The sequence below is a fragment of the Papio anubis genome, chromosome 19 (assembly GCF_008728515.1).
Source record: "Papio anubis isolate 15944 chromosome 19, Panubis1.0, whole genome shotgun sequence".
In the NCBI taxonomy this organism is placed as follows: domain Eukaryota; kingdom Metazoa; phylum Chordata; class Mammalia; order Primates; family Cercopithecidae; genus Papio; species Papio anubis.
In genome coordinates, this window is record NC_044994.1 from 27,948,648 (window position 1) to 28,078,800 (window position 130,153).

At 39.5% G+C, this 130,153-nt stretch overlaps 2 protein-coding genes across 11 annotated transcripts; one reads left to right on the forward strand and one right to left on the reverse strand.

The window, feature by feature from the left end:
* Positions 1-5,320: 5,320 nt before the first annotated feature.
* On the forward strand, positions 5,321-12,690 carry C19H18orf21 (chromosome 19 C18orf21 homolog). 2 transcript variants are annotated; one of them, XM_003914306.5, is made up of 5 exons: positions 5,321-6,251; positions 6,331-6,353; positions 8,453-8,652; positions 10,802-10,992; positions 12,255-12,690. In XM_003914306.5, the coding sequence occupies exons 1-5, from the start codon at positions 5,953-5,955 to the stop codon at positions 12,418-12,420; spliced, it is 879 nt and encodes a 292-aa protein (XP_003914355.2). In that variant the 5' UTR covers positions 5,321-5,952; the 3' UTR covers positions 12,421-12,690. The 2 variants fall into 2 exon arrangements, with proteins under 2 accessions (XP_003914355.2, XP_031514646.1); XM_031658786.1 differs by lacking the exon at positions 10,802-10,992 and having other exon boundaries at positions 12,255-12,347.
* Positions 12,691-26,403: 13,713 nt separating this feature from the next.
* On the reverse strand, positions 26,404-100,109 carry RPRD1A (regulation of nuclear pre-mRNA domain containing 1A). Of its 9 annotated transcripts, XM_031658789.1 has the most exons (9): positions 99,774-100,086; positions 76,149-76,207; positions 68,598-68,727; positions 65,913-66,019; positions 65,731-65,828; positions 62,696-62,822; positions 62,413-62,588; positions 29,685-29,883; positions 26,404-27,176 (listed from the first exon to the last, which is right to left on the reverse strand). In XM_031658789.1, exons 2-8 carry the CDS (start codon positions 76,204-76,206, stop codon positions 29,734-29,736), a joined length of 846 nt encoding a protein of 281 aa, XP_031514649.1. In that variant the 5' UTR covers position 76,207; positions 99,774-100,086; the 3' UTR covers positions 26,404-27,176; positions 29,685-29,733. The 9 variants fall into 9 exon arrangements, with proteins under 9 accessions (XP_031514649.1, XP_009190870.1, XP_031514648.1 ...); XM_009192606.1 differs by lacking the exon at positions 76,149-76,207 and having other exon boundaries at positions 99,774-100,109; XM_031658788.1 differs by having other exon boundaries at positions 26,404-29,883.
* Between the last annotated feature and the right edge of the window lie 30,044 nt (positions 100,110-130,153).

The window sequence follows — 130,153 nt, forward strand, 5'->3', positions numbered from 1 at the left end:
CACATTGCTGGCTGGAGTTTTATTATTATTCAAGTCAAAATAATTTTTGTATTTTTTCTTGTATTTTTTCTCCCCAAAAATATAAGAATTGGGGTCTTTAAGGATAATTTGGTGGGTACGGGGTTAGGAAGTGAGGAATGCTGTTTGGTTGGGTCAACAATGAAATCATAGGGGCCTAATGGCTATTGTGAGCTATTACAGTAGCTCACAACTGTAATCCCAGCACTTTGGGAGGCCGAAGGGGGCAGATCATTTGAAATCAGGAGTTCGAGACCAGCCTGACCAACATGGCAAAAGCCCATCTCTACCAAAACTTCAAAAAAATTAGCCAGGCATGGTGGTGCATGCCTATAGTCCCAGCTACTCGGGAGGCTGAGGCGGGAAAATCAATTGAACTCAGGAGGCAGAGGTTGCAGTGAGCCGAGATTGTGCCACTGCACTCCAGCCTGGATGACAGAGCGAGATTCTGCCTTTAAAAAAAAAAAAAAAAAAAGAGAGAAACCATAGGGGGTTAAAGTGGGTTTTTCTTGTTGTCTTCTGTTCCAGTGTAGGATCACAGTGTTGTAACCCAGCGAGTTGTAGAAAACACCACACACTGAGACTAATTCAGGAGTCCTTTACTGCCAGCGGCCGAGAGACGGCTAGAGCTCAAAATTCTCTCGGCCCTGAAGAAGGGGCTAGATTTCTTTTTATACCTTGGTCTAAATAGGTGAGGGGGAGTCTAGCTGAAGCAATTTTTACAGAAGCAGAACAGGCAAAAAGTTAAAAGATAAATGGTTACAGAAACAGTTACAGGAAAATAAACAGTTCCAGGTGCACGGGTTTAAACTATCACAAAGTGATCAATGCAGGGGCTTTGGGTGCCATCAACTGAGCACGTTCCTAGGAGCTGCTGGTACAGCTTGCCTCAGTATCTTATCAGCAAGTGCATTCCTGGATGTGCTTGGAGTCAGCCTGCACTAGTTATGTCCTTAAGGGAGGGGGTTAAGGGGGGGCTGCAAGTGAAGGAACCAAAATGAAGTCTGTCCGGCTCTCTCAGCTAAGACAGAGTCAGTCAGGTTAAAACAAGGTAGGGCATCACAACAGAACTGGTTGAGCCAGATTACCAAGCACTGATCTCAGATTTTACAACAGTGATGTTATTATCCCCAGGAGCAATTTGGGGAGGATCAGAATCTTGCAGCCTCCAGCTGCATGGCTCCTAAACCATAATTTCCAATCTTGTAGCTAATTTGTTAGTCCTACAAAGGCAGACTGGTCCCTAGGCAAGAAGGGGTTTTGTTTTGGGAAAGAGCTGTTATCATCTTTTTTTCAAAGTTAAACTATAAAGGGCTGTTACAAAGTTAAATTATAAACTAAGTTCCTCCCAAAATTAGTTCAGCCAATTCCTGGGAATGAGCAAGGACAGCTTAGAGGTTAGAAGCAAGATGGAGTTGGTTAGGTCAGATCTCTTTCACGCTAATCATTTTCACTGTTAATTTTTGCAAAAGCAGTTTCAATTGGACTGGGAGAGATAAAAGAGGAAGGCAGGAAATGAATGCACAGGGCCATAGTAGGGGTGCAGGCAAGAGAAGAGGGTGGCTGTGGTGGTGCAGAGAAGCTGGTAGTCAGGATTTGCTTCTGATGTACAGCCAGCAGGACCTGTGGGCAGACCAGCTGCAAGCCGTGGGAAGGAAGAAGCACCAATGACACTTGCTGGGTTTAAGATGGAAGAAGACTGGGCAGCCAGGCAAGTTGGTGGGGAAAGCAAGAGTGCTTTTGGCCACACTGCATCTAAGAAGACAAGCTGCAATGCAAGGGCAGAATGCTGAGAAGGCATCCCGGATGGAGGAGTGTAGTGCTCAGAGGAGAGAGAAGAGAAGCAGCTGAAGGGAAATGTGCTGGGAGGAGGGGGAGTGTGTGAGGGTGGGCAGGTGGGTGAGTGAGCACCCTTGCACACATATTGGATTTCATTTTCACATTTTTCCTCTTTCTGCTTTACTAGTGAGTGACCTAGAAACATATACAACTATGTAAAAAACAAAACAAAACTAAACTTCTATATGGTGTAGTGGCATTTCTCCTATGCCATGGTGTTGTTGTGAAGATTAAATAAATTAATACATGTTAAGATGCTTAGAAAAGTGCCTGGCACATATACAGTGCTCATTGCATATTATTTTTATTTCAATTTAAATGGAAAAAGACTAGTTTACCTAGCAAGGGGCTTTTGCATAACTTACTATCCATTTTGAAAAAATGTCAGATGCTCTTACCTTTAATTGAAAATACATTTAATATTAAATATGTGCATGGAAGAAATCATACTAGAAAAGTTTGAGAAAAACATCTGATTGGCCTGGCACAGTGGCTCACGCCTGTAATCCCAGCACTTTGGGAGGCTGAGGCAGGTGGATCACATGTTCAGGAGATCGAGACCATCCTGGCCAACATGGTGACACCCTGTCTCTACTAAAAATACAAAAATTAGCTGGGCATGGTGGCACATGCCTGTTATCCCACCTACTTGGGAGGCTGAAGCAGGAGAATCGCTTGAACCAGGGAGTCAGAGGTTGCAGTGAACCAAGATCGCACCACCGCACTCCAGCCTGGCAACAGAGTGAGACTCCGTCTCAAACAAAACAAAACAAAACAAAAATCTGATTGAATAGTTAGTTGCCTAACCTTGACAAAGCAGGACTTTTTAGACCACACGGAAGACCCAGATGCAATAATGAAAAGAGTGACTTGTTTGATCACATACAAAATTCTGTAAAGTTAAAAAAAAGTTATAAATTATGCCAAAGATAAGGAAAAAGAAAATATTGCATCATATATGACAAGCAGAAAGTGAATTTCACCGAAATAAAAGATCTTCTACAAACTGATAAATAAGGCCAGCAGCAGTGGCTCACACCTATAATCCCAGCACTTTGGGAGGCTGAGGCGGGTGGATCATGAGGTCAGGAGATGGAGACCATCCTGGCTAACATGGTGAAACCCCGTCTCTACTAAAAATACAAAAAAATTAGCTGGGCGTGGTGGCGGGCGCCTGTAGTCCCAGCTACTCGGGAGGCTGAGGCAGGAGAATGATGTGAACCCGGGAGGCGGAGCTTGCAGTGAGCCGAGATGGCACCACTGCACTCCAGCCTGGGCGACAGAGCAAGACTCTATCTCAAAAACAACAACAACAACAACAACAACAACAAAAAACCCTGATAAATAATCCAACAGGAGATTTCTCTTCATAAGAGAAAATGCAAACCATCAAGGGATAAATGAAAAGAGGATTTGCTTTTCACACATCTAATTTGACCCAGCCTTCTTAGTCATTGATGCTGGGAATATGAATTGCTACAACCTTTTCTGGATGATCTGGCATATAAAAAATGTGCATATTATTCTACCCAGTAATTTCTCTTTTAGGAATTCAGACAAAAGAAATAAAAAGCACCAGTACCGTATGAACCAGCAAAGCACTAATTTTTTTCTGAATGATCATCAATAGGAAAATAAATTATGGTTATTTATGTATTAAATAAATTATGTTTCATTACATTTTGTAATATGTTCAGCTATTTAAAAGCATATACTAACTTGAAAAAATGTCTGTGGCCTGCTGTTAAGGAAAAAAGGCAAGTTATATAGTAAAGAACTAACATTTTACTTTTGGTTTTGGTTTTGTGTGTGTGTTTGGTTTGTTTCTTTTTGTTGTGGTGGTGGTAAGTGGGGGGGGGGGGTGCACATTTATACATGTACTTAAGTGTATAAGGACATAGGTAGAGGAGACACCCCATTATTCATGTTGATCGCCTCAGAGAAGTGGTATGGAAAGGTGGGAAGAGCAGGGAAAAGAACTGTACTTTGGAAAAAGTTAAAATGCCTATAGAGACGTAAATACATACTTTCTCTTTACAAATCTTTATATAATTTAGACCCCCCTCCCTTTTTTTTTTTTTTTTTTTTTTAGATGGACTTTAGCTCTGTCGCCCAGGCTGGAGTGCAGTGGCACGATCCCAGTTCACTGCAACCTCTTTGGTTGTGATTCAAGCCATTCTCCTGCCTCAGCCTCCCAAGTAGATGGGACTACAGGCGCATGCCGCCACACCTGGCTGAATTTTTGTATTTTAGTAGAGACAGGGTTTCACCGTGTTGCCAAAGCTGGTTGTGAACTCCTGAGATCAGGTAATCCACCCGCCTTGGCTTCCCAAAGTGCTGGAATTACAGGTGTGAGCCACTGCGCCTAGCCAATTTAGCTCCCTTTTAAAATTAAAAATGGGCTGGGCATAGTAGCTCACACCTGTGATCCTAACACTGTGGGAGACTGAGGTGGGAGGATCCCTTGAGCCCAGGAGTTCGGGACCAACGTGGGCAACACAGTGAGATCCCCCATCTCTACCAAAAACAAAAACAAAAACAAAAGCTAGGTATGGCAGTGTGCCTGGTTCCCAGCTACTAGGGAGGCTGAGGCAAGAGAACCCTTTAGCCCAGCCCAGGAATTCAAGAATGCAGTGAACTGTGATCACACGACTGCACTCCAGCCTTAGCAACAGAGTGAGATACCATCTCAAATAAATAAATAAATAAAGCAGTCTAAATATGGGTCCACTATCCAGAATATACACATTAAAAAAACTTACAACTCATCAACAAAAAGACAACCCCAATTTAAAAATGAGCAAAGAACTTAAACAGCCAAAGAACTGTAAATTGCCAACAAGCACATGAAAAGCTGCTCAAAAGCATCAGTCGTCAGGGAAATGTTAATCAAAACCACAATGAGATGCTACATCATACTCACTAGGAAGGCTACATTAAAAAAAAAAAAAAAGGAAAAACAAATGTTGGTGAGGATACGGGGAAACTGGAACCCTCATTAAGCACAGAATTACCACATAACCCAGCAGATCTACTCGTAGGTATTATACCCAAAGAACAGAAAACAGGCACTCAAACAAATGCATGTACACACATGTTCACAGCGGCATTCATTCATAACAGCCAAAAGGTAGAAACAATTCAAACGTTCATCAACTGATGAATTGATAAACCATTGTGATACAGCCATACAATGGAGTATGATTTAGCCATAAAAACGAATGAATAACACGGTGAAACCCCGTCTCTACTAAAAATACAAAAAATTAGCCGGGTGCGGTGGTGGGGGCCTGTAGTCCCAGCTACACGGGAGGCTGAGGCAGGAGAATGGCGTGAACCCGGGAGGCGGAGCTTCCAGTGAGCCGAGATTGGGCCACTGCACTCCAGACTGGGCGACAGAGCGAGACTCTGTCTTAAAAAAAAAAAAAAACGAAGTACTGATAGGTGCTCCAAGGTGGATGAAGCTCAGAAACATGCTAAGTGAAGGAAGCCAGACACAAAAGGTCACGTGTATGATTCCATTTATATGAAATGTCCAGAATAGGTAAACCCATACAGACAGAAAGCGGACTGGTGGTTGCCAAGACCCGGGAGGGAGGGGGAAATGGGCCGTAAGTGCTTCATGGAGTTGGCTGTCCTTCGGAGTGATCGAAATATTTTGGAAATAGCAGAATAGTGCTTGCACAACATTGTAAATTTACTAAACGCCACTGAATTGTTCACCTTAAAACGGTCCATATTACATTACGTGAATTTCACTTTAATTACAAAAAGAAAGAGAAACGCTAGCGTTTACGCAGGCAGAGGGCAGGATGGGGACGCTCCTCCCGGGCGGCCTCGTTGATGGCAGCGCTTCCGCCCGCCGGCGCCCCAGTCAGTACGGCGCCCGGCGAATCTGGAGGGCGAAGCTGCGGTGGAGCAATCACAATAGGACTGTCAGAGAGGAGGCGAGCCGGGAGGAAGATGGAAAGGCGGGTGGGAGCCTCATCTCTGGACTCCACCGCCGCAGCCCGGTCAAGCCGCTCCGCCCAGGCTCAAATCGGACTCCTAACTCCGCTGGGTGCCTGAGACGACGCGGCAGGCGGAGGGGTGGTAATGAGGGGACGGAGACGCGGCGAGCGGGTGTGGCAGCCTCCCGGGTGGGCACGCCTCCACGCCAGACTTGACGCGAAGGAAACCGGAACCTCTCTGCCGGGGGGTGCCAGTTTCCGGAAGCAGCTTGAGTCTGGACGCCAACGTCGGCGACGCTGGGAAGCAGACTTCCGGCGCCATATAGTTTCACCAGGTATCTGCGGCGAGCTAGTGGCGGCGGCGGTGATGAGACAGAAGCACTACCTTGAGGCTGCAGCGCGGGGACTGCACGACAGCTGCCCGGGCCAAGCCCGCTATCTCCTGTAAGAGGACTGGAGAGGAAGCGGGAGGCGAGCGGGGAGGTGTTCCTTTGCTCCTCACAAGTCTGTTTCTCTTTTACAGCTGGGCCTACACTTCGTCGCACGGTAGGAAGAACGCCCGTCTCTTAGTGCGTTGGGCTCCTGCCCCGCTTTCCTCCGTTCTGCACAACGCTCAAATAAGGACGATGGACTCTCTCCCCTCCTTAAAAACTACAACAAAACAAAACCCGCATGTTTCTGCGTTTCGTGAAAAATCCAGATTCCTTAATGTGCCTGCTTGCTTTGTTAGCGGCATTTGAGACACTGATCAGTCTTGAAATAGTTTCCTGCCTTGGCTTCTAGGTCATTACGTAGTTCACCTCCTCTTTATTTATTACTTCTCGATTTGCTTTGCTGGTACCTCCTAATCTCCCCAAGCTTTAAGTATTGTCGTATCCCAGTACTCAGCCCTTGGACCTCCTTTCTAGGTACACTCACTTCTTTGGTGACAGTTTTTCATCCAATCTCATGGCTTTTAAATACCATATACCGAGGACTTACAAATGTATATACTCAGCGCAGACCTCTCCTCTGAATTCTAGACTCATATATCCAAATGTCGTGACAAATTCTTTTCAGTGTCTAGTAATTCAAACTTAGCGAATATGTCCAAAACCTGAGCTTTACCCCCCAACAAGATCCTCCAGTTTTTCTCATTTCAGTAAATAATTCCATCCTTCCCTTACAGTTATTGAGCCCCAAAACCTTGGAGCCATTCTTGACTCCCAAACTCTCTTTCTTCCCCCAAGCCAGTATGCGAGCAAATCCTGTTGGCTTTAAAATGTATCCAGAATCAGCCAGGAGCGGTGGCACACACCTGTAATCCCAGCACTCTGGGAGGCCGAGGCGGGTGGATTTGAGGCCAGGAGTTCGAGACCAACGTGGCGAAACCCGTCTCTACTAAAAATACAAAAAAATTACCTGGCGTGGTGGTGCACGCCTGTAATCCCAGCTACTCGGGAGCGTGAGGCATGAGACTCTCTTGAACCTGGGGGGTGGAGGTTGCAGTGAGCAGAGGTGGCGCCAATGCACTCCATTCCTCACCACATCCATTGCTACTACCCTGCTCCAGCCTATCACCAGCTCTCTCCTGGATTATTGCTAACAGCTCCCATGCGTTTCTAGTGTGTTCTCAAGCCAGCAGCATGAGTGATTCTGATAAAAACCAAAGCTAGATCATGTCACTTCTCTGCCACAAACTCAAATGGCTTCCCATCTCCCAGTAAAAGTGAAAGTCCTTTAAAAGGATTGTAAGGCCCTACATCATAGGCCCGCATACCTCTCTGACCTACTCTCTCTTTCCTTCACACAACTCCAGTCACACTAGGCATCCTTGCTTTTCTGTTTCAGGGCGTTTGCAGCTACTCCTCACTCTGCCTGGGATTCTTGCCTCACATATCTGCTATCATGCTAATCCTCCGTTTCCATCTGGTCTCTATGATATCACTCAATGAAGCTTTCCCTAGCCACCTATTTAAAATTACAGTTAACTCCATCAACACTTCTATTCCCCTTTCGTATCTGCTTTTTTATTCCCAGCACTTAACATTTGATGTTGCTATATTTATTGTATGCCTCAGTGAATTGTCCTTTGTTCACTGCTGTGTCTCCAGCACTCAGAACAGTGCCTGGCATTCTTAATTGTCACTTAGTAAATATGAATGAATTTCACATTTGGCGGAGCTAAATTTAAGTGTGGTCTTTAGCTTCATAAGTGCTGCTATATCCCTGGCACTTAGCACAGTGCTCAATGGTAGATACTATTCATTGTGCTAATTATTTAAAAAAAGAAACAAAATCGCAGTGCAATTTGTTATTTTGTGGTAAATGCACTGGTAAAACTGGTGAAACATAACAGCCTTTTAAAACTTAGTAGCAAGTAATGAGAAGTGGCTAGATTTTGGATATATTTTAAAGCCTACAGGATTTGCTAGCATAGGTTGGAGATTTGCCTGTCTGTTGCTGAAAGGAGTGAATGGATGGAATTATATTTGCAAAGTAAATTACTGCCAATTTGTCTTTTTGTAAATGTTTATATTTTGAGTTTACTTAAAAATGTATATCTGCTTATATTAAATATCAATATACTTTTTATAGTGTTGGCAGTTTGAGGTAACAAAACATTCTAATTTGCTGAATTGTGAGTTTCATTTGTATAATTTTAGATGATAAGAGCACTTTTGAAGAAACGTGTCCATACTGTTTCCAGTTGTTGGTTCTGGATAACTCTCGAGTGCGTCTCAAACCCAAAGCCAAGTTGACACCCAAAATACAGAAACTTCTTAATCGAGAAGCGAGAAACTATACACTCAGTTTTAAAGAAGCGAAAATTGTGAAAAAGTTCAAAGACTCCAAAAGTGTATTGGTAAGATTTCAGTCCAGTATGTATGAGTAAACTAGAATTTTCTTTTCTTTCACTTAAAATCAGTTTAAGAATCAACCTCGATATAACTCAGATTTATAGTAGTATATTTGGATTATCAAAATATATACATAAACTATTTCTCTAATTATTAGTGTTTCATTATAAGGACAGCTTATTTTTATTTTTCATGATTACCTAAACGAAACATGGTGAGCTCTCAGTTGTTTTGAGATCCCATTGTTGAGCATTATTTTTCACAAACGTGCAGATTTCTTGAACTGACCATTATGACTCCACCTAAATTGCAGTTACCACTACATTATTTTTTCAGTTAATGGTCCTTTGCTTCAAATAGTAGTATGTTATGTATGTAGGTATCACGCCACTTCTTCAGCTGTCCTCCCACTCCATATCAGTGTGTATTTACAGGTATGCCCAACAAAGGTGAATGCGCCTTTTGTTCTTTAAACATTTTATTGAGGGTCTATCATATGCCAAGCAACATTTAATATTGGGGATATAAGATGAAATAAAACAACCAAAATCAGATTACGTATGGTTTACCATACGGAGGCCAGTAGCAAATACACTTTATATCCTGCATATTCTATGTTAACATTTATCAACTGTTCAAGTATGTGCTTATTGTCCAGCACTGTGCCAGGCACTGGACATTATGACAGCTTATGTCTGGCCTAAGACTATAATTAGTAATTACTTGGATTGAAAATTGCCATATTTAGGAGTTTACTAGTGTTGGTCACGTAGGTACATTTTGCTTTGTCATAAAATTGAATGGTTAAAGGGAAAGAAAGAAGAGATAGAATATTGAAGTGAGTATAGAATTCAGTTTCTTAGTTCTTGGAGAATTGTAGTTTTCAAAAATCATTACTGCCACATATTTGGAAAATGTTCTTAAATGGGAAGACAGTAAATGCTGCCTCACTATCTTGCAGTGTTTTGCCCTCATGAAGCTTACATTCTAATGTACTTTAATCAGAAGTCAGCTAGAAAGGTGCTAGAGGTGTTTTTCTGATTTATTTTAATCTGTATACAGCCTCCTTCCAGAAAGTGTAAAGCAACATAGACCTTTGATAGATGCAGATCTTCCATTGGCATTTTCATCTGCTCATGAACATCAAACTACTTCTCACTTAAATTAGTTTGTATTAATTTGCTGAGGCATGGGCTGAGTCCTGTGCATAGTCAGTTAGATATGTAGAAGAAAGGAAATTAGCTAGAAAATGGACCATTTCTTGAGAAATGAATCTTGAAAAGAAAGTCAACTTCTAGATCTAATGATAGGAGTGAAGAGGTGTGAGAATATAACAACTTGTTTGGTTGTATAAGTTACTTTAGACCTATATTTACAAAATTGCTAAGGATTTGAAGGGGCTACTTAAATTTCCAGTGATACTCTGCCATGTTTTTTTTGAGAAGAGGCTTGAAGTTCATCTGTAAAAAAATATTAAATGCTTACTGCTGTTACAAAGAACATTCCTCCAGATGTTAAAGAGTATCGTCTCCCATCTCTTCCCTAATTCCCCCCAAACACAGTTTTATATTTAAAAAGTAGAGAGTTCATTATCTTTGAAAATCTATTTTAAATTAAATAAAAATGTTTAGCCATTCATTTTTATTGAACATTTTCTCACTTTAAATTTGTCGGCTGGGCACAGTGACTCAAACCTGTAATCCTAGCACTTTGGGAGGCAGAGGCGGGTGGATTGCCTGAGGTCAGGAGTTCAAGACCAGGCTGGCCAACATGGCAAAACCCTGTCTCTACTAAAAATACAAAATTAGCCGGGCGCAGTGGAAGGCACCTGTAGTCCCAGCTGCATGGGAGGCTGAGGCAGGAGGATCGCTTGAACCCGGGATGCAGAGGTTGCAGTGAGCCAAGATGACGCCATTGCACTCCAGCCTGGGAACAGAGCAAGAATCCGTCCCAAAAAAAAAAAAAAAAAAAAAAAAATTTGTCTTATTTGATTCTTGCTACTAGATTGCAAGTTCCCTAAGGACAGCCTCTATTTTACTTACCCCTATAGTATCTGGTGTAGTCCCTGACATTTAAGAATTCAATTAACATGTGGTTTATGGGGTTAAATTATGAGATAAATGATGGGACTGATATTTCTTCTTTTTATGGTAGTTGATCACTTGTAAAACATGCAACAGAACAGTGAAACATCATGGTAAAAGTAGAAGCTTTCTATCAGCATTGAAGAGCAATCCTGCCACTCCTACAAGTAAACTCAGCCTGAAGACACCAGAGAGAAGGACTGCAAACCCAAATCCTGACATGTCTGGTTCCAAAGGCAGGAGTCCAGCATCGATTTTCAGGTATCTTTATCCATGAAGTTTTTGAATTGCCAGTGTTAACTCAAGTGTTTTCTTCTAATTTCCTGTGTTTAATATATACTCCCTAAATATGCCATGCATTTCAGAACCTGGCCATTTTTCCTCCATATGCTTTTCTAATGTCACATACTCCCATATCTTCAATGCTCATTTCAATGCATTTGACTTCTACGTATGTTACTCTACTTCCAACATCTCCTGCACCTATTTCCAACTGCCTGCTAAATATATCCACTTCAGTCCCCTACATGTTCAAAACTTAGTTCATCATTTCCCCACAGCTAACCACTCAAACCTGTCCATCCTCCTTAGCTCCTTATTCTGTGAATGAACATACCTTTCTGGACATTTTGACCTAAAATAACAGATACATTCAAAAATCCCTATTCCCTTCATCCTTGTCACTGATTTATATTATACTTTATAATATATATATATTCTACTTCCATGTTTTCATCTTTTTACTCCTTTTTCTCTCTAGTGCTGCTATATTCTGGTTCAGGTCCTTATGCAGCATTTGTCAGGACTACTGCAGTGATTTTCCTAATGGGTCTCCCTGCTTCTAGGATCAAACTCTTTTAGTGTGATCATCTTTCTGGAGCATAGCTCTGATAAGAAGCATCACTGTGTAGCATATGGATCAGTGCTTTCCAGCCCTATCTGGCACCAATCTGTCTGCCTGTCTTTCTTTGCCTTAAATCATCCTATGTGCCAACAAAACTGAACCATTCACGGCTGGGCATGGTGGCTCACACTTGTAATCCCAGCACTTTGGGAGGCCAAGGCGGGTGGATTGCCTGAGCTCAGGAGTTCGAGACCAGCCTGTGCAACACAATGAAATCCCGTGTCTCATGTCTCCTAAAATACAAAAAATTAGCCGGGCATGGCAGCGTGCAACTGTAGTCCCAGCTACTTGGGAAGCTGAGGCAGGAGAATTGCTTGAACCTGGGAGACAGAGGTTGCAGTGAGCTGAGATGGCGCCACCGTACTCCAGCCTGGGCGACACAGCGAGACTTCGTCTCCAAAAAAAAAAAAAAAAACCGAACCATTCATAGTATACTTTCTTGCCCTAAACATTTGTTCTTGCCCTTTTCTCTGTCAGAAATTCCTGAGAAAATCTTAACAGGCATTTGTCAAATGATAATACACCAAGGATAGCCATTGCCTGTATATGGCCATAAAAAAAAAGAGTAGAAAATGATTGTCATTTGTTGGTATAACTAAGTGTGGGTTTTTTTTTTCAGAACACCTACGTCTGGACAGTCAGTATCTACTTGCTCCTCAAAGAATACAAGCAAAACAAAGAAACACTTCTCTCAACTGAAAATGTTACTTAGTCAGAATGAGTCCCAAAAGAATCCAAAGGTGGACTTCAGAAATTTCTTATCTTCTCTGAAGGGTGGACTTTGAAAATAAGAAGTGCCTGATGTCAATTCTGAAACTAAAGTAAAACAACTTTTTAAACTTTTAGTTTTTGAATACATGGAAACTAGATCTGAATGCAAACTTTTCTTGGCATCCTTCAGTGTTTATGGGGAAAGTACCTCATTAGTATGAATATCTGAAACCTGCCTACCTCATAGGACGGCTGTGAGGATCAAAAAATATATGAAAGTTTCTTGTAGATATATATCTATAGATATGTATGTGTATGTATATAAAGATATATGTGTACATTGAGTAGTGGCATTACTATTTTTTCTTCCTTTAGTCAGCAGTTTGTATTTATGTCATTTTCTTTCAAAAGGGAATTGAGATCTTTATGAGAGGGTCTATTCACTCAGAAGGGTTTCTTCCATGTGTCTATAGCATTACTGATAATTCAGGAAAAGGATCAAGTCCTATTTTCTCACAATTATCTGCATAACTGTTTTAGTAAAACCTGAACCTTATTCCTATTTTGATTGCAAAAGTAAATATCTGGAACATTCCTGATTATAGATCACTCAATAGGAGACTAAAATTTTCTTTCTGTTTAGAAAAGGGAACATACTGTTGGTGATACTATAAATTAGTACAGCAACTTTGGAAAACAGCATGGAGGTTCCTCAAAAAACTAAAGGTAGAATTACCATATGATCCCACATCTGCATATATATCCAAAGGAATTGAAATCAGTAGTCAAAGAGATGTCTGCCCTACAGTATTTCATTGTAGCATTATTCACAATAACCAAGATATGGAAACAACAGAAATGCTTGTCAAAGGATGGATTTTTGTAAATGTGTATATACACAATGGAATACTATTCAGCCTTTAAAAAGCAAGAAATTCTGTCAGTTGTGATAACATGGATGAACCTGGCGGACATTATGCTAACTGAAATAAGCCAGACACAGAGAGACAAATACTGTATTATTTACATGGGATCTAAAAAAGTAGAGCTCATAGAAGTAGAGGATATAATGGTGATTACTGGAGGCTGTGGCTGGGGGTGGGGGGAGGAGAAAGGGAAAGGGAAATTTCAATTAAGAGGAATAAGTTCCAGTGATCTATCGTACAGCATGATGACTATAGTTAATGTATATTTCAAAATAGCTGAAAGAGGGTTTTGGCTTTTTTTTTTTCTTTAGAGATAGAGTCTTGCTCTGTCATCTGGGCTAGAGTGCTGTAGCATGATTATAGATCACTGTAGCCTTGAACTCCTGGGCTCAAGTGATCTGTTGCCTCAGCCTCCAGAATAGCTGGGACTACAGGCACACACCACTGCACCTGGCTAATACTTCATTTCAAATTTTTTCATTTCCTACTACAAGAAGCCATAATTATTTATTTTTTGTAGAGGCAGGATCTTACTATGTTGCCCAGGCTCATCTTGAATTCCTGGCTTCCAGCAATCCTCCCAACTCACTCTCCCAAAGTGCTACAATTACAGGTGTGAGCCACAGTGCCCAGCCAAAAGAGGATTTTTTAATGTTCTCGCCACAAAGAAATGATAAACGTTTGAGGTGATGGATCTATTAATTAGCCTGATTGGATTACACCAGTGTATACGTGTAATGAAACACATTGTGTCACATAAATATATACAATTATTTGTCCTTTTTTTTGAGATGTAGTCTCACTTTGTCGCCTGGGCTGGAATGCAGTGGTATGATCTTGGCTCACTGCAGCCTCCGTCTCCTGGGTTCAAGCGATTCTCCTGCCTCAGCCTCCTGAGTAGCTGGGATTACAGGCGCCCACCACTACGCCCAGCTAATCTTTTGTATTTTTAGTAGAGACGGGGTTTCACCATGTTGGCCAGGCTGGTTGTGAACTCCTGACCTAGTGATTCACCCGCCTCAGCCTCCCAAAGTGCTGGGATTACAGGTATGAGCCACCGTGCCTGGCCTACAATTATTATTTGTCAATTAAAAATATACTCAAAGGCCAAGGTTAACCACTTGGTTTTATAGTTGCATGAAATAAAATTGTGCTAACTGGTGCCAGCACCAAAAGACCAGGTATTCACTTTGTGTCCACAGCATCTGGCACAACACAATGGTTATGGTAGCTGCTTTACCTTTCTGGCTAACTTCTCTCTAGAACATCTGTTTCTCTTGAACTCTTCTTGCTCCTGATCACCTGGTCATAGCGAGCTCTTTGCAGTTCTCAATACATACGATGTACTTGTCAGCTTCGGGCCTCTGCATGTGCTTTTTCCTTTAGGACTACTTTGGAGACTGCCCTCTACCTCAACCCCACTGCATTATGAGGGGCCACTTTTTTTCCCACAGTTCTGGTGACCCTGTAGTGTCTTGTTTCTGATCATTACCAACTGCCTGTGAGCTCTTTGCAGACCTGAGTGGTCTCATGTGTACCCCCAGTACTTAATTTGTTGTCCAGCACACAGCACAAGCTCTGCAGATTCCTAGACTACTACATTTAATGAGTTCTACTTGTTCCACACTAAGAACTAAGGTCCTTTCTGAGCACATGATTGGAAAGTAGATAAAAAGTAGTAAAGACAGGGACTCTTTGGTGGGAAGTTGTTCGCATTACTTCATTTGCAAGTGAGGGACACCATGGATTCTTGACTTTTCTATTTGGCAGAAAGGTCTTTGGGCATTTCTAAAGAATATTTGAAAACTGAAGTGTGGATATAAAACTATAAAACTTTTAGAAGGAAGATACAGGAGTAAATCTTCATAACCCTGTACTATGTAGTGGTTTCTTAGGTATGACATCAAAAGCACAAGCGACAACAAGAAAAACAGATAAACTGGACTTCATAAAAATTAAAGACTTGTGTGCTTTGTTCAAAGGACACCATCAAGAAAGTGAAAAGTCAGCCCCCGAGTGGGAGAAAATATTTGCAAATCATATACAAATGACCTCCAACTTACGATGGTTCAACTTGAGATTTTTTTTTTTTTTTTTTTTTTGGAGACAGAGTCTTGCTCTGTTGCTAGGCTGGAGTGCAGTGGCGCAGTCTCGGCTCACTGCAACCTCACTTGAATCACTGGGTTCAAGTGATTCTCCTGCCTCTGCCTCCCGAATAGCTGGGACTAAAGGCACATGCCACCACGCCCAGCTAATTTTTGTATTTTTAGTAGAAACAGTGTTTCACCATGTTGGCCAGGATGGTCTCGATCTGCCCAACTCAGACTCCCAAAGTCCTGGGATTACAGGCGTGAACCACTGTGCCCAGCCTCAACTTGAGATTTTTTAACTTTACGATGGGTTTACCAGGACATAACCCACCCTAAATTGAGAAGCATTTGTATCTGATAAGGGACCTATATCCAGAATTATAAAGAACTCTTAAAATTCAATAATAAAAAGACGAAAGATGGTCAGAATCTGAACACAGTTCTCCAACATGGCTAATGAATACATGAAAAAGATACTTCATACCTAGGCTGACTCACAGACACAGTACAAGTGGTGAAGATGTAAAGAAACTGGAACCATCACACATTGCTCCTAGGATTGTAAGATGGTGGAGTCACTTTAGAAGTTTGGCAGTTCCTCAAAAATTTAAACAGAGTTACCATATGACCCAACAATTCCACTCAGGCATATACCCAAGAGAACTGAAAACAGATGTCCACACAAAAACCTATATATGAATGTTCATGACAGTAGTGTTTATAATATGCATAAAATGAAAAATTCAAAATAGCTAAAAGAGTGTTTTTTGAATGTCCAGCAACTGTTGAATAAACAAAATGTGGTTTTTCCATACAGTGGAATAGTAATGTTCAGTCATAAAAAATTACTGATATATGCTAGAACATGAATGACCCTTGAAAACATTGTATTAATTGCAAGAAGCCAGACACCAAAGACCACATATTGCGTGATTCCATTTATATGGAATGTTCAGAATAGGAGAATACACAGAAATAGACAAGTTGTTGCCAGAGGGATAGGGAGAATGGGGAGCAACTCCTAATGAGTAGGGGGTTTCTTTTTAGGGTGATGAAAATATTCTGGAATTAGATAGTAACCATGGTTGTACAACTCTGACTGTACTAAAAACACAATTCTACACATTGAAGAGGTAAATTTTATGTGAATTATCTATCCTTAAAAAAATAAACATTACCTAAATTTAATGTAGACATTAAGTTTTAAATCCTGTAAAGAGAAGCAGCAGAGATACAACATAGGCTCAGATTTTGAGCAGCTGTAATTTCATGGCTTTCCTGGGCCTCCACCATATTGCCATAGGGCCTGTCACATGCTTATGCATCCTACTGGCTACAGCAGTGCATCCTGAAGACAGCTCAAAATAGCCGTGGGCTACTTTTCTAGTCATGGGCTGTGGAGCCTGGAACACGTGACCAGAGTACCACCGACCCTGTGGACCAGCAAGCGTAAGTTAAAGGTAGCCATCATGAGGATGAAAAAGCGACCCTCACCAGCCAGAAAGGGATGTATGGGGTAAGCAGAACCCTATTAGAGAGAAAAGCCAACAGGAATGATTGGGCAAATGGCAAGAGGGGACAAAAACTGGTGTGCCTTGGTGGTGATACAAAGAACTCTGGGATGACAGAGTTGATGACAATCTGGAGGCCAAAATCATCTTTGACATACCCTAGTTCTAAAGCGGACACTATTCTCCCTCTCAGCACAGCCCTTTGGGGTTTTTACACAATGGTGACTTCTAATTTGATCCCTACTCAAATTTTAGAACTCCCAAGTAATGTTCCCAAATGGATCATATCGAAGAGGAGCAGTACCAGTGAATTAACTGGGTCTCAAAATACAATTGCACATTTCAGACGTTGCCTTAAAGTTGTGTCCTCTCATTTTCTCATTCCTGTTCAGTTATAATAGGCAGTCTTCCTCTTATTCACCAGGGGATTCCATCCCTCTGATTCAGGACCATGGTATATGGAATCGCCCTGCCTTCTCATCTTCAGCCTCTTGCCGTACGGGATCCATCCTCTTAGCACTTTTTTTCTCTAAGTAAACTATTTATTGCTGTGTAACACAGAGAAACACTCATAGCTCTGATCACAAATCTGAGTCAGATGCCTCCTGAAGAATGGACTTCTGAGGAGCACCATACTCACCCTAGCGCAGCTCTCACACAGGAGTTTGCTGAGAGTCTTCTGCCTGTGTGCCTTCCAGTATGTGAGCTCTGTGAGGGCTGTAACCCCAGGGTGTAAGTAACTCATCTAGAACATGTGCAATAAACTTCTCTCTGTACTGATGTTAAACTTACAATGAAATAGTTTTCAGAATAAAAATAAATTTGTATATATTAGTTATTTGGAAAGAAAATCTCAATTTTTCTTTTAAAAACGTTATGATAGAAACAGTTTTTCACAGTCTACTTGTTTTAATTAATTACAATTTGTATTTTCCATTTTGGTGCTCAAGTTGTTAAATCTTGGCCAGTAGGAGCTCCTCGAGCTCCTTGTAAAAGCTGGCTGCTTTGTTCAGCACCATCAAAACTTTGAAGGCATCCCCTCCTTGCTTCTCTGCAAAGAAAAGTTCCAGGACCATCTTCACTCCTTCAGCCCCCAACCTGGAAGCAGCCACTGTCCAAGAAATCCTGCTACTTTTGAGCAGAAATTCATAGTGACACCAAAAACCGAAGATTGGGCTGCTTTTACTCAGGAACGGTAATGGTGCTGCTACCCTAGACCACGTCAGAGACAGAGCTGGAAGAGATAAATTCCTTTAAAACATCATGAGTTTGCATATCTTATCACTTAACATTACTTGAATGTTTTAACCCTTCAACCAAATAATAGTATCTTTTCTAACTTGATAAATCATATAATTATTCCTCATTGAAAATTCATGGCCAGGCATGGTGGCTCATGCCTGTAATCCCAGCACTTTGAGAGGCCAAGGTGGGCGTATCACTTGAGGCCAGGGGTAAAAGACCAGCCTGGCTAACATGGTGAAACCCCATCTCTACTAAAAATACAAAAATTAGCCAGGCATGGTGGCACACACCTGTAATCCCAGCCACTAGGGAAGCTGAGGCATGAGAATCGTTTGAATCTGGGAGGCAGAGGTTGCAGTGAACCGAGATTGCACCACTGCACTCCACCCTGGGCAAAAGCTTCAGGTTTTTTTGGAGACTGTCTCAAAAAAAAAAAAAAAATTCTTAATTATGACCAAGAATTACGTGTTTGAGAGGCAATATAGCCTGCTGGTTAAGCTTGTAGTCTTTGAGGTCCTGTCCTGGTACAGTACCTGGCTGTGTCACTTATTAACTTAAACAAATTCTCAATTTATCTGAGTGTTTCTTTATATGTAAAACGAAGATATTAACAGTACCTACCTCATAAAAACTTTGTTGAGGTCTCAATGAGATGGTGCATGAAAAACATCTAGAAGAGTAGATGGAATATTGAAAGTGCTCAGCTGAGCTGTGCTGTTATCAGTGATCGATACATCTATGAAATATTAATATCAATACCAACAATAAAACCACTGATGACCAACAAGATTTTAGCACCTACCCTACAGTGGTTCTTCTTTGAATACATCCCACTAATAATGTAGGCAAATTGTTTTGGGGTATTTGTAAACATTTTTTGGTTGTGATAATTTTAACAGACTCTCTTCTTTAGACAGGCTTCTCTGAGCCCTCTTTTCAACTAGGCCTCATCCTTGGGCTGTCTTTGGCTTTGCCTAGCCCAACTAGGCCTCATCCTTGGGCTGTCTTTGGCTTTGCCTAGCCCAGTTTTAGCAAGAATCCTGCTAAATCAGTTTAGTGGGAATTCCCCACCCTTGATATCTGACCACTCTGGCCTGCCTTCAGCAAGAATCCTGTCAAAGTCAGTTTAGCAAGAATCTCCCTATCCATGATGTCTCCTCTTGGTAGTTTTCCATCCACTATCCCCCTCACTCTGCTCACTGGCTACAAAGCCCCAGCTGTCTTTGCTATATTGAGGTTAGCCCAATCTCTCTCCCTTATCGTGATAGTCTTGACACCTATAGCAATAGTCCCGAATAGAATTTTCCCTACCGTTGTAACGTGTAATTTTTTCTTTAACAATATAAACACTTTTCTAATACATCTTTAGTTGTTTATGTTCATTTGAAGGCAGCTTAGTCAGTCTAAGACAGACTTACTTTGATAGCTGCTTTCACTTACGATCCTTTCTTGAAGTGGCATGTAGGTACTAGAGTTAAAGAAGCCCTGATCTGTGAATTCACTTCATGAAATGTAGAAAACACAAATGACCCGATCTCCAAAATTACATACAAGAGGTCCTTTCAGCCTCAGTTGGGTCTTCCTGTAATGACTTAATGCATAGTTGTAAGTACAAGATGTATATAAATCATTTTCGGCCAGGCATGGTGGCTCACCCCTGTAATCCCAGCACTTTGGGAGGCTGAGGTGGGCAGATCACCTGAGGTCCGGAGTTTGAGACCAGCCTGGTCAACATGGTGAAACCCCATCTCTACTAAAATTACAAAAATTAGTTGGACATGGTGGTGCGCGCCTATAATCCCAGCTACTCTGAAGGCTGAGGCATAAGAATCGCCTGAACCCAGGAGGCAGAGGTTGCAGTGAGCCGAGACTGGGCCACTGCACTTCAGCCTGGGTGACAGAGTGAGACTCTGTCTCAGGAAAAATCAATCAATCAATCAATCAATCATTTTCTCTGAAATAATTCCAAATCTTTTATTTTTCTCAAGGATGGAAATTATAGCAAAACTTTTAGAACTGACATATTCTTTTATAAATTGGGCATCCCAAAATGATGGTTTACAAACCTTGGGTATGGTCCTCTGTTGTCAATATTAACAGACAAAAGAAAATGCAATAGTATAGGTGTTTAAAGTACACAGTTTTCAATATATTCAGTTCAACTTTAAGCCCTTTTTAGCCCAGTCTTTATATGAAAGCTTTTAAATTTATCTATTCAGAGCTATCAGCTTTTTAGAGAATATTTTCTTACCAACTTTAATATGAAATCACACACCCCAGTATACCAAATTATGTTTACATTTACAATATTTAAAGCATGTTTTAAAATCCTTAACTTTTAAAGATACAATAAAATCTCTAACATATCAATAGATCATATGTATTTCAAATTAGTTATTGCATTATTTCATTCTGGACTTAGGAAAAGATCACACAAAGCTTATGGGACAATTGGGTAGTAGTATTAAGTATCCATGTTTTGGATTTTTGTTTCGATATCTTGGAATTACATTTATAGCATATAGATCTAAATAATTCTCCCTGTCAGTCTTAGTGTATCATAGTACTAGCTACCGTTCTTCATATACCCTCAGGGAAACCTGGGAATGATACTTGATACTTGGTATTGAAATAGAATTGTATGTGATTCGTATAAAAAGACTAGCCTAGGTGCACTCCAGCCTAGGTGACAGAGCAAGACCTTGTCTCAAAAAAAAAAAAAAATTTTTTTTTTCCCTCTCTAAAGCCTCACCCTTTCCAACAGACCTACCCTAAGCTTAACCATGTAAACTTAACATGCATTCAGATTCATTTGATGCATTCAGATTTACACTGGGCAAAGACCATTAACAGCACAAACCTTTTTTTTTTTTTTGAGGTGGGAGTCTCACTCTGTCATCCAGGCTGGTGTGCAGTGGCACGATCTTGCCTCACTGTACCCTCTGCCTCCCAGGTTCAAGCAATTCTCCTGCCTCAGCCTCCCCAGCCTCCCGAGTAGCTGGGACTACAGGCATGTGCCACCACGCCTGGCTATTTTTTTTTTTCTTTTGGTATGGGGTTTCACCATGTTAGCCAAGACAGTCTTGATCTCCTGACCTTGTGATCCACCTGCCTCAGCCTCCCAAAGTGCTGGGATTACTGGCATGAGCCACCGCACCTGGCCACAGCACTAACTTTTGGTAGTGCTTTATAGTTTACAAAAAGTATGTTTATATATACTGTCTCATCCTGTTTAGCTTTCATTTAATTCATCAGTATGTTGAGACAGGTTTTCAAAAAAGAACTTTTAAAAGTCTTTTTCATTGTTTATTTGACCCATGGTCAGTTGATCAACCTTCAGAAATGAGTACATATGTCATTCCTAGAGCTATAAAGCACTATCCATCTATTTCCCACAGATATCAACCATCCTTTCCTCAGTGTTGTGTACCTTTTTCACACCACTTGTGTAGAACTTATGACATTATTTAAGCATCTGTCTCCTACATTAAATTCTGAGTTCTATGAGGGCAAGCTGTATCTCACTCATCTTTAAATCCTTTCTTATGCTTCTATAATGTCTGCCACATAGTAAAGGCTCGACATATCCATTCAACAACCTTAGAAACTATGCTTGCTATACTGAATGGGTAAGAGGTGTTTATTTAGATACTCTGACTTATTAACTGGACTTCTGACAACTTAGGTCCATAAAATGCAGAAAAGCTGAGAAGAATTTTTCAACGGGTACCCTTAGGAAACCACAAAAGCCGAGACCATGTTCCTCTTACTGTTCACTATAGTTCAGTTGGCACCACTTCTGAAGCTGAAAGCAACCCATCAAACTTTTCACCTAGACAGATAGCAAAGAAATGTATTTTAACTCCTGTTCCAACTCCAGTCAACTTGGTAATGGCTATCTGGAGTGCTGATTGTATTCAGGCTTCCTAGAATTAGTGATGTAGGCCATAAGCAAGAGACAGAGGAATGTAAGATGAGAAGGGCATATATGGCATACACCTGTCACCCTTCTCTGAAGGGATGATGGCATGGGTTCAGACACAATGCAAATCTGTAGAGTTCTTTGATACACTATTGTCCAAAGTAAAGAGAACTGAAGATGCTACAATTTTGAGTTTATAACTAAATTTTGTTGGCTTTTATTGATAAGTTCAGATGGTATGTATGTCTAAAGACTAAGATTATTTTTTAAATCAGAACACATCTGCAAACAATTATTGAAGTCATGTTTCAATTTTATCCTTCGGAAAACAAAAGTACACTGTGTGGATTTTTAGAAGATATAAAATACTATTTTAATTTCATTAAGTAGCATATAAAGAAGTCTGTGCATCTTTAACGTATTTAAAAAACAAATGAGATTTCTAGTACAGAATGAAGGAATTCTAAAGGGCTTACAGAAGCTATCTAAATCCACGCAATGTACTAAGTAACTTAGGTCCATAAAATGCTGCAAAGGTGAGGAAGAATTCTGCAATGGGTATTCTTAGAAAACTACAAACTCTTAGAAAACTACAAACTCAAAGAGCACGATCCTCTTACTGTTCACTATGAATGTTCTAAGTAATATATATTATAACGAAGATGGAAGCCAAATCAGAGTCCAAAACAAAATGAAACTGAAGAATATTTTAACCAAATGATGTATAATGATGGCAATAACTTTCCGTAATAAAAGTATTTAGAATTTGTAAAATGATAGATAACAAACACTTAATATGTTCATTGTATCTAACCTCATTATAGTATTCAAAGGTTATTAACTGCCAAAAATATATGTAATGAATATTTTATTTCATATATGACTACAAGTAAGATAACAGCTGAAAATAAAATTGCTTAACTATTCCCCTGGGTTATCTAAAAAAGCTATTGTTTCACTTTATAAGAACTTATAAACTAATTTAAATATTAAAAATATACAGCTTTTTAAAAAATTCATATTCTGAAAACACTTTCCTTATATTTTAAAAAATTAAGCTTTCTGTTTCTAAGTGGTATTCTTCAAAAGAGATGCCCTTAAAAAAAAAAAAAAAAGATTTTTCTAACCCAAAGCTTTATGCCATACTGCAAAAACTGGTTAAAATTATATTTTAACCAATCAATAAGTTCATCACTAGCAGTTAGCTTCCTACTGGTTCCTGGAAGGAAAATTATGCTCAAGTGGAAAAAGATGGTGCTTTATGCTACCGGTATAAAATTTTACCACAACTATAACTGTTCTGTTCCATCAATGGATATAAAAGAAAGAAAGGAAAGAGACAGAAACTAGAAAGAAGTTGCAATCTTTCTTCATCATGCTAGCCAACACATAAAGATACTAGAAACTCAAACAGGGAGAATGCTAAGCACCGATGACATCTGCCTGTACTTGGGCATCCACAGCTATTAGCTATATAGGGATCCAAGGAATTAGACATGAAGCTCACCAGAGGTCCTGCAGCACTCAAACACCAGCTCGGAACGCAGAATGCAAACAGAATTTAACCTACCACAGTTTACCACATTCCTGCTGCAGCCTAGCAACTCAAATCACAAAACCACAACCCAGGCACCACTTCCCACCTTATGGAAGTATAATGAAATTACACAAAAGTACCTCTAAAAGAATCAAATAGCATTGTGAGCACTCTGCTAATCTTGTACTTTTTCTATAAAAATACAAGATTTTATAACTTAAATATCAAGAGCTAGAAAAGACAATAAATACTAACACAGTATTTTGAAAAAGCCATGTTTTAATGTATGATTTAAACTTCTTAAAATTTCTCACTTATCTTGTTTTTCCATTAAGTAACATGAAATTTCCTTCACTGAACAAAGAAATATGACTTTAAAAAGATTATAAAACTGGCTTGGTGTGGTGTCTCACACCTATAATCCTAGCACTTTGGGTGGCCAAGGCAGGAGGATCACTTGAGGCCAGAGTTCGGGACCAGCCTGGTCAAAATAGGAAGACCCCAACTCTATTTAAAAAAAAAAAAAAAAGATGATAAAACTAACGACACAATACCTGTACAACTGAATTTTTAAAGACATATCTGAATAAACTTAATGGCTCTGGACCACAATATCATTTACATTAATTCAAAATTTCAGTTTTATACTTTTTCCATGAAGCACAGAACTCAGATATATGTATAATTCTATGGTTCACTGCAAATTCTACTTTAGTCCATGATCCATTTATCGAAGAGACATTAAAATACAGTTTCCATTTTTTTATGTCATCCAAAAAACCTGTGGTGGTATAATCATACCAAGGGCTACTGAGTCTTTTATGGTAAGGCAGATGATGGTCAGACCCCAAAATGCATTTCTGTTTCTCTTTCACTCTCCCATCCTCAGAAGAATCATAAGAACTGTGCTAGACAGAGAAATGAAATAAGAAAATATAGAGGAATTTTCCCAGGTGGACAACGGGGTTCTTAAGTTTAAAATAAGGAAGATGAGGAGGAAGAGCATCAGGAAGAATAGCTAATACATGCAGGGCGACGGGTTGATAGGTGCACCAAACCACCATGGCACGTGTTTACCCACGTAACAATAACAAACTTGCACATCCCGCACATGCAAACTTAAAAATAAGGCAGATGAAAAGCATTTTTTTGGCTTGTCAGGAAGGCCTGCTATTACAATTGCTTTTGTTGGAACAAAAAGTCCTTTTAAAACCTCTAAAGGTTTGCCATATGTGAGAAGAAGTCTATTTGAGGTAACATGTTGGATGCCTAGAACAGTAGTTCCCAAAACAGACCTGGAACTCAACAGTGCGTTTAGCTGACGTCTTGCTTTTTAGTTTGAATACTTGGATAACATTAATTTCACTATCACATGAAATGTTATGCAAAATATAGACTTGGTGATAGTGGAACTGCAAAACAACACATCAGTGTAAGAGGCAGCATCACGTAGTGGTTAAGGAGCACCAGCTTGGAGTCAAACTTGGAGCCAGGTTTGAATCTCATCTTCACCATCTACTCGTGCAGAGTCACACAGAACTTAAATTATTTTCGTTGCCCAGATATAAAAGTGGAATAATCAGAGTATTTACCACAAAGGATAAGTGAGGTGCTTAGAACAGTTTCTGGTGCACAGTAAGTACCATATATGTGAGCTACCATTATTATCTGTTAGAAACCATACATTGCTTTGTAGGGCATGTTTCTCAAAGTGCAGTCTATGAATTACCTGCATTAGAATCATCTGGGTAGCTTGTTTAAAATGCAGATTTCTGCATCTATCCCAAATCTTCTGAAACAGAATCTATGGGTATGGGTTCCACTGTATAAAACCTACTACTGCAGAGGCAAAAAAGTGGATGGGAATGGGAAGTATCTGAATTCAGATAAAGTGACCAGATGCCACCCAGGAATAGAGAACCAGGGGTACCGGCCAGAGGACTGCATCTCCCCAACTTTTTAGATGGTAAGAATCACAGAAAATTTTCTCACTAGGTATGTATCCTTTTTGTAAACGCTCCAACTGAGTTTATCAAAAATTATGGCAAACACTGCCCTGGAGATTCTCACAGATTTCCAGTATTTTCAATTTTGCTTTAAATTCAAGGAGTGGTGAAAGGGCATAGGCTCCAGGAGGTTGAAAGTACCAATTGAATCTGTTCACTCAAAAGCACTTAATAAAGCACTACTAAGCAGTGGACCAGAAAAGAATATGTGGTCTTGTTCTTTTCCCATAAGGAACTTGCTATATAATGAATTGTAAAAACCATACTTTATTATTTTGTTACCTGGAATTTGTTTAGAGCAGTGGTTGTCAGAATGTGGTCCGTAACCCCAGTGGCATCAGCATCAAGTTGTTTGAACTGTAAACCATCAGGCCTTACCCCAGACCTACTGAATCAGAAGCTCTGGGAGTGGGGCCCAACTCTCTGTAGTTTATAAATCCTCTAGGTCAGGGCTGTCCAATCTTTTGACTTCCCTGGGCCACACTGGAAGAAGAATTGTCTTGGGCCGCACATTAAATACACTAATGATAGCTAAATGAGCTTTAAAAAAAAAATCTCTTTATGTTTTAGTTTACAAATTTGTGTTGCACCACACTCAAAGATGTCCTGGGTCACGTGCAGCCCACAGGTTGGACAAACTGGCTCTAGGTAATTCTGATGCTCGCTCAAGTTTGGGAACTACTGGCCACGTAATCTCCTCCTTCAGCAGTCTCTCTACCATAACATCAGAATTACTTCCAGTACTTTGCTTCCCTCCCAGTCCATTAATCTTTCCCCTTCCCACCCCACATCCAATGAATCAGATTCACAAAACAACCTACACATTTCAAAAAGAACATAAAACTTTATTAAGAACATCTTATACTGTCATCAGATACAGCCAAAGAAAAACAGGTAAACAAACAGGGAAAGTTCATCTTCCCATGTGCTATTGCCACCTCAAAACAGACTCCTGTGTGGATGGCTGGAACAACAGTTGGCAACAAATGCTCTGTATAAATAATTCATTAAGTAACACAATGTTTCCTTTCTATACAGAGAAGAATTGGGCTTACATTTTAAGCTTTGATATAGTGCAACAACTATGAAACAAGACTACATCTTTAGGAGCTATTTCTTAATAGAATACAAAGCAGTTTAGTAGCTTTATGTTATTTCAGATAATGTAATTTTTTTAATGAAAAGTTCAGAAAGGACATTCTAACTTTCCCAATTAGTTGTATTTGTACTGTTGAGTTTTTTCTCTCTAAAGATTTCTCAGAATCAGTTCAGTAACTATACTTTAAAAAGATGAGCTGCTCATCTATAGTGATAATTGACAACTTAGTTTTGTGATTTTGCAAATCAAGATGTCTAGGTCATCCCCACTTTTGCTGATTCTGAAAGATTTCTTATAGAAAAACCCTGATTCAGAGTGCATGTGAGAGGAGGTACCAAAATAGCTGCATCTGGACAGGGAGGTTGGCTATTGAGCACAGCTGATTCTCTGATTCCTGGTTCCCCTCTATGGTCCTTTTACTTACTGTAGTGGTGGAAGGAGAGAAGGAGCACCCGGGAATCTGTTCAGATTGCCACTCCAGACAGCTCTCTGCACTGTATGTGGAGAAAAGAGTGATGGTATCCATTCAAACCATAGTAGCCCTACGGCACCATGCTTTTCTCTTGAGGGGCCAGACCAAACTGCACTCAAAGATGCATGATTTGCCTCAGGTACACAGTGGAGAAAATGCTCATGATTTACAATTTGGTATTATAATACCCCCAACTAATCCCATTTCTTGAGAAAATGAAGTCTTCCTTTTAGGAAGAACGTTTGCTGCTAAGGCTTACCATGTTAATTATCACACGGCTGAAAAGATGACTTCTAAATCAGACTGTATTGTCTGTGTTCAATTAATAAGTTAACCAACAACTGAAGTTTGTGGAGGATTGGTCGAGGGGTGGGATTCAGGTTTTTGAGTACTATCACTTATCACAAATCTCATCAAGCTTTTTAAAAAAATAATGCATTTTTATCATAAATATTTAGAGCAGATACTGGCATTAAAATCAGTATCTAAGTCAGAAGTCTGTCTGAAATGGTGAAAATATTTCAACAAACTTCTAAAAGATTTCAAATCTTCCCAGGAGTACATAGTTTATAAATTAGTTTTAAATGGAAAAAAATATATATTTTGAATGGATAAATCACCACATTAGCAGATCATAAATAAGGTCAAGAGATTGAAAATAAGTTAACATACAAGTTTTTGCTTTCACATTAATAAAAACTTAGTATACTTTCATAACATGTACAACCAGGTTTCATAATTGTGCAATTGTCACCTCCCCACTCGGCTGAATCTTTTTCTTCAATTTCCTACACCTAGGGACAGAGGTACACAGCACAGGCAGACATCCCAGGGTGTGAGTGTGGCTGCTGCATGCTGTGTTCTACTTAGAGCGGTGTTACAAATGTTGGTCAAGATCTAGGATTAGTAACCTGTGAACCACGTTACAAGTAAAGGACATTCATGGTTAAGTGGATTCAGTTCCCAGGTGAGCTATCAGCGGTAGTGTTAGGGAATCTACTATTCTTTCTGTGAGAAAATGCACCCCAAGTCCCAAAAGTTGACTAAAAAACTTTGGAATAAGCCATGTATTATTAGTAGTGCATGGAGGGGCACTACTTATATGTGTCTCTGTTTTGGAGAGAGGTCAAATTGTTAAAAGAATTATTTGCAGAACTACTTGGCTATTAAAAATAAATGTCTGCCTTCTTCATATGTAATTCATTTTAACTACAATTTCTAATACTGAGAAAGAAACAATGAAGCCATTCAGACTAGAGAGACATAACTGGCTTGTGGGATTTTCAAGATGTTTTATTGACTACCTAATTTGAATCTACTTACAAGGAGAAGAAAAATGTCTACTATGTAAAGCAATGAATGAAAATAAACGTTTATCCTAAGTCATTATTAAGTACAAATCCACAGCTTAACAACGTGTTTTTAGAAGCAGGAGAGCATGCAACTGCTCTAACACACAGGGTTAGAAATAAAAGGTAAAAGTACATTTGTTTTGGTAACTGTAAATATACAAATATAAAATTTACCATATCTACCCTGTAGTGTGGCACTGCTTAACTGCCAAATACACAGTCATTCAAAAACCTTAAGGAAACATTTAAAATGTCTCAGGCTACTTTACTGAACATTAACGAATATTGTGTTCTTGAGCTATTAGAGCTAAAAATACTATTTTTTAAAGTTATATGAGTAAGGGAATAATAAAAGTATCATTATTTCATGTGTCTTTTAATCCCATAGATGGCTTTTTGTTAAAGGGATCAATTATGTTAAAAGGAACTGATTTGACAAACTGAAACCAGTTCCAGAACCAAAGTTGTCCTCTTGGTAGAATGTCAAAATTTATATTATTTCCAAAGTATTTTCATTATTAATCTACTCAAATAATTACAAACAGTTTAATCAAGGGAGTCACTATTTAACATTTTTAAAATCTACACTGGCAGTTGGAATGGAACTTTTACAATGCTATTAAGGAACAGTTTTCTAGACTTTCATCTGCCCCTCAAAGTGACTTCTATGTTGAATGTTAAATTACCGACCTCTAAGAAATCAAAGGCATGTAGAGACACAGAATAGATATTTTGTTTGGGGAGAAGGGTAAAGATTATGTTGGAACATTTAGTCCCTTCTACAATCAAGTCCTAACTATACCATAATAAAGTCTCAATCAACTCCTAATTAGTTCTTCCCCTTTAGGAATTACATAGTATACAGTGATTAGATGCTGAAGAAAATAAAGAAAAACAATGGAAAATACCTGAAGAAATAGAAACAAGGGATTTCTCACAAGGCCCCAGATCAAAAAAAAAAAAATTTACAAAAAGATCTTTTGAAAATAATCACTATTTGTGAGCTTATTAATACACACAAATCATCACTTTGTTCAAATCAAGTCATGTTAATTTACCAATAAAATAGTAAACAAACCAACATTTTAAACAATTTTATAAATTACTCGTTGTTCCTTTTGTTAGTGTTTCTTTCTCAACAATATACAAAAATAACACTACAGGACTATCCACCTAACCTGTCTCCATCTCTTGCAAAGTCCTGGGACCTGGGAAGAGGCTGGTCCATCAATCTTCACTGTAGATGTCTCCCGCAAAGGGCAGGTGCATGTGGCTGCCAGTGACGTTGGGCAATCGAGATAAGTCTGGCAGGTTCTGGATCCGGGACCTGAGTTCTTTGCGCACCAGGGAAACTCTGGCTAGCTTGCGCTTGTACTCCTGTAACATCAAACCACTTTCATTAGCATTCAGGGATTGAAAGAACTTCCTAGCTAATAATGACCTACATCAAGTTAATGCCATATTTAAAAAGGTTATTCCAGTGTGAGTTTTCGCATCAAAAGATGAGCTTTGGAAATACATAACTAGTAAACTATTATTATTAAGAAAAACCACAATCTTTAGCTGTTGCTTCACATCAGTAGAAAGAAGACTAACATTAATATGCTTAACCTCGACATATAAGATGTTCAGTTATTCTTGAGTTTGGGCAAGAACAAGTACATATTTATTTTCACAAACCTTAACTAAAATTTGGTAAGAACATCTATGAAAACTCAGTAAGAACAGCAAGAGTCTGTGCTGTCTGAAGCAGGACTGCTCCCTTCCTGTGCCCTCCCATCTAAGCAAGGAGGGTCCACTCCAGACTGCTGCAGCCAAGAATACAGGATCACTCTCCCTACAACTCCCAGCAGGAGGGCTTTATTCCCAGAAAGAGTGCCTCTCATCCTACCCCAGCTACCTGGTGCTGAAGCTAAGTCCTGAGATAGAGCAGGCAAGAGCCTGGGGAATCCCTCCTGCCCAGCCCCTACTCTTGGAAAAGAAGTTCTTTCTTATGCATGGAGGACTGAGAATACTTGGGCCCTGATAAGCCTCACCCCCAACTCATGAGGAGGTGGCTCCACAGAAGAAGAGGCAAGCCAAGACAGCCTCAGGCTGCTGCACCCCTCCCTTTCTCCAACAGCTCAGCACCCACAGCAGGGTATCACTCAGAGAAAAGCTTCCCACTATACCCATCTCAGTTCCACGGTCCTGACTCAGAGATTTGGTCTGAAGGAAGTAGCAGGCAGTAAAATAGATATGTCCATGGCAATTCACTACTACCACAGTGCATGGCACAAAGCAGGGAGATTCAGGCTCTTTCCAAATGTCACAGGTAAGTCCTGAGAGGACCATCCTAGCGAGTGCATAGATGAGGAAACACCTAAGGAAGAAACCCAGCTAGGAGTTTACTGCTACTCTTCAGGAAAGAAAGGACTAGGGCCTGAACCAAACCAACAGTAGTAAGGATAGAGCAATGTCCTTTATAAACTACATTATATGTACATAATACCTTAATTTCAAAGACTAAAACAATGTTTAGAAAGAAAAATCAGCAGGAATTGGCTGTGGTTCTGCTGTGAGGAATAATGAGGGTTCAGGCTTCAAAAGCAGGTGGATATCAGGGCCATCATCTGAGATAGCAAAGACAGGGGCACAAACTCCTTTGGAGAAGGATACAGAGTTCATTTTTAAGCATGTTAAGTGTGAGTTATCCATGGGATTTCTAGTAGGCACCTGGAAATGTGATTACAGTATTCTCAGCTACAAATAAAAATTTAGGCTTTATAACTGACAAATTCTAGCTAAAACCAAGAGAAGAGTATGAGCCACTTAGGTTTATATAAATAATCTACATTTCTCAATCATTTTGCCCCTCCCTTCTCTACTCTTCTGCACATCTACCATGAGCCAAGATTTTGTCAAACTTTATTTTTTGTGGTTTTAGTAAAAACATACATATAATGAATCTATCTGATTTTCTATCTTTTCCATCACACCACACTACCTCCCATGATTCTAATGTGTCCACCCAAAAGATGGCATGACCCCCCTCCCTCTCCTGGTTAAGAATCACAGTACACACAGGAAGGAAGAGAAGTGAGCTAATAGCAAAATGCAGAAATGTCACCAATGTTGAAAAGGATCATGAAAAGAGCAGTAAAAGAGTAGCAGATACCAGGATAGAGAAGTGAGCATGTATCTGGAAAGTTTCCAACTTTTTTCTTATGAAAATACTGGCTTGCTGAACAGATGCTTTGGATGTGGTAACTATAATCCAACCCTTCAAGAACAATACCACTCACATCCATTATCTGAATAACTCAGTAACTATCCTTAACTAAGAATATCTGCTTTTTTTTTTTTTTTTGAGACGGAGTTTCGCTTTTGTTGCCCAGGTTGGAGTGCAATGGTGCCATCTCAGCTCACCGCAACCTTCACCTCCTGGGTTCAAGTGATTCTCCTGCTTCGGCCTCCTGAGTAGCTGGGATTACAGGCATGTGTCACCATGCCCAGCTAAGTTTTTTGTATTTTTAGTAGAGACGGGGTTTCTCCATATTGGTCAGGCTGGTCTCGAATTCCCGACCTCAGGAGATCCACCTGCCTCGGTCTCCCAAAGTCCTGGGATTACAGGCATGAGCCACTGCGCCCGGCCTGCTCTCCAAGATCTTATAAAAGAATACAATAACAAATTCATTGTAATTTGATATTTGAAAAAGGTTCACCTACAGCATTTCATATTTGAAGTTTCCCACTTCTTAAGTGTGGGCTGTGTGTGATAACTGACTTCCGAAGAGTACAGTATAAAAAGGAGGGAAAAAAGATCAACTTTACAGAGGAGAAAAATGACAATACCTAAGCCATGTGATAAAGGCCCTATCAACACTATCACTGAGGTTGACAGTATTTCCTTTGACATGAGACGAAAATGGCATTCTCCTTCTACGGTCTTCCTCCCTGAAACATATGACTCCACTTTAGCTGTGAGAAAAACATCAGAAAATCCCAACTGAGGGACATGACCAGTAGCGCTGAAAACTATCAAGGTCATCAAAGACAAGGAAAGCCAGAGGAACTGTCACACCCAAGAGAAGCAGAACAACCAAATCTAATGTGATATTCTGGATGGGATCCTGGAACAGAAAAAAGGACATTAGGTAAAAATTAAGAAAATCTGAATAAAGTATGGCCTTTAGTCAATAATGTATCAATATTGGTTCACTACTTATGACAAATGTATCATACTAATGCAAGATGTTACAATAGGGGAAACTGGATATGAAGTGTATGAGAATTTTCTATACTCTCTTCATAGTTTTTTGGTAAACCTAAAATGATTCTAAAATTAAAACTTAAAAAAAAAAGTCTGATGGACAAATTAAACATTTTCCCAGATTATCAAAGCTGTTTTGCATAATTCTTAATCTTCACAAAAATGTTAAAACACAGGCATCATTATTCCTGTTCCATAGATAAGAAAACTGAGGCTTTGAAAACTGAAGATAACACGCTGGTTTCCCTTCAGGTAATACAAATCTTCCAACTTTTACTAAAAACTGAACATAAACTGCTCAAGGTTCATTAACACCAGGCACCATGTAACATAATTGATTTTGATACATCAAAATTGATGAATAAATTAATACATCTTAGTTATTTCTGGTCAAATGATACAACATTTGCTATTCAAAAAGATAAAACCAAAAACATTTTGAGATGTTTTGCAGAGTAGCAGTTGTATTATCCACTGTGATGCAACTTGGTTAAAAATACTGGCCAGGCACAGTGGATCACACCTGTAATCCCAGCATTTTGGGAGGTCGAGGTGGGTGGAATGCTTGAGCTCACGAGTTTGAGACCAGCCTGGGCAATACGGTGAAACTTCCTGTCTGTACAAAAAGTACAAAACTTATCCAGACATGGGTGACATGCACCTGTAGTCCCAGCTACACAGAAGGCTAAAGTGGGAGTCACCTGAGCCCAGGAGGTCGAGGCTGTAATAAGCCATGATTGTGCCACTGCACTCCAGCCTAGGCAATACAGTGAGACCCTGTCTCAAAAAATAAAATAAAATAAAAAATAAAATAAAATAGAAAGAAATATCTGTATTTAAGATTACAAATAATGTATGGCCACTACAGCAAATATATTAGTTATTTTAAACTATATAGAATTTTTATGATATTAAGCCCAACATGAACAAAATTCCCTTAAAGTCAAATACAGTAAAAATTCCTATTTAGAATCTTTTGTTCAAGATTTTCCTCCTTTACCTGTCCAGGATTCCAATTTCTTTCCATATTTCCAAGTGCCAGCTGAAACTCTACATTGAACCTTCCCTAATGCCTTTTCCCATATCTAAACTTTCACTATTTTCTGACCATGTAACAATGTATTGCTTTAACATCCTATTGACCATTCACATATCACATATATAGAAAACACTTTTTTAAAAAAACTGATGAATGAAATGTCAAAAAAGAGGGAAAAAATTCTATCATTTGAATGGTTAAACCTCTTTCACACACGTGTATATACATATGTCTCTCTTAAGAAATGCAACATTCATAAGCAAAACATTCAATATCCAACATTCATAAGCAATTTATTTATATTGACTTAGCTACATGCCTTTAAAAATTATTTTTGGAAAGCAGAGAATGTAAATAAAAGGAATGTAACTGAGTATCTATTCTACTACAAATAAGATCAGCAAAGAAAACCAACTTTGTATGTTTTTCCTCTACTACAAATTTTGCTCTTCTTTCCATCTTACCTATCTTTAGTCAAAAGCTACTTGAAGTTTTTAAATTGGGGCACAACATAAAACTCGTTACTAAGAAGATACTTCAGTTAGTATATATGTGTATCCATCCGTGTAACCAACACCTAGATCAAGATACAGGCTTTTTCAGAACCCCAGAAATTTTCCTCATACCACCTCTCCCAACTTTTAATCACTATTTTCCAAACTTCAATTAGTTAACTACCATCCTTCATAATGTTCTTTACCACGACTCACTTACACTATTTATATAATATTTAAATCAACTCATTTTTTAACATCTTCATTCTAAGAAATAATATCCATGCAATCACAGGTTTGTCGTGCTCATTTTGGTTTTGACTCACACATCAAAATAAACGTAACTAGGGCCAGGTGCGGTGGCTCACGCCTGTAACCCTAGCACTTTGGGAGGCCGAGGCAGGCGGATCACCTGAAGTCACGAGTTCAAGATCAGCCTGGCCAACATGGTGAAACCCCGTCTCTACTAAAAATACAAAAATTAGCTGGGTGTGGTGGTGGGCACCTGTAATCCCAGCTACTTGGGAGGCTGAGGCAGAAGAATCACTTGAACCTGGGAGATGGAGGTTGCAGTGAGCCGAGATTACACCGTTGCACTTAAGCATGGGCGACAAGAGCAAAACTGTTTCAAAAAATTTTAAAAAAGTAACTATTAAAATAAATGTTATCAGGTGGCACCATGGCATGGGTGCATTTGGGAACCAATGCTTTACCTCATTCTTTTTACTCTGTTGACCTAAGCCACTTTACTTCCCGTTTTCCTCATTCAACAAGGCCCACCTTTCTGTCCTTAATTTACCCTTTACTTGCCACCAGTGTCATCACTACCACCCTAAAGTTTGTTATCACCTCAGTCATGAGCAACCCTCATGTCAGTTTCTGCAGTTCCAGCTTCATACCAAGGCTCAATTCCACTGATCATATCCAAGCCCCTCCACTCTTCAAAATTTTGCCCACGGTCATGAGCCAGGCAAATTTTCACTTTGCCTAAAACTTTTCCACTGTTCTTACCATCCTTACTTTAGGCTCCTAGCTGAAACTATGTCTGTACTGTTTGGTTGTTAATACGTGTAAGCCTCTGTCTTGTCTTTCCAAGGGCCGAAGCCTTCTTTACACTGCTATACTTCAGCACTAGTGAACTAGGAGGTGTGATTTGCCTTGTGTGCACTGCAAGTGGGCTACAGCTTCTTGAAATCTGAACCACCATTACAGATTTCTTTACAGTTAGGATCCAAATTTTATATATTGTTCAAGACCTACATTAAGACTAAACACTGCCATGGAATCTTTTCTGACTCTGGCCTCAAGCTAACTTCCTAAGATATGCTACTACATGAGTTATTTCTGAATTACTACTGGATTGTTTTCTAATTTCATACCCATAATTAGGAGAAAACACACTTTCTATGTATCGACATTACTTGCAGTGTCCAGCAGGGGACTGAGTATTAACCAGTACGCCCCAGTCAACACTCCATGAAGTCAGAAGATCTGGATGGAGTACTGTTTCCTCAATCTACTATCTATGTAACCCTGGGCAAGGACTCCCAAAGATTATCTAAGTAAGTATCAGATGTCTCCTTCATAAAATAAGGGTACTATTTTACAGTGCTGTGTGGCCAAACTGATGTGGAAATTTTCAAATTAGGAAATGCTATATAATTGTAGTTATCATTCTGAGATGATATCAGAATCACCTTGCAGTTAAGAACATCTAAGCGAATAAATTTCCTGAAATTTGTAATTCTTGTTCATTTTAGGACTGACCCAGATAGCTGTTCTAAACTTCTAGTTGCTTTAAATATATATTATTTCTGAAATTAAAATATTTACATTGCTACCTTTTTCTTGCAGATGCTGCTAATAATTCTGCTTTTATCTTTCCTACATAATTGTAACAAAAAAAAAAAAAAAAAAAGAGAGAATTTCAACTACATCCATACGGGTATTTTTAGTGGTCAATTAAAGGCTTTGGTCAATTCTAAGCATCATACTTACTGTATTGCAGACCTCTGGCTTCCTACCCATTTCTTGATAAAAACAGCAGAATTTGTAGAGAAAACAGGTACAAAGTTTGTTTTCTCTGGTGACCTCATTTATCTTTAGTATAATGTCCTTTGCCTCTTTTAAGAAGTTAACATACAAGTCTTTCTTAAGCCACTGCCTTCAATAGAACTATTAAGAAGCTTCAGTTCTCATTTTTAGGAGCCATCACCATTTACTTTTACTTCGTTTAGCATGTCCTGGAATTGGCCCTCTTTTCCAGATTAGAGGGAAAAACTAACTGAAGTATTAATCAAGATATAACACGCACACATCCATTTTCTTTTTTAATAAGGCCAAGAAATTCCATGACGCCAGGGAGTTTCTGAAACTGCAGACTAGTCAAGTCTGTTACCATCCCCGGGGACAGAGTGCAAAGGAGATAAAGATCTCAGTGGCTTGCCCTTACCTTCTGGGAAACAAATGCTCAAATTCAGCTTGGTCTCTAATCCTGGAATTGACAATTTTAAAAATATACCACTCCAATGTATTAAATCCTTTTTCATTTCTTTTTACAAGTTATCCTATACATCTCAGATGGAGCAGTCATTTTTTTCCCCTTGACTGCAGAAGTTTTACTTTAGTGTAAGTATCACCTAATGAACTGTCTCACTTCCTTTAGTTCATTTCATTCTCTTAAGAAATCTACCACTGCGAAGTTTCATTAATCTTCCAGATTGTTAACAAGCATGTGGAAAAAGATATTTATCAGGTTTTCAGCAAGGAATCCAATGCCTGACTGTCAACTGGGTTTTGAAAAACCGGTAATGTTAAATTATTAGGGTAGATGTTACAAATAAACTTTATATATTCCAAGATCTCATATACCACACTGTGACCCTAACCAAATAGCTACTACACTTTTCATCTTACTACATGCCAAACATTGTTCAAAGTGCTCCATTTAACCTTCACAGATAGAGATTATTACTAACCATGTATTACAGATGATGAAACTAAATCACATTTAACCACTGATTAAGAAACTTCACCCAAAGTCAACAGACAGGGGCCAAAGGGGGCTCCAACTTTAGATAATCTGTCTTCAGAGTCCTCATGCTTAACCATTATGCTAACCTCTCTCTCGTATCCTGGAATTATTTTGGGGGTGGGCATTCTGAAGATGTTATCCAAACGAAAGCTCAACTAAGGGATCAGCACAGTGACAGGAGAACTAGTTATGTTCCTAAAACTCAAAATCCAACAAGGAAACACTGTGACTTGTATCAGGTAGTCTACTTCTGTCCTTAAAACATCTCTGACATTCCTAGCAGTGAAGCAGAGTTGTCATTTTCCCATGAATAACAGCATATGGGCCCCACAATAAATTTTCTTAAACAAGAGTAATAGCAGCAACATAAAGACACTAGGGAAAAGGCAGCAAGGGGCTAGTTGAACCAGAAAAGGTGCCCAGTGTCAGGAAAGCTGAACCTCCTAATAATGTTTTGACCTTGAGGGTGGAAGGATGGAGCAGAGAGAGTAAGCCAGGAGCTGATAAGCAGCATTTAACTTTGGTTATTTCTGTTAAGAAATTTCAAATCAAGCAGAGAGAAAGAATTTAAAGAAATGACCCTCCATAATCAGTCTTTCTACATGTACTCATATTGAAATGAGGAAGTTAATACTGTTACCTTTGTTTTCTAAGTAACGTTTTAGCCTCACTCACTTAGTACATATATTAGTTAATAAAGAATCCCATTTCTCAGGGTCATAAATGTCATCTAATCTGGTGTTTCCCAAATTGGGTGTTCCATGAAACATCATTCCATAAGGTTTTAACAAGTAGGCCAAAAGTCAGAGATTCTGTGCTTATGTTTGTAAGCAAAAATAGGGTTCTTTGCTACAGGCCTGCTCTGATCCTCAGTATCTGAGCAGAGTGAAGTTCCAAGAGTACAATCCGGTTTGCAACATTCCTCAAAATCACTGAAATACATTTCTGCTGAACACTTACTACCATCTTACAGAGCTAACAGCTTATGTACCGAATACAGTTAGGCAAACATTGAATCCAGCATTTCTCGTCCTTGTTATTCAACCTCTTTTTGACCACCCCCAGCAGCAGCAAACTCACTAGTTTGTCTTTCACTTTTGAAAAATAATTTCATTGGGTATATAATTCTAAGTTGGTGAGTTTTTTCTTTCAGCACTTACCATCTATCTTCTTGCTTGCATGGTTCTCCTGAGAAGGCCGTAATTTATCTTTGTTACGCTACAGGTAAGGTAAGGTGATTCCCCCTCTGGCTTCTTTCAAGGTTTTACTTTGGTTTGCTGCACTTTGAATATGGCATGCCTAAGTAGAGATTGTAGGCATTTTGGTATCCTGCTTGGTGTTAGAGCTCTGAGTTTCCTGGATCGGTGGTTGGGTGTCTGTCACTAATTTTTAAAATTCTTGGCTATTTTTACTTCAAATATTTATTCAGCTTCATTCTCCTGCTTTCTAGTATTCCAAGCCCATGTGCATTATACCTTTCCAAATGGTCCCACAGTTCTAGGCTGTTCTGTTTATTTGTGGGGACTTCTTTTCCATTCTGTTTTCACTTTGCATTTCAGTTTGAGAAGTTTCTATAGACCTAGTCTTCAAGTTCACCACCTCCTTCCTTGGCAGTGTCCAGTCTGCTGAACTGCCCATCAAAGACACTTTTTTTTTTTCCCACAGTCTCACTCTGTCACCCAGGCTGGAGTGCAGAGGCACAATCACAGCACATTGCAGCCTTCACCTCTTGGGCTCAAGTGGTCCTCCCACCTAAGCTTCCCAAAGTGTTGGTTATTTTTTCCCCTAGCATTTGCTTTGGATTTTTTCTGGGCATTTCCACCTCTGTACTTATATTACCCACCTGTTCTTGCATTGTATCTACTTTTTCTGTTACACCCCTTTACATTTCAATTATTTTAAATTGTTGGTCTGATCATTTCAAAATTTGTGCCATATGTAAGTCTGGTTCTGATACTTGTTTTCTCTCTTCAGACTGTTTCTTGACTTTTAGCAGGCCTTGTAATTTTTTATTGAAACCTGAACATCAGGTAACAGTGAGGTAAATAGGTCAATAGTGTTATTAATCTAGCTAGGAGTTAGACTGTGCGTAAGATCTGCTATAGAGGTAGATGCCAGAGACTAAAACTCACAACTTCATTAAATAGCCCTTATACATTAGGAAGTTTTAAATGGCAGAGTGGTCTTGCTTGTCACCTGTAACACATCCACTTGTCCTAGTTCTGCTAGTAAACCCAAATCCTCTTTTCTGATAGCTTTCAAAGGTTCTGAAGATAGGTATTCACATAATTTATATCCCTCCCCAGATCTGATCTCCCCAGTTCCCTCAACCATTCTCCAAGGAACCTCAGTTCCATTTCCCTTTGTTCTTGTCTCTGCCTCTGGATACACTGTAGCAAGTTAATTCATTTTGGTAATATGGAATCCAGAGTTGAAGGTAGAAACCCTGCTGTGGTTTAACCAGCATCTGATGAAACAGAAGCTATCTTCCACATTCTGATCACTTAGTTTATTAGCGTAGCTTAACACTAAACAAGCTGCATCACCATGCTAATAGCTATACTTGTTCAGTGCTTTCTCCCATTAAGTGATGCCAAGCCAGGTCCAGACAATACTGATGCAAATTAACTTTGGAAAATCAAAATAAGGGAATTTATACTAGAAATGTTTAGGCAAAGAAAGGTATAAAGAAAGAAATGCAGTGTTTCACAGTGATCTCCATTCAATTTGCACTGGTTATAGACGAATGGTCTAACCTGTCAAGAACATTACTTGACAGAAAGGTACCTTAACCATGGTTTAAGTGAATTAGCTACTGATGGGTGAGTTTCAGAAGCAGAAGTTCTAAGTAAATTCGTGTGCATATGTGCATTTTTCAAAGCTGTTGGCAACTCAGAAAGTTAAAACTTCCATATTCTGCTTTTTGATATAACTGCTTTAAGAGGTTTGTATTTTAAACCTCTTCAGTGCAATGATATCAAAATATCAAAGTCTAAAGGTTTTTTTGTTTGGTTGGTTTTTTAAGAAAAGGTCTCACTCTGTTGCCCAGGCTGGAGTGCAGCAGCACAATCACAGCTCACTGCAGTCTCGACCTCCTGGGCTCCAGTGATCCTCCCACCTTTGCCTCTCAAGTAGCTATAACTACAGGTGCACACCACCAAACTTGGGGAGGGAGAGGGAGACAGACAGACAGACACAGAATTTTTCTTTTTTTTTTTTTTTTTTGGTAGAGACTGGGTTTCACCATGTTGCGTAGGCTGGTCTTGAACTCCTGGGCTCAAGTGATCCACCCAAAGTGCTGGGATTACAGGCATGAGCCACCATACCCAGACAAATTCTAGCTCTAACATGAATCTTACTTCAAAAGCTAGGAGGGGTTAAATACATTTAGAAGGTATTGTTACCAATGATAGCATTCCACCAATAAATCACAATGGCACACTGACAGACCTCCAATCTTACTTTCTTTTTTCCAAGATGGGTTCTCACTCTGTCACCCTGGCTGAAATGCAGTGGTACAGTATCAGCTTCCAACAACCTCTGCCTCCTGCGCTCAAATGATCCTCCTGCCTCTGCCTCCCGAGTAGCTAGGACTACAGGTGCACACCACCATACCCAACTAATTTTTTTATTTCTTGTAGAGACAAGGTCTTGCTATGTTGTCCAGGCTGGTTTGGAACTCCTGGTTTCAAGCAATCCTCCCACCTCGGCTTCCCAAAGTGCTGGGATTACAGGCATGAGTTGGCACCCAGACTCAATATTCTTTTCAGTAATCCACTGCCTGATTTTTTATGTAGGCCTAGTTCTTTCAATAAATCCAACAAGAATAACTTATTTATCCCCATGTGGATAAACAGACCTTTAAAAAGTTCCACTCTTATTTGAAATGAAAGAAACAAGAGATACCAGTCTGGCCAATATGGGGAAACTCTGTCTCTACTAAAAATACAGAAATTAGCTGGGTGTGGTGGTGTGCACCTATAATCCCAGCTACTGAGGAGGCTGAGGCAGGAGAATCACTTGAACCTGGGAGGCAGAGGTTGCAGTGAGCCAAAATCCTGCCATTGCACTTCAGCCTGGGCAACAGATCGAGACTCTAACTCAACTCAAAAAAAGAAAAGAAATAAAACAAATTAAAAAAATAAAAGACAATATAAATCTGGCTACCTATGTTAAGTTGAAGAAACTCACTTTCACAAACACTTTTTAAAAAATACAACCACATATTTGCAACTATTTAAAACAAAAAAACAGTGAAACAAAATATATGAAAATTTTAATAATGGTTTTCAGTGACTGCTGTAAATTTGTGGGCGGTTTTTCTATTTTTCAGTATTTTCCAAATTTTCTCTAATAATTATGTATTGCTTTCATGAAGGGAAAATTCTTAGCAAAAAGAGGCAAGGAAAGAAAATTTTAAACTCTGTATGTCACTTTCATAAGTTGAATTAAAGTACTCAGAAGTATTCAACTATGAGACAGAAATACGGAAAAAGTTAAAGGCACTGAATTTTAGAGCTAGGTCTTATAAATCATTAAGTTCGAAATCCACAGCATGAAAATGAAGAATGCCTTGATAGTATACAATTTATTCAAGTTCATAGAGTCACTTCTAGAACCCGTAACTCTCAATTCCCAGTTCATAATTTTACTCCATGTATCACTCACTGGAGACTAACCAAGATAGACAGCCAAGCAGGAATTAACTTTGTACACACAGCATGGCTACAACTGTGTTTTTGTTGTTGTTGTTTTTACAACTAGGTTTACAATGACATTTTTAATCATGATTTTTTTGTAAAAAGAAAAGACTAAAGAAAATATATCAAAATGTGACCGGAGCTGTTTGAATGGTTTTAATGTATTTTTTCAAATTTCCCTTAAAGACAGCATGTTAATACCTCTGTGCCTCACTGTTTTCATTTATAAAATAGGTAAGATTAGAATCTACCTATGACACAGTATTAATGAAAATAGAAAAAGTACTTAGAACAGTGTCTTGGCACAGAGCTAATGCTAAGTATTATGTTATGATTAAATTTTAGAGTATTATCTCACATACAAGGGAGTTTAAGTGCCACGGCAGGGTTTTATTTTTTGGAGACAGGTCAGACAATCTGGAGTGCAATGGCATCACCATGACTCACTGCACCCCTGACCTCCCAGGCTCAAGCAATCCTCCCACCTCAGCCTCCCAAGTAGCTGGGATTACAGGCATGTGCCGCCATGCCTAGCTAATTTTTAAAAAAATGTTATGTAGAGACAGGGTCTCGCTATGTTGCCAGGGCTGGTCTCAAACTCCTGGGCTCAAGCTATCCTCCCACTTCAGCCTCCCAAAGTCTTGGCATTACAGGCGTGAGTCACCATGCCTGGCCATAGCAAGGTTTCAGTTAGGTATAGACTGGCAATTTTTCACCCCCGTAGTGTACAGAAATGTTTTATGTAGTATTGGAGATTTAATTTGAGAGGCTTAAGAATTCTGAGAATCTTGAAACTAATAAGCTATTGGAGGCTTCAAGGGCAGCATCACCTGATAAAAAGGGAGCCCCCCCATCCCCCAGCCCAATTATGCCTATAAATCCTCAAATGGAGGGAAATGGTGCTTGATGATTAGCCAGAAAGGGGTAAAAATGCCGGAATACAGACAAAATAAAATCTAGCAGGCTAAGCCCAACCTAACAATCCTAGAACCTGACAATCCTAGAACTCCCAGCTCACTAGCAGGTGACACCTAGATGCTCCCCTCCTTCCCACAGATGATACATTCTAAGACAGAGAGTTGAGGGAAAAGGGTCATCTGGCCTATATGACACCTGCTTCTGCATGGGGACACAACATTCTGGCAGGCATGAATAAAGCTGTATTATGTATTCCTGTCTTCTTTCCTCTTCCCAGTTTTCCTTCTGTCCTTTTTTCTCTTCTTTACTTTCCGATTTTGTCCCCTTGCCATCCTGTGGTTTACTGTCAAAGGAAACTCTTAACACTTTCATCATTTACAAGTGTACTGTGAAATTTCCAGTAGTTCTGAATTATCTACAAGAGATCTCCAACTTTCACACAAAGTCCACTTTATTACACAATACACTGTTAATCCTGAATGGCTTTTTTGAAGCAAAATTCAGGCTTTCACATATCAACTAATAAGCAGGTCAGAACTATCCCATGATGATGTTAGTCAGCATTTCAGTTTTGTACAACAGGGTCTGCAATGTGGGTGATACTTGTGATAAGAAACAAGGATAGGTATTAGACACACTGAGTGGCAAATATTCAGGTAGCTCACGTTATGTTCAATACTAAAGGAAAAGAATAAGAGAATTTTCTGATTCTGAATTGGAATTTAGCATCAAAAGATTCTAGAGATCCAAATGCAAAGGAAATGCAGGCATTCAGAGGAGGACACTGCTTCTTTACATCTCATGAAAAAGCAAGAGAATATAACTGTTACACATTTTTGCTTGACAGATTTAAGGTAAGTTAATAAAAATGAGATCACCACCAAAATCAACATAATTTCCAGATTGATCTACTAAAAACTAAATTCTGGCAGGGCGCAGTGGCTCATGCCTGAAATCCCAGCATTTTGGGAAGCTAAGGTGGGCAGATCACGAGGTCAAGAGATCAAAAACAGCCTGGACAACATGGCAAAACCCCGTCTCTACCAAAAATAAAAAATTAGCTGGGTGTGGCAGCGTGTGCCTGTAGTCCCAGCTCCTCAGTAGGCTGAGGCAGGAGAATCGCTTGAACCTGGGAGGCGGAGGTTGCAGTGAGCCGAGATCACGCCACCGCACTCCAGCCTGGGTGACAGAGACTCCAACTCTAAATAAATAAATAGACACAACTGCTTTTGTCCAAGAGTTTGAGACCAGCCTGGGAAACATAGAAAGACTGTCTCCAGAAAAAAACAAACCAAAACAAAAAATAACCTAAACTTCCCAACTTGAGGACCAGTTCCACTTAACTACTAAAGTTACTTATTCCTGTTTAGCTGGGAGAGGCTACATTTTTAAAAGGCATTGACTGCATTTAATAATTTTTCCTATGATTTTACTAATTTTAAACTATTCCTTGGGTGCTTAAAAAGCATCAGTAACTGTAATTTTAAAAATTATAATTAGACTGGGTGCAGTGGCTCCTACCTGTAACCCCAGCGCTTTGGGATGCCGAGGTGAGAGGATCACTTGTGCCCAGGAGTTGAAGACCAGCCTGGGCAATACAAAGAGATCTCCTCTCTACAGAAAATACAAAAATTAGCCAGGCATGGTAGCATGCATCTGTAGTCCCAGTTACTCAGGAGGCTGAGTAGTGAGGATCACTTGAACCTAGGATGTCAAGGCTGCAGTAAGCCATGATTGTGCCATCACACTCTAGCCTGGGCGACACAGCAAGACCCTGTCTCAAAAAATACATATATATAAAAAACTTTAAAAATCTCTCTAGGAAAAAAATAACTGCCCCTCATGGTATATCAATTTTGATATACTGAAATTCTGTATATTTTTATATACATTTGATGCTGGAATTTTGTATGACTTATTTTCATATATATTTTTAGGAATGCATTATGTGCAACGGTAGAGCACCATTTACTACATCAAGTTTAAACCACATCAGCACAACTCCAGTTTTCCAAAATCTCACAAAATCTCTCACTTGTTCCACTCTCATTCATCTCCTCTCATTTCACATCATTATGGCTTTGACTCTGTTACTTATGTTGTTCCTTGCTTACCTGCCTAGAATTCCCAAACATTCCTTTGCTGATCAGAAGTGAAGATACTCTCATCACACGGCTGTAAGGACACCCTGTTTTCTGATGGACACTAACTGGGTATGGGAGTAGGGAGAGGAAACTCCAGATGTTCAGGTATTTTCAGCAGTTATTTCACATAATTTTTTTTTTTTGTATTAACTATTTCCTAGGGGAAAGTTCTTCCCTTTGAGCTGGTTCAACCATCTTTACTTAAAGTACAGACTATATGAATAACCCACTTGGGCTGTCAGAAGGGTGGAAGAGATTCAACATGGATTATCCCAGCAACTGGTTTTCCATATCGATTATCTCAATCACTCCTGGCCCTCATCAGCCTGGAGAAGACACTGCCCTTTTCCTCTGTTCCAAGCTCCAACACAGGCAGACTCCTCACCATTGCTACCTGGCCCAAGAAAGGATATTGAGGGGTTTACCCGCCTGATTGTTTCCACTGCAATGGAGTCACTGTGTGTTGTTCCAAACTCCTGCTTCCAGGTGTCTCACTTCTGGCATGGAACATTTGTGTAAATGCTTCCACCTTTACAACAGTACATGCTAGGATGTGAAATCTTTAATTCAATCCTGTCACTGTTCCATCTTCCATGAATACTGTCTCTTCTGGGGCACCCACAGCATTTCTTCTCTTATTAGAACAGAGATATTACATATATATTATAATTTCTTCATTTCCTATGTATCTATTTACTTCATCAATACTTATCTTTTTGGCAATCTTTATCAACCATTATGAATAGAACTGTGACAACGAAAATGTTCTTTATCTGCATTACCCAACATGGTAGCTAATAGCCATATGTGGTTAGTGAGCACTTGAAATGTGCCTACTGCTACTGAGAAACTGGATTTTAATTCTTATTTAATTTTGATTAAACAGCACATGTGGCTGGTGGCTGCCTAGGGAACAGTACAGCTCTGTAACTCCACAGTGCACCCTCTCAACCCCTGCATTTCATGTGTCCCTCCCCCATTTCATTCCCATCTCCATTTCATTTCTCTCCCTTCATTATATCTATTTTCACAGTCAACAGACATGTAACTTAGTATATATTTACATACATCCCTGTAATATATGAATTTTGTATACTATATAATATGGTATGATATATAAATTTTATAGTTATTTTAATATAAGGACAGAATATACTGTTTTATGTAATTATCATATTCTAACATATATTCTCTTTTCTATAAATTCCAGGAAAGAAAAGCTACAGACAGACCTGGTGGCACACGCCTGTAATCCCAGCACTTTTGTGAGGCCAGTGCGGGTGGATCGCTTGAGCCCAGGAGTTCAAGACAAGCCTGGGCAACATAGCAAGACCTTGTCTCTACAAAAAAAATAAAAATAAAAAATAAAAGATCAGTCAGGTGTGGTAGTGTGTGCCTGTAGTTCTAGCTTCTTGGGAAGCTGAGGTGGGAGGACTGCTTGAGCCCAGGAGTTGAAGATTTCAGTGAGCTATGATCATGCCACTGCACTCTAGCCTGGGCAACAAACAGAATGAGACCCTATCTCAAAAAAAACAAAACAAAAGTTGAAACTCAGTCTAATACCTTAAAATAGAAGTTAAGGGTAGGACGTAAATGTCTTTTGTTTTTCTCTACAAAAGAGAGTGAAAATCTAAATCAGGCAAGGAAATGGGGCAAAACACCACTTTGATTGAATCCAAGTGTCCTAATTTCATCAATCATATTTGAGAACACTGGCAGGTTGGGGAATGTGGGGAGAAGAAAACACTTTGCACCAACTTGATTTCTGAAACAACTACTTCCAAGAAATCATGAAAAACTGCCAAAACAGTAAACAGCAAATACTTTATTACCTCCAGTTGAAAGGAGATAGACTTCATAAAAAGCAGACAAGTAGGCTTGACTCAGATAAGCCAGAATCTCAAAAAAATGATTGAACATATTGTTTAAAAGAACTTGGGAACCCAGTTGCAATCACTGAGATACTAAGACTTAACTAGCAAAACACACACTTCCTCTTTGGGAGGACCACTGAGCTGCAGATATAAAAATACTACAGACATCTGAAAACTCAAGAGTATCCCCATAAAACTACCTGATTTCACTGGTTAAATGCTAGAGATATGCGAGCTAGAAAATCTCCAGGTTTTGTTGTTGTTGTTGTTGTTGGGGGCTAAAACCTCTGAGGTACTTACTGCATGTGTGGCAGTTTAAAGCACCTAACTCACTTAAATCCCATAATAACCAGATAAAGTCGGTACAATTATTATCCCTATTTTACAGACAAGGAAACAGAGGCCAAATGTGTTGTCGAATGTCACTGAGACAGTAAGTGGTGAAGCAGAACTGAAACTTAGGCAATCCTGCTCGAGTCCCCACTCTTCACCACAAAGCTAATCTGCCCCTCCAAATGTTTACTAATTTAAGACCAAAGTCAACCAGGAAAAGTTAATAACCACTGGCCTCTTTTCTGGCCTTGTATCTTCAACATGTAAAAATATTTTTATTTTTTTCTGTAATTAAAATACATCCTTAAGAAATCAGCAGAAGAAACAAAGCCAAGAGAGCCAAAATAAGAAATCACAAAAGTCAAGTTTTTAAAAAACTTAACAAGCTAAAACACTGGTTCAGCAAGATAAAAAAGACACATATATTTTAAAAACTACATAAGAATCTGATGAATATCTCCAAGATTAACAATGGCAGATGTTAAAAAAGAGAGGTTTGAGATAGTCCCAAAATTAACACAAGCAAAAAATGCCAATGCCACACTGCCAAAAATGTGCACCTTCCACAAGCAAAAAAGCTCAGAGTCTGTAAGTAAAATAATAGCTTATATGCAGCAAAAATAAATGTCATAAACTACTTATGCCACAGTAAAGATTTTGTAAGAGTCCACCCTTGTCTACAATTTCACCTTCCATGATTTCAGTTACCTAAGGTCAGTCTTGGTCCAAAAATATCATATGAAAAGTTCTAGAAATAAACAGTTCCTAAGTTTTAAATTGCATGCTGTTCTGAGTAGCATAATTATATTTTACATAATTACATCTTTTTGTCCATTCCACCCAGGACAAAAATCATCCCTTAATCCAGCGTTCTGTGTACGTTACTGCCCCCATACAATGTGACTGTATAGAAACAACAGTACAGTCATACACTGCATTACATTTTGGCCAACAATGAACTGCATATACAACAGTGGTCCCATAAGGCTATAATGGACCTGCAAAATTCCTATCACCTAGTGACCATTCCTATCGCCTAGTGTAGCCATCCTAGCATCATAACACAATGCATTGCTCATGTGTTTGTGGTGACAGCCATGCTACCAGTTGTATAAAAGTACAGTACAATTATGTACAGTATACATTTGATAATGAAAATAAATGACTTTGTTATCGGTTTATGTATTTACTACACTTTTTATTGTTAGATTATATTCTATTAAAAAAAAGTTAACTGTAAAATGGCCTCGGGTCCTTCAAGAGGTATACCAGAAGGCATTATCAGATACACAAATACTTACCACTGTATTACAACTGCCTACAGTATTCACTACAGTAACATGCTATATAGGTTTGTAGCCTAGAAGCAACAGGCTATACCATAAAGCCTCAGTGGGTAGTAGGTACATCGTCTAGGTTTGTGTAAGTGCATGCTACAATGTTCACACAATGACAAAACGCCTAACTATGCATTTCTCAGAATGTATCCCATCGGTAAGTGACACATGACTATATACAGTGTATAAGGTTCAGTATCATCACAAGTTTCAGGCATTCACTATGGGTCTTGGAACACAGGACCTACAGATAAGCAGGGGACTACTGCATTTACTGAAGTTTGTTTAAATAGTCTCTATTCAAATAATAATTAAAAATGTAAAAATTCATTAATGTTTATTAGTAGGCTAATTAAACAGTATTTTGCATTTACATTAAATAGGTCGGAACATTCCTACAGACTCTGCCAAGCTCTGGAGGTGTGAATATTTTAGTCATTACTCCACATCATTTTAACAAGGACAGCTGGTGACTGCTGTGGTTTCCAGAGGTACAGGGAGGATTCAGGGAGTACAATACCGGAATAATTGGATGGCAGGGCTGGTGTGCTGGCAAAAATAGAGGCAAGGTCCCAGTCAGATCTGGGCTGACTCAGCAAACTCTGGCACTAACATCTACGACTCCTGATTCCTTCTTAACTTGACTTGAGTTGTAGATCTGTGAACTAGCCAAGTAAACACAATGATAAATCCCTTTCTTCAACAGAGACCACAAAAATCTGACAAAACAATCTACGCTCCCAACATTAGACAAGCAGAGTTCTCATGCAGTAAGGAAGCATTAGTATAACAAAAAATAGCAACAACAACAAAACCATAGGAAATACTGAAGGAAAATGAGAAAAGTGAGGCAAAACAAAAGATGAGCAGCATGAAAAGTCAGAACATTCAATATACCTATAATAAGATTTAAGAAAAAAACTATAAACTGAGAAGCAAAAATAAAAGACAACTTGGGTCTTCCTAAGGGCACATCAACTATCAAGCAAAATTAATGAAAGACCAATATCCGAGATATGTGCTAGTCAGTGTAGGATAAAGGAAAAAAATACAGTATCTAGGCCGAAAGACAAAAAGATATTCAGTCAAGCTATTGTCCACAGGTAAACAGGAAGGACAGCCACTCTCAGACATGCAAAGACCTGGGCCATTTTTGTTGCTCTTCATGACGTCTTTATTTTTATCCCTTATTTTAAAATTTTAAAATGTAATTTCTCTTTTCTTTTTTCTGGAGTATCTTTTCAAGTAAAAAAAAAAGTTTTTTTACATTTCTGACACATGAATCAAGTAAAATTTTAAGTGAGAAATAATGCAGGAATAATGATAATGAAACAGTAAAACGTTTCAAAAATAAAATTTCTTAAACACCAACAAAATGATCTATCTAGAATCCTATAAACAAAATAAGTCCATAAAAAACCATAAGGAAGGAGTCTGAGAGAAACTGATAATGGGCTATTGTTTCAAGTCATACATTTTCAGTATTTGTGGTTTTTATTATCTTCCTGTGATTTCTGGTACTCCACATTTTCTCCAAAGTGAGAGTATATAAATATACATACACCTACATACACATACATATATAAAAGAATATATGTATTTGGACAAATATTTTTTGCTAATTTCTTTAAAAAGCTTACAAATTTCTATTACTGCCAGCATGTGTCATAAATATTTAAACAAATAAAAAAGCTTATAAATTTCTAGCAACTGTCCAGAAGATAGAACAGACTACTCTCAAAACAGTATGTTCCCTTTACACCAGAAACTTCCAAGCAGAAGCTGGCTAAACTATCTCATCTTTCAGGAAAGATTCTAGAATCACATCCAGTACAAACTCAGTTGGATGGTCTCCAAATTCTTTCTAGTTCCTGGCTATAACAAATATCATCAACCTAAAATGATACCATCACTTACGACAGAAAAACAACCTGATTTTAAACTAGGAAAAGGACTTGAACAGACATTTCTCCAAAGCTAAACAGTCCATGAGCATATGAAAAAGATGTTCAATGTCATCAATTATTAGGGAAATGCAAATCAAAACCACAATGAGATACTACCTAATACACATTAGGATAGCTACTATCAACAAAAACAGAAAACAGCAAGTGCTGGTGAGGATGTGGAGAAAATGGAACCCTTGTGCACCGTTGGTGGGAATGCAAAATGTTGTAGCACTATGGAAACCAGTATGTCAGTTCTCAAGGAAATTTGAAAATAGAATTAATGTATAATCTAGCAATTCAACTTCTCAGTATATGCCCCCAAGTTGAAAGCAGGGTCTCAAAGACATATATATATATTATATATATATATTTTTTGAGACAGAGTCTCACTCTGTCACCCAGGCTAGAGTGCACTGGCGTGATCTCGGCTCACTGCAACCTCCACCTCCTGGGTTCAAGTGATTCTCCTGCCTCAGCCTCTCAAATAGCTGGGACTACAGGCGCCAGCCACCACGCCCAGCTAATTTTTGTATTTTTAGTAGAAGCAGGGTTTCACCATGTTGGCCAGGCTGGTCTCAAACTCCTGACATAAAATAATCCACCCACAAAGTACTGGGATTACAGGCATGAGCCACCATGCCCAGCCTCAAAGATATTATTTGCACACCAACATTCATAGCAGCATTATTCACAATAGCCAAGAGGTGGAAGCAACCCAAGTATACATCCATGGTCAAATGAAAACATGCAGCGTATACATTCAACGGATTATCATTCGGCCTTAAAAAGGAAGGAAATTCTGACGTGTACTACAAATTGGATGAACCTAGAGGGCATTATGCTAAGGAAATAAGCCAGTCACAAAAAGAGAATACTGTATGCTTTCCCTTATATAAGGTATCTAGAGTAGTCAAATTCATAGAGACTGAAAGAAAAATTGGTGGCTGGGTGCAGGGGGAAATGAGAAATTGTTGTTGAATGGGTAGGTACAGTGTTTCAGTTCTGCAATACGAAGAGTTCTAGAAATAAGGTGCAAAATCATGTGAATATAATTTACACTAGTGACCTATATACACTTAAAAAAGCTTAATATGGTAAATTTTACGTGTATTTTACCTGAAGTTTTTTAAAACAGTAAAACAAAACTATACCATCCCTTTGACTGAATCCAGAATTTGGTCTAGTAGTTACTTTTTTTTTTTTTTTTGAGACGGAGTCTCGCTCTGTTGCCCAGGTTGGAGTGCAGTGGCCAGATCTCAGCTCACTACAAGCTCCGCCTCCCGGGTTTACGCCATTCTCCTGCCTCAGCCTCCCGAGTAGCTGGGACTACAGGCGCCCGCCACCTCGCCCGGCTGGTTTTTTGTGCTTTTTAGTAGAGACGGGGTTTCACCGGGTTAGCCAGGATGGTCTCGATCTCCTGACCTTGTGCTTCGCCCGTCTCGGCCTCCCAAAGTGCTGGGATTACAGGCTTGAGCCACCGCGCCCGGCCTCTAGTAGTTACTTTAAATCACTACATACATTTAAGTGATCTGTTAAAAGGCAAAGAGAAAAAAACTATGTAAAATAAATGCTTCTGATACTTATTACCAAACTGTCCTCCACAGAGTGGACCGAATGAATTTACATCAACAATGTGTTAAGAGTTCCCATTTCCACAACCCCATGTCATTACAAAGAATATCACTTTTTTTCTTTTTTGTTTTGAAACGGAGTTCCGCTCGTTGCCCAGGCTGGAGTGCAATGGCGAAATCTTGGCTCACTGCAACCTCCGCCTCCTGAGTTCAAGCCATTCTCCTGCCTCAGCCTCCCGAGAAGCTGGGATTACAGGCATGCGCCACCATGCCCAGCTAATTTTTTATTTTTAGTAGAGATGGAGTTTCTCCATGTTAGTCAGGCTGGTCTCGAACTCCTGACCTCAGGTGATCTGCCCGCCTCGGCTTCGCAAAGTGCTGGGATTACAGGCGTGAGCCATCGTGCCCAGGCTGTTTTCTTAAACTGTCACTAATTCAAGCATGAAAACCGTATCTCCTTATTGCTTTTTCTTTTTCTTTTCTTTCACTTCTAGGAATTTATGAGAAGACTATCACGGATAAGCCAAAACTTAGCTGAAGGGTGATTCCGAGCAATGTTTTCAGTATCAAACTGGAAGTAACATAAATGCCAAAAGGTGATTGAAAGCAACGTTCTTCAAGAGCAAGGAACTGGAAGAAATATAAACACTAAATAGTTAGCTGGCTAAACAACTACTACTTTTTTTTTTTTTTTTTTTTTTGAGACAGAGTCTCGCTCTGTCACCCAGGCTGGAGTGCAGTGGCCGGATCTCAGCTCACTGCAAGCTCCGCCTCCCGGGTTTACGCCATTCTCCTGCCTCAGCCTCCCGAGTAGCTGGGACTACAGGCGCCCACCACCATGCCTGGCTAGCTTTTTGTATTTTTAGTAGAGATGGGGTTTCACCGTGTTAGCCAGAATACTACTTCTATAGAACAATATAATTTAGCTATTAAATGAAATTTATAATCAGAAAATGTTTATAGTAAATGTGCAAAAAGACACTATATAAAATGGCATGTACAGTCTGATTCTATCCTTCTAAATCTCGCCAAAGGTTATATAATGGCTGATAAAAATTTTAGATGGTATCTGCATGTGCCTATCAATGATTTTTCAACTATGATAAGCATGTACTACTTTTGCAGTTAAAAAAAAAAACAAAAAAAAACACTGTCAGATGTGGTGGCTCATGCCTGTAATCCCAGCAATTTGGGAGGCGAAGGCAGGTGGATCACCTGAGCTCAGCAGTACGAGACCAGCCTGGGCAACACGGTGAAACACTGTCTCTACAAAAAGCACATAAATTAGTCGGGCGTTGTGGCATTCGCCTGTAGTCCCAGCTACTCGGGAGGCTGATCCCCTGAGGCCTGTGAGGTCAAGGGTGCAGTGAATCATGATTGTGCCACTGTGCTCCAACCTAGGTAACAGAGTGAGACCTTGTCTCAAAACACACACACACACTTCACTGCTACCACCCACTGTAGTTCAGGCTTTTACTGCTCAGAACATAAATTTTTGTAATTAAGTTGCATCTGGTCTCCCTACTGCAAATCTCTCTCCAATCCAATCCACTCAGCAACTTTAACCATTTTCAGACACTGCCAACACCACCACTCCTTTCTTCCCTTTGGCCTGTTATCAATCTCTACTGGGCCTGACATTCAAGTGCCCTCCACAATGTGGCTCCAAACTACTTTTCAGTCTCATCTAACTTCTAAGAACTGATACAGTAACAACAAAATGTAGTCTTTGTTACCAGTTTATTAAGGACTTCCTTTGTCTCAAGAAAATGTAACTGCCCATATGCATCCTTTTAACCATCAGAGTTCCATGAACGCCTCTCTTGACAGTTATTAGTATTAGTATTACATTTCCATTCCACGAATGAGTGAACAGGCACAAAGGGCAATAGACTGTAAATTCCTCTCTGTTACAGACTTTGATGTAAAAGAACGAACACTGGCTTAAGGACTCTGGTTTCATCTGTAGCTCCAGTTCTTCCACTAGATGGCACTTTTACTCTGGCACTTTTACTCTTTACAAATTCAGTACTTACACAATGCTATGGATTACTACCGTTCATTTTTTATTCATGTTATTCTCACATATTGTTAGTGTTATTCTCCTACAGAAGGGAAAAAAACACAAGCTGGTAAAATAATTCTACAATTTAAAAATGATCATTTACTCCTTTGTTCAAAATGCTCAGCTGCAGCTCTACAAACTGCATGCCTTGAACACACAGCCCACTTAAGACTTTTTAAGTATTGGACTCTACTAAAATGATTTAACCAATTATGTTGGATATAAATTTTATTCAAAATCCTCAAGGGTCTTTCAATCATTTTTATTTATTAAATTCTTTCCTGATTTAGTTGCAAATAAGTTATCAATTTAAAATATATACCTCTTGCAGGTTACATTTCTAATGGCATTCATTTACTTAACACAAACACCTGAGTGCCCACCAGGCGACAGAAACTACTCTAAGCATGGAGGGTATGGCAATAAACATGAAAAACAAAACAAGGTTCTTCATCTCATGAAACTAACATCCTAGTGGCAAGTGCACATGAAAACTAAGTATATAAAGTATTAATAGAAATAAATAATATGGAAGAAAAACAAAAACCAAAATGACAATGTAATACAGTTGGGAAGAGGGCGCCAGAGGAATGGGTAGGTGGGACCAAAAGAAAAAGATGTAGGACTCTCTGAAGACCTGACATAGGAATATAAACCTGAGTGGAAAAGGAGCCAGCTAAGGAAAGAGCAGGAGGCAAGGGCATTCCAGTCTCTCTCTGTTAACAATCAGCAAAGCAAAAACTCCGATTTTAGAACATGCCTGATATGCCTGAAAAACAAAATGCACGCCAAGGAGATGATACAAGATGAGGTTAAATGGTGTCTGATATGAGTTCAAAATAAGATCCAAAAGTGTATTGGGGGACCATTGATGAGTTTTTAAAGAGGGGTGTGATGGGATCTTATTTCTTAAAAGATCCATATGGTTGCAATGATGTAGGAAGTTGTGAGAGGGAGCAGGAAGATCATCTTTTAAGCTAGGTAATACATGACAACCACTTAGACAGGGGTCACTTGGCAGCAGTTATGAAACACACATATTACAGTTCTACTTAATTAAGACATAAAAAGTCTTCCATTTATATGATAGAGCAAACTCATGTTTATCTGCTCCCTCCCAATAAGTCACTAAAATAATAAAGCAATTTACACAGGCAGAAATCCATAAGGACAGAGGAAAGTGGACCACAGCACACAGACGCCAAGAACCTGCTGGAAGGCCGGGTGTGGTGGCTCACGCCTGTAATCTCAGCACTCTGGGAGGCTGAGGTGGGCGGATAACTGAGGTCAGGAGTTTTGAGACAAGCCTGGCCAACACGGCGAAACCCTGTCTCTGCTAAAAACACAAAACTTAGACAGCCGTGATGGCATGCACCCGTAATCCCAGCTACTCAGGAGGCTGAGGCAGGAGAATCGCTTGAACCCAGGAGGCAGAGGTTGCAGTGAGCTGAGATCATGCTACTACACTCCAGCCTAGGTGACAGAGAGAGACTCCATCTGAAAGAAGGAAAGGGAAAGGGAAAGGAAGAACGAACCTGTTGGAAGATGAGGACAACTGCAACAGGAAATAATGACCAAAAGTAATGCAATTCATCCCAAGGAATTGTGGATACGTTCCAGACTTTGAAGTACCAGCCTCCTTAATATGTAACGATGAGTCTTAAGGTTGACAATAAGGATCAACTAACACTCTTTACACAAATCTGGTAAAACCCTTATCCCACAGAACTAAAAGATGGTAGAGAGAAACTCAGCAAAACAGTGTGTGCATTTAGGGACCCAAATCACAGTGCTAAGAGGTAAAGCACTGTTCTAAAACAGATGTCCTATGTTATCTAACCAGTAAATCTGAGGTGTTTCCCTCTGGAGAAAATGAATGGCCTTGGACAGAAGACATAAAGATAATATTCAGAAATCATCAAAGTCGGCAATAAGACTGGTAACAAGGATCAAGTCTTTAACATGAATCAGCGATTTCATCTTTAGAAATTTATCAGAAGAATTAACAGTATCAATATATACGGGTGAAAAGTTAACTAAAGAGATGTTCCCTGAAATTCTGTTAAGAATATAAAAGCAATAAAAATAGGCAGTCTGAGCAACATAGCAAAACCTTCTCTCTGCAAAAAATAAAATAAAAAATTGGTCAGGCGTGGTGATGTACACTTGTAGTCCTAGCTACTTGGGAGGCTGAGGCAGGAGTGTGAGGTTACAGTGAGCTGATCTTGCCACTGTACTCCAGTGTGGATGACAAAGTGAGATCTTGTCTATTAAAAAAAAAAAAAAGTAACAACAGAGCAGTTAAATAAATTATGATACATCCATATATTCAAAGAAAAACAATGACATGTAAGATGCATATAATGTATTACATGAAAACAAAAGGATAGAAAATACAGAGCCCATAAACAGGGCTAAGTCTTTTGCTTCAGAAACTTTTTCCCTACGATGGAAAGAGATTACTTGTATCATTAACAACTAAAAGACTCGATTCCTGAAAAAACTGAGTTAAACATAAAATATTTTAGACAATATTTAGACCTCAAAAATATAAATCAAGAAACTAGTCACATGATTCTTTGAAACATCCACAGAGCTGCATCTTACCAACTTCTCAATTTAAATCAAATACAGGCATACCTTGTTTTATCATGCTTCATTTTAATGCACTTTCAAGATACTGTGTTTTCTTATAAGCTGAGTTTGTGGCAACCCGGCACCAAACAAGTCTACAGGTACCATTTTCCCAACAGTGTGTGCTCACTTAAGTGTCTGTCAAATTTTGGTATTTCTTGTGCTATTTCAAACTGCTTCACTATTCTTATACATTATGGTAATCTGTGATGAGTGATTTAAGACAGCAAACTTAATCCACACACATTGTCTGTGTTCTCACTGCTCCAGTGACTGGCTGTCCCTGTCTCTCTCCCTCCCTATTTGCTGAGACACAATATTGGAATTGGGTCAATTAAGAATCCTACAGGTATCTCACTTTAAACCAAAAGCTAGAAGTGATTAAGCTTAGTGAGGAAGGCATGTCAAAAGCCAAAACAGGCCAAAAGTTAGGCCACTTGCACCAATTAGCCAAATTGTAAATACAAAAGCAAAGTTCTCGAAGGAAACTAAAATCGCCACTCCAGGCCAGGTGTGGTGGCTCATGCCTGTAATCTTAACACTTTGGGAGGCCACGGCAGGAGGACTGTTTTGAGTCCAGAAGGTCAAGACCAGCCTGGGCAACATAGTGAGACCCTGTCTCTACCAAAAAATTAAAAATTAGCCAGGCATGGTGTCACATGCCTCTATTTCCAGCTACTCAGGAGGCTGAAGTAGGATTGCTAGAGCTCAGGAGGTTGAAGTTGCAGTGAGCCGTGATCAAGCCACTGCACTCAAGCCTGGACAAGAGTGACACAATTATCTCAAAAAAAAGGTGGGGGACTACTCTAGTGTACACACAAATAAGAAAGCGAAAACAGCCTTACTGGTGATATGTAGAAAGTTTTAGTAGTCTGGATAGAAGATCAAACCAGCCACATTCCCTTAAACCAAAGCCTAATCCAGAGCAAGGCCCGAACTCTCAATTCTGTGAAGCCTGAGAGAGGTAAAGAAACTACAGAAGCCAAGCTTGAAATTAGCAAAGGGTTTATGGGGTTTATGGAAAGAAGCCGTCTCCATAACTTCAAAGTACAAAGTGAAGCAGCAAGTGGATATAAAAACTGCATCAAGTTACCTACAGGCTCTAGCTAAGGTCCTTGATGACGGTGGCTAAACTCAACAACAGATTTTCCATGTAGAAAAAGAGCCTGGTACGGGAAGATGATGCCATCTGGGACTTTCACAGCTAGAGAGAAATAAATGCCTGGCTTCAAGCTTCAACAAACAAGCTGACCCCCATTAGGAGCTAAAGTAGCTGATGACTTTTAAGCAGAGGCCAATGTTCATTTACCATTCTGAAAATTCTGAGGTCCTTAAGAATTAATTATGCTAAATTTACTCTGCCTGTGCTTTATAAATGAAACAAGTATGGATGACAATACATCTATTTACAGTATAGTTTACTGAATATTTTAAGCCCACTGTTGAGACCTGTAAAATATTACTATTGGCCAGATGTAGTGATTCCCACCTGTAGTCACAGCACTTTGGGAGGCCAAGGTGGGAGGACTGCTTGACCCAAGAGTTCAAGACTAGCCTGGGCAACATAGCGGGAACTCTTCTGTACAAAACATTTACAAATTAGCCAGGCATGGTGGCACACACCTGCAGTCCTAGCTACTTGGGAGACTGAAGCAGGAAGATAACTTGTACTCATGAGTTCAAGGTTACGGTGAGCTGTGATTGCATGACCACTCCAGCCTGGGCGACAGAACAAGAGCCTGTCTCCAAAATAACAACAGTAATAAATTACTATTCATTGACAACGTACCTGGTCACCCAAGAGCTCTGATGAAGATGCACAATGTGACTAGTGTTCATGCCTGCTAACACATGTGTTCTGCCACTTATAGATCAAAGAGTAATTTCGACATTCAAGTCTCACTATTTAAGAAATACATTTCATAAGGCCATATAGCTGCCATAGTGATTTCTGTGATGAATATGGGCAAAGTAAACTGAAAACTTTCAGAAAATGATTCACAATTCTAGATGGCATTAAGAACATTCATGATTCATGGGAGGAGATAAAATACCAATATTAACAGGAGTTTGGAAGAAGTTTATTCCAATTTTCATGACTGACTTTGTGGGGTTCAAGACTTCAGTGGTGGAAATAACTGTGATCTGCTGCAAATAGCAAGAGAATGAGAAATAGAAGTGGAGCCTGAAGATGCGACTAAATTGCTCCAATCTCGTGAAACTTGTTGATGAGGAGTTGCTCCTTATGGATGAGCAAATAAAAGTGGTTTCCTGAGACGGAATCTACTCCCAGTGGATGTGAAATGACAACAAAGGATTTACTAGATAAAGCAGTAGCAGGGCTTGAGAAAATTGATTCTAATTTTGAAAGAAGTTCCACTGTAGGCAAAATGCTATCAAATTTACTGCATCCTACAGAGAAATCTTCCAAGAAAGAAGTCAATTGATATAGCAAACTTTATCACTGTGTTAATAAATTGCCACAGCCACCCCATCCTTCAGCAATCACCACCCTAATCAGTCAACAGCCATCAATATCGAGGCAACACCCTCCACTAGCAAAGAGGATGACTACCAGAAGGCTCAGATGATTAATTTTTAGCAATGAAGTATTTTTAACTAAGATATACACATTTTCATGTGTAATGCTAATGCAAACTTAGACAACAGTAAAGTGTAAACATAACTTTTGTATGTACTAGGAAACAACGTCAAAATCAAAATGTCATTTTAATTATCCTATTCATGTATGCCTTCCAAGACAATAAGCTAACCGAACAACAGTTTATACAATACTTTCAACTTCGGAATGGTAACTGATTCCTATAGCAATCCCTAAAATAAATAAATGTAAACTAAATTTATTAATAGTCTATTTTAACAGTTATTTGCTGTATGTGTGCGTGTGTGTGTGTGACGGAGTCTCGCTCTGTCGCCCAGTCTGGAAGGCAGTGATGTGATCTCAGCTCACTGCAACCTCCACCTCATGTTGGCCATGCTGGTCTTCAACTCCTGACCTCAAGTGATTCGCCCAGCTCAGCTTCCCAAAGTGATGAGATTACAGGCGTGAACCAGCACACCCGGCCCAACAGTTATCTGCTTCTGCTTGTAACCAACTATAGTCAGAAGTTTTAAAAATAATGATTAATGATTTCTTAAAACACAAATTTTAAACCACTTCATGTTTTCATTCATTACACATGCTTTAATAATGGCTTCCTTAAGAAATATGAAATGGCCAATTCCTGAATTGATACTTTAAATTTATGTTCCATTTTCAAAAAAGCAGCAACTAATGATACATCAGTATCTGGTCAATCACAGTTAATGCTCAAAGTTACACAGTAGATGAAAATTATTTGATGGTATCACAGCTGATTCAGAAAATAGAAATCTTTGCCTCTCAGTCTCAACTTCAAAGTGATGCCACCCACTTGGTACAAAAAAGTCTAAGTATCTCAAATCATTTCCACATCTTCTACAAAGGAATAACAGTTCTAAGTGATAATTTACAAAGAGTTCTGTGGAATAACTTTCAAGTTTATTTCTCTACTTGTAAAGAGTATTTCTTTACTTGTTAAAAAACTGCTGAACATAATTGAGGTGATTTCTTCTTTATAATATAAAATCCAGTTATGCAGAATAACAACAATAAAAGTTCCTAGAAAGCTTTATTTCAAGACAATAATTACCTCTGAGGAGAGAGGGAGCAGAAAAAGTTGGAAAAATAGGGCTTTAGCATTTGCTGTAATCTTAGATTTAAGTAAAAACAGGAAGCAAATGTGTCTTTTTGATGAAGTGCACTGGCTCTGGAGGCAGATTCTCTGGGTTCCAAACAACTCACTAGCTCTTTGTGACCTTAGGCAAGTTAACCTCCCTGCACCTCAGTTCTGTATCTATCAAATGTGGATAATACATCCTGCTGTATAAGATTAAATGAGTGGATTATGTGAAGGGCCGAGAATAGTACCTGACACATGAATGTTAACATTATTATTATCACCAGCCTCATTACCTATGACTGTTATTATCATCAGCCTCATCATCTATGACTACCAACTATGAAATGTGGCTGGAAGGCACTGGGAAAAGAGGGGATTATGGGGAGCGGCATCTGATCTATTTTCTACAGTTACACTTCAAATATAAGTTCTATTTTTGTAAACAGTGACAAAAGACCATCATCATAAGTGAGAAAGTATAAAGAAGAATAAAGTTACAGTCTTCTCTTCAATTTTCAAAAACATGAGACAATACAGGCTTTGGGGTTTGATATTTATTTTTAGCAGGAAGAATACACTAATGGTGATGACATCGTTAGAAGATACGCCCATGTCCAATATCTGCAACAGAAGCTCAACAGAAGTTAAAGAAACCGTACTGAAACACTAAAGACAAAAATTGTATGACATTACTTACCCTTAATTCTGTGGACAATAAAACAAGTAACACTATGTTTAAGATTGAGGTTTCATCACAAGATGAAATACTGGCAAGTCAATTATCAAATTCATCTTTTTAAGAAAACCATCTTTTCCTTTCCATGTAGAAGTGGGCAACATCTTCAAAGGTAGGGCATAGTGCCCGCCAACAATTATCATCTGAGGGTATTTACATGAGCAGAGAAGGAGTAAATTGAAAAGGAGTAGTGCTAACTTGAGAGCCAGGAATTTGAGGTGGGAATAATTAAGTAGCAGCTCTCATTGGTAGCAATGGCAATCTAATCTAAGCACCATTTTTGGCACAATTAGAGACTGCTGAATCAATAACTAAACACGAATAAAAATAACTTAATGGGGTAGTACCATGACATTCCTACAGATTTACAGTGAGCTTTCTGTAAATAAAGGGATTCAAATAAGAAATTCTCCTACATATTATTACAATAAGAAATTGCCACAGCAATACAAGTTAAACAAGAACTCATCAACTAAAAGATTTTTTTTTACATAAAACCAAATCTGGCTCATGTATCCCTAACAATTGCTACTCTAATTAAAGGAAATATGAGCATTTTTTTTTTTTTTATTATCTCCTGCACTCCCAGATTTCTCATCAGCAGTACTAATTATTACTTAATTTACAGGAGCAATGAATGTCTACCTAAGGGTGTGAGCCGGGAGTGGGGCTGGGAACACGTAAGCATTAGAATCGGTGGGTGGAATTAAGTAATTTAAAGACTTAATGGTGTACCTAAAAGACTACATCTTCTCAAAACAGAAACTAAATAAATCCTACAAGTTACTGCCACCTGCCATTTTCCTATTATTTCTGTGATAGATAAGGGTTAAATTGATAAGACAAATTACAGTTGCATGGAATTTCACAAGAATAATTTTTAAATGCAACCAATTTTGCTAATTCCAAATTTCTAAGTTTACTTGCAAGGTTAATTTCGTTCAAGTAGAAGAAAAACCATTAATACAAGGAGAAGCTTACCTAGGCTACTGCCTAAAAAGGTCTATGTTAAAAAATGCAAAATGTGCATATAGATTAAAATATTTAAAAATTCCTAAAAGTAAATTAAATAAATAAGCACTAAAGAAGAAAAAGGTTACGCACTTCCAATTTATGCTCTTTCTCTGCAAGGGCTTCCTTTTGACAACGAAGAAAATCTGCTAACATTCGAGTGAGTTGCTTCCTATCATCTATTTCTGCCGCCAATCTGCCATTGTAATCTGCCAGCAACATACACGCATCCTCTACCATTTTGGAAAGCCTTTCTCCAGATTCTTTATCTAAGAGAAGCACAGGATAATAAAATATTATACAACAAAAACAATGACATATGCTGTTCTCTCATCCAACTCCCAAAAAAGTTCTGGATCACATTTTCTTTACTTACCTGTTATTTTATCTAATAGAGATACTTCTTGGACTTCAACAGGTAAAGAAGCTATCCTCTGATGAACTGCTGCATCACCTGAGGCTGCATTTTCTAGATCTTGTAATGCTCTAACGAGATCTAGAGTCTAAAAAGTACACAACTTCAGAACCAAAACAAATTAAGTTTAAACAAGTGCAAAAGACTTCAATTTCATATTTTTTCATCCCTATGGGCTATTTACTAGCACAAAGCTTCTAATATAAACTGCTTTTGAAGACAATCAATTTCTTTTATATATTAAGAAAAAAGGAAGCTATACTATGTTAGGTGTTGAAAATATAAACAAGGCCCTAGACCTTGAAGACAGCTTACTCCAGTGGTAGAGACAGAGTGTAAAAATAATTATCTGAGTACTAAAATGAGGTAAGCAACTGATTTATATGGCAAATACATCAGTGGTAAAAGAGAAGGTAGACTTTAACTTCAACCTAGAGAATACAAGTTTTATGTATGATATATTCATTACATTATCATCGTACATGAGATTTTTTTTAGTATTAAATTAGGTATTAGGGAAAGAGGGTTACAAATCATCTACTACAACACAGAAGAGTCTCCCAGATATCATTTCTAAGTGCTGTAATTAAAGACCAAGAGAAATGTAGTTCCGGAATATGTTCAAATATGATATCTTCAACTACCCAATGGCTTGTTAATAAGATCATTAAAATATTTCAAAATTCCATAATCTGATGACTAGTATTTACATACTGCTTAACCAGTACTGAAATTATTTTATCATTAAAATATTTTACTTCCACTGTTTTCATACAAGCTATAATTAGGAGGGAAGAGCAACTCTTTGCTGGTGATTTCACAATTCATAATGTCTATAAAGTTATTCCAAAGAAAAACAATTGAATTTTATTTTACTAGTCTCCACTCTCCAGCCCATCTTTTTCATCTTTCTTTCTTCTTTTAATTTCTAAGACTAGACTCAGAAACACTAGGAAATTATACATACGCTTTAAAAAATATATGATATTAGTAATTCTGTGTATATATAAAGATTTTTAAACTATTCCCTTGAAAAAAATGGTAGCACATGACAAATGATCAAATGTGGTAGGAATCAATGAAACTAATAAGAAATATACTATCCTACGTGTGCCCACTCATTAGAAGTGTTTAAAATTTCAGTATTTTAAAAAATAATTTCATTGTAAGATATATCCCCTCTACAATTCAAGTGTGCTTAAGAGTAACAACAATTACCAGAAAGCTTGTTTCTCATGTTGCCCCAACTAACTACTATTTTTTAAATCATTCTTAGAAAATTCTAATTGCCTGGAGTTCTAAGAAGAAATCTGGCTTTACTGTCTTGGCAATGCATTGATGCTTTAATTACAACCTGATCTCATCACGCCTTCACAATCCTACATAAGTACATTCTAAGTTCCCAACGCCTGATCAAGGATCCGGTAAGAAAGCAAAGTTGTATGAAACAACACTAAGCCTAGTACTTTCTACTAGAGGAGAATGAAATGAGTTTAACCAGATCCTACAAAGAGATTTTAGCCATTCTTATAAACAATAACACACACAAAAAATGAAAACCACAAAGCTGAATCATTGATAATTAAGCAGCACAACTAATCTAAAAAACGGTCATTATAAAACAAAGAGCAATAGCATTTTATACAAGTATTAGAGAAAAGGCAAATGATTACTTAAAAACATTCCTAAGATATGCAACTGTGGTTACTCTTTCATCAGGGAGAGTGGAAGGAGGCCAGATCCTTTATCTAGAACTCAGGCAAAACACTGTTCATGGAATCATGAGGCTCTTAGCCAAAAATGATTTTCTGTCATGAGTTATTACCAAATAGGAAGAGACATAACTCTTAGCGTTTGGTTGTTCCAAATGTTACGTTTTTATCACTTTTCTATTCAAGCTCTTGTCCATAGTGGCCAGCGGGCTTCAGCATTCCTATCACTGAACAAACAGGTAGGCTGACTCAGGTCCTGGCCTTGGTCTCATTCCTTCTGCTTCTCCAGTACTCAGACTAATATAAATCCACAGTTACAGGTAGTAATTGATTGTATTTTTTTTCAAGCTCCCTTTATGGGGGAAAGAGCTCCTCCAAGCCTCTGATTTTATTCAGTGAATTTGGGTCCAGTCCTCTCACTCCCACGGAGCACTGTGAGTTCCTGCTGTCCTCGTGAGTTCCTGTGACCCTAGAGGATACTAATTTCTGGCAACCCCATGTCTGCTTCTGGACCAGGGCTCAGCAGGAGCCAGGTTTTGTCTCACCGCACTCAGCCACTCTAACACTACTTTTTACATTTAAAAACAAAAATACTTAAAGGGGCAGTGTTTATGTCCAAGAATGAAAATTTTAGTGTACATAAATCATATATGGGCCGGGCACAGTGGCTCATGCCTATAATCCCAGAACTTTGGGAGGCCAAGGCAGGAGGATCACTTGAGGCCAGGAGTTCAAGACCAGCCTGGCCAACATGGTGAAACCCTAACTCTATTAAAAATACAAAAATCAGCTGGGCTTGGTGGCTCATGCCTGTAATCCCAGCTATTTGGAAGGCTGAGGCAGGAGAATCACTTGAACCCGGCAGGCAAAGGTTGCAGTGAGCCAAGATAGTGCCGCTGCACTCTAGCCTGGGGTACAGAGTGAAACTCCATCTCAAAAAAAAAAAAAAAAAAAAAATCATATAACAGAATAGGCATGTTTTATTTTTAAAAGAATCTGTTTAAATAGCTGAAATCTCACCATATCTAACCATGCTTGGCAATTAAAAATCCTCTTTCTATGCAAAATATGATTTCTATGCAAAATATACAATATATACAATATACAACATACTACATACTACATTAATTTGTTAATCAGGAAATAAGAGATATTCATGTGGCTTCTTTCTTATACCCAAAAGTATAACAGAAATCAATTTACAAAAGTGAAACAAAATTAATAAAGCTTGGTGGCAACATGAAGTAGAAGTCTGTAACTCTTTTAACAGGGTAAAACTTCTACCTGTGGTGGTTCACTTGGAGATCCCAGAGAGGAACAGTTTTCATTTTCATCCACCTTTATCTGTTCATAAGTTCGCTTCCTAGGCTTCTTATCGCCATCTGAAATGAAAGAACATTTAAGTTTTAATGAAGAATACATTTTAATGAAGAGATCAAGATAAGAGATCAGGATTCTACACTTACACAGAGCTTGTTTAAGTTGTTCCAACACGTCATTTTCATAAACAGACCTTTCTTCCCAAATAGATAACACTCTTCCAAGGTGCTTCTTACAACTTTCATCAGTTTCACTAAAAAAAAACAACAAAAAAAAGAAAAATGTTAACAGTAAAAATACATAGTGCTATTAAAAAGGTAATGGTAACTTTAAAGATAATCAGACATTCATTCCCTGGAAAAAAACTGTCCAAATATCTACTTAGCATCACTATGTGGCCAGCAGTTCAAAAGTGAAGTGATCAAGACATACTGCTTGCTTCTAGTAAACATTTTATAAACATATTATTAAACAACCAAAAAAAGTTTAAACTGTAAAAGTTTTAGTACTGGCTACTAGGGATTTTCCTATCCTAATGGGGGCTAGACATAGGGCTAAGGAAGATTTCTAATAGATAGTTTTTTAATTTACTCAACAAATATTTATTGATCCAGTTACTATCTTTGACATGGAGATACAAACGCAGCTTACAGCAGCTGTTACTTTATAAGTATCACAAAAGAGAACAAAGTGCTTAAGACAGACCTGGCCCAGTTTAAAAGATACCCGAAAGAGTATTTAAGGAAATGATACTGAATTTGAGATCTTAAGACTAGACATATGGGGAAATGAAAAACAGACTACTCCCAACTGTTCCCTACCTCCTTCACTGCTATCACTGTAGACTGAAACACTATTATCTCTTGCTTCGAATTCTGTAGTCTTCTCACGATCTCCCTGCCTCTACTCTTTTACTCTATTCTGTACAAAGCATCCTAATGTAAATCAGGTTATACAGCTCTTGATCCTCCAAGAGCTACCAATCACATCAAAAATAAAGCCAAAATCCTTACTTTGGGCCACAAGGCCCACATGCTCTGCTTTCTGGCAATCCCTCAGTACATACTCCCTAATACCATACAAATTTCCTTGCTAAGGTCCTCAAACATGTCCAGCACACAGCTATCTCATTTTTTTTGGCCACATATTCTCTCTGCCTAGAATCCTTTCTGCCTAGTCAAATGGCTCATTTCATCCCTTCCTTTGGTCTTTGTTCAAATGCCACCTTCCCCAAATTGTTGTTCTTTATCTCATCACATAACTGAGCACCCTCATACCATCTAGTTCCTTCCCTGCTTTGTATCTCTTGCTAGCATTTGTCATCTGACATTATGCATTCACTCATCTATCTACTTATTACCTTTGTCATCCACTGAAATGCAGGCTCCAGTAGACCAAACTTTGGCTTGGTCACTACTACTCAGGGTTTTTGCATAAAGTAGGCAGCCAATAAATATTTTATTGAATTCTAGGGAGGGGCAACATATATATAAGCCTTAAGGCAGAAAGAACTAAAAATTAAGGTTAATTTAGCTTAAACTGTAGACTACAGATTGTGTGGAATAAATGTGAGACAGGAGTCTGGGGACATAGGAGTGCCACAAAGGAACATCTTAAGTCTTGCTCAGGACTTTAGACTTCATCTCTAAAACAAATGGAAACCACTCAAAAGCAAGGAAGTATTATGACCAGCTCTGCAACTCTGTTTAGTTTTCTAAAGAAATTAAACAATACTAAAGACTATTGCAATTATACCAAAAAGACATTATGGTAACTAAAAGGGAAAGAAATCCAAAGAACTGAGTCAACGTGTACTATATGAGATATGGGGAGTGAAGGAGAAAGAAGAGTTTAAAGATAACACAATTTCTTGCACAGGCATCTGGATAAATCGAGTTGCCATTCAGAGTATAAAACCTACGGGAGGGGCAAGTATGGCGGGAAGCAAGGACATAATGAGTTCTGTATCAGACACAGCGAGTCTGAGATGTCTGAAGACGCATACAACTAAAAATGTCAAAAGACAATTGGGCACACAGGTTTGGAACAAAAAAAAATCTGGACTGGAGCATAAAACTATAAATCATTAAAGTGTGGAGAACATGCAATGTACAAAATTACCCAGAGGGCAATAAATAATAGAAACAGGCTGGGCATGGTGGTTCACGCCTGTAATCCCAACACTTTGGGAGGCTGAGGCAGGTGGATCATGAGGTCAGGAGTTCAAGACCAGCCTGGCCAAGATGGTGAAACCTTGTCTCTACTAAAAACACCAAAATTAGCTGGGCGCAGTGGCAGGCCACCTGTAATTCCAGCTACTCGGGAGGCTGAGGTAAGAGAATCGCTTGAATCCGGGCAGCAGAGGTTACAGTGAGCCGAAATTGCACCACTGTACTCCAGCCTGGGCGACAGAGTGAGACTCTGTCTCAAAAAAAACAACAACAAAAAAAAATAGAAACAGTACTAAGTGCATATGGAAATATTCGTTACAAGACTGATAGCTATATAAACACACAAATTTTTAATTGTATACCTTCATTCATTTTTAATGAAGTTCATTCCAATATAGGAGTTGGTTCTGGTCTCTTAAAGGAAAGCTGTAATTCAAGTACTGCAAAGGCCCGCCTTAGCAACAGTTCAAAAAATATTTTTCCTTCAGAGAAGGCATGTAATACATTTATAAATGCCATGTAGAGGGAAGTCTTTTCAAATGAAAGCATCAAAGAACTATATTCCCTATTTTTTATTTTAATAGCTTAAGGCAAATTTTAGTGAAAGGATATATGGTACATTTAAAACAGATTACCTAATACCCAAAACAATGATCATACCTTGAAACATGCTTAAAAGCCTCCACTATAACTGGTGCAAAATCTTTTGTAAACTCTGGTCCCTTCCTCTTGCTGTTCTGTATGACATCATTGGCTAGGTAGAGAAAAGTAAGCTTCCTGTTTGGTTTGGCTGAAAAATAAGAAAAAGTTAAAAATCTACTTAAAACATCTTTACTTGGACAAACTTTCTCAATATCTGAATTAAGCATTTTGAGAACTAAAATAACCCTACTAACCTTATGTATCATTTCAACCCTAGTTTCTCATTTTACTACCAACTAACCAGAGTCACTGCTGCTAACTCACCAGAACGACTAATGTCTATGTAAAAATGCATCTCGGTGACTCCTGTCACCTAAATTTTATCTATCCTGTTACTAAATTTTAGTAAAACCATTACAAACTATATGAAATACAGTCATTTAAAATAAGATGGTGATTAGTCATGTTATTAAGATGGCACCCTAAATCCTACATTGAATTTAGGATTGTTTTAATAGACATGTTAATTCAAAATCATTGTTAAGCTACTGTAAAACAACAGAAGAGCATGAAATGTAAAACAGGTTGAAAGAGACATCCCTTCAATCAATTATACATTTTTTGTTTACGCAACAAATATTTTCCAAGGTAACAGATTAACTGCTAGGGAGAATAAATGGGAAAAGTTAAGATGTTTCTGTCTTTAGAATACATGGCCATAAATTTTAAACTGAATTCATTGCGACAAAAATATTCTCCTACTCACTATGCTCTGTGGGTGTCATCATTTCTCTAAGGAAGTAGACAAGATTTCAACAGTTGTGGGCCAGAGTACATTTTTACTGGTTACAATGTTAAATAGCAGAGTAGTACTGAATATGACTCAAACAAGACTATACATAAGGAAAACAGTGTTGAACATAATCTTTTATACTATTATTACATTTTACTAGAATTAAACTTGAATCACTCAACGTAGTACAGTCATATTCAGAAGCATTATACCTTGTGGCATCCATAGTACAACGCTGTAGGAAACTTATGGTCAGGACCAATTATGCAGTATCCTATTGATGTGGGCGATCTTATTGGATTTAAGACAAAAATTCTGATCAGGCTACATGTGGTCTTCTAGATGTTAAGAATTCAATTTACAAATTTAAGCATTCGACATATTAAAAAGTCACCTCTGAGTTCACATCATTCTTGAGGTACAACCAGAAGCCCAACCTTCTCACATACTGTCACAACTGATCAAACTTTACAAAACCTGTGCCATGCCACTGTATAACCTGGTTTGTCTGTTTAAACTGCTGTCTACCACTTTTCCTGCTTTTGAAAGTTGCTGGCATGGAATAAAGATAAGAAGAGATGGCAATAACAGAGAACAACTTCTGGTTTTCAGGCTCCTTGTCTGGTTAGATAAACCAGTGTGTAACTGGTTAAGATATCAGGACCCTTTCGTAACATTCAGTCCTGTCTCTTTTTTACCCATCCCTGCCCTCTCAATCTCCCCCACAAAATAGGTTGGTATTATTCAATCCAGGTTTTTGCCTTCCCAGTGTCAAATGAGTTTAGAAACTCAAATTTGTATTATCTAATTGGGAGGCTGCCTGCAATACTTTTGAATGGGTACCTGAACAAACAGAATCTTTTCACTGCTCTTTTACTATGTGCTACACACTATTCCAAGCACTTTACATATATTATCTCACTTAATCCTAACAATATATCTCTATTTGGCAGTTGAACAAAGTCAAAAACGTTATTTGCCCCCAGGGAAATAATGAGGAAGAGATCAGCCAGGATTGGAATCCAAAAAGTCCAACAGCCAAGCAAATCCCTCTTAACAACTAGACCATGCTTCCTGTCATAATTAAAAGGGCATGCTAACCTTTTGAGACTCAAAAGTAGCAACTCAAAAGAAGAAAAAGATAAAACAATGCAAAACAAATAGTAGCAACTCAAAAATATTTTACAGCGTTAGCAGCATTATTCACAATAGCCAATAGGTAAGAGCACTGATCAATGAACAAACAAAACGTGAATTATATATTCAATAAAGTATTATTCAGCCTTATAAAAGAAGGAAATGTTGACACCTGTTACAACATAGATGAATCTTGAGGACACCATGTCAGGTGAAATAATCGAGTCACGAAAAAAGACAAACGACTGTCTGTTCTACTTATTGGAGGTAGTCAAATTCTTAGAAAAAGAGAGTAGAAGGGTAGTTGCCAAAGGCTGTGGGAATGGGAGAAGAATGGGAAATTATTAATGGGTACAGAGTTTCAGTTTTGCAAAATGAACAGTTCTGGAAACTGGCTACACAACAATGTACTTAATACTACTGGACTGTACACTGAAAAAATGAAGATGGCAAATAATATTTATTACCACAAAAACAAAAAACTTCAGTGTTTTTTTTTTTTTGAGACGGAGTCTTGCTCTGTCGCCCAGGCTGGAGTACAGTGGCACAATCTCTGCTCACTGCAAGCTTCGCTTCCCAGGTTCACGCCATTCTCCTGCCTCAGCCTCCCAAGTAGCTAGAACTACAGGCGCCCGCCACCACGCCCGGCTAGTTTTTTGTATTTTTTTTTTTAGTAGAGATGGGGTTTCACTGTGTTAGCCAGGATGGTCTCGATCTCCTGACCTCGTGATCCGCCCACCTAGGTCTCCCAAAGTGCTGGGATTACAGGCGTGAGCCACCGCGCCCGGCCAGTGTTTTGTTTTTTTTTTTTTGAGACAAGGTCTCGCTGTCTCCCAGACTAAAGGCTCACTGCAGCCTCGACCTCCTGGGCTCAAGCAATCCTCCTGTCTCAGCTTACCAAGTAGCTGGAACCACAGGGGCATGCCACCATGCCTGGCTAATTTTTTTTTAACTTTTTGTAGAGATAAGGTCTTACTTCGTTGCCTAGGCTGGTCTTGAACTCCTGGGCTCAAGTGACCCTCCTATTTAGGCCTCCCAAAGTGCTGGGATTACTGGTGTAAGCCACTGTGCCTGGCCCTAGAATGTTTTTTAAATTCATGGGTTAATTTCTCAAAGAATCCAGAATTGTTTTTACAATATACACTAAAATAAAAATTTACAAGATTTAAAAATATATTTACCATTGTTTTCCAAAGGACAAATTCTATATTAGATGATTGAGCATAGGGTCCAAATACCAAGATACTATTTTTGCTTTTATCCTTGTAGAACCAAGCAAAAATATGAAAAATACCCAGCAATCATCACAACTTATGCCCTTCCCTAAATTTTCAGTGAATGAAATTTACTTCCATTTAAAATTATGTGTCCCTATACATACAACAAATAATTAATGGTGGTAATCACAACAAGCAATGTAAGAAAATTACAAAAAAAAATTTCAAATGAATTTTGATATTTTTAAAAATAACAGAGCCATAAATTGTTATTAAAAGAAAAACAGAAAGCTAACAGAAAGGGAAAACAAACCATTTCATAATTCCTCAAAGAAATGCCACTGTTGGCAACAAAGAATATAAGACTAAATGACAGGTCTGACCTAGTTAATTCCTATATTTCCGTTGCTCATGGGGTTCCTTCCAAAAACACCTGTTTTCCAAACCTTCCATTCAATTTAAATAGCATTTATTATTTTAATGTTTTCCATGTACCAGGTACCACTCTAAGTACAGACTAAAATTAACCTTTCCTGTTCAATCAGGAGTTTGCAAGTTTCATACAAATTGGCAGATGACAGGTCACATCACTAAAATGTTAGTTCTTTTTTTTCCTTTATTTTTTCTCCCCATGAATATATCACAGCAACACAGAAACAATCATAAATAATATATATATTTGTGATATGGTTTGGCTGTGTCCCCATCCAAATCTCATCCTGAATTATGGTTCAAATAATCCCATGTGTCATAGGAGGAACCAGGTAGGAGATAATTGAATAATGGGGGCAGCTACCTCTATGTTTTTCTCATGTTAGTGAGTTCTCATGAGATCTGATGGTTTTATAAAGGGCTTTCCCCCACTTCACTGTGTACTTCCTGCCACCGCCATGTCAAGAAGGACGTGTTTGCTTCCTCTTCCGCCATGATTGTAAGTTTCCTGAGGCCTCCCCAGCCCTGAAGAACTGTGAGTCAATTAAATCTATTTCCTTTATAAATTACCCAGTCTCAGGTATTTCTTCATAGCAGCATGAGAACAGACTAATACAGTAAACTGGTACCAGGTAGTGGGGTACTGCTGTAAAGATACCTGAAAATGTGGAAGTCACTTTGGAACTGGGTAACAGACAGAGGTTAGAACAGTCTGGAGGCCTCTGAAGACAACAGGAAGATGTGGGAAAGTTTGGAACTTCCTACAGACTTGCTGAATGGCTTTGACCATAATGCTGATAGTGAAGTAGACAATGAAGTCCAGGCTGAAGTGGTCTCAGATGGAGATGAGGAACCTGTTGGAAACTGAAATAAAGGTGACTCTAACTACGCTTTAGCAACAAGACGGGTGACATTTTGCCCCTGTCCTAGAGATCTATGGAACTTTGAAGTTGAAATAGATGATTTAGGGTATCTGGTGGAAGAAATTTCTAGGCAGCAAAGCATTCAAGTGATTTGGATGCTCTTAAAAGCATTCAGTTTTAGGCATTCACAAAGATATGGTTTGGAATTGGAACTTATGTTTAAAAGGCAAGTGGAACATACAAGTTGGGAAAATTGGCAGCCTGAGGATGCAATGGAAAAGAAAATCCATTTTCTGAAGAGAAATTCAGGCGGGCTGCAGAAATTTGCAAGCAACAAGGGGTCAAATGTTTATCCCCAAGACGATGGGGAAGTCTCCAGGGCATGTCAGAGACCTTCATGGCAGCCTCTCCAATCACAGGCCCACAGGCCAAGGAGGAAAAAATGGCTTCCTGAGCCAGGCCCAGGGACTTGTCGCTTTGGGCAATCTCAGGATTTGGTGTCCTGCATCCCAGCTGCGCGAGCTCTAGCCGTAGCTAAAAGGGGCCAGGGTATAGCTTGGGCCATTATTTCAGAGGGTGCAAGCCCCAAGCCTTGGTAGGTTCCAAGGTGGTGTTGGGCCTGTGGATGCACAAAAGGCAATAACTGAGGTTTGGGAACCTCCACCTAGATTTCAGAGGATATATGGAAACACCTGGATGTCCAGGCAAGTCTGTTGCAGGGGTGGAGCCCTCATGGAGAACCTCTACTAGGGCAGTGCGTAGGGGAAATATGGGATTAGAGTTCCCACATGGGGTCCCCAGAGGGCACTGCCTAGCAGAGTTCAAGAAGAGGGCTACTGTCCTCCAGATCCCAGAATAGTAGATCCACCGACAGCTTGCATTCGTGCCTGGAAAAGCCACAGGCAGTCAACATCAGCCCGTGCAGGAGCTGCCCAAGGCAGTGGGAGCCCACCCCTTGCATCACCGTGCCCTGGATGTGAGACAGGGAGTTAAAGGTGATTTTGGAGCTTTAAGGTTTAATGGCTGCCCTGCTGGGTTTCGGAGTTGCGTGGGGCCTATATACCCCTTGTTTTGGACAATTTCTCCCTTTTGGAACAGGAGCATTTACCCAATACCTATGATACCCCCATTGTATCTTGGAAGTAACTAATTTGTCTTTTATTTTACAGGCTCATATGTGGAAGGGACTTGCCTTATCTCAGGTGAGACTTTAGACTTGGACTTTTGAGTTAATCCTGGAATGAGTTAAGACTTTGGGGGACTGGTGGGAAAGCATGATTGGTTTTGAAATGTGAGAAGGACATGAGACTTGGGAGGGGCCAGGGGTGGAACGATATGGTTTGGCTGTGTCCCCACCCAAATCTCATGTCAAATTGTAATCTCCACATGTCAGGGGAGGGGCCTGTCTCAGGTATTTCTTCATAGCAGCATGAGAACAGACTAATACAGTAAACTGGTACCAGGTAGTGGAGTACTGCTGTAAAGATACCTGAAAATGTAGAAGTCACTTTGGAACTGAGTAACGGGCAGAGTGGGTGCCATGACAGTAAGTTTCCTGAGGCCTCCCCAGTCATGCAGAACTGTGAGTCAATTAAATTTCTTTTCTTCATCAATTACCCAGTCTCACATAGTTGTATATAGCAATGTGTGAGGAGACTAATACAATCACCTAAAAAGTTGAGCACATCCCCCAGAAGGGGCATGGTAATAAAAGTTCAGTTCATCACATAACCAGGGGACAGTTATAAAACATACCACAAACAATTCAACTAAAAGATCAATTACCAAGCTTCAAAAAGAAATCAGAGTATGCACTATTAAACAATATGAAGCAGACTTAGTGAAAGGATTAAAACATCATCTCTAGTTCCACTAATTCATAATCAGTTCATAGTTTTAGTTGTTCATAATGGTAGAAAGTGGTAGAAGTGGTGTTACCTATTTTCTCACATTGTAGATACCTTATGTATACTCATTTTTATATGCTGCACGATATCATAATCTAATTAATCATCCATGGTTTATGAAGATTGAATTTAAAACTACAGTAGATGGCAATGCTGATAAATACAATAAACAGCCAAAATCCTGTTATCTATAAACATAAGAACCATCGTTCCGAGGGAAACCTTCTATATGGAAAGCAGCAGCAGGAAATTGAATAAGGAAACACAAACACACACGCATGCACACATGCACATATACATACACAAAAAAATATGTACATGTACATATACACACACATACATATCAATGGGAGGAATGAGCATTACTGCAGGTCTTGTACAAGGAAATCAGGAGAAAAGTCATTTTGAAAAAAAAATCTATTAAAGATTTATTAACAATTACTGGACATCCTCCTTTATTTCCCTGGTAAAATGAATGACTATAGACTAGAAAAAGGTTCTATATATCCTGCTTATATAGTATATACATATTAAATCCTCAAATTTTAAGTATAATTTAATTATCTTCTCTAAGTTTGAGTTGGGTGGAACTATAAATGCACTTAACTAAAGGATAATTATAAATGATTAAGGTCTCATGCCACTCATACAGTCAACAAATAATTACTTGGTATCTACCATTCACAGACACTGCATTAGCTACTACGAATAAAAGACGACTCAACAGTCAAGTTGATAAAAGCCTACTTAAGTCTTATGTGTAAATGTGTGATGAAGCATTAGTGAAAAGAATATCCTTGGCAGAAAGAAGCTCCGCTCATGACCTAATGAATGCACTGTACATTATATATGAGGGAATAATGAAGTGTAAAGCTGGAAAGAAAGGAAGACTTAAACTAAATACCAAGCTAACAAGTGTTTCAGCTTCATTTTGTAAACAAAAAGAGAAGTATTGAAGTTTTAATTTGGGAGCAGGGGCGAACAGGAGGAGATCCTGAGGTACATTAGGAAAACTAGAAGTAGGTAACACTGAACACTAAGAATACTGCAATAGGCAAGGAAAGAAGAAAGAATTCAAAACTAGAGTTGTGATAACAGGAATTTTGCCTTTCATTTTTCTATGTAGTACCTCCTTTCCCACATCTAATCACCCCTAAAAATTTCTAAGCTTTTTAGGGAAGTGGTACTTACACAGAAGAAAAGTGTTTTTATTAACTTACAGTAAATTCCTGTTTGACAAAATCTCCAATTGGAATTTCTCTTTTGTTGTACCTCCATTCTAAAAGGAAGCAATTAACAAAAAAATATTTACTACACCTTTTAGAGTTAAATAGTTCTTTACAGTAACTGTCTTTCAGAATGAACCAGAAACACTGCTCAATTTCAGGTGAAAAAAAAGAATTCCACATAAGGGTTTAATGTAGAAACACTACATTAAGTATCTTGAAGTTGAGTGAAATTCAAATGTGAATTGAAGAAAGGTTTTCTGCATAGTCTCAAAAATACTAGAAAAATTAATCAAAAATAACTTGTTCCTAACTTTCTGGATAATCTTCGGGTTTTCTCAATTATCACCTATACCAGCTCCATTTATAAAAATTTTTTTAAATAATAAATTTTTTCATTAATAATCTCCACATACCTCTCCTGAAACCAAGGAGTTAATTATGTAGCATTTCCTATTATGTATGGCTTTTAAAAGGTCCTAAACTTATCTTCCATCTTATAGAACCCTTTTCTCCGAATTCCTTGGTATCCTCATGCTCTTTTAAGTCCTACTACAGTAATCACTCTCCCCACAGCAGGGCTATCTCCAACTTACTAGACTCTCTCCCAACTAAACCCTGTTTCTTTTAGTCCAGAAAAGCATGGAGATGGATCTAATTCAGTTCCTTAACCCTGAGATAATTTTATACCTAAACATTCATTTTAAAAATGTAGTGCAACAAACAAATTAAAAACACACGTTTGTGGAAATCAGCATTTTCTGAGGCAAAAAAAGAAAGGTCTGTGCTGTGCAGACTTGTATCCTGAGAGTGTTTCTCTGAACCTGTTTCCAAAACAACTTCAAGACTTTTCCTTCTGCCTGTGGCATTGTGGGGAAGACATGTTCCTATGGATGGATAGGTGGTTGTAAGCCAAAAACTGCTTTAAGTCAGTCAACATCTTTGTCACAGAAAGCATATAATCAATAGATGATTCTTCAATGGATTCTATCTGTCCCAGACAGGACAAAGAGTTCAGTCAGACACAGCTGGCTGCTTCTCCACAGCAGAGGTGGGTGAAAAGTGGGTAGAGGTGATGTACTCCTGTACTACTGCCAGGAGGTCTCAGATTTGGCAGCCTATTCCTTGGAAGAGTTCAGGTTCACATTTCAAATTACACAGTAGGGACTGATCCTGTCAATTCTTGCTTACAAGCCTTTGAAGATTTTCTACTGTTCTCCAGACAACATTTTAAAATCCTTAATATGCACCAAAGGCCTTAAACAAAGAGGTCTCCACCATCTACACTACTCTTCACATCCAACACTATCCTCCAACTTCCCCAACTCCTACCATACTTTAGACCTCAGTTAAATGGGTTCCTCCAGTTTTCCCTGACCAACAAGACCACACAGGTTAGGCAGCCGTGAGATGCTTTCATAGCACTCCACACTATTTCTATGGCACATCTACCCTAACTATAATTATTTTTATTTCATGTAGTGCTTCCCAACTAAACTAAGTTCCACTGAGAACAATGACTGTCAAATCTACCAAAATCAAACCCAACAGCTAGCTCCTAATTTGATCAACGTTTACTGAATACATTTTGGCCTAGACCTGTGGCTTTAATTACTTGTCCCAGTAACTTAGTTTCTGATCATTAACCTCAGCCAGCACAGGAGACAGGAACACATGTAAAATTACACTGCTGTCAGAAACCGCAACAATTTTTAATTCAGATTATGAAAGACAAACTTCCTTAGCACTCTTATTTGTACTTTTTTAACGTATTGAGTTCAACTATTTTCATTTTCCTTCCTTCACTCTACAGTTCTCACGAAGCAATAACTTATAGAAAAACAGTCAAGACATGTGCACAGGAAGTACAAAAACAGAAATGTTAAATAATTAAAACCAACTACCATTTTCAACCTACTAGAGTGACCAAAACTAAAGTCTGACACGAACTAAAACTGACAAAAGTATGGGTGAGATGACCAAATTTAGATACCTTCAGACACTGGTGGTTAAATCATAAATTAGTACAACCTCTCAGAAAAACAACTTGGTAATATCTATCAGAACTCAGAAAACGTAATTGCACATAGCTTCTTGACCTTACAAATTTTACTTGTAAGAATTTATCCTATGGATATATTTCTCATAAATGCACAAAGAAATCATTAAGGATATTCACGACAGCATCAAGAAAGAACTGAATAAACCATGGCACATTCATACAATCCACACAATATTCTGCAGCTGTTCAAAAATGAAATAGAGGTTGATGTACTGATATGGAAAAATATCAAAGACATAGTATTAAGTTACACACAAACACAGTAAACAATATCTTTGGGAAAGACCAAGAAGAATCGGGGGGAAGAGGTGGAGTTACAAACAAAGAACTAAGTTATAAAAGAGAAACATGTAAATTATACGTTAAATGATTACTCTGAGCCTACATGCTGAAAAAGGCTTCAGCATAGGGCTGGCTTGGTACTCCACCAACCATCTTCGTTGTGTAGGTGCATTTATTCATGGCTTCTCCTGTTTCAATGCTTGGTTAAGGAGAACAAAAGAATATCTAGGTCCAAGCAAAGGAACATCTTTTCCATTCTAAAAGGCCAAAGGAAATTCAAATTGCTGAGAAACTTTCGTAAACAAAATAATTTTTAAAACCTTGGTTTCAGTATATGCAACAAATGAATTATAAAAATCCTGAGATGAATAAACTTCATCCTGGACCATTAGACCACTATAAAATACACTGTGAAGTGGAATGCCCATTTATTCACATTACACTTCTAGAATGAAATTGAGACTAAAACTTTTTTGCTTTTTTACAAATAAATTGAAAGAAATAATACCGACTACAATTTTTATGACCTGAGCATTGTTCTAAAAGTTTATTATGTATCTCATTTAATCTTCAAAACAACCCTACAAGGTAAGTTATTCTCATTTTACCAACCATGAGAGGTGACAACGTGCTAGCAGCCCTCACTCTCAGCGCCTCCTAGGCCTCAGCGTCCACTCTGGCAGCACTTGAGGAGCCTTCAGCCTGCCACAGCACTGTGGGAGCCCCTCTCTGGGCTGGCTGAGGCCGGAGCTGCCTCCCTCTGCTTACAGGGAGGTGTGGAGGGAGAGGCGCTGGCAGGAACTGGGGCTGCACGCTGGCGCTGGCGGGCCAGTGCGAGTTCCCACGGTCGCAGGCTCTCGGTGGGCCCTGCCTGGCCGGCTGGCACCGCCAGCCCAGGGCAGTGAGGGGCTTAGCACCCGGGCCAGCAGCTGCGGAGGTTGCGCCAGGTCCCCCAGCAGTGCTGCCCCGCTAGTGCTGCACTCAAATTCTCGCAGGGCCTTAGCTGCTTTCCCACGGGGCAGGGCTCCGGACCTGCAGCCTGCCATGTCTGAGCTCCCACCCTGCAGTGCGCTCCGGCGCAGCCCGAGCCTCCCCAACAGGCGCTGCCCCCTGTTCCATGGCGTCCAGTCCCACCAACAGCTCAAGGGCTGAGGAGTGCAGGTGCGGCTCGGGCCTCGTTGGCAGCTCCGCCTGCAGCCCCAGTGCAGGATCCACTAGGTGAAGCCAGCTGGGTTCCTGAGTTGGATGGGAACTTGGAGAACTTTTATGTCTAGCTAGAGAATCATAAATACACCAATCAGCACTCTTGTGTCTAGCTCAAGGTTTGTAAATACACCAATCAGTTCTCTGTATCTAGCTCAAGGTTCGTAAATACACCAATTGGTACTCTGCACCTAGCTAACTCTGTGTCTAGCTAACCTAGTGGGGACTTCAAGAACTTTTCCCTCTAGCACTCTGTGTCTAGCTCAAGGATTGTAAACGCACCAATCAGCACTGTGTCTAGCTCAGGGTTTGTAAATACACCAATCAGGACTCTGCATCTAGCTCAAGGTTTGTAAATACACCAATTGGTACTCTGTATCTAGCTAACTCTGTCTAGCTAACCTAGTGGGGACCTGGAGAACTTTTCCATCTAGCACTCTGTGTCTAGCTCAAGGATTGTAAATGCACCAATCAGCATGCTGTCAAAATGGACCACTCAGCTCTCTGTAAAATAGACCAATCAGCTCTCTGTAATAATTGACCAATCAGCAGGATGTGGGTGGGACCAGATAAGGGAATAAAAGCAGGCTGCCCAAGCCAGCAGTGGCAACCTGCTCAGGTCCCCTTCCATACTGTGGAAGCTTTGTTCTTTCGCTCTTTGCAATAAATCTTGCTGCTGCTCACTCTTTGGGTCCACGCTGCCTTTATGAGCTGTAACACTCACCGCGAAGGTCTGCAGCTTCACTTCTGACAGCGAGACCATGAACCCACCAGAAGGAAGAAGCTCCAGACATATCTGAACGTCTGAAGGAACAAACTGCAGATACACCGTCTTTAAAAACTGTAACACTCACCGTGAGGGTCCGTGGCTTCATTTTTGAAGTCAGTGAGACCAAGAACCCACCAATTCCAGACACAAAACAATTATTAAAGTACAGCTACCCTTCAACAATAGGGGGTAAAGAGGGTCAACCCCCTGGGCAGTAAAAAACCCATGTATAACTTCTGACTCCCAAAAAACTTAACTACGAATAGACTATCACTGAGCAGAAGCTTTACTGATAACATAAATGACACATATTTTGTATGTTAAACTATATACTGTATTCTGACAATAAAGTAAACTAGAGAAAAGAAAATGTTAAGAAAATCACAGAAAGAAAAAAACATTTATTATTAAGTGGAGGTGTTTTCTTCAAAAAGGTTTTCTCTTCGTCATTTTAATGTTGAATAGGCTAACGAGGAAGAGAGGGAAGAGGAGCGGTTGGTCTTGCTGTCTCAGGAGCATAGGAGGCAGAAGGCGTTGGAGGAGGTGGAAGGGAAGGCAAACACACTCATGTAACTTTTACTGAAAAAAATTCACATAGAAGTAGACCTGGGCAGTTCAAACCCATATTGTTAAAAGGGAAACTGTAATTAAATGTAAATTACAATGAAATCAATCAGCACTCTCAAGCCCCATACTGTGTCCCTAAAAAACATTTCATTAATAAAAGCAGATCAAAGCCGGACATGGAAGCTCACACCTGTAATCCCAGCATTTTGGGAGGCTGAGGTGGGTGGATCACCAGAGGACAGGAGTTCGAGACCAGCCTGGCCAACATGGTGAAACCCCATCTCTACTAAAAATACAAAAATTAGCCAGGCATTGTGGTGCACGCCTGTAATCCCAGCTAGTCAGGAGGCTGAGGCACAAGAATCACTTGAACCCAAGAGGTGGAAGTTACAGTGAGCCAAGATCACACCACTGCACTCCAGTGTGGACAACAGAGCGAGACTTGGTATCAAAAAATATAAAAAATAAAATAACTAAATAAAAGCAGGTCAAGTCTCACGTCCTCTGGCAAATAAAAGCAGGAAATGCACAAAATGTACCAAGGACATCTTGTCATGCTAGAAAGGATAAAAGTGATTTTAAAAACTGCAATTGTATCCAAAGGACACAAGCAAACTTCCAAGAGGCTGCCACTGACAAAAGAGCATCAAAAATAATAATAGTTTGAAATACAAACATATAAAAATCCATGAGCTGAAAATGATACTTAAAAAAAGAAAACAGGCCAGGCATGGTGCCTCATGCCTATAATAACAGCACAAAAACAGTTCTGCTCCAGCCAAACACTATAGAAAAAAACTTCTGCCACACCCATACTAGCAAAGAAAACGGTAAGCCTAGACTTCCACCCTCACAGTACTGTAATGTGGAGCCCAACATTCCCACCAGAGTAGTGTCAGAGAAGGCAGAGTAGGGAACCTGGACTTCCAACCCCACTCAGCAATAAGGAAACACTCCCCACTGGGCTGTATCACAGGAGGCCTAGGGGAACAACAAGACTTTCATCATGGTACGGCAGTAATGGGAACATATACTCCTTCTCCCCTCCCCACGGTGTCAGCGGAGACCTACTGGAAAGCCAGAACTTCTACTCGCACACAACAGTACCACAGTACCTCCTTCTCCTGATGAGGCAGTGTCAGAGAAACCTAGTTAAATTAAGATTAAATAAGATCTATCATCTTGGCTAAGCACAGTGGCACATGACTGTAATCTCAACATTATAGGAGGCCGGGGTGGGTGGACTGCTTGAGTTCAGGACTTCAAGGCCAGGCCGGGGCAACATGGTGAAACCTCGCCTTCACAAAAAACACAGAAAAATCAGCCAGGCATGGTGACGCATGCCTGTAATACCAGGTATTCAGGAGGCTGAGGTGGGAAGATTCAGAAGGTGGGAGGATTGCTGAGCCTGGGAGGTCATGAAGTGAGGTGCCACCGCACTTCAGCCTGGGTGACAGAGTGAGAGCCCATATCAAAAAAAAAAAAAAACAAAAACAAAAACCAACAACAACAACCTAGAGTCTCATAACATCCCTAAATCCATTGTATCCATTAAAAAAAAAAAAATCACCCCATATCAAGAACCAGGAAGATATGAAACAGAATGGGGAAAAACAGCAACAGATCCCAACACAAAGTAGAGAGGTTTACATGATCTTACAAAGACTTTAAAGCAGCTGCCAAGGCTGGGCAACACAATGAGACTCCCATCTCTACAAAAATAAAAATTAAAAAATTAGGCATGGTGGCTCATACCTGTAGTCCCAGCTACTCAGGAGGCTTGCCTGAGCCCAGAGGTTGGAGGTTACAGTGAGCTACAATCACACCACCACACTCCAGCCTGGACAACAGAGCAAGACCCTGTCTAGAAATAAAAAAATAAATAAAGCAAGCAGCCATCATAAAAATCCTTTATTAACTAGCATATAAAATATGTTGAGGCCGGGCGTGGTGGCTCAAGCCTGTACTCCCAGCACTTTGGGAAGCCGAGACGGGCGGATCACGAGGTCAGGAGATCGAGACCATCCTGGCTAACACGGTGAAACCCTGTCTCTACTAAAAAATACAAAAACCTAGCCGGGCGAGGTGGCGGGTGCCTGTAGTCCCAGCTACTCGGGAGGCTGAGGCAGGAGAATGGCATAAACCCGGGAGGCGGAGCTTGCAGTGAGCTGAGATTCGGCCACTGCACTCCAGCCTGGGCAACAGAGCGAGACTCCGTCTCAAAAAATAAATAAATAAATAAAATATGTTGAAAATACAACATATCAAAAATCTGTGGGGCACAGCTGAAGCAGTGCTGAGAGAAATTCTGAACACTAAAGGTACAAATAGTCTCAAATCAATAATCTGTAATAAGTTCCCACTTCAAGAACCTAGAAAAAGAACAAAATTAACCCAAGCAAGTAAAAGGAGTGAAATAATAAAGGCTAGAGCAGAGATCAATGAAAATAAAAACATAAAAATGCAGAAAAAAATTAAATAAATGAAGCAAAGCACTGGTTATTTGAAAAGATCAATACAACTGAAAAGTTTCCAGCCAGAACGACAAAGAAGTAAGAGGGAAGACACGAATTATCAATATCAGGAATAAAACAGGATATCACTACAGACTTTACAGGCATCCAAAGGATAAAAAGGAAATACTATGAACAACTCTAGGCATATAACTTTGACAACTTAGATAAAATGGACCACTTCCTCAAATAATACAAGCTACCACAACTCACTCAGTATGAAACAGATTTGAATAGCCCTATAACAATTAAGGAAATTGAGTTCTCAATCTTAAAATTCCCCCCTAAAAAAATCTCCAGATCCAGATGGTTTCCACCAGAGAATTTTACCAAATGTTTAAAGAATCTTTAAAATTCTACACAATCTCTTCTAGAAAATAGAAGAGGGAACACATCTCAATTCATTTTATGAAGTTAGTGCTATGACACTCTGATATCAAAACCAGACACAGAACCCAAAAAAAGGAAAACTACAAACCAACAGTCTTCGTTAATACAGATGTACCCATTCCTTTTTTATTTTTTAATAACAGAGTTTCGCTCTTGTTACCCAAGCTGGAGCACAATGACGTGATCTGGCCTCACCACTGCCTCAGCCTCCCAGGTTCAAGCAATTCTCCTGACTCAGCCTCCCAAGTAGCTAGGACTACAGGCATGCACCACTACACCTGGCTAATTCTGTATTTTTAGTAGAGACGGGGCTTCTCCATGTTGGTCAGGCTGGTCTCGAACTCCCAACCTCAGGTGATCCACCCATCTCAGCCTCCCAAAGTGCTGGGATTACAGGCATGAGCCACCGTGCCCAGCCAGATGTAAACATTCTTAACAAAATATTAGTAAATAAAATTCAGCAACATACAAAAAGAATTATACAACACAGATAAGTGTAATTTATTCCAGGAATGCAAAGCTAGTTCAAGATTAGAACATCAATGTGATGCACCATATTAACAGGCTAAAAAGAAAAATTGCATGGTAAAACCAATTAATGCAGAAGAGGCTTCTGACAAAATTAAACAACCATTCATGATAAAATCCCTCAGAAATCAAGAATAGAGAATTTCCTCAATTCGATAAAAAGCACCTAAAAAAAAGAAGAGAAAAGAAAAAAACCTTACAGCTAACATTCCATCACAATGGATAAAGACTGAATGTTGATCAGGAACAAGGCAATAACTGTTTATTCTCATCAGTCTTATTACACATGATGCTGGATATTATAGCAAGTACAACAGGGCAATAAAAGGAAATAAAAGACAAAAAATTACAAAAGAAATAAAACTGTCCCTATTTGCAGATGACATGATTATCTACAAAGCAAACCCCAAGGAATTTATCAAAAAAAAAAAAAACAACTTTTACAGCGAATAAGTGTGTTCAGCAAGAGCTGAATTGTGCAGGCTGGAGTGCAGTGGCATGAACTCGGCTCACTGCAACCTCTGCCTCCCAGGTTCAAGCTGTTCTCCTCCTCAACCTCCTGAGTAGCTGTGATTAGAGGCGTGTGCCACCGCTGCCAGCTAATTTTTGTATTTTTAGTAGAGATGGGGTTCTGCCATGTTGGCTAGGCTGGTCTCAAACTCCTGACCTCAGGTGATCCACCCACCTCGGCCTCCCAAAGTGCTGGGATTACAGGCGTGAGCCACCAGACCCTGCCATGTATTATTTTTACCACAATGAAAAAATGCACACGCACAAAAATGTACTCAAGGATCAAGATTTAACAAAATTGGCCATTTTTACTGCTTTTAATGTGCACATTAGGTAAAACTGACTTTTTTTTTAACTGTGAGTGTGTGGTGTTAAAAATAGTTGACTTTTGAATAGCACAGGTGTTATAGGCACCAACCCATCACACAATCAAAAACCTGCATATAATTTTTGACTCCCCCCCAAAACTTAGGGAGTTGGTGGTCTTGCTGCCTCAAGAAGAAAATTAATGTATACATGGACCCACAAAGGTCAGACCTATGAATTTGACTACTCCAGGTGTCTCATGTACGTGGAATCATACAATTTATTCTTTTGTGACTGGTTTAATTCACTTAGCATAATGTTTTTGAGGTACATCCATGTTGTAGCATGTGTCAGAATACCCTTTCTTTTTAAGGCTGAATGATTCCACTGTACATTATGTTTATTCATTTATCTGTCGTTGGACACTTGGGTTGCTTTCACCTTTTGGCTGTTGTGAATAATGCTGCTGTGGAACACTGGAATTATGGGTGTGCACATATCTGTTTGAGTCCCTCCTTTATTCTTTAGGAGTTTATACTCAGGTGGAATTGCTGAATCATGGTAATTGTATATTTAAATTTTTTAGAAGCTGTCATACAGTTTTCTATAGCAGCTGCACCATTTTATATTCCGGCCAGCAGTGTGCCAGGGTTCTTACTTGTTTTGACATCCTCACTAACATTTGTTATTTTCTGCTTTTTGGTAACAGCCATTCTAATGGATATGAAGTGGTATCTGCTTGTGCTTTTGATGTGCACAGGGACAGAAAATAAAAGGGTTGCTGGGGGAGAAGAAAATGGGGAGTTAATGTTTAATGGATACAAAGTTTCAGTTTGGGGAAATGGAAAAAAGTTCTGGAGATAATGAGTGCTAACAACAACTGAATGTACTTAATGCCACAGAACTGTACAATAAAAAAGGTTGAAATTGTAAATTTTGTTATATATACATTTATATATGTTATATATACATACATATATATGTGTGTATACATATATATATTTAAAAAAACAAAACAGGGTCTCGCTGTCACCCAGGCTGGAGTGCAGTGGCACAGCCACGGCTCACCACAGCCCCAACCTCCTGAGTCGGGGATCCTCCAACCTCAGAGTATGTTGTTCAATGGAAAACTGTGCAATGATTACTACTATAGTTTGCCTTAATTAATGATTAGGTGCTACTGGTTTTCACTCACCTTTGCTTTTGTATCATCAAGATGCGTGTCATATATGGCTTGTAAATCATTGAACTTCTAAGAGATTAATAGCCAGTATACACACACACACACACACACACACACACACAAAACTCCTACAATTCAACAACAAAAAACAACTCAATTCAAAACAGGCAAACTGCTTGAACAGACATTTATCCAAAAAAGATACACAGAAAATCAGTAAGTACATGAAACTATGCTCACCATCATTAGTCATTAGGGAATAGCTGAAACTACAGCACACACTACCAAACCCAGCTAATTTTTGTATTTTTTTTTTTGTAGAGACGGGGTTTCACCATGTTGCCCAGGTTGATCTCAAACTCCTGGGCTCAAGCAATCCACCCACCTCAGCTTCCAAAAGTGTTGGGATTACAGGTGTGAACTACCACACCAGAATTAATTTTTTTTTTAACTGCTTTTAATGTGCACATTAGATACAACTGATTTTTTTTTTAAACTGTGAGTGTGTGGCATTAAAAATACAGTTGACTTTTAAATAACACAGGTGTTACAGGCACCAATCCATCACACAATCAAAAACCTGCATATAATTTTTGACCCCCCCAAAAACTTAGGGAGTTGGTGTCTTGCTGCCTCAGGAAGAAAATTCATGTATACATGGACTCACAAAGGTCAGACTTACGTTGTTTAATGGAAAACTGTGCAATGATTACTAGTACAGTTTGCCTTAATTAATGATTAGGTGCTACTGGTTTTCACCCACCTTTGCTTTTGGTATCATCAAGATGTGTGTCAATATAGCAAGTATAAGGACAAACAAGCGTAAGTAGTATCAGGAAAATCATTTTGACCTTTTGGACCCATATAACCCCCTAAAAGGGTCTTGGTGATTCACAGTGGTCTGTTGACCACACTTTAAGGACCACAGCTCTAAAAAGGGTTAAATATGAACAGGGTAGAACAATGTAATAGACTAAAAAGGCTAGAAATTTTTCAGGTCTTTCTCAACCAAGAAAATTATAACTCAGGGTTCATTATTTGGCTCAAGATATCAGAAGTTCCTAAATCATACACTAGTTCTAAAAGAAACAACCAAATATTCTCTAATACCCCTTCCAATTCTAAAACCCTCAGATTCTACACACTTTTCAACATTCATTCAGTAACTCATTCAACACACAATTATTGTGTCTATTGTATGCTAGGTTCTGAGGGAATAAAGAAATAAGTTCAGTCCTCCAGTAATAAACTCAACACACTATTATAGATAAATGCTATAATAACAACAGTTAAAAGTACATGACACCATGGAAAATGTCAAGAGTAGGGAAAATTAGTGAATTTGAAGACAATTAAAATTATTGAGTCTGGGGAGCAGAAAGAAAAAGAATGAAGAGAAACTAACATAGTCTAACGGATCTGCCAATTAACAAATGCATTATGAAGTTACAAAAAGAAAAGCAAGAGAAAAGGATGAAGAAATGATACATGATTAACTAACCGCTAAAAACTCCAAAACTTGAAGAAAGACATGAATCTACAAATCCAAAAAGCTTAACAAACTTCAACCAACATAAACTCAAAGAAACTCACACTAAGACACATTATAATCAAACTGTCAAAAACAAAGACAACGAGAATCTTGAAAGCAGCAAGATTAAAAGCCAATTTCTCATCAGAAACCATGAGACCAGAAAGCAGTGAGACAATGTATTTAACATCCTAACAGAAAAAAAAAAAAACTGTCAACCAAGATTTTATACTTAGCAAAACAATCCTTCAAAACTAAAGGAGAAATTAAGGCACTTCAAGCTAAATAAAAGCTGACAGAGTTTGCTACTATTAAACCTGACCTACAAGAAATCCTAAAGAGAGTCCTTCAGGATGAAATTAAAGGATACTAGATAGTAACTAGAAGCCATAAGAAATAATGAACATCAGTAAAGGTAACTCCCTAAGTAAATATAAAAGCCAATATTGTTGTATTTTCAGTCTGTCACTTCTCTTTTTGTTTCCTATGTGATTTAAAAATCAAATGCATAAAATTTAAGTTTATCAAATGGTATACAAAATATAAAGATGTAATTTGTGATAACATAAAAGGAGGACAGGGCTAGAGAGGAACAGAGTTTTTGTATCCTATTGAAGATAAGTTGGTATCAATTTTTTAAAAAATTATTATTATTATTTTTTGAGACAGAATCTTGCCCTGTCACCCAGGCCGGAGCGCAATGGCACGATCTTGGCTCACTGCAACCTCCACCTCCTGGGCTTAAGTGATTCTCCTTCCTCAGCCTCCTCAGTAGCTGGGATTACATGCACCACCACACCTGGCTAATTTTTTGTATCTTTAGTAGAGACAGGGTCTTCACCATGTTGGCCAGGCTGGTCTCAAGCTCCTGACCTTGTGATCTGCCCACCTCGGGGGCAGATCACGAGGCGGGCAGATCACAGGTGTGAGCCACCTGGGATTACAGGTGTGAGTCACCATGCCCAACGCCCAACCTCAATTCAAATTTAAGATGTTAACTGAAATTATAAATTTAAATTATAAATTATGTTTATAAATTATAAATTTAAAGTTTTAAAGTTTAATTCAAAAAATGTTTTAAAGAACCCATCTCAAAAAACAGAACTAGGGATGATGGGTGGGTGAACAATTAATTCTTCCCAGGAGAAACTATAAAAACCTGAAGAGAGGAGTTGTCATGAGAGTCTGGAAACTAGGGGATAGAGGAGAACCAGAAAAAAGAAAAAGTACATAAAAGCACACAGACACATTAAAGTACAAGATACTTACATCATTTATAAAACTGAAGTGAATCTCACATACCATAAATTTAACCACATTAAAGCATACAATTCAGGGTTTTTTACTGCATTTGTAAGATTGTGCAACCATTACCTCCATCTAGTTCCAAAATATTTTCAGCACCTCCAAAGACAAGCCCACACCCACTAAGTAGTTATTCGCCATTCCTCTCTTCACTCTAGCCCCCAGGAGGATTATGGACTTACCTATTCTAGATATTCCATATATTATGAAATTACACAATATGTGACTTTTTGTGTTTGACTTCTTTTGCTTTGCACGTTTCTGAGGTTGCTCGACACTGTAGAATGTATCAGTATTTCATTCCTTTTTATAGCTGAATATAATATTCCAGCATGTGGATATACCATATTTGTTTATCCATTCATCTGCTAATGAACATGCAGGTTTCAATCGTTTGGTCACTATGAACAGTCCTATTATGAAAATTCTCATAAAGTATTTGTTTGAATATCTGTTTCCAAGTCTCATAAACATATACCTAGGAGTGAAATTACTGGGTCATATAGTAATTCTATGTTAACATGAGTAAGGAGGACAGCTAGTAGGTGAATGAGATTAGATACAAGGAGATCCGCTGGGAGGCTATAGCAAGAATATTAGTAAATATGAGACGTAGGCAGTGGGGTGAAAAAGGAAAAGCAAAGGAGATACTGCCAAAAATAATTTAAAAAGCTGAAGGTAAGAAAACTATGAAGAAAGAGGTTGAAACAATCTTGAAGTTCTGAGCATAGGCAACTAGAAGATTAGTAATGCCCTTCACTGAAATAGGAAAGGCAAAGCAATAGGGAAGAGGAATGGGAATAGGGGAAGATGACAAAAAAGGGTTTATGTGCACAATGAGTTTGGGATGTGTAGGAAATGCCATTCAGTGATGCTGAGACTGGGGCTACAGAAAAAGATCATCGAATCATCAGCATATTTATGACAGAAACTAAAAACACCATCTAAAGCATCAAATTATAAACCCGTACTAATTGATTTACCAATTAAATGCTAGAGAATCTATGGCCGGGCATGGTGGCTCATGCCTGTAACCCCAGCACCTTAGGAGGCCAAGACAGGCAGATCACTTGAGGTCCGGAGTTCAAGACCAACCTGGCCAACATGATGAACCCCATCTCTACTAAAAATAGAAAAAAATCAACCAGATGTGGTGGTGGGTGCCTGTAATCCCAGCTACTTGGGAAGCCGGGGCAGGAGAATCACTTAAACCAGTGAGGCGGAGGTTGCGGTGAGCAAAGGTCACATCACTGCACTCCAGCCTGGGCAACAGAGCGAGACTCCATCTCAAAATAAATAAATAAATAAGTAAATAAATAAAATGTTAGTAAATCTAGATGAAGTGCTCAAATTACTTTTACTTGGGGATCTCCAAAGAAATAGAATCAATAGAACAGAGAGAGAAAAAGTGACTGATTATAAGGAATCAGCCATGGGAATCTGGAGGCTGACAAGTCCCAAGATCTGCAGTTCAGACTGCAGGAGAGCCTGAAGACCCAGGGGAGCCAATGGAGTAGTTCCAGTCCAAGTCCAAAGGCCTAAGAACCAGGACTACCAATGGTGTAATTCCAGTTTGAAGGCTAGCGAACTGGAGACCTGGAAGAGCAGCCAATACTTCAGTTTGAGTCCAAAGGCAGGAGAAAAAAAGACAAAAGAAAAAAAAAAAAAAGTCCAGGCTCAAAGGCAGTCAGCAGAAGTTCTCTCTTATTCATGGAAAAATCAACCTTTTCGTTCTATTTATGTCTTCAACTGGCTGGGTAAGTCCTACTTACATTAGGCAGGGCATCTGCTTTTCTGTCTGATTCAAATGTTCATCTCATCCAGAAAACACCTCCACACACATATCCAGAAATGGCTGGCTGAATGTCTGGGCATCCTGTTGCCCAGTCAGGTTGACAAAGAAAATTAACCATCACAAATGCTGTTCAAGATAATACCTCAAGATATTCAACTAAGAAAAGTGAATTTTTTGATAGTTTGGCAAAAATACGGTCCTTGACAAAAATGATTTGCTAGATTAAATGTCTAAGGTATTTTTAAACCATATTCTGAAGCAAAATGATGTTCCTTTAACTGGACCAAAGTGTGCCATCACTAAAATCAATCAATACAAACCATTTTCCCAACTTAGAGAAAAACTAATTGATGTTTTCAGTTTTAAGTCTTTTTTCATAATGCGACTTAATCCTTCAATACTTCCTTCTATTAGCCTGTACAAGAATCAAGTTAAGATACATTTAGCACAAAGTTAGACAATTATTTTTAACTTAAATATGCATTTCATGATACTCTTTACAGAGTTTTTACAAAGCATCAAGAAGTGACATCTGAAGAAGTTTGAAAATCACTTAAACAATTAAATACACATTTAAAATAAGATTGCACAGTTCTCAGCCTGACATCTGCCATCACAAAGACATACGTTCTCTTTTAGATATCGTAACAAATTAAAGTGATAATTCCAGAAATACCAAAAAATTTGTTCTTGTAGATAACAAGTTGATTCTAGAGTTTATATAGAAAAACAAAACAAGAATACACAAGAAAACTGCAACAGGGAAGAGTAATTGCTGAAGGGAAAAAAGCATGTCTGAGAGGGTACATGTCCTATCAGCCATGAAAACATAATAAAGAGTATAACAGTGCTACATGAGTAGACAGATCAACGCAACAGAATGAGAGTGAGAATACACACCGATACATAGAAAAACTTAAAGTAATGAACTTTTCACAAAATGGTGTGATACACTAATGCCTAGCCCGTCTATCAAGGTCTCTTAAATCATCACCTAAAACTATTAAGAAAATACTAGTATATTTACTAATGACATACACATTTTAATAGAAAAAAACAGACATCCTAAACGTTCATCAACAGAGTAACAACTACGTAAATTTTGACATATCCATAAAATGAAATACAATACAATCATTTTTTGAAACAAAGCAATGCCATTAAACTGTTAACAGACTGATTCTGGGTAGAGAAATGGTTAAGGAGGGAATAGGAATGGAAAGGACCCATATATCATTCTTTACAGGCTTTTGGTCATTTTTTTTTGTTTTTTTTAGGTGGGATCTAGCTTTGTCTCCCAGGCTAGAATGCAGTGGCACAATCTCGGCTCACTGCAACCTCCACCTCCCAGGTTCAAGTGATTCTCCTGCCTCAGCCTCCCAAGTAGCTGGGATTACAGGTGCCCGCCACCACACCCAGCTAAATTTGGTATTTTTAGTAGAGACAGGGTTTCACCATATTGGCTAGGCTGGTCATGAACTCCTGATCTCAAGTGATCTGCCCACCTCAGCCTCCCAAAGTGCTGGGATTACAGGTGTCAGCCACCATGCCCAGCCTTTTATGCCTTTTAAATTTCATTTTATGCACATATTACCTACTAAATGTTTTTAAAAACACACCTGGAAAATCCAAGCATTCAACATAAGCATGGTAAATCATTTTGTTTAAAAAAAATTATCAGTTATTACAGATAAAAAGGAGTAAGAAAAAGCTATAAAAAGGAGAACAGATGAATAGGCACCTTAGAACAGCCACGAGTTATGCAAGAGAACCAAAATGACCACAAAGCTCAGATGACAGCAAGGTGACTAAATAAATAATTCATCATTATAATCCTTTTTTTTTCTGTATAATCCTCTTAATATATTTTTACAAACAAAAAATAAGAAAGGCGAGGAGCAATGCTGACACCTATAACCCCAGCACGTTGTGGGGCCAAGACAGGAGAATCATCTGATCCCAGGAGTTCAAGACCAGCCTCAGCAACATGGCAAAACCCTGTTTCTATCAAAAAAAAAAGAAAAAAAGAAAAAATCAGCCAGGCATGGTGGCATGCACCTGTGGTCCTAGCTACTTAGGAGGATTGATTGAGCCTAGGAGGTTGGGGCTGCAGTGGGCCCTGATCTGCCACCACACTCTAGCCTGGGCAACAGAGCCAAACCCTGTCTCTCAAAAACAACAACAAACATATAACACACACACACACACACCTTAAGACACTTATTTTCAGACATAAAACACTAAAAGTTTATCTAACCCAGGCTCCATGGCTCATGCCTATAATCCCAGCACTTTGGGAGGCCAAAACAGGAGGATCACTTGAGCCAAGGAGTTTGAGATCAGCCTGGGCAATATGGCAAACATGGTCTCTACAAAAAATGCAAAAACAATTATTAGCCAGGCATGGTGGTATGCACCTAGAGTCCCAGTACTCAGGGGGCTGAAGTGGGAGGATCACTTAAGCCCAGGAGGCAGAGGTTGCTGTGAGTCGAGATCATGCCACTGCACCTGGGTGAGAGAGTAAGACCCTGTCTCAAAAACAAATTAAAAAATTAAAGTTTATCTAAATGTGTATTATCCTGTCTACCTCCAGAAAGGACTTATGAACGGAAATGTTCTATTTGAAAAGTCAAATAATGTTGTTCTACATAAGACCACATTCGAATGATTACAACAGCTAAAACCTATGTCTATATTCTTGGTACAGCTCCTAGTAAATTCTACATATACTTCAAATCTTAAATCAAAGGACCCTTCCCTAATTTCATAAACTAGGATAGGTTCCCAATTACATTTCTCCTTTGTATTACTGTGCAGTTACTAGTTTAGCAGAGTGCACTTGCCTGGCTGATACGTAAGCTCCATGAAGACAGCTATATGTCTTTTTATGTGCTCAATCATCCTTGTTCACTAAGAGAGTAAGGAGGTCACTAAGTATTTCTTGAATAAAGAAAACAGAAGAAATTTCTTGTATTTTTTGTGACAGGGTCTCACTCTGTTGCCCAGCCCGGACATGCACTACATGGGAGTCATCATGGTCAGTTTGACAACATTAATCCTCTTCAATGTAAGAACTTAGAAGGTGCAAGCATTGTCTACTTTTTCCAATTCTAACTTTGAAAGAGAAACGAGTAACAGTATCAGACAATATAAAAGTCACTGAATTGTCAATTTAAAACAGAATCTCCTCATTTTTAGGATTTATATTGCTATATATTTTTAAAGCAGATGAAAAATGTTCTTTAACTTCTCCATTTTTCTAAAACCAAATTAGTAAGAACAGCCAAGAATATACAGTACTTATTTTAGCACATCTTACAAATTTAAAGTCGTATTAGTGAATACGAATGTCAATTCAACAAATATTTAAGATCTTTCATCCAACGCAGTATGCTGGGGCTATGGAAGCTAAAAATTGAAATGGGAAAACAACGTGAAGGAGCCTACTATCTACTTCACAACCAATATGTAACTCCCCAACCTATAATACAATATGAAATGGTACTTAGTTCCCTGAAAGATATCTAACAGAGCTTACTGATGAAAAAGTGCTCATTTCAACAAATGATTACAAATAGGAGGAAAATCTAAACCTTAAATAATGTATTATTTTAATTGTTGCCAACCCTAGAAAAAAATAAACCCAGCATGGTAGTGTGCACCTGTAGTCCCAGCTACTTGGGAGGCTGAGGCATGGAGAGTACCTGAGCCCGAGTTCAAGAGCAGCCTCCGCAACAAAGTGAGACACTGTCTCATTTAAAAAAAAAAAAAAAAATTAGGAAACACAGTTAAAAGGCATTCAAAGGCCGACCATTTCCAGGTTTGGCTCTTTGCATCCAAAGCTATTTATCACCTCAGCACTTTCACATATTCCCAGTGGCTGCAGGCCCAACCCCCCCCAACTTGTTCAAAGAGGTCTTCTATTAAACATCACCTTGCAGAGATGATTTCCCTCTAACTAAAGATTTCCTCCTTCAAAGAACTAAACACAAAATTTATATTAAAAATGTTTTGTTTATTGGTTGCCCTTACCACGACACTATAAATTCTGAGGGCAGGAATAAACTTGTCTTTTCTTTACCACTGTAATACACAATCAATAAATACAGGGTGAATTAACATACTTTAAAGGGTTGAGGCACTTATAGTTTTGTTAAGACACCAATATAACATTAAAGAGGCTGGTACAAAGGATACAATCACCAGACAAGGGAGGGCAGTGACTACAAACAATTTCCTCCTATCTATCTTGTTTTCTACAGCTCTTATAGAGATCTTTCAGTGAGTGTGTGTAGAAAAGAGCCCAAATGTTAGTGTTGGTTTCTAAGTTCAGGTATGTTCATGGTCAATGTTTCTACAGAAATGAATATAAATAATGTATATTAAGTTTTATAATTTAGCCTAGCATTGACTGAGACATTTACAGTTTAAAACAGTTTAAAGGACATTATTATGAAAGTAAAAAGACAACCCACTGAATGGAAGAAAATATTTGTGGTATGAATATAATACAATACTGGTACCTAGTATACATTGGGAACATTGGGAACACTTACAACTCAGTAATAAAAAGACAAATTTTAAAATAGGCAGAATAAATATTTCTCCAGACAACATCCAAATGGCCAGTAAGTACATGAAAATAGGCTCAGCATAATTAGTCATCTGGGAAATGCATATCAAAATCATAATGAGACACCACTTCACACCCACTAGGACAGCTGTAATCAAAAAGACAGATAACAAATATTAGCAAGGATGTAGAGAAATTGGACCCTCATACACTGTTGGCAGGAATGTATTTTAAAAAGATGTACCCACTGCGGAAGATAGCCTGGTAGATCCTCAAAAGGTTGAACATAGGATTCCTATATGACCCAGAAATTCCACTCCTCAGTAAATATCCAAGATGAAAACATATCCACAAAAACAAAACAAAACAAAACAAAACCTTGTACAGGAGTGCTCACAGCAGCATTACTTATAATAGCCAAAAAGTGGAAATAACTCAAACGTCTATCAACTGATAAATGGCTAAATTCATACAACAGAATATTATTCTGCCATAAAAAGGACTGAAGGACAGTAAGTGGTCTTTTGCAACTGGCTTCTTTTAGTTAGCATGTTTTCCAGGCTCATCCATGTTATAGCCTGGATGGAAAACGTGCAAAAGACCACATACTATGTAATTCTATTTATATGAAATGGTAAAAATAGTCCAATCTATAGAGGTAAAGTAAATTAGCAGTTGCCTAGGGTTTGGGAGAGATGGGGGACTGGGGACAACAGCTAAATGGTATGGAGTTTCTTTCAGGGTAACAAAAATGTTCTAAAATTGGTGACAGCTTTACAATTCTATAAACATATTAAAAATCACTGAATAGTATACCTTGAATGGATGAATGGTGTGGTATGTGAATTACATCTTCATAAAGAAGTAACAAAATGGTCACTTACATTTTTGGTTACACTTTACTGCATTTATCAGGAAAATTATATGTCATTTGGTCTTCATAAAGGTCTTGAAGTTTATCCCTCCAAACAGAAATTCTTTCATTAAAGGAGACAAAGATAAGGAAGGTAGAAAAAGAAGGGAAACCTTCATAACTGAATGGCTACCATATCTAACTATCTATAGATCTAACTATAGATAACTATAGTATCTAACTATCTATAGATACCATATCTATCTAACCATATCTAACATTCATTCTTAATTTTTTTATTTTCTGAGACAGGGCCTTGCTCTGTCGCCCAGGTTGGAGGGCAGTGGCGCACTTGGTTCACTGCAGCCTAAACCTCTTGGGCTCAAGTGATCCTCCAATCTCAGCTTCCTGAGTAGCTTAGGCCCGCGCCATCACGCCCAGCTAATTTCGGTATTTTTTGTAGGGACAGGGTTTTGCCATGTTGGCCAGGCTGGTCTCAAACTCCTGAGCTCTGGCAATCCACCTCCCTCAGCCTCCTAAAGTGCTGGGATTACAGGCATGAGCCACGGTATCCAGCTCATTCTTATACTTTGAACAGTAGCTTCTCCCACTCTCACATTTTTGTCTTTACACTTTGAGAAACTAAAGAATGCCTGGCTTAATACAAAATGTTCAACTAATTTTCCTTAGTTTGTTTTAATATATTTTCAAGATTGATTGATTTCTTTTGTAATTATTCTGCAGAGATAATGTGATCCAAGATATGGGAAAATAACTAAAAGAATGTCTGGTACTCAGTAAGTGATTGCCATTATCATTAAACTACAGGAGATGAGAATCCTGAAGTTGATGAGCAAAACTGCAAGGAAGGGGAAGGACACAAAGGCTACACCCTACAAAAGCAGTCATCTGTCAAGAAAAGGAAACCCTTGGCAGAGCAGGCCAGGCTAATATGAGGATTGCAGCAGCAGCGGTATGTTCATCAGCATCACCATTACTATCAACACTATCATCACTACCACCCTCCTCTTAAAACATCTTTTTATATGCTTTAATTTTTTCTACTTATGAAACACTTAAACATATGGAAACATCACAAACCTTGCTAAAAGCACATCTTACAATTTTCCTACATTTGCACCAACATTTTCTTAAATACATGAAATATTAGATAGCTTTCTTCTATGGCAACCACTATCTTGGAAAATGGTGCTAATCACTACTATGCATATTCTAATATAGGTATCTATAAAAAAAAGGAGTACTGTTTTGCATGTTTTTAAACTTTACCCCATAGCATTATTCGTCTGTACCTTGTTTTCTTAGCTCAAGATTTTGTTTGTTGTTTTCCAGTTCAGTCACGTTGTTTCATGCAGCTCTAATTCACTCGTGAGAACTTTTGGATAGTATTACATTTTATCAATATCACAATTTATTTGCCCATTCTCAAGCTAATGGAATGGTTTTTTGTTTTTCTTATTTTTTGTAAAGACATGGTCTCACTTGCTTTCAATTTTGTTATGAAGCTGCAATAAACATAATCCTTCAGCACAATACTTATTTCTAGAATATATTCCTAGAAAGAAAACTGTTAGGTCAAAGGATATATTTAATATATACCTCCAACTTCATCAACTAAGTTGATCTACAAAATAGTTACATGTTTTTGCATTCCCGCCGAGTGGTGTAAGAGTTCCTGTTTCTCTTCGTCTGCAACAATTAACCATACTGCCATACTTTTTGCCAAGTGATGACCATAAAGTGGTACCTCACTGGCTTACTTTTTCTGACTCGTAAGATTAAGTATCATTTGTTGACCTTTCAGGTTTCCTCATGTGAAATGCCTATAAACAGTATTGCCATTTTTCTACTGATTTGTAATCGTTCTTAAGACAGTCTAGGTACCAACCCTACATTGATTACATGTGTTTCTAAATGCTCTTTGCAAAAACAAAAAACAAGATAAACCTGTTACTGATTCTGAAATCTAGTAAAATGTAAACGCAAAGCTAATTCCTGACTTTTCAAAGTTCACAGCTACATTCCAGATCTTTATGTCAGTGTTTCTCAAACCTTTCTGTCCACTCACAGAAGATGAATTCCTCATTCAGGGCCAAAACACATATACCTACACATAAACTGAAAAACAGGGCTGTAAATCAATTTCTTCTAAAGAATGGGTGACGTTTTCATAACCACAAACAATATACAAGGACAGATTGTCTCCATTCTATACAGCCAACATTTTGGTTCACATTTTGTCTGTTATGTAAATACATCATATAGCTTTCACAAGGTTCAGTAAGCAAGCGTCTATTTCGATTAACAACAGTTTGTTAAAACCTTTAACACTTGATAACCATCATATCCATCAGGATGTTTGCAACAATAATGAAGAGTGTCCACTCTACCCCACGAATTAAGAATTAAAGTACAAGCTCAGACTAAGCAAATGAAATTTTTCATTTTCAGTCGCACTAGCATAATCAATTTTTTACAGATAAAGTTGCTCAAGTTGCTCTGTATACGTGAACTGATTCTGAATGTTTTAGTGACAGACATCTCAAAAAAGTTTACTTCATTTACAGGAACACTATCAAATGTTTCGGAAAACAAAGACACTGCATTAGGGCATATAATCATTGAACAGGAAAGGACTTTAGGTCACTTACTCTAAATCTCTCATTTTCAAGTAAGGCATCTGCAACCCAGAAGTTGTAAGAAACTTGCCCAATTGAGATCCTCTAAAACCTACAAATTCAGAGTCTTTTCCACTGCATCACCCATCTTCTTACATTAGACTTCTAAAACTATTTCTCTATTAATTTCAGAAGAATAAGTTGTTGCGTTATAGAAATGACAGAAGTAACTCCCAAGCCCACATCAATCTTTTTCTTTCCACTCCCCTACCTTTTCCCTCCCTTATCCTCCATTATCATTCACAGAATGAAAAAAAATACCTGACCACCTGAATTTCTGGCCCTAATTGGCTGTGGAGTCCCGACCCCCTGCTACTGTTTCCTTGTTAAGCTAACTGGAGTTTTTAAAATTATTCATTCCTTTATTCAAAAAATATCTAAGCCCAGACTTTGCAGAAGCGTGGTGCACGCAGCTCCTCCAAGCCCGCAGACCACCGCGGGCTGGCATCCCGATGCCAGGAAGCCGGGGGCGCTGGAGAAGCGGGGTTCCCGGGGACGCCTGGAGGCCGGCCGGGTGGTGGGGGGCGGCCGACAGGTGCAGGGGACTCACCTTTCCGCAGCTCCCGCTCCCACACGGTGACGATGGGCCGCGAGTGTTTACGGTGGTGAATGAGCCACAGGGACAAGGTCTGCACGCTCTGCTGTGAGTTGCTCAACTCCGACAGCTTCTTCTCCAGCGCCGCCTCAGAGAAGGCTGACATCCCTCCGACACCACGTTCACGCCGTCCCACGCGGTGGGGCCGAGGGGAGGAGAGTTTCGCCGCCCTAGCCGCGGCCTCGCCCCCTCACCCCACCCTTCCCCACGCTCTCACCACTGCCGCCTCTTCATCCAAGTCCGGCCGCAAACCAGCAAGATGGCGTCCGCCCGGCAGTGACGTCACACGGACCCACGCCCCGCCCCTCCCGCTGCAAGCCCTGGGAAAACGCGCGGCCTAAAAGCGGAACTACCAGGCGGAAGGGGCGGAGCCGAAACAAGTTCGGGGAAGATGGGCAGGGGCGTGACGCCTGGGTTAGTCTCAGAGGCATGGTGGGAGTTTGCCAGGCCTGAACCCTCCCTAAGGGAAACTCTGTCAAGGAAGCAGTGATTACAGATCTCTATATAGGCGTGTAAATTGGGATAAATTGGGGCAGGCACTTTAAAGACTATTTGCATGACATTTAAAAATACACCTTCCTAAATAGAGTATAGGATGGTTACCAGAGGCTGGTAAGGGTAGTGGGGGAGGGCTAAATAGAAGGACTAATAGAAGGACTAAATATAAATAGGACCTAGTATTTGATAGCATAACAGGGGAACTAGAGTCAATAATAGTTTAATTGTACATTTTAAAATAACTAAAAGTGTAATTGGATTGTTCGTAACAAAGGATAAATGCTTAAAGGGGTAGATACCCAACTTTGCATAATACGATTATTAGGCATTGCCTGTACCAAAATATCTCATGTACTCTATAAGTATGTACACCTACGATGTACCCACAAAAATGAAAAATGAATAAAAATTTAAAAACTATAAAAATACACTTTCCTAGCAATTTCACTAATTGCTGTCAATGCTGGAAAAAAACACCAGCATGTTTGCACCAGGAGGCTTACTCTAAGTGTTCAGTCCAACACAGTAAGAGTGAAAAATTGGAACATTCACTGTTGCAATCTACACAAATACATGTATATTCCATAATACATGCAGCAGTTTAAAATAAGGATTAATCCAAGATATGGTGGATTTGGAGGGGTTTGAGTGGGTTTTTGTGGGATCTTTTTTGAGAGAGGGCCTCACTCTCACCCAGGCTGGAGTTCAGTGCCATGATCACAGCTTACTGCAGCCTCGAATTCCTGGGTTCAAGCATTCCTCCCACCTTGGCCTCTCAAAATGCTGGGATTACAAGTATGAGCCACCATGCCCAGCTGGATTTTTTTTTTTTAATTACAGAAGCAAAAGTATAGTATACCACTTCTTGTTTAAAGGTATGTAATTCATATGGGTTCACAAGTACGTAAACACATGGCAAAGGTTTGGAGGAATACACACCACATGAATATTGGTCTCAGGGAGAGGATCAGAATTGGAGCCCTTAAATTGTGTCCATATTGTTTTCATTTTTACAAAAAGAATATGTGAATATATTACTTATATAGTTAAAAATTAATTACAGAAATCTTATTATTAATCTAATGCAAACACTGTCACATTCTAAATTTTTTTTTGAGACCGGGTCTTACTGTGTTGCCCAGGCTGGAGTATGTGGTTCAGTCATGTTCATGGCAATCTCAACCTCCTGGGCTCAAGCAATCCTCCTCTGTGTCAGCCTCCCAAAGTGCTGGGAATACAGTTGTCAGCCTCTGCGCCTGGCCCTAAATATTAATACAAGAAACTTCCCGAAAGATACATAAGAAATGATAGGAATTCCTAAACTATCTTTTGAGAAGCACCATTCAAGAACTTTGTGGCCAGATGCGTGGTTCATGTCTATAATCCCAGCACTCTGGGAGGCCAAGGAGGATCGCCTGAGCCCAGGAGTTAGACACCAACCTGGGCAACACAGTGAGACCCTGTATTTACTAAAAATTTAAAAATTAGCTGGGTATGGTGGCATGAGCCTATGGTCCCAGGAAGCTGAGGTTGGAGGATCACCTGAACCTGAGAGGCAGAGGTTGCAGGGAGTCATGATCGTGTCACTCCACTCCAGCCTGAGCAACAGAGCAAGACCCTGTCTCAAAAAAAGAAAAAGAAGGGCAGGGTGCAGTGGTTCACACCTGTAATCCCAGCACTTTGGGAGGTCAAGGCGGTGGGGGGGCTGGTGTGGATCAAGAGGTCAGGAGTTTGAGACCAGCCTGACCAACATGGTGAAACCCCGTCTCTACTAAAAATACAAAAATTAGCTGGGCGTGGTGGTGGACGCCTGTAATCCCAGCTTCTCAGGAGGCTGAGGCAGTAGAATCGTTTGAATCCGGGAGGCGGAAGTTGCAGTGAGCCGAAACCGCACCATTGCATTCCAGCCTGGGCAACAGGGCGAGACTACATCTCAAAAAAAAAAAAAAAGAAAGAAAGAAAGAAAGAAAAGAAAAAGAACTTCCAACAAGTAGGAACTGAATATGTATATTTGTGCCTGAGGTTCAGAGATATTGTTGTAGAGGTGAAGTTCACTCTTTTTTCGCCTCCTTTCACTCCAATATCTATTCCTATCTTTACATTTCTTTCTCCATTGTACATCTTTTTGTTTATCCAATCTATTTAGCCTAGTTTTTAATTTTAATTTAGTTCAAGTTTAACCCTTTTTTTTTTTTTTTTTTTTTAAAGGAGACAAGCTCTCGCTTTGTTGCCCAGGCTGGAGTGCAGTGGCATCATCACAGCTCACCGCAGCCTCAACCTCCCAGGTCAGGTGATCCCCCCACCTCAGCCTACCAAGTAGCTAGGACTACAGGCGTACCGTCATGCCCACCTTATTTTTAAATTTTGTTTGTAGAGATGGGGTCTTGCCATGTTGCCCATCCTGGTCTTGAATTCTCAGGCTCAAGCCATCCTCCTGTCCCTGCCTCCCAAAGTGCTGGGAACATGAGCTACTGAGGCTGGCCAAACCTATCTATCCTCTGAGACCTTAAAAGTATCTTCAACGCTATTCCCTTCCATGAGCCCTGTAGCCACCAAAGACTACTTCCCATCTCCCAGTGTCTTCACCTGAGATTTCCACTATTCTCATTCTCTATCTCTGTCTTCCTCTGTGTCTCAATTCTACCTAAAATTTCAGCTTAAATTCTGCCTTAAATTTCAGCTTTCTTTTCTTTTCACCCAGTCCAATGTTAGATTCCTTCCTTGTGTTTTTGAATTGCTTGAATGCCTTATTTAGGACTTACACTACTAGTCTATGTTATTTACAATTTAATATCTGTATTCTCTCTCTCCAGCTAGATTTTGCACTCCGTGATTCAGTCATAGCACCAACTCTTCTGTCTTCCTTGGTCCACAGTCTGATTTGACTGTCCCTGCTCCAGGCTCCCAGAACATTCTATGTATGAATGTACCATGGCTTTTGACACTAGGCTGTTAGATCTACATTTGTTGACGTTGTTACTTATAGTTATATTTTCAAAATATTGACTATTTATACCTTTAGATACTTATGACTTGTTTTTATATCTTGTCTCTAAATTGGAAAGCAGGAGGTAAAATGGTCTCCATTCACAGAAGATATGATCTTAGATATAGATCTTAAAGAATCCACCCACAAAAATTAGAGATAATAAACAAATTCAGCAAAGTTGTGGGATGTAAGATCAACACACAAAAATGAGTTGTATTTATATACACTGTAATAAATCATTTGAAAATGACATTAAGAAAAAAATCTTATTTACAATAACATCAAAAAAGGCTGAAATACTGTGAAATAAATTTAACCACGGAAGTGTAAGACTTGTATACTGAAAACTACAAAATATTGGTGAAATAAATCAAAGATCTAAATAAATAGATATCCTGTGTTCATGGATTGGAGGATTTAATATTCCTAAGATGGTAATAATACCCCAAGCAATCTTCAGATTCAATGTAATTCATGTTAAAATACCAATGGCCTTTTATGCAGAAATGGAAAACCTGACCTTAAAATTCATATGGAATTGAAAGGAGCCCTGAATAATCAAAACAATCTTGAAAAAGAAAAACAAAGCTGGAGGATTCACAGTTTCTTATTTCAAAAATTACTTCAAAGCTACAGTTATATCAAAACATATATCAGGCCGGGCATGGTGGCTCACACCTGTAATCCCAGCACTTTGGGAGGCTGAGGTGGCAGATCACGAAGTCAGGAGTTCGAGACCAGCCTGGTCAATATGGTGAAACCCTGTCTTTACTGAAAATACAAAAATTAGCTGGGCATGGTGGCGTACACCTGTAGTCCCAGCTGCTCGGAAGGCTGAGGCAGGAGAATCGCTTGAACCCGTGAGGTAGATGTTGCAGTGAGTCAAGATCATGCCACTGCACTCCAGCCTGGGCAACAGAGCGAGACTCCGTCTCAAAAAAAAAAAAAAAAAATCAAAACAGTGTGGTCTAGGCACAGTGGCTCATGCCTGTAATCCTAGCACTTTGGGAGGCCGAGGCAGGCGGATCACTTGAGGTCAGAAGTTCGAAACCAGCCTGGACAACATGGTGAAATCCCATCTGTACCTAAAATACAAAAAAAGTCTCCAGGTGTGGTGGTGGGCACCTGTAATGCCAGCTATTCAGGAGACTGAGGCAGAAGAATTGTTTGCACCTGGGAAGTGGAGGTTGCAGTGAGCCGAGAATGCGCCAGTGCACTCCAGCCTGGGTGACAGAGTGAGACTCCATCTCAAAAAAACAAAAACAAAAGCAAACAAAACCAGTGTGGTATATTATTCAGCCATAAAAAGAGATGATATCATAATGCATGATACAAGACAGATGAACCTCAAAAATATTATGCTAGCTGGCACAGTGGCTCGTGCTTGTAGTCCCAACAATGTGGGAGGCTGAGGCAGGAATGAACCCTTGAGGTCAGGAGTTCAAGACCGTCCTGGACAACATAGTAAGACTCCATCTCTACAAAAAAAAAAAAAAAAAAAAATTTAAGCCCAGGCATGGTGGCTGACACCTGCAGTCCTAGTATTTTGAACTCCTGGACTCAAGTAATCCCCCCACCTCAGCCTCCCAAAGTGTTGGGATTACAGGTGTGAGTCACTGCTCCCAGCATAATATATTTTATGAACTGAATTAAAGGCTTTAAGTCTAGGCACAGTGGTTCATGACTGAAATTCCAGCACTTTGGGAGGCCAAGGCACGTGTATTGCTTGAGGCCAGGTGTTCAAGACCAACCTGGGCAGCATGGCGAAATCCTGTCTGTACAAAAAGCACAAAAGTTAGCCGGGCATGGTGGTGCGTACCTGTGGTCCCAGCTACTTGGGAGGCTGAGGTGGGAGGATCTCTTGAGCCCAGGAGGTCCAGGCTGCAGTAAGCTGTCATCGCACCACTGCTCTCCAGCCTGGGTGACACAGTGAGACCCTGTCTCAAAAAAAAAAAAAAAAAGAAAGAAAAAAAAAGAAAAAGAAAAAACAAAAAATTAAAGGCTTTGGAGTTTAAAAAATACTTACTATCTATAATATGTTAATACTCTCAATATCTATTCCAATAAGACTGTTAAATATAATCATAATATAATTAGGGGAAATTGTTTAGTCTCATCACCAATAGATATGAGCTGCCACTGTCTCACCAGCAACCTAAGAAAAAAAATACATGATTTTTTTTTTTTTTGGAAACATCATCTGACTCTGTCGCCAGGCTGGAGTGCAATGGTGCAATCTTGGCTCACTGCAACCTCCACCCCCTGGGTTCCTGCAATTCTCCTGCCTCAGCCTCCCAAATAGTTGGGATTACAGATGTGCACTGCCATGTCCAGCTAATGTTTGTATTTTTAGTAGAGATGGGGTTTCACTATGTTAGTCAGGCTGGTCTGGAACTCCTGACCTCAAGTGATCCGTCTACTTTAGCCTCTCAAAGTGCTGGGATTACAGGTGTGAGCCACCACACCTGGCCTTCTACATGATCTTAGACCAGGAGATTTTAGGTTCTGGAGGAGATCAGATAATAACCTTAAAGGAAAGGACTTTAACAAGCACTGTTACCAATTTAAACAACACAAATTCCGGAGTATTTATATAATATTGATCTCGTGAGATGGAACATGTGCTATCTTAAAAAAAAAATCATACACTTACATCTCTACAGACTTCTCTGGAATATTTAATATTCCTAAAAAGTTCCAGGAAATAAACAAATTAGGAGGTTAGGTATTCTAGATGACTCTAGCTGATACTCCTATACGTGTAAATACTGCCTTAGAGCCATTGTCACGTCAGATAACTCAACAGCCCATCTTCCTACAACAGGAATATGAAGTACTGCCTTTAGTTGAACAAAAGATGACGTTCTCTCTGCAATCTTCCGATCAATAGAATCTTAACAATGAGCCTGAATTTCACAGAATAACATTCCTGCAGGTTGACTTCAACTACATCAAAATGGGGTACTGAGAAAGTAGGAAGATAACTGTGGTTACTGACAGCTAGACTGCAGTCTTGCCAGTGAAACATAAACTGTTCTCACAGGATATAAACAATAATTAGGCAAGTCCATTCTATGACTGTAGTAGAGCAAAACAGAGCCAAGGCTACCTTGCAGCCATGAAAATTGCTGGTATTGCCTTCTGATAACTAACATGAATAATTATACCTTCTTAGCCAGTGACATCTCTACCCCCATCTCAACCCTCTGACCTCCTACATAAAAAATGATCAAAAATCTACCCAATCACTTAGTTGCTCCTGCTCCTCACAGCACCTAATCCAGAACTGACTTTGCACCTCTAAAGTATCCTTAGAATCACACAAGCTCAAATCTTAAAATAAGCCTTCCCAATTCCTTCTTAATAACATACCCCATAGTTTCTGTGTGTGTTCTCATTCTTGTTTGCTGCAGCAAACTAAATAAACTTTGTTTAAAGTTATATGGTTCTTATGGTCTTTGGCTGGTTGGTTTGGTTTTTGTTTGTTTGTTTGGTATTTTTAAGATAGGGTCTTGCTCTGTCGGGTGACAAACTTCTCTATTTCCCAAATCCATTCCTATTCCATTTTCCATTGCCTTCTATCCATTAAACAGGCAAACATCATTCTTCCTGCAGCACTCTAACTTCACCCCACCATCAAAATAAAGAACTTTCTCAGCTGGCTCATGTCTGTAAGCACTTTAGGGAGGCTGAGGCAGGTGGATCACTTAAGGCCAGGAGTTCAAGACCAGCCTGGCCAACATGGCGAAACCCCATCTCTATGAAAAATACAAAACTTTGCCAGGTGTAGTGGTGCATGCTTGTAATTGTAAGCTGCTCAGGAGGCTGAGGCAGGAGAATTGCTTGAACCCGGGAGACAGAAGTTGCAGTGAGCCAAGATCATACCACTGCACTCCAGCCTGGGCAACAGAGCAAGACTTTGTCTCAAAAAATAAATAAAATAAAATAAAATTTGATTTGAACCAACATGTAAATGTATAGTCAAAATGTGGTATAATGCACTACATAATGACATTTGGTCAATGACAGACAAATAAGGTTATAATGCAGCTGAACACTTCCTATTGCCCAGTGATGTGTAACTGTTGTAACATTGTTGTGCAACGCATTACTCATGTGTTTGTGGTGATGCTGGTGTAAACAAACCTACTGTGCTGCCAGTTGTATAAGTATAGTGCATAGAATTATGTACAGTGCATAACACTTGATAATAAACAACTCTGTTACTGGTTTAAGTATTACTGTGGTTTTTATCTTTATTTTAAAGTGGACTTCTACTTCTGAAAACGAGTTAACTGTGAAACAGCCTCAGGCAGGCTTTTCAGGATGTGGAGTGAAACTAACCCAAGAGCCATGGTGAGTGAGAGCAGCGCAGTCACACCCCATTTGATCCTGGAGAGGGAAACTCTCTGAGTTGAGACACTGTGGTGGGGAAAACTCCCACCAACCACTTGAAAGGGGTATCCAACAGAGACTTCTGGTTTGGGCTTGGAAACTACCAAATTGGGACTCAACTGTTTTCAACCAATCAGGACTGAATGAGTTTGAGTTCCTCATTTGCATATACAGACCTGATTGAGGACAGGGGCAGGACCTTTCCCTATTTAAGCCAGAACCCCTTTTTGTTCTCCAGAGCATGCTTTCTTTTTATATCAGAGGCTTCCTCTCCTGAATCTGCAGATTGCTCATTTTTAGAAAATAAAGCTCACCTTTGTTTTTCCTCTGCATACCTCATGGTCTTTTATAAAAAGAAGGTATTTCAGAAGGCATTGTATAAGAGATGACAGCTCCATGCATATTATTGCTCCTGAAGATCTGCTGGTGGCATAAGATGTAGAGGTGGAAGACAGTGATATTCATAATCCTGCCCTTGTTTAGGCATAGGTAATATGTGTGTGTCTTAGTTTTTAACAGAAAAAGTTTAAAAAGTAATTTTTTGGCAAAAATAAGTTTATAAGATTAGGATGTAAAGAAAGAATTTTTGTACAGCTATACAGTGTGTCTGTGTTTTAAGCTAAGTGTTATTAGGAAATAGTTAGAGATAAGAATTCAAGATGAAAGATTGGAGACAAAGCTGACGTGCAGCTCCCACTTGGACAGACAGAACAATGTGTGGAGACTTACACCATGGACTTTTGCTCTAGGAACCACTGCAGGAATGTACCAGGAAAACCAAAAGAATTCACACATCCTTTGAAAGAAGTGGTAGGCTGCTGCAAATTCTGTGAGACAGGTGAAAAACTGTGAGTTCTCAAGGTGTGTGGGGGGGTGGGGAACCTGCCTCTGAACACACATCTCTACAGGGGAACCCGAAAGTCCAGATTATGGGAGAAGGATTTAGCCTTACTTCGACCTGAAACAGACTTAGTGTGAAATATGAAAGTCATGAGAAGAGCCTTGTAGGCACTTCCATTTTCCAGCTTGAGCCCAGGGAAGCCATCCCTGACTATATCTCACAGAGGCCCTCGGGAAAGGCAGCCAGTGGAATTTGGGAGGGGTCGCCAGGTGAAAGTAGCTTCCAGCTAAACTTTGTAATAACTTTGACTGGGCACAAACTCTCTTGAACAGAATCCAGGGCAAATGGGAACTGCTGCAGAAAGGAAAGCAGGAGTCACAGCTGACAGTGAGGGCAGATTGGGGGGGGCGTGGCTAAAAGCCATGCTTGCTTGCTTTCTTAGTGGGTGAAACTTAAAGCTTGGAGCTAAGTCTGAGTCCTGTGGACAGGCTGTCTGAAGATGAACTTGCACTGTTAGTGGGGTACGTTGAGAGTGAGACCGGCCTTGCCAACTGGTTGGGAGTTGGCTGAGGTCTATTGCTACCAGCTGTCCTCCACTTCCCTGGTGACAGAAGCAGCCATAATCCCCTCTGGAACATACCCCATTGGTCCAAGAACTGCCTTCCCCATCTCCCACAGTGGCTGCCGCAAGCCCACCCAAAGACAGTCTGAGCTCAGACCCACCTAACCCTGCCCCCCGCCATCTGATGGTATTTCTCTACCTGCCCCAGTAGTTGACCACAAAAGACAAACTCTTGGGCACTTTATGACCCCACCCATCGCCTGAGAAAGCTGAATACTTAACATGGCCAATTTAGGGCAAGCCTATATTCCCCTTCTACTGTTGCAGCTGGTGGTCTCTTAAAATTGCTACCTCCTGGCTAAAGGCCAACCAACTCAGGACATTACAGCAACTCATGACTGAACATATAAAAAATACATATAAAAAATGCTCATATACAACAAACATATAAAAAATGCTCAATATCACTAATTATCAGGGAAATGCAAATCAAAACCACAGTGTGATACCACTTTACTTCTGCAAGAATGACCATAATTTAAATATCAAAAAATAACAGATGGTGTTATGGATGTGGTGAAAAGGGAATGCTTTCACACTGCTAGTGGGAATGTAAACTAGTACAATCACTTTGAAAAACTGTATGGAGATTCCTTGAAGAACTGAAAGTAGAACTGCTATTTGATCCAGCAATTCCACTACTGGGTACCTACCCAGAGAAAAAGAAGTCATTATATGAAAAAGACACTTGCACAAGCATGTTTATAGCAGCTCGATTTGCAATTGCAAAAATATGGAACCAGCCTAAACGCCCAGCAACTGAGTAGATAAAGAAAATGTGGCGCATATATATATATATATATATATATATGTATATATGTATATATGTATATATGTATATATATGTATATATCTCAATCAGGTAATACTACTCAGACATAAAAAGGAATGAAATAATGCTATCTGCAGCAACCTGGATAAAGTTGGAGACCGTTATTCTAAGGGAAGTAATTCAGGGTTGGAAAACCAAATATCATATGTTTTCACTTGTAAGCGGGAGCTAAGGTATGAAGACACAAAGGCATAAGAATGACATAATGAACTTTGGGGGCTCTTGGGGGAAGGTTAGGACGAGGAGTGAAGGATAAAAGACTACACATTGAGAGCCAGACATGGTGGCTGCTGGGCACAGTGGCTAATGCCTGTAATCTCAGAACTTTGGGAGGCCAAGGCAGGCAGATCACTTGAGGCCAGGAGTTCGAAACCAGCCTGGCCAACACCATGAAATCTCATCTCTACTAAAAATACAAAAATTAGCCAGGCATGGTGACAGGTGCCTGTAATTCCAGCTACTCAGGAGGCTGAGGCAGGAGAATCGCTTGAACCTGGGAGGTGGAAGTTGCAATGAGCCAAGATTGTGCCACTGCACTCCAGCCTGAGTGACAGAGCAAGACCCTGTCTCAAACAAAAACAAAGACAAAAACAAACCCGACGGCTACATATTGTGTACAGTGTACACTGCTTGGGTGATGGGTGCACCAAAATCTCGGAAATTACCGCTAAAGAACTTTCACATGGGACCAAACAACATCTGTTCCCCAAAAACTATTGAAAAAAAATTTTTAAACACAAAAGAGTCAAAAAATAATTTAAATGTTTATAAAGTACAGTAAGCTAAGGCTAATTTATTATTCAAGAAAAAAATCATTTTTACAAATTTAATGTAGCCTAAGTGTATATAGTATTTATAGAGTGTACAGTTGTGTACAGTAATGTCCTAGGCCTTCACATTCACTCACTACTCACTTACTGACTCACCCAAGGCAACTTCCAGTCCTGCAAGCTCCATTCATGGTAAGTACTCTATACAGGTGAACCATTTTTTATCTTTCATACCATATTTTTACTGTACCTTTTCTACATTTAGAAAGATTTAGATACACAAATACCATTGTGTTACAGTTGTCTACAGTGTTCGGTACTATAACATACTATACAGATTTGTAGCCTAAAACAATAGGCTATGTGATATAGCCTAGTTGTATGGTAGGCTATACCATCTAGATTTGTGTAAGTATACTATACGATATTTGCACAAAGATGAAGTTGCCTAATGGTGCATTTCTTTTTTTTTTTTTTTCAGACAGCGTTTCACTCTGTCGCCCAGGCTGAAATGCAGTAGTGCAAATATGGGCTTATTACAACCTCTGCCTCCTAGGCTCAAGCGATCCTCCCATATCAGCCTCCCAAGTAGCTGGGGCTACAGGCAACACCACCACACCCAGCTAGTTTTTGTATTTTTTGTAGAGACAGGGTTTCATCACGTTACCCAGGCTGGTCTCAAATTTCCAGGCTCAAGCCATCCTCCCGCCTCAGCCTCCTAATGTGCTGGAATTACAGACATCAGCCACCATGCCCGGCCTGGAACATTTCTTAAAACATATTCATGTTATTAAATGACACATGACTGTGCATTCAATGGAAAATTATTCAGTCATTAAAGGAATGAAATTCTGGCCAGGCATGGTGGCTCATGCCTGTAATCCCAACCTTTGGGAGTCCAAGTTGGGTAGATCACCTGAGAGATCAGGAGTTTGAGACCGGCCCGGCCAACATGGTGAAACACTGTCTCTAATAAAAATACAAAAATTAGCCAGGAGTGCTGGCACGTGCCTGTAGTCCCAGCTATTTGGGAGGCTGAGACAGGAGAATCGCTTGAACCCCGGGAGGTGGAGGTTGCAGTGAGGCAAGATCACACCACTGTATTCCAGACTGGGCAACAGAGCAAGACTCCGTCTCAAAAAAACAAACAAACAGAGGAAGGTTTAAATGGTAAATTTTATGTTACGTATATTTTGCCACAATAAAAAAAAACAACTCAATTTGAAATTGTATTGTGGAAATTTCTAAGCATATACCAAAGTTAAAAGTATAATGAACTTCCATGTATCCATCACTAGTTTTAACAATTATCAATTTCTGGCCAAATTCTGCTCTTTTACACATCACCCTCCCTACTGGATTATTTTGCAGCAATATCCAGACATTTTATTATCTACAAATATTTGAGAATTTTTTCCAAAATAAATTAAGCTTTTTTTTTTTTTTTTTTGAGACAGTGTCTCACTGTGTCGCCCAGGCTGGAGTACCGTGATCTCAGCTCACTGCAACCTCTGCCTCCCAGGTTCAAGCAATTCTCCTGCCTCAGCCACCGAAGTAGCTTGGATTACAGGCCCATGCCACCATGGCCGACTAATTTTTGCATTTTTAGTAGAGTCAGGATTTTGCCATGTTGGCGAGGCTGGTCTTGATCTTTCAGCCTCAAGTGATCCGCCCGGCTTGACCTCCCAAAGTGCTAGAATTACAGGCTTGAACCACCACGTCTGAACATAGTAAGCATTTCTTTACCAAGGATTTCCTATTCCTCCCTCAAAACCCACCTCAGATACCACCTTCTCTGTAAGACCATTTGTTTCCCATTTCCCTTAGAAGCAGCATGACCCATTCCTCTCTATGTGTATTGACAACTCCTTACCTCTTCCTCTGAACCATGGTTTCTCGACCTTGGCACTGCAAGTTGCTCCCCTATCCTAAATGCGTGGGGCCCAGTGGCTCAGCCTGTAATCCCAGCACTTTGGGAGGCCGAGGTGGGTTGATGATTTGAGACCAGGAGTTTGAGACCAGCCTGGCCAACATGGTAAAACCCTGCCTCTAAAAACAAGCAAACAAACAAAAATCCACAAATGATTGGGACCAGATGTATTTCAGATTTTGGATTTTTTGTGGATTTGGGAATATTTGCATATACATAATGAGATATCTTGGGAGTGGGATCAAATCTAAACACAAAATTCACTTATGTTTTATATATACGCTGAAGGTACTGTAATTTTATACACTATTTTAAATGATTTTGTGCATAGAACCAAGCTGAACCATCAGAAAGCAAAGGTGTCATTATTTTAGTCACCCACGTGGACAATTTGTGATTGATTGTCATTATCATCATTCCTGGCTCTGAATTTATACACTACCAATAAGCCATCATTTTCTTACACTTATTCACACGTAAGTGCTTAATAGTGAAACATGACATACATGTCTGGCATGTGTGGAAAAGACCCCTGAAGGGGCCTGGGAAAATCTTTTTTCCCTTGGGGATGTTGAATAAACTGTGCGTTGTGCACCTGCACTTTGTCTGCAACCCATCATATGAGGTCAGGTATGGATTGTCCACGTGGCCTCATGTCAGCAAAAATGTTTCCAATTTTGGAGCATGTTGGATTTTGGATTTTTGGATTAGGAATGCTTAACCTGTACTGATTTTGACAGGGATCATTCTTTGATGTGGGAAGTGGTCCTGTGCATAGAGGATGCTTTGCAGCAACCTGGCCTCTGTTAACTATTTGTAAGTAGCAAACGCCTCACTCCTTGTGACAGCAAAAAATGTCTCCACACATTATCAAATGTCATATGGGCAAAATTGGCCCCAGTGGCAACTACTTCTTCAAAACTACCCTGAAGAACTGCACTGCAGATATTTGCTTTTACACCTGTCTTCACTTCTCTTCTGTGAAATCCTTAAGGCCTGGACAATTTCTTCCTTATCTTAGGGTAGCCAGTGACTGATTCTTGCTCAGATCTTCATAGGAAGCACACTGAAAGGCCAAGGAGGCATTGGCAGATCTTCCTAGAACTTCAGGAAATCTGAGGCCATCACATTCAGCCCTCCGTGCAGTGTCCTTCTACAATGTCCCCTCAAGATTCTGTTAATCGCTTCTTAATCACTTCTACAATGTCCCCTCCAGATTCTGTTAAGAATTCAAGTGATTGACACTCATCTCTCTGCAGGGGCGGGGTGCTTATTGTATTTTTAAGTTTTTATGGTAAGCTGAAGCTTACTCACTGTCTGACTTTACCCACTGTCTCAATCCTTTTTTTTTGTTTGTTTGAGACATAGTCTTGCTCTATCACCCAGGCTGGAGTGCCGTGGCACGATCCTGACTCACTGCAACCTTCACCTCCCAGGTTCAAGTGATTTTTTTGCCTCAGCCTCCTGAGTAGCTGGGATTACAGGCAAGCGCCACCACACCCAGCTAATTGTTGTATTTTTAGTAGAGATGGGGTTTTGCCATGTTGGCCAGGCTGGTCTCAAACTCCTGGCCTCAAGTCATCTGCCTGCTTTGGTCTCCTAAAGTGCTGGGATTACAGGCATGAGCCACCCGTGCCTGGCCCCATTGTCCCAGTTCTACTCTCTGAATTCTTATAAAATTAGCCTAACTACTTCCACATGATAGCCTTTTAGGTTTATGAAGACTACCATTATAATCAGTCACTCAATCATTTTACAAATATATACTTGAAAAAGAGAAAAGAAACCACTGACATGGGCAGTTGGCCTGGCTCTATCAGCTGGCCCTCTGTGATGTTAGGAGCTCATCTGGCATCACAGACAGGTCATGGTATTCTCCTGATGAACATAAACAATCTCACAGAGCACCTACATCAGACAAGGGCACTCTATGATCTTGGTAAAATGAGATAAAAACCAAACCAAGCCGGGCGCGGTGGCTCACGCCTGTAATCCCAGCACTTTGGGAGGCCGAGGCGGGCGGATCACGAGGTCAGGAGATCGAGACCATCCTGGCTAACACGGTGAAACCCCGTCTCTACTAAAAATGCAAAAAATTAGCCGGGCGAGGTGGCGGGCGCCTGTAGTCCCAGCTACTCGGGAGGCTGAGGCAGGAGAATGGCGTGAACCCGGGAGGTGGAGCTTGCAGTGAGCCGAGATCGCGCCACTGCACTCCAGCCTGGGCGACTAAGCGAGACTCTGTCTCAAAAAAAACAAAACAAAACAAAACAAAACAAAAAAACAAAACAAACAAACAAAAAAAAACCCAAACCAAACAAAAACAAGACCACTTCATAAATCTTATCCAAGAACAGGAAAAAAATAAAGTCACTGTGTAAACCACAAAAATAGTCCCCTCTTCCTGCTAATATAACTGCTACTTCTTTACCGATTATATCCTTAGCCTTGCTCTCTTCTTCCCTCCTTCTAAAAAAAAATTTATTAAGATACCCAATCAGAGAATTATTCCTGCTTCCTGGCATCATCCAATTCAGAGCAAAACCTCACTTCCTTGAAACCTCTGCCAAATCACCTAACTTAAGCCCAAATGCTCCTTGCTAATAATCCACTCCATGGTTCCCCCTCTTGTACGTTCTCTCTCATGACAACAAGCCAAAAACTCAATTTGTTCAATTACGGGTATGTTCCTGGTGGTCTTTGGCTGGAAGGCATTGACATACTGAACACCTAATATAAGCCAGGCACTAAGGATAGGGCAATGAATAAGACAAACAAAAATTTGTGCCTCCATCAGAGCTTCCGTGAAAGTGAAGAGTGAACCAATTGAAAGCGTAATATGGTGTGTTGGTTGTGCCATGCGGAAAAGTGTCGAGGAAGGGATATGGCAGTTGGGATTTTGGTTCGCTAGGAACAGCCTTATTGAGGTGCCACTCTAAGATCTGAGGGAGGGGACATGTGAGTCGCGCAGCTATTTCGGGGTATTCAAAGAGAGAATGGCCAATACAAAGGCCCTAGGACAGGAGGGTGCCTGGGGTGGCTCAGGAGCAGCAAGGAGAGCTCCTGTGGCTGGAGTGGGTGATCAAAGAGGAGCGGAGTAGGACACAGTCAGTAAGATGAGGCGTGAGGGGAGAACAATGATCAGATAGGGCCTTATAAACCACTGCCGGAATTTTGGCTTTTACTTTGCATGAGTGAGAAGGGAAGTTGTTGCAAAGTGTTGCACAGAAAAGTCACATGGTTTCTTCTGCTTTCTTTCTTTCTCTTCTTTTCTTTTCTTTCTTTCTTTTTTTTTTTTAGACAGAGTCTCTCTCTGTCACTCAGGCTGGAGCGCATTGGCACAATCTTGACTCGCGGCAGCCTCCACCTCCCGGGTTCGAGTGACTCTCATGCCTCAGCCTCCTCAGTAGCTGGGATTACAAACACATGCCACTATGTCCAGCTAATTTTTGCATTTTTAGTAGAGACAGGGTTTTGTCGTGTTGGCCAGGCTGGTTTCAAACTCCTGACCTCAAGCGATCCTCCCACCTCAGCCTCCTACAGTGCTGGGATTACAGGCGTGAGCCACTGACCCCAGCCTCTCTGCCTATTCTTACTATTCTTACTAGAATAAAAGTTCCATGACAGCAAGGATTTGGGTCTATTTTTCTAATTAACAAACGCTGCATAGAACAGTGTCTGGTTATAGTAGGGGCTCAATAAGTACTTGTTGAATGAATAGTTTTCAGATCCATTGTGACCTTTGTCTCACATCTATGAGCACGTTCCTTTGGCAGCGTTTCTCTAAAATGATCAGGGGTTGTTCCAGCCAAATTCTGGAATAGTAGGATGTTTCCCCTTTGTTCAAACCCTGGCATTTTACGATGCAGCCCAGCAAGCCTAGCTTGTTTGGCAGGCATATCAGCCACTTCATGCCTCCCTATCCAGGACCATGTACTTTTCCTGCAAAGAAGAAAATCCACAGTCAGCCAACCCCTCATAGCTCAGAATATGTGCTAGATCTCTAACGGTGGAATCACACATCTCAAACGAAATGGAGAAAAAGGACATCAGACATCCGATTGGGAAATCTCTTTTAAGAAAGGATGTCCCCAACAAAAAAAGAAAGAAAGAAAGAAAAAGAAAGAAAGAAAGAAAGAAAGAAAGAAAGAAAGAAAGAAAGAAAAGAAAGAAAGGAAGGAGGGAGGGAGGGAGGGAGGGAGGGAGGGAGGGAAGGAAGGGAGGAAGGAAAAAAGGAAGGAAGGAAAAAAAGGAAAGAAGGAAGGGAAGCCCCAGCCTAGGCAACATAGCAAGATCTCATCTCTACTAATATGTATATAAATAAATAAGCCAGGCATGGTGGTGTGCACCTATAGTCCCAGTTACTCAGGAGGCTGATGTGGGAGGATCAATTGAGCCTAGGAGTTTGAGGTTGTAGCGAGCTATGATTGTGCCACGTGCACTCTAGCCTGGACAACAGAGTGAGACCCTGTTTAAAAAAAAAGAAAAGTAAAGATGCCCAACTTGAACTCCCAAATTTTCAACTTTGGAGACCATAGACAGGAGTTTAAGTTTCTTCTGTGGCATCAACTAGCTTTGGGACTTTTACCAAACCGATTAACCTCTCCAAACTTCATTTTGTCATCTGCAATATGAAACTAATAAGGCCTACATAGCGAGGCTGTTATGAGGATTGGAGAGAATTACGTAGAGGACTATAGTAGACCTCAGTAAATGCTATTTTTCTTACTTCAAAACCTCTTCCCATTTGCCAAATGTTTTAAGCTAAGATGAAATGGAAGTAAAGGGCTTATTTTTAAAGGATGACACCATATTGAAAAAAAAGAACAAGGGCTGGACGCAGAGGCTCACACCTGTAATCCCAGCATTTTGGGAGGCCAAGGGGGGGCGGATCACCTGAGGTCAGGAGTTCAAGACGAGCCTGGCCAACATGGTGAAACCCCATCTCTACTAAAATACAAGAAAATTAGTTGGGCATTGTGACGGGTGCCTGTCATCCCAGCTACTCAGGAGGCTGAGGCAGGAAAATCGCTTGAACCCCGGAGGCGGAGGTTGCAGTGAGCCGAGATCATGCCATTGCGTCCCAGCCTGGGCAACGAGAGAGAAACAACGAAACTCCATCTCAAAAATAATAAATAAATAAATAAATAAATAAATAAGGGACAACTATGATATCTATTCTTTTGTATCTGGCTTTTTCCATTTTACCATATGTTTTCAAGTTTCATTCATGTTGTAGATAATTTTTTGTCTACAACTTTTTTGGAGAGAAATTTGTTCTGTCTACAATTTTTGTAGACAATTTTTAAATTGCATTTTTTTCGTATGAGTGAGATTGAAATCCTGTAATATGTAAGCTTTTATATGATAAAAAGCCATTTGTGTCTTTCATGTTTGTAGTCCATTCCTCCTATCCAAGAATAGGAAATAACTTTACATTTACTCAAATATTTTGGCCCATCAGCAGCATTTGAAGTTCTCTTCACATACATCTTGCATAGTTATGTTAAATAAAACTAGTTCTTTAAATTGACACCAGAAAATAACTAGTAATTGAACACTAGTAGCATCATTTCTAAATTAGTCATCTTCTCAATTTGTAAAATTTGAAGTTGCGTTAAAATTCCACAAGGTGGCAGAGTGGTTCTACTAAGTTGGGCTCACCGCATGGGTTTACATTCTAAATCTGTTATATGCATTCATTGGAATAGTATTTAGCTTTAAAAAAGAATGATATTCTGACACATGCTTCAACATAGATGAAAAACTTTGATAACATTGTATTAAGTGAAATGAGCCAGTTATAAAAGGACGCATATCGTATATTCCACTTATATGAGTAGTCAAAATCAGAGAGACAAAGTAGAATGGTGTTTGCCCGGGGCTGGGAAAAGAAGAAATGGGGAGTTATTGTTGAATGGGGAGTTATTGTTGAATGGATCCACAGGTTCACTTTCAGAAGATGTAAAAATTCTGAATATGGATGGTGGAGATGACTGCACAACAATGTTAATGTACTTAATGCCACTGAACTGTACACTTAAGAATGATTAACATGGTAAATTTTGTGTTATTGTATATTTTACCACAATAAAAAAGATGGTCAAAAATAAAATTCAAGTAAAGAAATGTATAAAGGATACAAAAGTCAGCCAAGGGCCGTGGTTTACGCCTGTAATCCCAGCACTTTGGGAGGCCGAGGCGGACGGATCACGAGGTCAGGAGATCGGGACCATCCTGCGAATGGTGAAACCCCGTTTCTACTAAAAATACAAAAAATTAGCTGGGCGTGGTGGCCGGCACCTGTAGTCCCAGCTGCTCGGGAGGCTGAGGCAGGAGAATGGCGTGAACCCGGGAGGCGGAGCTGGCAGTGAGCCAAGATCGCACCACTGCACTCCAGCCTGGGCGACAGAGGGAGACTTCGTCTCAAAAAAAAAAAATTATATATATATATGTCTTCCACTGTACTGTGTATCCTTCCAAAATCTCTGTAAGTACACCCACACCCAGGCATAAATAACTCAATATTTTACACTGTATGGTTCAATCAAGAGAAATATCCACCTCATCCTTCTTTAGAAAAAAAAGCTTATGACTAAGTTTTTTCCTATGTAGTAGAATTCTGTGAGTTTCAATACATATAGATTTGTGTAACCACCACCAAAATCAGGATACAGAATGATTCCATTACCATCTCTCAACTCCTGTCCCCGCAAAATCAAACTCCTATGCTACTATTTTACATTACCGTCACACCCTTCCCAAAATTAACCCTGGGAAACCACCGATCTTTTCTTCCTATCATATTATCTTTTCCAGAGCACCATATAAATGGAAACATGTAATATGTAACCTTGTGAGTCTGCTTTCTTTCACTTAGCAAAATCACCATGATATTCATGGAGGTTGTTGCCTGTGTCAATAGTTTATTCTTCTCAATACTGGGTAGTATTGCATTATACAAATATACCACCGCATTATTTATCCATTCAACTGTTGAAAGACGCTTGGGTGGTTTCCAGTTTCTGGTGATTATAAATAGAACTGCTATACAAGTTTTTGTGCAAATGTTAGGTTTTAATTAGTCTAGGGCAAATACACAGGAGAGGGATCATTGGGTCATAATGTACCCATAATGTGGTTATATATTTACCTTTGTAAGAAATGACCAAATTGTTTTCCATAGAGGCTGTACCATTTTGCATACCCACCACCAATGTATGAAAGTTTAGTAACTCCACATGCTTGCTGGATATTGATATTGTCAGAATTTTTAATTTTAGCCATTTTAGGAGGTGAGAACTGATAGGTTGTCATGGTGTTAATTTGCGTTTCCTTAGTGATTTATGCTGTTGAACTTTCTTTTTTTTCTTTTTTTTTTTTTTTTTATGTGAGATGGAGTCTCACTCTGTTCCCCAGGCTGGAGTGCAGTGGTGCAATCTTGGCTCACTGCAACCTCCGCCTCCCGGGTTCATGCCATTCTCCCGCCTCAGCCTCCCGAGTAGCTGGGACTACAGGCGCCCGCCACCATGCCCGGCTAATTTTTTGTATTTTTTAGTAGAGACGGGGTTTCACCATGTTAGCCAGGATGGTCTCGATCTCCTGACCTTGTGATCCGCCCACCTCAGCCTCCCAAAGTGCTGGAGATTACAGGCATGAACCACCATGCCCGGCCCTATTGAACTCTTTTCATGTGCTACCATGTGTTCTCTTTGGTGACATATCTATTCAAGCTTTTTCCCCATTTTAAAGAACTAGGTTGTTTGTTTTCTCACTGTTGTGTTATGAGAGTTGTTTTTATATTCTGAAAACAAGTTCTTGGTTGGATATGTGATTTACAAATATTTTCCTCCCAGTTCATAGCTTCTCTTTTCTATTCTGACAAAACAAAAATTTTCAATTTTTTTTTTTTTTTTTTTTTTTTGGTGGAGGAGACAGGGTCTCACTCTGTTGCCCAGGCTGGAGCACAGTGGCACCAACATGGCTCACTGCAGCCTTGACCTCCTAGACTCAAGGGATCCTCCTATCTCCGCCTCCTGAGTAGCTGGGACCACAGGCACATGCCACCATGCTCAGTTAATTTTTTTATTTTTTTATTTTTTAGCAGAGATGGAGTCTCACCATGCTGCTCAATTGCTCAGGCTGGTCTCGAACTCTGGGGCACAAGCTTCCTGCCTTGGCCTCCCAAAGTGCTGGGATTACAGGTGTGAGCTACTGCTCCAAACATTGCCTGTCCAAACATTTTCAATTTTGCTGAAACAAATTATCAATTTATTCTTTTATGGATTGTGCTTTTGGTTCAAGTTTTGCCTAACCCCAGGTTAGGAAGATTTTTCTCCTATATTTTCTTTTAAAAGTGTTACGGTTTTATATTCATATCTATGATCCATTTTGGATAAAGTTCTGTACAGGTATAAAGTTTGCATGTTCATTTTTTTTTTTTTTTTTTTTTTTTTGCCCGTAGTATTCAATTGTTTCAACACTATTTTTTGAAAAGACTGCTATTAAACCATTTAATTGTCTTTTCGCCTGTATCAAAAATAAGTTGGTTATATTTGTGTAAGTCTATTTCTAGGCTTTCTATTCTGCTTCATTGATCTGTATGCTTTTCCCTTGGTCAGAACAACCAAGTCATGATTATGGTAGGTTTATAGTAAGTCTGAAAGTCAGATAGTGTGATTCTATCAACTTTATTCTTCTTCAGAAAATTTTTGGTTGTTCTCATTCCTTCGCCTTTCTATATAAATTCAAGAATCAGCTGTCTATACTTAAGAAGATCCTGCAATGATTTTGATTGAAATGAAAATATTTATTATGTTGAGTTTTCCAATCTATGAACATAGCATGTCTCTCATTTAGCTTTTTTTTTTTTTTTTTTTTGAGATGGAGTCTCGTTCTGTCGCCTAGGCTGGAGGGCAGTGGCACGATCGCTGCTCACTGCAAGCTCTGCCTCCCGGGTTCACGCCATTCGCCTGCCTCAGCCTCCTGAGTAGCTGAGACCACAGGTGCCCACCACCACGCCTGGCTAATTTTTTGTATTTTTAGTAGAGACAGGATTTCACTGTGTTAGCCAGGATGGTCTCGATCTCCTGACCTCATGATCTGCCCGCCTCGGCCTCCCAAAGTGCTGGGATTACAAGCATGAGCCACCACGCCCGGCCGCTTTTTTTTTTTTAATAGTATTTTGTAGTTTTTAGTATAAACATCCTGTACATGTTTTGTTAGAATCACACCTAAGTGTTGCAATTTGGGGGGAGCAATTTTAAATGGAATGTTGTTTCTTAATTTTAATTTCCAATTGTTCATTGTCAGTAAATAGAAACATAATTGACTTTTGTGTGTTGATATTGTATCCTCTACAAAGCTAAATTCACTTATTACTTCTAGAAGTGTAACCAAACTCAGGTCCAGCTGCTCACCACCAATCAAGCTAAACACACAAGAAACAATGCATGGTAAAAGAAAAGTAACCTTTGTTTCAAATGCCATCAGTTAGGGAGATAGCTGAGCTCAAGTCACAAAGAGATCATCTCAAACTCTTGGGCTGACTGAGGGAATTTCAAAAGAGAAACTTGCTGTGAGAATCATGTAGGAGTGCTGCAGAGTGCAGCTCTGCATGCCTTGTTCTGATGGCTATCTTGGATAATCACCTATTCAGAAGTCTTGTTGATGTTATCTTGACTTCAGCCTGATGATGGTGAACTAATTGTTTATGGACTCCCCTAAATAGAAGGATTTCCTAAGGGCTCCATGCCTAGCTTGTTTCAAGATTAGCCCCTGGAACTTTTAAACAAGCAGATGGTTAGATAAGTGAGTATGGTGCAAGGGAGTGTCTGGTAGAAAAGGGAGAGAAACAAAGAGTTTCAAAGTACATTTCAAGCCCATATTCTGAGTTTGGAGAAAAAAGTTCAAAAATGCATTTTACAGTGAAGACACTCAGTTATAGAAGGGTCTATATGCATTTCTCTTACTTTATTTTACTAATGAATATTATTTTAAAAATTTAATTTTTATTTTTAGAGACAGTCTTGTTCTGTTGCATAGGCTGGAGCGCAGTGGTATGATCATGGCTTACTGCAACCTCAAACTCCTGGGTCCAAGCGCTCCTCCCACCTCAGCCTCCCAAATAACTGGGACTACAGGCACATGCCATCATACCTGGCTCATTTTAAAATTTTGCATAGAGACAGAGTCTTACTATGTTGCCCAGGCTGGTCTTGAACTCTTGGCTTCAAGCAATCCTCCTACCTTGGCCTCCCAAAGAGTTGGGATTAAAAGGCGTGAGACACCATGCCCAGCTGACATCCTTGTTTTATATCTGAGTTTAGATGAAAAGCATGTGTCTTTCACCAATAGGTATGATGTTAACTATAGTTTACTGAGTTGTTTTTCTTAATCATATATGGTTAACTTTTTTTTAAAGAGACAGGCTCTATTGCCCAGGCTAGAGTGCAGTGGTGTGATCATAATTCACTACAGCCTTGAACTTCTGGGCTCAAGCAATCTTCCAACAAAAGCCTGCCTAGTAGCAGGTGCACACCACGATGTCTGGCTTATTTTTAAATTTCTTTATAGAGAGGGAGTCTCACTATGTTGGCCAGGCTTGACTTGAACTCCTGGACTCAAGTGATCCTCCTACTTTGGCCTGGTTTGCTGCACCTATCTACCCATTACCTAGGTGTTAAGCTCAGCATGTGTCAGCTCTTTTCTCTAGTGATCTCCCACCCCTACCCTCCCCAAAAACGTCCAAGTAAATGTTGTTCCCCTCCCTGTGTCCACTTATTTTCATTTTTCAACTCCCACTTATAAGTGAGAACATGCCATGTGTTTCGTTTTCTGTTCCTGCATTAGTTTGCTGAGGATAACGGCTTCCAAATTCATCCACGTCCCTGCAAAAGACATGATCTCATTCCTTTTTATGGCTGCATTGTATTCTATGGTGTATATATATCACATTTTCTTTATTCAGCCTATCATTGATGGGCATTTGGGTTGATTCCATGTCTTTGCTATTGTGAGTAGTGCTTCATTGAACATACGTGTGCATGTGTCTTTAAAATAGAATGATTTCTATTCCTTTGGGTATATACCCAGTAATGGAATTGCTGGATCAAACGGTATTTCTTGTTCTAAATCTTTGAGGAATTGCCACACTGTCTTCCACAATGGTTGAACTAATTTACATTCCCACCAACAGTGTAAAAGCATTCCTATTTCTCTGTAACCTCGCCACAAGGGAATCTCCTGATCCACGGATTGGAAAAAACTGTGGGAAAAGCGTTGTGCTCCTGGTTGGTGGCACAGTCCCTCACCACTTCCCTTGGCTAGGGAAGAGAGGTTTCCCTGGTCTGTGCACTTTCTGGGTGAAGTGACACCCCACCCTGCTTCTGCTCTCTCTCCATGGGTTACACCCACCGCCCAGCCAGTCCCAGTGAGATGAACTGGGTACCTCAGTTGGAAATGCAGAAATCAGCCACCTTCTGTGTTGGTCTAGCTCAGAGCTGCAGATGGGAGCTGCTTCTATCTGGCCATCTTGGTGCCTCCCCACTGTTAATTTTTATCAGACATCTTTTTCTGTACTAATTGATATAATCATGAAGTTTTTCTTGGTCTGTAGTTTTCTTGTATTGTCCTTGTGTTGTGGCTCTTGTAGTTCAGCAAGTGGAAGGGAATGGCTCCCAGCAGTTTTTTTTTTCTCCCCCATTGCTCAGCGAGCAGAAGGGAGGGTTTCAGTGTTACAGGATTCCTTTGGTGTTACATTGGCAGCTGGAAATCTCTTTGGCTGCTGTGAACTCTGTCCAGGACCTTACTTGAGCCTGCTGGGTGCACTCTGTGGGCTCGACCCAGAAGGCTCTGCTTGGCTTGTGCCAGGCTTGGATCCCACACAGGCTGTGGGATCCGCACTCAACCTGTGGCTGGATCAGGCATGCTGTGAATGGTTTCCATGTTAGGCACTGGCATCTAGATGAGGGGAACATGGTGGCACCTGAAAACTTGGAGACATCAGTAACCACAGAGCCCCAAAGAGTGTTACAGCTCTTGCCTGGGAGTCCCAAGTTCTGCCCCCAAGAAATGTTACAGCTCTCTCTCATTCCTGCTGCCCACAGCTTGACGAATGGGGTCTTGTTACAGCTTGTTCAGTCCTGCCGCTCGCAGCTTGGCGAGTTCTGAGTTCTTGTCCCAGGACCAAGAGGAATAAGGACAGAGATACCAGAGAGTGAGTAGGGCAGAGAAGAATTTTACTGAGCCACAGACAGAAAGCTCTCAGCAGAGAGGGGGCCCGAGAGTGGGTAGTGAGGCTAAGTCTGGGGTTTTTATGGGCTCAGAATGGGGGAGTACATGCTGATTGGTCCATAGGTGGGCTGGAAAAAGCACCACTTGATAGGCTAAAATGTATCAAGAAAGTTCTCACTCCAGTCGTGGACTCTATCCACAACTGGCAGCTCGGTTTTCAGGCTTCAGGCTGTCTTTGGCTTGAAGGTTGGGTTTCACCAGGGACCTCTCCCTGTCTGCCTAGGAATTTGTCTGTCTCCTTTTTGCTGTCGCTTGTCTGGTTTTGATACCAGGGTAATGTCCTTATAAAATGGGTTAAGAGGTGTTTCCCTCTCTTCTATTTTCCAAAAGAGGTCATGTACTATTGCTATCATTTTTCTTTACATATTTGGTAGAATTCACCAATGAAACCATCTCAGCCTGGAATTTCTTCTTCAGAAGGTTTTAACTATAAGTTCAACTTTTTATTTATTTATTTTTTTCAACAGAATCTTGCTCTGTCACCCAGGCTGGAGTGCAGTGGTATGATCTTAGCTAACTGCAACCTCTGCCCCCCAGGTTCAAATGATTGTTGTGCCTCAGCCTCCCAAGTTGAGTAGCTGGGACTACAGGTGTGCACCACCACGTCTAGCTAATTTTTGCATTTTTAGTACAGATGGGGTTTTGCCATGTTGGCCAGACTGGTCTTGAACTTCTGGACTTAAGTGATTCGCCTGACTTGGCCTCCCAAAGTGTATAAATTCAACTTCTTTAATAGTTACAGTGCTATTTAGGTTGCTTATTTATCCTGGGTGAGTTTTGATAATTTGTGTGTTTTGAGGAATTGGTCCATTTGATCTAAGTTTCCAAATTTATGCAAGTGTAATTTTTCAGTATTCTTTATCCTATTTTTTTTTTAAAAAGATAGGGTCTTACTAAGTTGCCCAGGTTGGTCTTCAACTCCTGGGCTCAAGAGATTTTCCCATGTCAGCCTCCCAGGTAGCTCTCCTTGTAGGACTCCCTTCTTTTAATTTATTTTCAAGCAGACAAAATGAAAATGCAATATATCAAAATTTGCAGGATTGTAGGTAAAGCAGTGTCTAGAGGGAAATTTATAGTATTAAATGCTTGTATTAAAAAGATTTCAAATCAATATTCTAAGGTTCCACTTTAATATATTAGAAATTAAAATCAAAGTAAAACCAAAAAAAAATGGAAGAAAGGAAATAATGAAGATAATTGCAGAAATCAATGCAATTGAAAACAGATGAATAAGAAAATGAAACCAAAATCTTATTTGAAAAAAAATCACCAAGATTGATAAACCTGTAGTCAGACTGATGAGGGAAAAAAGAGAAAAGACACTTTAACAATAGTATGAGGCCGGGCGCGGTGGCTCAAGCCTGTAATCCCAGCACTTTGGGAGGCCGAGACGGGCGGATCACAAGGTCAGAAGATCGAGACCATCCTGGCTAACCCGGTGAAACCCCGTCTCTACTAAAAAATACAAAAAACTAGCCGGGCGAGGTGGCGGGCGTCTGTAGTCCCAGCTACTTGGGAGGCTGAGGCGGGAGAATGGCATAAACCCAGGAGGCAGAACTTGCAGTGAGCCGAGATTGATTGTGCCACTGCACTCCAGCCTGGGTGACAAAGCGAGACTCCGTCTCAAAAAAAACAAAAAACAAAAAACAAAAAAAACAATAGTATGAATGATATCCCCACAGAAGCTACTGCTGGTAAGAAAATAGGCAAAGACTATGAATAACTCTATGGCTATAAATTTGGCAACTGAGGTAAAATGGAACAACTTCTTGAAGGACACAAAGTACTAACTAAAACTCATTCAATATCACATATGTATCCTGAATGTTCCTATATCTATTAAAGAAATTGAATTCACGGATAAAAACTTTTAAAGAAAACTCCATGCCCAGATTGTTTTAATGGTGAATTCTACAAAATCTCTTCCAGAACATAGAAGAGGAAAAAATACTTCTCTGCTCGTTTTATGTGATCAGGATTACTCTGATACAAAAACCAGACTTACATAAATATCGTGATATGGTTTGAATTTGTATCCCCCCAAATCTCACGTCGAATTGTAACCCCCAGTGTTGGAAGAGGGTCCTGATGGGACTTAAATAGATATTTCTCCAAAGATATATAAATGTCCAAAAAGCACATGAAAAGATATTCAACATCACTAGAGAAATGCAAGTCAAAACCACAATGAGACACCACATCCATTAGGATGGTTATCATAAAAGAAAAAAGAACCCTAAGCAACAAAAATAATATAAACATTGCTAGTGGGAATGTAAAATGGTACAACTATTGTGGAAAACTGTATGATGATACCTCAAAAAATTAAACATAGAATTACCATATGATCCAGCAGTTCCTCTTCTGAGTATATACCCAAAGGAATTGAAAGCAGGGACTCAAACATGTATTTGTATACATATGTTTATAGCAGCATTATTCACAATAGCCCAAAGGTGGAAGCAACTTAAGTGCCCATCAATGAATGAACAAACACGATGTGTCATACACTTACAATGTGCGATGGTTAATTTTAGGTGTCAACTTGATTAAGGAATACTCAGAAACCTGGTAATCCATTATTTTGGAGTGTGTCTGTGAGAGTGTTTCCAGAGGAGATGAGCATGTGAGTCTGAGTGGACTAGGTAGGGAAGATCTGCCCTCAATGTGGGCAGGCACATTGCAATCTGCTGGGGGCCCAGAGAGAACAGAAACAGAGACAAGGTGAATATGTCGGTGTATCTGTGGGAACTGGGGTACATTCTTTCTCTTCTGTCCTTGTACAACAACTCCAGGCTTCCTGGCCTTTGGGCTTCAGGACTTACCCCAGTGGCTTTCTGGGTTCTCAGGTCTTTGGTCTTGGTCTGAGAGTCACACTCTCGGCAACCCTGGGTTTGAAGCCTTCAGACATGGACTGAACCATGCTCCTGGCATTCCAGGGTCTCCAGCTTGCAGACGGCCTGTTGTGGGACTTCTCAGCCTCCACAATTGTATGAGTCAATTTCCCTAATAATCCCATAATCCCCTCCTATCTATCTATCTATCATCTATCTAATCTCTCTCTCTATCTCTCTATCTACCTATCTTTCTATCTCCTATTGGTTCTGTCTCTCTGGAGAACTCTAATACACATTCATTTTCAGCCTCAAAAGGGAATACAATTCTGACACATGTCATAACATGGATAGACCTTTAAGACATTATGCACAGATAAATAAGGCAGGCAAAAAAGGAGAAATATGGTACGACCTCACTTACTTGACCTATCTGGAATACTCCAGTACGTAGAGAAGAAAGTAAGACAGTGGTTACTAGGGGTTGGGACCACTGTCCTGCTTTCTGTCAGGGAGGAATGGGGAATTATTATTTAGTGGCTACAGAGTTTCAATTTGGGATGACAAAAAAGTTCTGGAGATGAATGGTAATGATTGTACAACAACGTGAATGTACTTAATGTCACTGACCTGTATACCTACAAATTGCTAAAATGGTAAATTTTATGTTATTTGCATTTCGCCGCAATTTTTAAAAAAGGAAAAAAAATAATTGTAGCCATTAGTGACTCAGTGCTTACGATGATAGCTATGGAATTGCAGCAATTTGCTACCTCAATTTTCATAGTATTTTATAGGTAAGCAGACAAGCTGAGAAAGTCAAGCTCCATCCATGAGTTGTATTATAGTTTATCTTTCTGGTCTACCAGTAGTTCCTTCCTCTCTGCACATTTTCACCCCCCTCTGCTGCTCATTCTTAAACCCTTGACTTCACAGGATGGGAGTATTGAGGAAAAAGGCAAGTTTTTAGTAGACCTTCCGAATTGTAAACATTTTCTTCTATTTTTGTATGCTGAAATGTTTTTCTTTAATCCTGAATATTTTATTAAATTTGTGATTTTTCTCTTTAATCTGTTAACATGGTATATGATGGTACTAGGTTTTCTGATGTTGAGCCATTCCTTGTATTCCTTGGGATCACCTTACTTAATCATATTATATACTGTTGAGCTTGATTTGCTATTTTATCTAGGATTCTTTTATCTATATGAATTTCTGCTTTTCCTATGAGGTTTTGTCCAGCTCTGAAATTTTACCCACCTTATAATTACAAGTCAGCCTGTTACTGTTTCATGGATGCTGGAAGATGTGACACTCCTGGGTCACCGAAAAAGAACTTTATGGCTCACAGCAATAAAGTTTACATCAGTTCCCCTTGACCCCTGAATCCCACAGGAGCAAAGTGAAAAGTTCCAGAGAGAGGCTGCACATGCAGTGAGTTTAGGTGGCATTTAGCAGTTGAAGGTCACTGGGCTTGGGGAATCTACTTCCTTTATATTATACAACACCTGCCCTTTGCCTCAGAACCTCTTTTTTTTTTTGGCTTGTTTTGGATTTTTTTTTTGAGACGTAGTCTTGCTCTGTCACCAGGCTGGAGTGCAGTGGCGCCATCTCAGCTCACTGCAATCTCCGACTCCCTGGTTCAAGCGATTCTCCTGCCTCAGCCTCCTGAATAGCTGGGATTACAGGCATGCACCATCACGCCTAGCTCATTTTTGTATTTTTAGTAGAGACCATGATTTCACCATGTTGACCAGGATGGTCTCGATCTCCTGACATCATGATCCATCCGCCTCAGCCTCCCAAATTGTTGGCATTACAGGTGTGAGCCACCGTGCCCAGCCAGAACCTCATCCTTCAAGGTTGCTCACTGATAACTGGCCAAGGCAAAGAGTGATCAGGGCCTTGCATTCTTGACATATCCAGCACGAAAGTGCAGGGACTCTTAGGGTCCAAGGCAAATTGCCTTTCCTAACATGGTTTTGGTATCAAAGTTACACTACAAAGTTAAACCTCAATTAACATGAGCTTTCTCTTTTAAATCCCGGAAACTATTTGGACAAATGAGGGATTTATGTCTTGAAGTTTTGGTAAAACACTGTAAACTGGGCCTATGTTTGGGGCGGAGAAGGGGAGAATTTTGATGTGGTGATCATATTTTTTTTCTTGAGTGAACATTTTGTATTTTCCCAGAAAATTAATCCATATCAAAAAGTTCTCAAATATGTAGGCTGATTTTTACAATTGCTCGAATCTACTCTATTTATATCTCCCCTTTAATTGAAGATATTTCTATTTGTGACTTTTTTTTTTTTTTTTTTTTTTTGCCAGTC

Coding starts and splice junctions, on each gene's coding strand:
- C19H18orf21 (XM_003914306.5), top strand. CDS start 5,953: ATGAGGGGACGGAGACGCGGCGAGCGGGTGTGGCAGCCTCCCGGGTGG. Junction 8,653..10,801: donor AAGACTCCAAAAGTGTATTG/GTAAGATTTCAG, acceptor TTTTTATGGTAG/TTGATCACTTGTAAAACATG. Junction 10,993..12,254: donor AGTCCAGCATCGATTTTCAG/GTATCTTTATCC, acceptor TTTTTTTTTCAG/AACACCTACGTCTGGACAGT.
- RPRD1A (XM_017951670.1), bottom strand. CDS start 99,924: ATGTCAGCCTTCTCTGAGGCGGCGCTGGAGAAGAAGCTGTCGGAGTTG. Junction 65,829..65,912: donor ACAACTTAAACAAGCTCTGT/GTAAGTGTAGAA, acceptor CTTTCATTTCAG/ATGGCGATAAGAAGCCTAGG. Junction 62,589..62,695: donor TCTATTAGATAAAATAACAG/GTAAGTAAAGAA, acceptor TGCTTCTCTTAG/ATAAAGAATCTGGAGAAAGG.